At 37.5% G+C, this 144179-nt stretch overlaps 1 protein-coding gene across 1 annotated transcript; it reads right to left on the reverse strand.

The window, feature by feature from the left end:
• Positions 1 to 53240: 53240 nt before the first annotated feature.
• Positions 53241 to 54571, reverse strand: LOC149208797 (uncharacterized). The gene is made up of 4 exons (XM_089394152.1): positions 54182 to 54571; positions 53958 to 54017; positions 53816 to 53862; positions 53241 to 53676 (listed from the first exon to the last, which is right to left on the reverse strand). Exons 1-4 carry the CDS (start codon positions 54368 to 54370, stop codon positions 53589 to 53591), a joined length of 384 nt encoding a protein of 127 aa, XP_089250278.1. The 5' UTR covers positions 54371 to 54571; the 3' UTR covers positions 53241 to 53588.
• Between the last annotated feature and the right edge of the window lie 89608 nt (positions 54572 to 144179).

The raw sequence follows: 144179 nt of genomic DNA on the forward strand, positions 1-144179 counted from the left end.
TATATCCACCGAGGTATTACCACTAGGTGGGCTCCACCTACCTAATGAAAAATATTCTCTCTACTGCGAAGTCTCTCCAATTTAGCCTAGAGCTTCGCATAGAGGCTCTACCAACTTTTTCGCTACACTTTGGCAATGTGCCAAACTTGGCTATTCGCCATGGCTCCTCCACCCTATTTAACTCTGCTAATTTTGACTTGGTTTCATAGAGCTTTGACTAGCTCTATCTCATGATCTAGGAGACCATTTTTAAACTTTCTTCTCATACCACTGGAAATCTATTTCAAAGCTATATCCATTCGGGTGGTTTCCATCTACTCTTGAGATGATCTATTGTTCCAGAATTTTCTCTGAATCCTCTGCACCTTTCTGTTGTCATGTTGCACCTTAATTATGCTCCTTGATACCTTCTTTGACACCTATGCCACATTTTCCATTACTGAACACTTTGTTTCCATAACCCTTTTTTAATCAATGACAACATATCTCAATAATCTCCCCATTGGGTGTTGATGGAAAAACAAAAATCAAACAAAACACCCTTTGTTGTTGTAAAAACATGTCAACATAGATTGTCTCCTTTGAATGTTTCTCCCCCTTGGATAATATTTCTACTACTATAGTACTATTGAAGGCATATCATAGATCTCTCCCCCTATTTTATTTTCTTTTGTTTGATTCCACTTCTTTAGATGTCCCCCACCTGAAATCAATCGAAACTACACCATCATGATTCCCACATTACTATGCTTCTCATGTCTACAATCGTTCTCTTTCATGTTGATCCTTGTGGACTTGGCAGCTTCACCAATATATGTTAAAAAATATATCAGCTGCCTTGCTTCCTCTTGGAGGAGGAGTTAGTGAAGGGAGGAAAAAGGAATGACTCCCAATCTTTTCCTCAAGTACTCAAATTTTTCTCTAGGGAGTGGATTTGTAAAGATATTAGCAAATTTTTCTTCTGTGGGAACATACTCAAGCTTCATAATCTGATTTTCAACCTTCTCGGTCAATAAATGATACTTGATGGGGATATGCTTGGTCTTAGAGTGAAATATTAGATTCTCTGACATGTTGATTGCACTTGTGTTGTCACAAATAATGGGTATCGGTTGATCATAATCCACTTGTAAATATTTCAAATTTCTCATCATCCACAGAAGTTGAGTACAACAGGATGTTGCTACAATATATTCTACTTCAGTTGTAGATAAGTAAATAGAAGCTTGCTTCTTTCTCAACCATGAGACTAGACAATCTCCACGAAAGAAAGCACCACCACTTATGCTTTTTCAACAATCCACATCACCTACCCAATCAACATCAGTTTAAATAGTAAATGAAAAATATTTACCTCTTGGGTACCACAGTCCATAGTCCATTGTTTCTCTAAGATATCTAAGAATCCTCTTGGTTTCTAATAGATGGCTTTGTCTAGGATCTTCTTGAGATCTTCCAACTATAGAAATACCTTACATGATGTGTGGCCTTGAAGTTGTCAAATACAAAAGGCTTCCAATCAAAGATCTGTATAGAGTTTGGTCCATTGTTGGTGTCTCATCCATCTTGTTGAGGTTGCAACTTGTCACCATTAGAGTGCTCACCAACAAGCATTCTTCCATGCCAAATTTCTTTAACACTTACTTGAGATACTTGCCTTCAGAAATAAAAATTCCTTTAGGGTTCTACGTTATCTGCAATCTAAGGAAATATGATAGCTCTCCAGGCATGCACATCTCAAATTCGGCCTTCATATCAGTTGCAAACTCACTAGTTAATAAATCTAAATCACTAAAAAAGATAATATCATCAACATATACTACCATTGCAATGAGTTTGTTGTCCTTTTTTTTGACATAGAGATTGTTGTCAGTGGCTCCTCTTTTAAATCCACACTTGAATAGGTAGTTTTTTAGATTTTTATACTAAGCCCCAAGGGCTTTCTTGAGGCCATACAACGCCTTCCTAAGTCTACAAACATAGTCGGTTTTCTTTTTCAACTAAAAATGTTCTAGATGCTCTATATAAAATTCCTATTGTAACTCTAAATTGAGAAAAGAAGATTTGACATCCATTTGATAAATTTTGAATTTTTTAAAACAAGAAAATGCCAAAAACATTTTGATTTCTTCTAATATGGAAACAGAAGAAAAAGTTTCATCTTATTCTAATCCCTCTATTTAAGCATAGCCTTTGCACACCAACCGACCTTTGCTTCTTACCACTTCTCCATAGTCATTCACTTTATTTCTGAATACCCACTTCATGCCACTAGAATTCTTATTGGTAGGTCATGGAACAATCTCCTAGGTCTATTTTTTCTCTATATGGTCCAATTATTCATTTATTTCCTTCAATTAATGTTGATCTTGGCTGGCTTGAGCAACATCTTTTGGTTCCTCCATGGACAACAATGCAACATGTGCCTGTGTGAGGGAGTCTAGAAGACTCCTTCTTGTTTGCACTCCCGAATTTAATTCACCAACTCCTTTTTCAGTTGGGTTATGTTTTCGTACATACCTTGTGGGATATCTGGCTTGAGGACTAGAGGGATCTTCCATGCTTTCTTCTATAGATGGCTCTTAATTTTCATCACTGATGATCGTTGGTTCATCAGCACTAGATTTTGTTGATTTGTTTTCTTCTTGAATAGCGTCTGTAGAAATTCCCACTATAGATCAATAGATTATGCAATATACTAAAGCAAAATACAATATCTACTTCTACAACAAACTTTGCGGAAGCTTAATCAAATATGAGAAAAATCAATGAGAACACATATAATTGAGAATGAGAAATCAATCACACATAAACACAGAATAATAACTCGGGGAAAGCCTCAACCTAAAACCCAATCTCTGTATTATCATACAAGTGGAAATGTTCAAGTTACAAAAAGAATCAGCTCTCAAGATATCCTGCTCTCTCTGCAATCAAACAATACTGCTGATAGATAGTCAAAGGCTCTCACAACCTTCTCCTCTGCCCTCCAAGCCTCCTATTTCATTGCACAATTTTTCCTAGGGTCCAATGCTTCCGCTTGTGTGAATTCCCACCTCACACTATTGACTTGGCTCATAAATAACTACACAAACCTGAAGGAGATAATTCCTTCTACATGGATGAGTTTCCTATATAGGAAAAATCCTACAACTGGTAGTACAATGTCCCTGTCTTTAATCTCAATTGGGTCTCTGTCTGAACTGACATGCATGAGTTATTTATGAGAGAATATTCAATTATCTGAAGTGCAGCAATTACATGCAATCATGCATTACCTAACTGAACTTACATTAATTCAACAAATTGTTTGAATTAATCTAACTGGACTTGACTCAGTTAACTAAGCCAACTAATTACAACTCATCCTTATCTCTTTAACTGATGGATAAATTCCTCAATTAATGGAGAAACTATTGCATGTCCCCACATAGACTTCATGTTTGATTTTCCTTAACTAATTAACTCAAGATGAATTAATTAATTATTTTACAAACAACTGCTAAGATCAAATTCGAATTTTACTTCACTATTTTAGTTCAGGGACTAACTAAAATAGGAAGGTATCCAAAAATAATATTTATAGCAATGCTATTTTTAGCACTTCTATTTTTCATTCCTTGTTGCTATGTCCAACATTGGTACCCAAAATACTATTTTTAGCACTTCTATTTTTATCATTTCTTGTTGTCATTTTCAATAGCGTGCTCATCCACTTTTACATCTATGTAATCAATGATTCTTTTGGTGAATTTTTTGTAGCACATGTAACCTTTTTTATTATGTGAATAACCTAGAAAAATACCTTCATTTACTCTTGCATCAAATTTCCCAAGTTTCTCATCATTTTTCTTAATGTAACATATGCTACAAAAAATTCTGAATTGTTTGACTGTTGGAGGTCTACCAAACCATAGCTCATATGGAGTTTTGTCACTGTTGGATCAAAAATGAGCTTTGTTGAGGATGACAACTATTGTGTGAATATCCTCTTCCCAAAACATCTATTGAACATTCCTCTCAAGCATAATTTCTTTGGCTAACTGTTGCACTGATATGTTTTCTCTGTCTACAACATCATTTTGTTGGGGAGTCTTTGCTATGGTAAACTTCCTTTTGATGCCAATTTTCTTACAAAAATCATCAAATTCCTTTGAAGTGAACTCACCTCCATTGTCTGACATGATGCTTTTGATTTTGAAATTGGTTTCATTCTCATCCAAAGCTTTGAATTCATTAAAATACTCGAAATCCTCAGATTTATCTCTAAGACAGGAAACCCACATCATCTTGCTGAAATCATCAATTATTAGCATAAAATATAGCTCACATGTGGTTGAATGCATTCTGGATGGTCTACACAAATCCGTGTGCACCAACGGCAATGGTTTTGTTGGAGATTTTTCCTTTGCCTTGAAAGGAACTCAAGCTTGTTTTCCTAGTTGATAAGATTTGCAGATAATGTTCTCTAGTTTTGAAAGCTTGGGAAAGTCCTTGACTGCATTTTTTTGCTCAACTTGATAATCTGGTCAAAATTCAAATGTGTAATTCCTTTGTGCCATATCCATCTCTCATCAATGTTTGTCAAACCACACTTTTATGTCTTCTCTTTGAGCACATAAACATTATTGTCTATTCTTATAGCCTCAACAATTATCTCACCTATGCCTATGGACTTGATTTGACAATTTTTGTCTTTAAAAATCACATCATAGCCTTCATCACACATCTAAGACACACTCAACTGATTATGTTTCAACCCATCAACATATATTATAAACATTCATAGGGTTTGGGTCTTGATTGTCTCATTTGAGGTAGATTCTATAAGAAGAGGAGATGTTTTTGGGTTTCCCCTTGGAGGGGTTTTCCTCTGGCTTGAAACCTAGATATTTGTGTCCATTGTCTTTACAATTTTTTATATTTGTTTAATGAAAATATCTAATAAAGAAACATAATAAGATAAATAAGATTCACAAGCAAGTGTTAAGGAATAAGGAAAATCTGAACTAATAGTTTCCATATTGCATTTTCCAACATGGTATCAAAGCTAAGGTGAACAAGAAGGTAGTTGGAAGGATCATCTTGTGGACAAAAAGAAGGGTTTCCTTGAAGAATTAGGGTTTTGACAAGCCTCAAGGAAGGCCAAAATTGGAAGTTTGAGTTGGAGGAGACAAAGTTGCAATATCAAGTTGCTAGAAGAGGATATATTTTGTTTTAACCTTGTTGACCATGGAAGGATTTGTCTCACTCAAAGGAGGAACTTGTAAAGAATTATCTTGTACTAGAACTAGGGTTTTTGCAGTGGTTGCAGAATTGAAGGTACAGATAAAAACTTGCAGGGTCGAAGCTAAGGAACAAATGTGTAGTTGATGTAGGATTGAACCTTGTTAATCTAACCTACCTGGAAGACATTCTTGAAAGAAACATCAAAGAATCTTGGTATCATTCATCAAGCTAAAGTTATCCTAGAAGGGCATCTTTCTAGGACATCGTTGAAATATCTATGAATATCTTGAAAACATCGAGATAGTTGGAGACATAATCAAAGAAGAGGAGATTCTTGATTGACACATAAATATAATATTGTCGCTTTATGTTTGAATCTAAAGGTCTTATGATTTATTTCTATTAGGAAAAAAATAAGCTCATTGGCTCACGAAATTCCCTCATGGAAGAAAAGGAATGACCTAGCACTTACAAAACATGAAGTGATGGAATATGTCCTTAGTGAAGTTACTGAACCTAGCAAAGACGGGACTCAAGAACTAGAAAAATACAAGAAAGGGAAGTAAGGGCACAAAGGATCATTTTTTAATCCATTAAGGATCATCTGGTTCCCTCTGTTGCTAATTTCAATACTTCTAAGGCTATGTATGAGAAGCTAGTAAATTTGTACTCTATAAATACATTAGGACAAAAGATGTCTTTGAGAAATAAATTATATAAAATGAATAATTCAAAGGATGAGGACATGTCCTCTTTTCTAATGAAGATTTCTCAAATAAGAGATTAGTTGCAGGGGCTTGAGGAGACAATTTCGGATTTTGAAATGATCATATGTGTACTAAATACTTTACCACCAGAATGGAGCAGTTTTGCAGCAAGCATCTACTTTAAGAAAGACTCAACTCCTTTTGATGAGTTTTGGGCTCAATTAATCTTGGAAGAGACTAGGATCAAGGAAAATGATGATGCCAAATCAAATGGGTAGTCTCAAGCCTTCATTGCAAGAACCAAGAAGCTAAGGAAGGAAAATTTTGGGAAGTCCAAGAAGAAGAAATACATGTCCAAGGTTCAATGCTTTGGATGTAATCAATTTGGACACTTTAAGAGAGATTTTCCAAAAAATTCGAACAATAAAAGAAAGGAAATAAGTGAAGCTTACACAACTGAAGAAATTGGAAAACCTCATAAGAATTCAATGAAAGATGATGTCAAGGATCTTTACTATTGAAGAAAGCATCCTCTCTATTAGGTTCTGTGTAAAAATTGGCCTTTCCTTTAGAATAGCATGCATTGTCTAGAATCATGGCATCATAGATAGAAGCATGTGATAGTAGCATTGAGGTGCTTTGTAGGAATCATCTATTATTTTAAAATTTAGAAGATTGGGACCATTTTTCATATTATTCATCTAGACATTCTAACATAATGTTATAGGTAGTCATTTTGCTAAGGTGGGTCATCATGATCCAGTAAGAACCATCATTTTGGAAGGTTCTTGGAAGAAGCATTATGACAAGGTTAGTATATATTCTATGGAAACAATACTCTTGAAGGATGAAGGGATGTAGTTGGTCATATTGAAAACTCATTTTAGGGCATTGATCTAGATTATTGTATGAAATCATAGGAATGTATGTTTGAAGAAATTGTCAGTAGGATTCATATGTACATAATCATGTAAAAATAATTTGGTCATAAAATATGTTTAGTGAAACTTCCATATGGTTATATGATGTTAAGAAGAAGTATTTTACTTACTCTAGAATGAATAAGTGGATCAAGACTCTCACTAGATTATATAGAATAATGACCAACATCTAGTATAGTCTTCGAAACAATGTTGTAACGTGGTAATCAAGTTCAATCCTTGGGAACTCTAATGCATGAAGGAAGACTCTGGTGAAGATGGATCTTGAGGATGTTGATGGTTTGGTGATAAGGTCATCATGATGAGGTAAGTCTAATGTTAATAATATCATTGGTTATATAGTTAACATATTGTTTTTCTACCTAGAAGGATATTTCAAAATTAGATGATGATAGTTGAGGCAAGTTCAATTGTATGGATTGAATATATGATTTTGGAAATCATGAAGTCAATATGTTTTCATCCTAGAATTAAAAGGTAGTAGTGAGAGAAGATAACTTAAAGGTCATGTTTCTATAATAACAAGGTCTTCATAATTGTTATTGTACTCATTTTAATATGTATCTTATGTAAGAAACAAAATAATAAAGGAAAAAGTTATTATTTTTAAGCCATGGGTTTCATGCTCCTTATTGATGGTCTTCTAGGTAAAAGCATCTTCTCTGTGCTTCTAGGGTTTGTTAGGTCATAGGATTTATTGGCATGAGTCAAGAGAGTCAACATCATGTTTATAATTCCCTTCCTGGTAAAATGTAACATGTAAAAAAAATATTTTTGAGTCTAGAAAGTCTGGGAAGCCTCCTAGCACAAGTCGGCCCTAGAAGGGACAAGTTAGCCCAGAAAGAGGTATTCTACCCACACAGAATAGTATAAGTAGAAGAAGTTCAACCTCATTTTCTCACCAATTTGATCTATAATCAAGCAACTCAATCTGAAGTTTGAAGTTGAGGAAGAAGGACAATAAAGACAAGGAAGGAAGAAGTAGCTAAAAGGAAGGAAAAACGACTTTTTGTTGTAGTTTTCTCTCACACATGCGAACTTCTAGAGCAGTTCAGGTGGAAAAAATTCTGAAGTAACTGCAGGTCCGAAATTCTATTACAGGGGAGTTGAAATTCTAAGATTGATCAAATTCTGAAAGGGTTTATCTCTAGTTTACTTGGTTTTACATTGACCTAATTAGAAGGTATCTTTGGAGGGTTGACTTGGTCCTGGGAGGAGGACTTAGTCTAGGGTTTTGGTCTCGATTCTCTCACTTGATGAAGATTCTATAAGAAGAGAAGGGGTTTTTCTGGGTTTCCCTTGAAAAGGTTTTTCCTTACTCTCGAGCCTAGATATCTATGTCCATTGTCTTTATTGTTTTTTATATTTGTTAAAAGAAAAGATCTAATAAAGAAACTCAAAAAGATAAATAAGATTCACAAGAAAGTATTAAGGAATAAGGGAAATCTAAATTGATAATATCCATATTGCATTTTCCAACATCTCATGCTACCATGTTTATCCTCTTCATGGTTTAGCTAGAAGGTGAATAAAGGTTCATCGCAACCACCACATCTTCAGGAAAATCTCTCTCTAGCAAACATAAGAAGGTTGAAAATCTTGTTGAAGGGTATAGAAACATATTCACCTCACCTACATGGGTGCCTCTACACCTCTAGGTCAAGCATCCATATAAATGGGATGATATCCTTTGATGTGTTCAACATGATTATAATTTACATATCCACAACTCCATTGGTCACAACCCTTTTCAGGTGTGCTAGTGTTCCCTCCAATGTGCCCCATTGATGTTTCTCTTCTTGTTGCATCTCCATCGACAAAGTCATCCCACACTTTGAACAAGGTAAATAAATTATCCAAATTTGTTGAACAGATCAAAGATCACTTGCAAACAATTTTATGATATCCTACAAGAAAACTAATGCTAAGTACAAGTAGTGATATGACCAGTATAAATTTCCACACAAGTTTTAGGTCGGTGATAAGTTTGGTTTCATTCATAGAAAGAGTGCCTCTTAGGCCCTGATTAGAATCGAACCACTCCAATATGGGCCTTACACAATCACAAAGTTTGTGGATGAAATTTTCTTTGAAATGAGTATCTCCCTTTCCTCGAATTACACCTACTATATAATGTGGAGCTACTTTGACCATGCTTTCCACCTTTATTGGACACCTCAAAGATCATCGAGTGATAGGCCCCATAGAAATCAATCACAATTGAATTGAATAGGATACAACAAATTGAATCATGGACACTAAGACAAAGGATTCATGTTGGCAAAACATACAACTCTATCAAGTTGTCAAAGAAAGGAATCTTCTTCATCAAGAAAAGTGGCTCAATATGAGCCAAATTTAGCAAAAGTTTCCTTATATAGTGAGGGAACTTGATGTAATGGTGGTAATTTCTTACTGAAGGGGGAGGACCGATTAGGTAGAAATTGGTGGTTATTCACCTTTTCCATTGAATCAGCTAAGTTAATATTTTACTTTTACCATTCATGGGCTACAAGTTCACGGTTTTGACAAACTGTGGTAATTAACTATAATATTCACCCATGGCATTCAACATGGTACTTACATATGGTATTGTAACATCCCTGGTTAAAAATTCATGTAAAAATATATAAGACCACGGTCATGGGACACGTATTCCAAGCTAAATGGTGGGAAAAACATCCTAGTGGGTATTCATTTCGGTTATTATGGCTAAGGAAATTGGAAAAGGCAAAGGCAAAGGCTTTGAAATGGAAAAATGGAATTTTGGAACATTTATTTATGGAAATAAAGGAAATTAGGAGAAACAGAAGGTGAAATGTCACAAGTTGCATGTAAGGAGGAAAATGAAGGAAAATAATGGAAAATGAAGAAAATATAGGCCTCATTAAGAAAAAGGCTTCTAAGGATCAGTTAGCAAGTTTTTGACAAGTTTTGGTGGAGCTCTCTTCTATTCTCTCTCTCTCTCTCTCTCTCTCTCTCTCTCTCTCTCTCTCTCTCTCTCTCTCTCTCTCTCTCTCTCTCTAATACTCTTGGACACTTAGAGTTTTCTTGGAGCACTCTTGGAGGATTTTGGCATACTTGGAGTTTTGGAGCAAGAAGGCAAAGGAAGAGCAAGAAAGTGCGACAGGATATCAGGATCAATAGCTACACTGGGTTTTTCTTGCAGGTATCAACTTTCATGTATTTTCCCTCACTAGTTTTGGCATGCATGTGGTTTATTGGTGATAATTTGTCACTGGCATGGAGGATTTCTTGGATTGACAGTGGATTTTCCTAGCCTTTCTATTTCCTAAATAAGTATGGTGTTGTGGGTTTATTTCTTTGTTTTTCTGGTTTGTTCTCATGCTTCCTTTGTCTTGGGTTGAGTTACTAGTTCCTGGAATCCCTAGTTGGACAAATGCTCTTGAAGCCCTGTTATAGCTTGGGTTGAGTTACTAGTCCTAGAAGCCTTGGTTGGAAAAACTCTCTTGAAGTCCTTGGTGTGTTGAGTTACTAGTCCTAGAAGCCCGTCGACAATTGTGGGTTGAGTTACTAATCCTAGAAACCTTGGTTGGAACAAATGCTCTAAAGCTCTGGAAGGCTTGGGTAAAGACCAATCTAGTGATGGTTTTGTGATGTCTGATCATGAGGTGGAATCACAGTTTGGTGGGTTGAGGTGGTTTTGCCTTTGGAAGCCCTTGATGGTTTTGATTGATGTGTTTTACAAGATCCCACATTCATGCTTGGAATATGGCACGAAGGTGATTGGTTGAAGAGAGATTTGGCTCAGCCATGTCTACAGTCAGGTGGTATGTGGAAGTCCCAAACCTAGTTTCATTTTGAATATGTTAATAAGATCTCTATCCCCTTGTAAATGATGGGTAGCTACACTTGTTATTATGTGATCTTAATGGTTGTATTATCAATGTTATTATACTGGTTATGAGCATGCTTTATGACAGTGATGATGTATGGCTCTCATCATGTTTTGATTTGTAAATGAATGAAAAATTTATCTATGACCTAATATATGAAATTGCAACTAATGATATAAGGGAAAAATGCTTCTTAGTGATTCTTAGATAAGTATGAGACTCCTATATTCAAATTTTTTGTTTAAACCTATAGATTACATATTTGTGACACGTTTGACAAAATGCCTATCATGGCTAGTAGGGGTTCATTCTAATCCTTGTTGATGTTTTTACAAATGCATCATTGTTATGTTGTGTAAATTCATTTCTGAAAGTGTCATTGAGTTCTGGGTAGTGACATGAGCTTTGGGCCAGAAAAAGTGGCTCAAATCCCGAAGATGCAAGCAAAACACTAGGTGGAAAATTCCCTGAACGCATGCATGCCCATCTTGTGGGAGCTTCCATAGCCTCCTGTACACATGCATTCCCATACTAAGGGAGTGTCTGGGGGTTTAATGGTCTAAGAAATCAGTGGGACCCAGCGACTAGTTACCTGAGTGGTTGGGATGGTTCCTGGGAGTCTTGTTTCTGATGTGGAAGGTTTGTATGGTGTGTTTGTGTCGGTTCCACTTCCTTGAGGTGACTTAGGAGGTCGAATCATATCATAGTAACTTATTGTCACATGTTTAACCCAGTTGGCTAATTAATTGGGTAGATGTGGGAGGAGAGTGTTACAGAGTGGTATCAGAGCATGGTTCACCCCTCAGATTGGATGGGCGGTGTGCTGGTCATGCATTCATGTTAGTTGCATATGTGTTTCTTATGCTTGTAGTCCATGTTATTTTTGCATTTTCATGGTGTTGATCATGGTTGTAGTGATGTCGCCATGTGAAGGTTGATGGTGTTGTTGTGGAATCTATTGTCTTGAGTGTATGGTTGTATATGCATTTGTTATTCATGTTGGTGTCTATATGTTGTTATGCTTGCATTGTCATGGTTATGGTTATGCATGTATGGTAGGCTGGACATGCATTGTGAGGTCATTGTATGAAATTAGGTCAGCATGATGATATTGGTATGTTATGATTCTAATGTGTTGGTTGAGATAGAGCAGGAGATGCAGATCATCAAGTGAAGTTGCAACATTGGACCTCGAGGAAAGATCATGTCGTCCTATAGGTTGTATGTTGGGTAAGGATTGTTATATGCATTATGGTTGTGTATTCCTTTCATTCTATTGATGTTATGGTTACATACATTATAGATGCTAGTTGATTAGTGTAGTCATATGCACATGTGTTGGATAGTCATGAATGATAGTAACATGTGGTTGTATGCATTGGTATTGTTGTTTTATGTTAGATAACTTGATGATTAGGTTATATTTTGTTGATGAGAATGATATATAACTTGATGTTATTATATGCTAGTAACTCGATGATTAGGGTTATTACATTAAGATCTTGATGTTATATGTATCATACTAATTTGGATTAGTCTATGAAAATGGTTAAGGTTATGACATTTAGGTATGAGTTAATATGTTATGATATTATGTCATACTAATCTAGACTTATCTTACATATGTTATTGTTATGCATGAACAACAAATGTTTATGAGATTATGATGTGAACATGTTAGTTAGTTATTGTTATGGATATCATGATCTTATTTGTGCTTGAGTTGGTGTGTTGTAAAGTTATATCGTGCTAACTGGATTGATTGTGCAGACAAGATATCCCCCCTTGAGATACATTAAGGTTTGATTTTTCTTATGTCGTATATTTGGTGCTTGACTATTTGATTATGTCATCTAGTTGATTAATTTAGCATGGTATGTTTACAAGTTTCTTAGATGTTTGATGAATTGCATAATATGAATATGTGTTCAAATGGTCTTGTTTTAAGATGATTGTTGTTGGTTTTCCATGGTTTTCTTCTTGTTTGCCTCTCGGTCTCGCCTTTATTTTTTTGAGAGTCTTGGGAATTGGTTGGGGAAGGAGAAAGTTAATGGAGCTGGGGAGAGATGTGTGGTACCCAATAGGTAAGGTAAGACCTGGATGAAGCTTGGTACATGTATAAGGGAAATTGAAGGAAAGAGTATGACAACTAGTTAGACTGGTTGGGTCCATTGGTGTAAATGGACGATGGTAGGATAGTTATGGGAAGGGTAATCAAGAAAGGTAAGGTGAATGGATTTGAGGTGTCATATTCCTTGGCTATGTTGGGAACTGCCGTTCTCAATGTTGCACATGTATTGCATGCATAAAGGGAGTTCTCTTAACCTTAACCTTATGATATCTAGTAATTATGTTTCGACCATGATTATGTTGATGTTTGTATGTGTATACATATATGTATGTATGTATGTCATGTCTGATAGGGTCATCATGGATCATGATTATTAATGCTATATATATATATATATATATATATATATATATATATATATATATATATATATATATGTATGTATGTATGTATGTATGTATGTATGTATGTATGTATGTATGTTGTTGTCTGAAAAGGTTGCTAGGAATCATTCTTATGAAGGAATGATTGCTTAAGCATGTGAATGACATGAAGAGATTCATGGTTCATGAGGAATCAAGTGGAAGAGTAGTCATGGCAAATATATGAGGTCAGTATCATGTGGTTATGAGTTGATGTTATGTGATTATATTATGTCTATGTTATGGACATGCTATACTGAGGGATACATCAGTGAAATCAAAGCAGTGTGGTCTGCGGGATGTTGCGATAAGCATGGATGGAGGAGAGACACTAAAAGTGAGGTTTCTTGTAGAGACAATGTGGTTTTGGCTCTACGGTACTATTGTTGTACATATGTTGTATATGTTGTACATGTTGCATCTATGATTTTGTTCACATTCGGTGTGGTGTATATATAGTGTGTGTACATGTTGTTTATACAATATTAAGTATAGGGTGCTATAGATAGTGTTGTGTGAATATTGCATATGCAATGCTGGGTATAGATGGCACTATGTACACATTAGATATGTGGTGTTGTGTACATATTGTATTGTTTGCATGATGGATATGCGTTGTTTTGTTCTTATGGTATTGTGTGCATGTTGGATATGCAACATTGTGTACATATGGTGCTATGTACATGTTGTATATGCAGTTCTATGTACATATGGTGTTGTGTGCATGTTGTACATGTGGTGCTATGTACATATGGTGTTGTGAGCATGATTATACAAGTGGTGTTGTGTGCATGTGGTGTGTGTGTAGGTGGTGTTGTGTACATGTCGCACATGTGGCATTGTGTACATGTTGTTTCGTGTACATGTCATGCACGTGGTTCTATGTACATATGGTATTGTATACACGTTGTACAAGTGGTGTGGTGTATATGTGGCATTGTGTACATGTTGTGAAGGTGGTGTCGTGTACATGTGATGTTGTGTACACGTTGTGCAGGTGGTGTTGTGTATAGGTGGTACTATGTACATGTTGTACATGTGGTACTGGTGTACATGTGGTATTATGTGCATGTCGTACATGTTGTGTTGTGTATATGCAGCACTACATATATGCATTGTGTAGTCGTGGCATTGTGACATGTGTATTCATTGTATTGTATGTTGTGTACATATATGTATTGTGTTGTACATTGAGTGTAAGTGTATGTATTGTGTGGTGGTGTACACTGGATGTAGGTGTATGTATTGTGTTGTGTTGTACACTAGGTGTAGGTGTATGTGTTGTATGTCAGGTGTAGGTGCATGTATTGCATGGTGTTGTATGTTGTGTGTGGTTGTATGTGTGGGATGTACACTATGTGTATGTGTACATGGTTGAAGAGAAGGAACTGGGTGTTTATCAAGTTTGGCAACTGATTTGGTGTGTGTACGGAATAAGGACAAAGGTAGAAGCTAAGGACTGATTAAAGGATAAGTATCAGTATTCTAATTCAGTTTTATTATGCATGTGATTTATTATTCTAGTTTATGATGGTTACATGTGATTTATGATTTTGATCTATGATGGGTTTGTTTTGAGCTAACTTGATGTGATATGTTTATACATGATGATTTGGTCAAAGATGCTAGATTGACTTGTTGTGATGGGAAACGAACAAAATTGAAAGTATACCTTATTGACGGGCCTCCAATGAGATATGATTTGAAGTTATTTCAATTTATTTTGAATCTAATGGAAATTATGTGCTTGGTACAAGAAAGCATGAAATGCTCAGTTGGGTGGTTGAAACTTACTACAATAATTAGCAACAGTAGCAAAAGAAATTAGAACAGGTAGCAGTATGTTGGTAAAGTAGTTCAAGAGCAAGGTCATTCTGGGACACTAGTACCCAATAGTGTCCATTGATTGCCATGAGCATGTGATGGCTGATATGATGGTTTTAAGGTAGGAATATGACTTGTTTTTTGTATATTCCAATGTGAGGAAGCCTTTCCAAGGGACGAATTTCCTGGGATGGGGGTGCCAGTGGAACTTGGAAGGTGTGTGACTGAACAGAAGGGCATAACTAGATTTCCCAAGGGACTATGTAGCAGAGAAGGGAAGGCCAGGGATGGATTTTTTTTAGCCATTATCATTACCAGATGGAATCAGATGCACATTAGGAGTGTGCCCGGGAAAAATTATTTGGTAACTGTTCACTGAGAGGACAAGTGGCGTTGGATTGTAGCACTAGACATTGGATGCAGATTTGACCTTGCAGTGGATTATGGAATTCCTGGGAAGAAGGTAAATCCTGGTATTACTTTAAGGGTGGAGGTGTGAGCCTCTGGATTCCCATGTTGCGGATGCAAGCATCATATTCTTTTATTTACTAGTTGAGAAAATTTGCATATGTGTTTATTACTGTAAATATTGTATCGAGTTGGATTTATAAATCTCCATAAACAGTATGAGTATTTTCTAGGTGAATAAAATGTGTATGTGTGTATATGTGGTTATTATTGTAATATTGTAATGAGTTGTGCTATAAATCTCCAGTAAATGGTATGTTTGTCATGTTTTAGTAGATGGTCATTGTAAATACTACAACGAGCCATGTTATAAAGCTCCATGGAAAGTATGTTTTGTTTTTAGTAGTCTTGTTGGTTATAAGTGTCATTGAACATCCAGGATGGTGTTCCCCCAAGGGGGAGGGTTCTGTAACATCCCTAGTTAAAATTTTATGTAAAATTATATAATACCACGGTCATGGGACACGTATTCCAAGTTGAATGGTGGGATAAACATCCTAGCAGGTGTTCATTTCAGTTATTATGGCTAAGGAAATTGGCAAAGGCAATGGAAAAGGCTTTGGAAAGTGAAAATGACATTTTGGCACATTTATTTATGAAAATAAAGGAAATTAGGAGAAAAGGAAGGTGAAAGGTCATAGGTTGCATGTGAGGAGAAAAATGAAGGAAAATAATAGAAAATGAAGAAAATATAGGCCTCATTAATAAAAATTCGTATGAGGATCAGCTAGCAAGCTTTTGACAATTTTTGGTGGACCTCTCTTCTATTCTCTCTCTATCCAATACTCTTGGACACTTAGATTTTTCTTGAAGCACTCTTAGAGGAGTGTGGCATACTTGGAGTTTTAAAGCAAGAAGGCAAAGGAAGAGTACGAAAGCACAAGAGGATATCAAGATTAGCAGCTACAGTGGGTTTTCTCGTAGGTACCGAGTTGCATGTATGTTACCTCACTAGATTTTGCATGCATGGCATATGAATGTGGTTTATTGGTCATAATCTATCACTGGCATGGAGGATTGCCTAGATTGATAGTGCATTTGCCTAGACTTTCCATTTCCTAGATAACCATGATGTTGTGGGTTTATTTCTTTGTTTTTCTGGTTGGTTCTCATGTTTCCTTCAGCTTGGGTTGAGTTACTAGTTCATCGAAGCCTTGGTTGGACAAATTATCTGGAATCCCTTGGTGGGTTGAGTTACTAGTCCTAGAAGCCCTGGTTGGACAAAGGATCTGAAAGCCTAGTGACAATTGTGGGTTGAGTTACTAGTCCTATAAGCCTTGGTTGGAACAAATGCTATAGATCCCTGGAAGGCTTGTGTAGTGACCAAGATGGTGATGTTTTTTTTATGTCTAACCATGAGGCGGAATCACTATTTGATGGGTTGAGGTGGTTTGGTCTTTAGAAGCCTTGGACGGTTTTGAATGATGTGTTTTACGAGATCCCACATTCATGCTTGGAATATGGCACGAGGGTGAGTGGTCGAAGAGAGATTTGTCTCAGCCATGTCTATGGTTAGGTGGTAAGTGGAAGTCCCAGACCCAGTTTCATTTTTCATATGTTAATAAGAGCTCTTTCCTCTTGTAAATGATGGGTAGGTGTACTGGTTATTATGTGATCTTGATGGTTGTATTATCATTGTTATGTTGCTGGTTATATACTGGTTATGAGAATGTTTTATGATAGTGATGATTTATGGCTCTCATCATGTTTTGATTTGTAAATGAATGAAAAATGTATCTATGGCATAATAGATGAAATTGTAGCTAATGATATAAGGGAACAATGCTTCTTAGCGATTCTCAGATAAGAATGAGACCCCTATGCTCATATCTGTTGTTTAAACCTATATATTACATATTTGTGATGTGTTTAATGAAATGCATGTCATGGTTAGTAGGGATCCAGTCTAATCCTTGTTGATTTTTTTCCAAATGGATCATTGTTATGTTGTGTAAATTCATTTCCTAAAGTGTCATTTAATTCTGGGCAGTGACCTGGACTATGGGCTGAAAAAAGTGGCTCAAATCTTAGAGATGCAGGCACAACACTGGGAAAAAAAGTCCCTAGACATATGCATGCCCATGTTGTGGGAGCATCCAGAGCCTCCTCGACACATGCATTCCCATATCAAGGGAGCATCTGGGGGTGTAATGGTCTAAAAACTCAATGGGACCCAAGTGCTAGTTACCTGAGTGGTTGGGATGGTTCCTAGGAGTCATGTTGCTGATGTGGAAGGTCTATATGGTGTGTTTCCATCAGTTCCACTTCCTTGAGGTGAATTAGGAGGTCGAATCATATCATAGTAACTTCTTTCCACATGTTTACCCCGGTTGGTCAGTTACTTGTGTAGATGTGGGAGGAGGGTTTTACAGGTATCCACCCATTGTATTCACTAATGGTATTTAATAATAAAATAAATAACTAAATGAAAGGACATGACTCAAAATAAGGAGGCACATAGATAATGGGATCTCACCTTGTAAAAGAATTTGAAGTCTCTCCTAATGTAAGGCTATTACATTTTATCATTTAATAAAAAAATTAATTTCTTTTTCATAGTATTTTCTCTAAATTATTTTATATGCATTGGTAATGTACTCCGTTATCAATATTTAGTATTGTTCCTTACACAATATGGATCAACCAACCATCTAAAGTTATATATATATTGAAAAAATATCTAAAAATATTGTGCTACTATTGATGTGAAATTCTGATTTGTAATTTAAATTGAAAATTAATCTCATTTAATTGTAAGTTATATGTTTTTGTTTTCTCTTTTCAACAATAATGAATTGCTTTTTTATCACTAAAAAATAGAAATTAGTTTGACTTCATATACATTCTCATAGTTCACATTAAAAATATATTTAGATTTGTATTAGATTGTTGACATTAGATTAGATATAGACTATCACAATCACATTAATAAATGTGATTGATATATGCCATAGGCATCAACTTATTTGAATGTTGTTGTGGCATTTGAAAGAATTTATTAATGTGGTTGAAGGCATTTATTAATGCGAGCGTGGCATTTTAAGGCATTATTATTATAATTATCCTCATCATTCGTGAAGACAAATACATTCTGAAGATGATATTATTAATATTAGTAACATTACTTTATTATATTATTTCTTCATTACATCACTTCATATCTGATTATCCTCATCATTGAGGAAAACAAATACATTCTAAAGACAATATTATTAATATCATTTCCATTAGTTTATTATATTATTACTTCATTATATCATACTATAATTTATTAGAAGAGTGAAAGGAATACAAAATACCTTGGATGAATTGAATTTTTATTAGTGGTGATTTTTTTTTCATTTGAGGAAGTCATGATGAAGATGATCAGATCATTTAGTTTTTCTTTACCTCTAATTTTACTACTCCGTGTGGTGGATGCACAAAATCTTTTGCAGACCCATATCGACCAACTGTAACCCAAATCAAATCCCAAGCAGATATCCATTCTTCTAAAACCATTCCCAACAGCAGATACAACTACATGATGATGCATGGATACTAACCCAATCATTAGACAAGATGGAAATGAAATTATTTGATTCCAATATGCTTCACAGGTGATCAAATAAATAATTTTTGAATTAAATCTATTTTTTTCCTTTGAAACTAAAAACATGTTCAAATACCTTTTATATCATGTTCAAATACCTTTTATATCATCCAATAGACGAAGAAAATTCTCTTGAAATCAAATCTTGTCCACTCATTTATATAAAAATCAAAATCCCTCAAGCCCAATTCCAATATAGATCATGCCTACAGCGTCAATATGCATTTTTAATTGAATGACTCATTTTTTATTTTAGGAAATCAATATTGTTAATTAGGTAGCTCAGTGAAAATTTCCAACCATGGGATGAATTTCCTCTTTTTGAGAGGACCAATTTTGATTATTGAAGCGCTCAATTTGGACAAGGGAATGTGCATTTTTGAATTAAGGCCCACATGTGCATATTCGATCAAGTCAACCCTAAAGAAAATTTGACACCCTTGGAAAGTTATAAATACAAGTGACCTTAACCTCATTTGGACACCATAATTATGATCATTCTTCTTCTTTATTTGGTGTGGCTCGCATAGTTCGGAGATGGTTCATGGAAATTTTGCTTGCATAAGTCCGAGATTGCATAGTTTGAAACTTTCACATGTGCTAGGGTTTTGGTTTCCGACCGTAGGCTTGTCACAAGAAAAGTTTGGTTGCAACCACACACAGACTAGCTCATCTATGTGGATGAAGCCTTTTAGTCTCACACACATCACGACATCCCTACGGTTGGGACCTAGGGTTTGGTTTTTTTAATTAACTGAAGATTTCGCCAGTTGAATGGAGAGTTCAACAATTGGCCACATACAATGATAGTTGATCTCAGGCTTCTAAATTTGTAATAGCCCTGCGTTAAAAGTTCATGTAATGAAGTTAATAAAGGAAAAATAATACCAAGGTAATGGGAAATGTATTCCAAGTTGGATGTTGGGAAAAACATCCTAGTGAGTGTTCATTTGGTTTATTATGGCTAAGGGGAAATTAGCAAAGGAAATAGCAAAGGCTTTGGAAAGGAAAGAGGCATTAATTTGCATATTATTTATGAAAATAAAGGAAATTAGGAGAAAAGGAAGGTGAAATGTCACAAGTTTCATGTGAGGAGGAAAATGAAGGAAAAATAATGGAAATTGAAGAAAATAAAGGCCTCATTAATAAAAAGTCTTTTGAGGATCATTTCACAACCTTTTGTCAATTTAGTTTAGGAGTTCTCTCTCTCTTCTCTTTGCTCTCTCATACTCTTGCACACTTAGAGCATTCTTGGAGCACTCTAGCATTGGGGAAAGGAAGGCAGAGGGAGGATGAGGTAAAGGGAAGCAAATATTAAGCAAGGAAGATTTGGATCAAGAAGCTACACTGGGATTACCTGCAAGTATCGAGTTGCATGTATGATTTTCTTGATAATTTTGGAATGAAAGGTACATACATGTGTGTATTTGTTTCTCTTGTTGTCATTGGCATGGTTTTTTCTAGGTGTGACAATGGTTTAAGCCTTCCCTTGCCATTTCCAGATAGCCATGGTGTGATGAGGTTCTTTTACTTGGTTGAGTTGGATTGTTGGATGGTTTCGAAACTAAGTGGGGCAGTCTCAGGAAAATTCCTAATGTTGGATACACGATAAATCTTGAGGCTGGAGATGGAAAAATCCTCATGGTTTAGGTGGAGAGGTCTAGAGGCATCCGTGCTTATATAAGGCCTAGTGATCCCTTGACTGGTATATGGCGGGATTGTGGTAAATCATATTGTGTATGTTTGGTCCTAAGAATCCATTGACTGGTAATGTCGAGAAACATGGTAAAGCCTGGTTGTGTAGATGAGGTTTTCGGTCATAGAAATCCCTTGACCGATAATGGAAAGACACATGGTAAAGCCTAAGAAGCCTTGGTTGGTTTTGTTGTGAGTTCCACATTCATGCTTGGAATATGGCACGAGGGTGATTGGCTGAAAGAAATATTTGGTTTAGCTTAATATATGGTCGAGTGGTACGTGCAAGTCCTTGGCTTGGTTGGATTTTGCACATGTTAATAAGAGCTCTCTTCCCTTGTATTTCATGAGTAAATGTACATTCTATTATGTGGATTTTATGGTTGTTCTATCATTGTTATTATAATGCTTATATATTGGCTATAAGCATGGCTAATGACAGACTTAAGTTATGGATCTCACCTTGTTTTGTTTAGTAAATGAAATGTTAATGAATGTATGACCTAATAAGCGATAACATAGCTATTGTGAGAGGGCATCAGACCTTCTTAAAGAATATCAGATAAGTATGAGGACCATATGTTTCGATGTATTTTTACGACCTGTACATTACATGTTCATGATGTGTTTGAAAAAATTTCTTTCATGGTTAGGGTGATTCAAGCTAGGTCCTTGTTCAAGTTTTGCTTTAGAGGCCTTTTCTTCTTGTTAATTATCACTCATGAGTGTTTCACCAAGTTTTGGGAAGAGTTTTGGATCCTAGCCCTGGAAAACGTGGCTTAGGTCTCATGATCACTAGCACAGAACTGGCTAGAAAAGATTGCAGTTGCTAGGAAGTAGGCCTGTGGGAGTGACTATGGGGTTTCAGTCACATGGAGGCCTTGTCATGGGAGCCACCGAGGTTTTATTTCAGTGAAATGCTAAGTTAACTCAGGATTTGGGCACCTGGAGTGGTTGGTTAGCTCTTGGGGGTCTTATAGCACCCAAGGAAGGTCTGTAAGTTGTTGATTCATTTGTTCATCTTTATTAAGGTGATCTAGGAGGTCAAATCATATCATAGTAACTATTCATCAGATATTTACTTGAGTGGACTGATAAGCTTAGGTAAGTGTGGGAGGAGGGTGTTACAGAGTGGTATCAAAGCATGGTTCACCCCTTAGACTGGATGGGCAGAATGTGTTTGTCATGCATGCATGTAAGTTGTATATGTGTTTGATGTGTATGCATGATGATGGTCATTGTTGTAGTTGCGTTTTCATGTAGAAGTTGAAGTTGTTTTTGTTATGATGTGTTTGTCATGAATTCATGTCGATTGAATATGAATTTGTTCTACATTTCAGTGTTTATATGTTGTTATGAATGCATTATGTCTAGTTGGTGTTATAGTTGTGGCATTGGGCATGGTAACTAGATGATGATTGAGATGATGTCTATATACTATTATGATTATGATTATACATGTATTTTTCTAATCTTGTTGATCTTGCAGATGAGATTACCTCCCCTAAACTATACTGAGGTATGTTGATTATGCTTATATTTTGGTTTAGATGACATGATATAATTGCAGGAAGAAGATCCAAGATGACAAGAAAAATGGTGGATTACACTTCATGAGATTCTCCCTATATATCAGATGAGAAACATGGTGATGAGTACTCCTCTCACATAGCAGACACTTTGAGAAGTTTGAAGGAAGAAATAAGAAGTTGCAAAGCAGATAATGACAGGTTCATCCAATCATAGGAGAGACTTTTCATGGAATAGGAGAAATAAGAAGAGGTCAATGCAGTTATCCTTCAGAGTTTGTCAAACTCACAGAGACAGGGACTGCTTAGGATTAGGCATGGATAGGAGGACAGGAACAATGGAGCCTATGGTATAAGATCTCATGATGGATAGAGGTCGGATGTGGATGATACCACTAGGGATGGAATATTATTAGACACACTGGATAGGAGAGGCAGTGGACACGAGAATTATTCTAGTTCTGGTTTGGATAGATACCATGGTCATCATTGCTATCATCCATATAGGAAGAGTGACAGGGGATATTTTTCGGATGAGTTAAAGAAATCTAAGCCACCTAATTTTGATGGAGAAATGAAGAAATCATAGGATGCAGAAGCTTGGTTTCTTGGGATGAATAACTTCTTCAGATTGCATGACTATTTAGAGAACATGAAATCTAGGATAGCTACCTTCAGTCTTAAATGTAATTCATACATTTGGTGGGAAGACGTGAAGAATTTCAAAGGCATTTAGGAAGAGTAGTTGACTTGGAGGGAATTTCAAAGAATTTTCAAGAAGAACTATCAATCTGAGAGATACTATGATGACAGGGTGAAGGAGTTCTATGAGTTGACAATGGTATCTATGATTGATGAGGAGTATACTACCATATTCTTGTATTTGTTGAGCTATGTGCCTTATATTAAGGAGGAGAAAGCAAAGATTCAGAGATTCATCAGTTGGTTGTCGATAGCATTCAATTATGGGATCGAGTTTGATGAGCCTAAACCGGTGGAGGAAGCCATCTGAAAGTTCAAACATTGTTATGAGCAATTAAAGCATAACACATAGTCTCAACAAGTTTGGAAATGGAAAGAAAAAGCTAAGGGAAAGTGGCCACCAAAGAGAACAAGAACTCAGTATGCAGGTGAGAAAGAGAATGTGGTTCCTTATAAGAAGTTTAATGTAATTTCTGTATTCAAGCTTCTGTGATCCATAATGAATTAAACAAAGTCTTTCGCTAGAAATCACATGAGAGAATTTTTTGGCTGACGCGTTTCGAACCAACAAGTGTGGTTCATCATCAGGACCAGATGAAGAGGCAAACCATGGAAGAGGCTTAAATAGATAGCAATGTAGAGACATAATTTCAAGTAATGGCTATATTTGAACAATAATGTTTAAATTATAATATTAATTTATTAATATATTAAAAACAAATATTATTAACGACTATATTAAATGACTCGTTTTAAAAAAATATTTAAATAATGATATTATTTCATTAATTTATTAAAAATATTAAATTAATGAAATAATATCATTATTTAAATATTTTTAAAAAATGATCCATTTAATATAGCCGTTATTTAATAATATTTGTTTTTAATATATTAATAAATTAATATTATAATTTAAACATTATTGTTCAAATATAGCTGTTACTTGAAATTATGTCTCTACATTGCTATCTATTTAAGCCTTTGCCATGGTCTGCCTCTTCATCTGGTCTTGATGATGAACCATACTTGTTGGTTCAAAATGTGTCGGCCAAAAAATTCTCTCATGTGATTTCTACTGAAAGACTTTGTTTAAGTTTAATGTAGTCGGACATGGAAATGGGTCACAACCTAGAGGGTAGCAAAATAAAGGTGAGGGTAAGGGATAGGTGCAATGTTGGATATGTGGGAAGGAGCACCTCAAGAAGGATTTCCCATAATATCAAGGGTGGTAGGCCTCAGATCTACAGTGCATAGGAAGCACAAAAATTTTGGGATGTTAGACAGAGAATTCCTTGAATCTATGCAACGTTGGATAACATGAAAGAAGATCACCAAGAATCTATTATCGAGATGAACAGTAAGCTTTGTGACCAAGTTGTTTCTATTTTGATTGACCTTGGATCTAATTATAATTATGTTATTCATGACCTGGTGGATAAGTGTGGTTTGAATAAAGAAGTGCATGCAAAACCTTGGTTAGTGCAATTGGCTACAGTTACTAAGAAGATAGTTCATCATTGGTTAAGAGCTTGTGCATTTGAGTTGAATGGTGTTCTTACATCAGTGCATATGAATATACTTCCATTGGATCATACAGTGTGTTGTTGGGTGTGGATTGGTTGTACCTTCACAAGACCAAAATAGATTGTTATGACAAGGCTATTGAGTGCTTGGATGACAATGGAGAACAGAGAATCTTGTTGAGTAAGAAGAAGGCAACATCAGTTAGAATGGTTACAACTATGCAAGAAAAGTGCAGTTGCAGGAAAGGATGTGTGTTACTTGTAGTGCATATTTTTAGTGATAAAGTTAAGGATGTTGAAGATGCATATGCTTTGAAGAGGTACCCAATATTGTAGTAATTTTAGCATGTGTTTCTTGCAAAGATTGCAGATTTTTCACCTCAAAGGGAACTGGACTTTTCTATTGAGTTGGTACCAGGGCCAACACTAGCATCAAAGGAACCATATAGGATGAGCACTCCAAATTAGTGGAATTGAAGTTGAAATTGAAGGAAATTTTGCAAAAGGGATACATTAGGCTAAGTGTGTCTCCTTTGGGTGCACTGATATTGTTTGTGAAGAAGAAGGATGGTACTCTTAGACTGTGCATTGATTATAGGAAGTTGAACAAGGTAACCATCAAGAATAGGTATTCATTTTTGAGGATTTATGAATTGTTTGACTAGTTGAAGGGAGCAGCGGTGTTCTATAAGATTGATTTGAGACCAGGATACCATCAGGTATGCATTAAAAAAGAGGACATATACAAGACTGATTTTTGAACCAAGTATGGGAATTATGAGTTTGTTTTAGTTCCATTTGGTTTTACTAATGCTCCAACTAATTTTATGTTCTTGATGAATAGTGTGTTGTGTCCTCATCTTGACAAGTTTCTTATTGTATTCATTGATGATATATTGATATATTCTAAGAATGGTGAAAATCATCTTGAACACTTAGGAGCAATATTGAGATTTCTTAGAGATAATAAGTTGTAATCCAATCTTAGCAAATGCAATTCCTTCCAGATAGAGGTGCATTACTTGGGGCATGCTATTTCCAAGGAAAGAATAGTAGTGTATCTGGAAAATATCAAATCTATTATGAAATGGGAAACTCATAGGAATGTGGATGAGGTCAGATCATTCATGGGGTTTGCGAGTTATTATAGGAGGTTCATTAGGAACTTCTCGTGGATTTCCTATCCTTTTACATCATTACAGAGGAAAGGAAAGAAATTTGAAAGGATAGAGGAATATGCAACAAGTTTTTTGAAATTGAAACAGTTGTTGAAAAATGTTCCAATTCTAAAGATTCCATATCCAGATAAAGAGTTCATGGTTTGTACAAATTCTTGCAAGAGAGGACTTGGTGGAGTCTTGATGCAGGAGGGACGGGTTGTATGTTATGAATCAAGAAATTGAATGAGCACGAGTAGATTTATGTGACGCATGATCTTGAGTTGGTAGTGATTGCCCATGCATTAAAGATGTGGAGGTACTATCTTCTTGGTAGGAGGTTTGTATTTATGAGTGACCATAGTGGATTAAGATACCTATTTGACCCTAAATGTCGGGAAATCTAGATGGTTAGCCATGATTAGTGATTTTCACTTTGAGATCAGCTACATTAAGGGAAAGGAGAACAAGGTTGCAGATGATCTAAGAAAAAGAGTGCAGGTGAATCATATAGTAGCTATGAGTTCATATGGGATGGATTTACAAGATTGGATCTTAGAGGAACGACAACAGGATGACAAGTATAAGGAGCTTATGCACATGTTACAGTAGTAGGGTACAGGTGATCAGGATGTGGACTATCATCTCCCAGTCGATGGTTTGGTCAGATTTAGGGATGGGATCTATGTGTCAAACAACATTGAGATCAAGAAGCTTATCTTGAGAGAATTTCATGTTAAGATGTATTCAAGTCATCTAGGATATCATAAGACATTGACATGGGTAAATAAGTTCTACTATTGGCTAAATATGAAGAAGGAAGTGGCAAATTTTGTGGCTATATGTTTGGATTGTCAACAGGTAAAAGTAGAGTGTAATCATCCAAGTGTTTTACTACAGCTAATTCTGATTCCAGACTGGAAATGGGAGGTCATTTCTATGGATTTCCTTATAGGATTATACAGGACATCTAGACATCATGATTTTATTATGGTTGTGGTTGATAGGTTGACAAAGGTAAAACAATTCATTGCAGTGAAGTCTACTTATTCAGCTAATGATGTCGCATAGGTCTTCATTAGGGAGAAGGGTGAGGTTGCATGGTGTTTCGAAGAAAATTGTGTCAGACAAGGATGCTAAGTTCACTTTTACATTTTGGAAAGAATTGCTTACAGGTTTCGGGATAGGTTTGGCCTTCAGCACAACCTATCATCCACACACATATGGATAGACAAAGCGGGTCAATAGGATTTTGGAGGACATGTTGAGAATGCATGCTATGCATCAGCAGTGAAAGTGCGAAGAATATCTACCACTGGTTGAGTTTGCTTACAACAATGGTTATTAGGAGTCCCTAAGGATGAGTTTGTTTGAGGCACTTTATGGGCATATTTGTAATACTCCCATCAATTTGAGTGATCTAATGAATAGGTTGTTGATAGGATTGGACATGTTGATAGAAATGGTACAGGAAATGTAGGTTATCAAGAAGAATCTAAAGGTAGCATAGGACATGCAAAAAATTTATGCAGATCAAAATAGGGCATTTAGCGAGTTTTGGGTTGGGGAACATGTGTATTTATGCATCAAGCCCAAGAAGATCTCTTTGAGGATTGGGTCATGTGCGAAGTTGGCAACTCGGTATTGTAATTCTTTCGAGATCCTTGAGAGGATTGGATCAGTGGCCTACAAACTTGCATTGCCTCCAACAGTGAAATTCCATGATGTTTTCCATGATCCATTGAAGATATGTAAATGTTGTTGATCATGTTGTTGATTGTCTATATTGTAGGTTGATCTAGAAGGAGAATTCCAGTCAGAACCTCAGTGCATTTTATAGAGAAATATTCTCATGCTCTGGAACCAAGCAATTGAGCAGGTTAAAGTGTAGTGGAATCACTTTGGGCCCGATAAAGCTAAATGGGAGATGGCTTATCAGATGTGGGATATGTATCCTTCATTATTTAACAGTTGAGGCAAAGTAGTTTTAGTATATGTATATATGTATATGGATGTAAATATCGCCATGAGTTTTGTTATAAAGATCCAATAAGTAGTATGGGTGTCATGTTGTTATGTTTGTCAAAATGGTTTGATTTTTAGCAAGTTGATCATTGTAAATATTGCATTGAGCTAAGTTATAAATCTCCATGGGAAGTATGTTTTGGTTCTCAATGGTTTACTAGTTGTAGGTGTCATAGAACACTAAGGATGGTGTTCCCCTAAGGGGGAGGGGTTTATAATAGCCTCAGGTTAAAAGTTCATGTAATAAAGTTAATAAAGGTAAAATAAGACCAAGTTCATGGGACACATATTCCAATCTGAATGTTAGGAAAAACATCCTAGTGGGTGTTCATTTGGTTTATTATGGCTAAGGGGAAATTGGCAAAGGAAAAGGCAAAGGATTTGGATAGGCAAGAGGCATTAATTGGCATATTATTTATGAAAAAAAAAGGAAATTAGGAGAAAATAAAGATGAAAGGTCACAAGTTACATGTGAGGAGGAAAATGAAGGAAAAATAATGGAAATTGAAGAAAATAAAGGCCTCATTAATAAAAATTCTTATGAGGATAAGTTCACAACCTTTTGTCAGTTCTGTTTTGGATCTTTCTCTATCCTCTCTACTCTCTCATACTCTTGCACACTTAGAGCATTCTTGGACCACTTTAGCATTAGAGAATGGAAGGAAAAGGGAAGACAAGGAGTCAAAGGGAGGATAAGGAGGCAAAGGGAAGAAAAGATAAAGCAAGGAAGAGTTGGATCAAGTGGGTACAATAGGATTACTTGTAGGTATTGAGTTGCATGTATGATTTCCTTGCTAGTTTTGGCATGCATGATACATGGATGTGTATATTTGATTCTCTTGTTGTCATTGGCATGGGTTTTTCCTGGTGTGATAGTAGTTTCAGCCTTTCCTTGCCATTTCTGGATAGCCATGGTGTGATGGGGTTCTTTTACTTGGTTGAGTTGGATTGTCAGATGGTTTCGAAACTGAGTGGGGTGGTTTTAGGAAAATTACCAAAGGCCTAGAAATCCATTGACTACTAATGGCGAGATACATGATAAAGAATGAAGGCGGAGACAGGAAAATACCTCATGGTTTAGGTGGAGAGATCTGGAGGCATCCATGCTTGTTTAGGGCCTAGTGATCCCTTGACTGGCAAATGGCAGGATTGAAATAAATCTGGTAGTCTATGTTTCTTTGTTTGGGCCTAGGAATCCCTTGATTGATAATGGTGTGGTACACAGTAAAGCCTGATTTTATCTATGAGGGTTTTGGGCATAGGAATCCCTTGACCGGTAATGGTGGGATACATGGTAAAGCCTGAGAAACCCTGGTTTGTTTTTTTGTGTGTCCCACATTCATGCTTGGAATATGGCATGGGGGTGATTGTCCAAAAGAAATATTTGGTTCATCGCAATCTATGGTTGGGTGGTACGTAGAATTCCCTGACTTTGTTGGATTTTGCATATGTTAATAAGAGTTATTTTCCTTTGTATTTCATGAGTAACTCTACTTATTATTATGTGGTTTTAATGTTTGTTCTATCATTGTTGTTATTCTGGTTATATGTTGGTTATACTCATGGTTAATGATAGACTTGAGTTATGTCTCTTTTTAGTAAATGAAGTGTTAATAAATGTATGACCTAATAGATGATAATGCAACTATTGTGAGAGGGCATCAAACCTTCTTGACGAATTTCAAATAAGTATGAGGCCCCTATGTTTATATGTGTTTTTATGACCTATACATTACATGTTCATGATGTGTTTAACAAAATGCTTGTCATGGTTAGGATGATTAAGGCTAGGTCCTTGTTTAGGATTTCCATTAAAGGCCTTGTCTTATTGTTACTTATCACTTCTAAGTGTTTCATTGAGTTCTGAGTAGAGGTCTAGATCCTAGCCCTAAAAATGTGGCTTAGATCTCGCAGTTGTTGACACAGAACTAACTGTAAAAGTCTGTAGTCGATGGGAAGCAGACCTGTGGGAGCGACTAGAGGGTTTTAGTCACATGGAGGCCTTATCATGGGAGCAACTTGGGGTTTTAGTTCAGTGAAAGGCTAAGTCAACTTAGGGGTTGGGCACCTGGAGTGGTTGGTTAGCTCCTGGAGGTCTTGTAGCACCTGAGGGAGGTATGTAAGGTTTTGGTTTATCGGTTCCACTTCCTTAAGGTGATATAGGAGGTCTAATCATATCATAGTAACTCTTTGTCATGTACTTACCCTGGTGAAATGGTAAGCCCTAGTAAGTGTGGGAGGAGGGTGTTACAAAATCAGGGTTTTAATTTTTGCCATTATTGGGTTCATCTCATAATGTTGTTTAGTTTATTTTTGTTGTATAGTTGTATGGATGAGGATATGGATCATTGTACTCTCTCTTGTTGAATCATTCAATGGAAATATAATAAGAAGAAAATTTGAAAGTGTTTTCCATATAGTGGGTTATTTCTATTTAATTGCATATCTTGTTCAACAATGTTGTAAAAATGAATAGTGATATGATGTTAGGGGGTGAATTTAATATGAAAATGAAGAAATGAAATTATCTAAAAAAAATAACAATATCGCCCTAAGAAAATTAACATGGTTGTAGAGTTGGACTGAAAAAAAGTCATTAAAGATCACCCCTATTAAAACACCATTGATAGAAGTAAGAGAAGATGGAGGAGACCTAAAAGAAAAATTGGGTTTGAAGGAAACCCTAGGAAATTTAGCTGTTAGGGTTTGATGGATATTATGAGGTTAGGGTTTGGAAACCCTAAATTATGACAAACATATGAGATGTGCAATCTAGAAACCCTAGTATGATCAGTGTGAAGATGTTCTAACGCTTGTGACATGTTTTATGTAGCCCTAGATGGGATAGTCTCAATTAGGCCTCAGTTGTTGATGAAGTTGGTTGAAATATTGAAGGCAATAATGTTATATGGTCAATAAATAGTCATGACCCTTGAATATTGGTATAAGAGGGAGATGATCACCTCTCATTGAAGATAAGTACTTTTTATTTATGTTACTCCTTTATGTCTTTACTTTTGTTTAGATTTCAGATTCATTGATTTGATTATTACTTATACTTATTGCATGTATATTTGAGTATTTGGATACTTCTAAACTCTTGATGGGATGTGATAAATTTATCCTTCTTGAGGACCATCTTAGGTGTAGGAAGAGAAGAGCTACAACTGCCAATGTCAATGTGCAAAGGTATCTGAATCTTACAAGGTATGTATGGTATATTATTTTAACTGGAATATTGGATGGCAAGGTAATCCCTAAGGTATGATGAGAATATCACCTTCAAAAATGACCCATGCATGCATATGAAAGTAAGTTTGATTAATAGAACCTATGATGAGATGGTGCACTTGGTATGTGAAAATTTGGATGCCCAAATTTCTACTGCAGCAATTGATTATGTTTCTTCTATTTGTTAATTATTGAACAAAATTATCTATTTTTTCCTACAAAAAACACCAAAATGAATACACTGTAGCCTTCACCATTTAAATAAAAATGTGAAAACAAGAAACTGAGCAAGAAATAAATACAACACATCTACACAGTTATTTTTGGAAAAATGTCCCCGGAAAAACATAGTGTGGGAAAACAGGTGTAGCAGTTTAGGCTTTTATTATTATGCAGTAGTTTTTTCTTAATACAATCTCTGGATGCCTGGCTAGTTATCCAATATAGATAATATTATGTTGATTTTTAATGTACCTTGGACAAGTGGTTTCCCATGGGTTAGTCTCTACCTAGGGAAAAGAGTCCAAAATAATTATTTTTCTAAGAGTGACTTTAGAAAGTGAAAGTGACCTTATAAGTGGTAAAGTCAATGTTAAATTATAAAGTGAAAAATGACTTTATACATAAATTATGATGTGGATAATTTATTTAATGGGTGAGTTAAAAATTAGAAAGTGAGAATTAAATCCCTTTTTCTAAATGAATTTGAGCCATTAGATCTTAGGGTTGCCCAAAAGTCATTTAGGGAAACAAAAGGGGGAAAAGAAAAGAGGGATTGCATTCATTCTTCATGAGAGCAGATTGGATAAAGGAATCTGAGAGTTGGAGAAAAGTTCTGAAGGAGAAATTTGTTGCAACAAGCTCTAGGAGTGATTTCTGGGTGAAGATGGGCATAGAAATCAAGGCATAGAAGACAGCAGAAGGTATAGTATGATCAACATTTAATGTTGTGAGTTGCATGCCGTTAGAGAGAAGTTTTTGAGAAAAAAATTATCTATATATATCTTACAGTCAGTACAGTCTGTATAAAATCCGTATAGTACAGTACATACAGTTCGTATACATACAACACATATTTTTAGCTTCAAGTGGACATGGAAATCAAGGCAAAGTGGGCATGGTTTTCAAGGAATTTTGGGCTGAAGAGATAAGTTGTATTTTGCTATTTTGTTTTGTTTGCAAATGCATTTTTCCTGAACTTGAAATACAAATAAATTTGAAGATCTCTCTAATAGGTTTTCCTTGGAGGAGATTGAAGGGGTTTTGGCTAGGTCTAAGTTGAGCACAAATTTGTGTGTATTTTTATGTGTTTTGTCGGTCTATTTATGTCCATATTTCTTTTCAGCATGTGTTGACAGTCCCATGTGTTTTAATCTGAAAATTTCATTTCCAGAATTCTATATGTTGAATGTATGTTTATGGGAAAGGGAATTTAATTGAATTGGGGTGATAAGGTAAAATAAAATCAGGTTGGGATTGTAGGAAACTTTTTAGTCATCAAATTTCAACATGGTATCAAACCCACGGGCTGAAAATTGCAGTTTGAACAACAAATAGTAGTTTGGGATAGAAAACAGTGGTTTGGACAACAAACTAAAATTTTGGACAACAAACTAAATTTTGGGATATCAAGATGAAATTTCACACAGATTGAACTTTTGGGACAACAAGGTGTGTTGCAAATTTCATTTTTCCATTTTCGTGCTTTTATAAATTTTGGACAACAGTCATGGCCATGTTCTTAAGGATAGAGGATAGACTAGATGGGATATCCAACTATGCCATTTGGAAGGATAGAATTCAAACATTGTTTGAGGAGGTAGCAATTTGGGACATAATGTGGCAAGTGGTTTTACCTCCTACTACTGCAGATGAAGTTGTTGAATTCACAAAAAATAATGCAAAGGAAAAAGGGATTTTGATGGACAGTTTGAAGGATCAGGTGGTTCCTCAAGTGAGAGGAAACACATATGCATATCAGATGTGGACAAATCTAACCACTCTCTATCATAATACCAATGAGAGAAGGAAGATGGTACTCAAAGAACAATTGAAGAACATCAGGATGACAAAGGCTGAAAGTGTAGTTCATTATCTTGGCAGGGTCAAATAGGTACGTGATGATTTGACTACTATTGGTGAGGCAGTCACACCCACGGAGTTATTGAGGATAGTTATAGCAAGACTTCCTAAGTCTTGGGAGGTCTTTGGAGATGTTGTTACCTCTAGGAAGAATCTTCCCAATTGGGACAGATTCTGGGATGATTGTGTGCAAAATAAGATAAGAAATACTGGCAGTGGTGGGGTGAAGATAGCAAATGAGGAAGATGTGGCCTGGACAGCTGGGGGGAGAACAAAGGGGAGGCCAAGAAAGGGGCCTCATCAAATGGGGATAAGGGAAAGGAGAAGAAGAAGAAGAGAGATTCGGATATGTCCAAAGTCAAATGTTGGGCATGACAGAAGATGGGACACTATGCTGCTACATGTCCTAAGAGGAAGAACAAGGGGAAGAAGGGTAATGCAGCTTCAACAGAGGTGGAGAAGCTTGCTTCATAGTTTGATAAGGACTTCACATTTATTACTTCTACATATAGTAGGAGTACATCATCGAATGTGTGCTACATAGACAACGGGGCTTCCCACCATATGACAGGTGCATGAGAGTTCTTTTCAGAGCTTATAGAGAGGGCACTTTATATTGTGATTGTACTAGGAGATGATCGCACTGTGAGAGTTGTTGGTGTGGGGACTGTGACTATTGAGAGGAAGTCTTTGCCTCCTTTGAAGGTCATGGATGTTTTTTATGTTCTAGGGATGAAGAAGAAATTGATTTCACTGTCTACTATGGAAGAGAAGGGGTTTTATGTCACTTTCTCAGGAGGGCAGTTATTGATGCATCCCAGGGGAACTTCCATCACTTTGGCTAAAGTGATTGGAGTCTGCTCTGGGAAAATATACAGGTTTAGCTTTCAGTCAGCAGGAGCATTTGTGAGTAGCACATCTAGTAACACTCACACTAGTACCACCAGCAATAAATACTTGTGCGAGTTATGGCACTAGAGGATGGCGTATATGCATCATGGATATTTGAGAGTACTGAGGGAGATCACTACTGGAGTTCCTGATTTCAATGTCAAGCATTATGAGGTCTATTGAGGGTGTTCTTTGGGCAAGTACACCAAGTTACCATTCCCAACGAGCGACAATAGATCTACAGGTATACTAGTCTTGATTCATACTGATGTTAGTGGTAATATGTCTCATGTGTCTTTGGGTGGTTATGAGTATTATGTTATATTCATTGATAACTACTCTAGGAGGACTTGGATATATTTCCTGAAGACCAAGGGTAAGGTCTTCAGTCACTTTAAAGAGTTCAAGGCTCTTGTGGAAAAGCAGACATGTAGTAAGATTTGGGTCTTGAGGTCAGACAATGGTGGTGAGTACACTGATGGTGGGTTTTCTGACTTCTGTGCACAAGAGGGCATTAGGAGAGAGTTCACGGTTCCTTACAACCCCCAATAGAATGGAGTTTTTGAAAGGTAGAACATAGCTATTGTTGGGGCTGCTAAAGTGATGATTCATGATCAGGGATTGCCTTTGTTTTTGTGGGTTAAGGCCTACAATACTATTGCTTATCTTCAGAACAAGAGTCCTCATAGAGTATTAGGGAATATGACTCCGGAGGAAGCTTTCACTGGAGAGAAGCCTCATGTGGGACATCTTCTTCTCTTTGGATGTATCACATATTATTATATCCCCAAGGAGAAGAGGACGAAGCTAGAACCCATGCCAAAGAAGGGTATCTGTATGGGTTACAATGAGACTTTGAAGGCCTATCATATCTTCATTCCTTATAAACGAAGAGTGGTGATTAGGAGGGATGTGAAGTTCGGGGAGGAGAGGGCCTATCGAAGATTACAAGAGTATGATGAGAGAGATTCATAGACTTCTCCTCATCATGGAGGTTAGGTATAGGGAGTAGGACCTCATGATTCTGGATCGATTCATACAGGAGGTACTTCAGTGTCAATGAAATCTAGGGCACTAGTGGTGAGTTCACCGAGCACTTCTTTAGGAAGTCCATTGGTACAGAGTTCACATCAAACTTCAGCTGACACAGGCACATGTTCCTCGAGGACAAGTGTTGGTACAGGCACACCAAGGTCAGTTGGCAGACCTTCAGATTCACTAGATTGGGGGGCAGAGGATGAGGTTCCCTACGGGGGAGCTTCTTCATGGAAGAGGAGGCCCTAGTGACTTCAAGACACCTTGAAGGAAGTAGAGTATGTTGGTCCTCCGAAGAGGGTGAACAGGGAGATTGTGCCACCAAAGTGGTTTTGCAGTTATGTAGCCAAGGCTACCAGCATTGTTGACTCTCAGCCCACTAGCTAGGAGGAGGCTACCCGCTAGGAGGTATGGAGAGAGGCTGTGGTGGAGGAGTATGCCTCTATCATTAAGAACAATGTCTGGGAAGTGATGCCTAGGCCTAAGGGAAAGTCAGTTATGAATTCCAGGTGGCTCTACAAGATCAAGCATGTTGCGGATGGCAGCATCAACAAGTTCAAGGCGAGGTATGTGGCTAGAGGGTTCTCACAGTTAGAGGGAGTTGACTATGATGAGACCTTTACTCCCGTAGCTCAGTACACTTCTATCTGGTCCCTTATTTCTATTGTTGTAGAAATGGGTTGGCAGATCCGTCAGATGGATGTGAAGATTGCATTTCTGAATGGAGTTATAGAGGAGGAGGTGTATGTTGAGCAGCCACATGGCTTTGAGGTACTTGGGCAGGAGACCCATGTATGTTGGTTGAGGTGAGCACTCTATGGACTTAAGTAAGCTTTGAGAGTTTGGTATTCAAAGATTGATACTTACTTGCAGTAGATGGGTTTCATGAAGAGTGATGCAGATCCGAACCTATACTACATTGTTGTAGGGGATGATCTGCTCATTCTTGTGTTGTATGGTTATCACTTGTTCATTGCTGGGCAGAGAGACTGATTAGTGGTTGCAAGGAGGATCTTGCTATGGAGTTCGAGATGAAGGACATTGGGTTGATGCATTACTTTTTGGGGCTTGAGGTGTGGCAAGAGGAGAGCCATATCTTTCTAGGGCAGGGGCAGTATGGTGTGGATGTGTTGAGCAGATTTCACATGGAAGACTGTAGACCCATATCTACACCTATGATCACCAACTGGAAGAATCTTCATGCTTCAAGTTCTAGTTTGTTGGATCCCACATTGTATAGGCTACTTATTAGGTCCTTGATGTATCTGGTCAACACTAGGCCTGATATATGTTTTGCAGTGAACACACTTAGCCAATTCATGTTTGAGCCCAAGAGGGTGCACTGGATAGCTGTAAAGCACATTCTTTGCTACGTGCAGGGGACTGTTGATTATGGTCTGGACTATAGGGAGGGATATAGAGCGAGGTTGATAGGTTACACAGATTCAAATTGGGCAGGGTGTACTTCTGACAAGAAAAGAACTTCAGGGTGTTGCTTCAGATTGGGTTCGTCAGTTGTGTCATGGTTCAGTCAAAAGCAAAAGTCATTTTCTTTGAGATCTTCTGATGATGAGTATATGGCTACTAGCCAAGCTAGTTGTGAGGCCATTTGGATCCACAAGTTGTTGTATGGCCTATTTGATCAGGAGTTTAGACCAACAGTTATTCACTGTGATAATCAAATTTGCATTAAACTCACATAGAATCCAGTGTTTCATGACAAGTCAAAACACATTGACATCATATATCATTTCATCAGGGACTATGTTCAGAAGGGAGCAGTGAAGATGGAGTATATATTCACAGATGAGTAGGTGGTCAATGTTCTCAAGAATTCCTTGCCAAGAGGCAAGCATGTCCATTTCAGGGACAAGATGGGTTTGGTAAGAAACACTTTCCTCGGTAAGAGGGAGTGTTGATTTTTAATGTACCATGGACAAGTGGTTTCCCATGGGTTAGTCTCTACCTAGGGAAAAGTGTCCAAAATAATTATTTTCCTAAGTGTAACTTTACAAAATGAAAGTGACTTTATAAGTGGTAAAGTCAATGTTAAATTATAAAGTGAAAAGTAAATTTAGACATAAAGTACAATGTGGGTACTTTATTGAATGGGTGAGTTTAAAAATAGAAAGTAAGAATTAGATGCACATTTATTCTCATCCCTTGATCTAAATGAATCTAAGCCATTAGATCTTAGGGTTGCCCAAAAGTCATTTAGGGAAACAAAAGGGGGAAAAGAAAAGAGAGATTTCATTCATACTTCATGAGAGCATATTGGAGAAAGGAGGCTGAGAGCTGGAGAAAAGTTTTGAAGGAGAATCTTTTTGCAACAAGCTGAAGGAGTGATTTCTAGGCAAAGTTGGGCATGGAAGTCAAGGCATAGAAGATAGCAGAAGGTACAATACTAACAGAATTTAATGTTGTTAGTTGCACGCTATTCGAGAGAAGTTTTTGAAAAAAATGAAAAATCTGTAAAGCGGTATGGAAATCTGTACAATCCATATAGAATCCATACTGTATAGTCTGTATCTGTATAGTACATATTTTCAGCTTTAAGTGGGCATGGAAATCAAGGTAAAGTGGGCACAGTTTTCGAGGAGTTTTGGGCTAAAGAGATAAGTTGTATTTTGTTGTTTTGTTTTGTCTGAAAAATTATTTTTCTTGAACTTGAAACATAAATAAATTTGAAGAGCTATCTAATAGGTTTTCCCCAAAGAAGATTGAAGGGGTTTTGTCTGGGTCTAAGTTGACAAAAAATTTGTGTGTATTTTTATGTGTGCTGCTGGTTTGTTTATGTCCATATTTATTTTCATGTGTTAATAGTCCCATGTGTTTTAATTTGAAAATTTCATTTCCAAAATTCTATATGTTGAATGTATTTTTATGGTAAAGGGAATTTAACTGAATGTGAGTGATGAGGTGAAATTAAAATCGATTTGGGATTGCAGGAAACTTTTTAGTCATCAAATTTCAACATATTACTGACAGAGAGATGAATGAGATTACCTCACACTATCACTAGAGATCCTCGTTGATCAAACCACTTGAATGCCCAACCCCTGGCTTCCTTAATGCATTCTCTTTGCAATCACTATGTCGGCCCTACGTCACAGCTACTGGGGTCTGCATCACTCCTCTCAGCTAATCGATTTTCTTATGAGACTTTCACTTCTTCCCTCCTGGTCTCACACCCCCGCTTCTAGCTTTGTAAATCGATTCTCCAACAAATTTATGGATTCCCTCTAGGCTTCTGCATTGCCTCTACATGGTCCTTCATGACCTTGCGTCAACCTCTCTGGCTTTGCACTACCTCTGTTGGATCTCTCTTTTCCTTCTCTGCTGAGTACTCCCGGATTAGGAGAAATCTCCAACTAGAACTATCCATGCCCCTCATTGTAAAAGATCATTTTGAAATTATTTCAGCTAGCTGCTCTACTTCAGAAAATTGATCTTCTGATATTCACTCGATGTGTTCTCGAAGTGCCCATCGATGTCCTTCTTATAATCTTCTAGTTGAGAACCAACAACCTAGATTAGATTATAATCAATGGCTCAGATCATTTGGACTCGATCTTCGTCTTCTTCTAGAAGTTTCACCCACAGTTGGATTAATACCCTTTAATTATTTTAATTTCCTAAGTTTAGACTTAGGCACCCATTAAAGATAATTAATTATTTTAATAAAAGTGTCTCAAGGTGGAATTTCCCAAAATGATTTCTGGGTATTAGAGAATACATGTGTCTAAGCCTCCCTGCAAATTTTAAGACTTAGAGCACATCCGATACTACCATAAATCAACACTCCCTCTTAGCAAGGAATGTGCTCTAGTAATGCAACCTACTAAAGCATCACCCTTCTCTATAACATCTCCATCTTCATTGTTGATGTGTGACATCATTTCCCACCAACTACTATGCAAATATTGCATTTGTACTATTGTTGGCCCTACCACTACCAACATTGCATCTCTACTGCAACTCCCTCTCTAATTTTTCATCTGTGTTGCTATTGGTACTACATTAGAAACAGAAAAGCATCCAAAATTATTGAACATGTGTTCAGTATGATGTGTTTTGTTGTTAGAGTTTTGATTGTTGATATTATTTGTGCTAGCCCTCTGAAACCTCTGCATATATACTGACTATGCCCTATCCCAACTGCATTGCTGCCAACCCTAGTTCTGCATTGCTTAGTCTTTGGTGCTCCTAGCCACTGCAACTATCACTCCAACACCTCTTTGCACCAATTGACACTAGTCCATCCTACTTCTGATCTAGGATCCCGTAGCAAGGTGTTGATCCAAGAGGTGAACTTCCTCAAGGATCCTGCCTATCTGCAGTTCTTTCAAACTACAATTCTATATCACCCCACCTTTGGGCAATCATGGAAAACTCTTCCTCTTCGATCTGTGTGGATTCAGCCTTTGGATCATGCTTCTCATCGTTGTCCTTCTTCTTCATAGGACACTATGTAGTGTAATGATTGAATTCGCCACACCTGAAGCATTTAATTATCGATACATCCTTCTTCCACCTTCGTTGCTCCTGCTTCCCCTTGGATGTGAGGGCTACAATCTCTTCCTCCTCCTTGGGCTTCAACCCATTGCTATTGCTTCCGTTAATTTTATACTTGACCAAGTCTCTCCTTAGCTCCTCTTGCTTAAGAGTTGCCCACATTCCTTCCCAGTCCGGAAAGTTCTCCCTAACCAGGATGATCTGGAAAAATACTTGCCACTCCTCTGAAGCTAATTTGAGGTCCAATCTTACCATCTTAGAAGACTGAGGTGTAGACCTAGTGTTACTTGGGAGCGGGAGCAAAAGTGGGGAGCGGGAATGAAAACGGGTGCGAGAGCGACATTTTCAAAAGCTCCCGGTTTGGGAGTGAATCCCGGAGCAATATATATATATATATATTATTTTTTATTTTTTGATACATATATGTCAACAAAAACATGTAGAATGATGAATTAGATATATTTAAAAAAATAGATTGATCATTGAACCATATAACATCAATCATCTGGAAGTTATAATCTTCATCAACCACGTCCACAAGTTAGTAACATACAACATATTCAGTCTCGTGAATCATGATTCATCAATCTTAAAGTTTCAACTTCAAGCTTTCAAAATTGAAAATTCAATATATAACATTTATCATCATTGATTGCCAAAGTTGTACTTGTAAGATAAGTTTAAACTTTAACCATTACAAGAAATAATATCTAACATGAAATGAAATGTTATAAAATGAATTATGAAATGAAATGAAACAACTTTCATGAAGCAACACATTCATAATTCAAAATCATTACCAATGAGTTATAATTTCCAACTTCAAACTTCAAACTTAAATTGTCACAATCATATATTGTTTACAAAAAATATCATTATGATATGAAAGAGTCAAGACTCAACAGTTATGAAAACTAATAGAAACTAGAAAAGATAATTAAACTGTAAATCTATTATCTACTACTTCATGTGGCCCTTGCCACGAGAAGTGTCTGATGTATGAGTAGGTCGTGGTGGTCTTCTAGGAGTCTCCTCTCGCACAGACTGACGACCAGAACCAGAAGGCACATGTCCTCCACGTGAGGGTGTAGATGGAGGCGATGACAGCAAAGGAACAAGACTCAAAACTCGAAACTGCTACTGGATGGTGGAGGTGGCATGGTTGTTGATTCATCTTCCTCTCTCATAAGTTCCCCTTCCAGTTCTTCAAGATGTATAGTGCCATCCGCCAAATTATCATCCTCTGGGTGGTTGTCCAAAATTTTGTATGTTGGATCTTCATAAGCTCAATCACAGTAATGACTCAACAACCTCAAGTTGTAGTGCACATAAACCAAGCTTTCTACCCAGTTTTCATTGAGTCTGTTTCTTTTCACATTATGTATAAAGTTGTAGGTGCTCCAAGACCTCTCTGCAGAAGAAGTATTTACAACCTGTGGAGAAATTTTTTTGTCAATTTTGGCAAAAGTCCATGGCTACCATATGATTCCTACCATGTGAGAGCATCAAATCTATCTCTATCTTCCATTGCATGAAAGGTACCAAAAAAATAGTTCCACTAAAGTATCTACCTAATTCAAGACGCACACTAGCACATTCCTCCCTGTCAGGTATCAAATTTTCTAATGCTTACAAATATCCTGTAGATACCTCTTCATCTATATGGGGTTTGACCCTAACCCCACCCCTTGGTGCAGGTTGGCCCAACCAAGATGTAGAGTAGTATTTTGGTGTAAGGATATATGCCAAGAAATGTAGTGGAACATTAAGTTTATCCCACCATATACACACACAATCATGAATCGGTTTATACAAGTTGGGATCATTGTTATGAACAATATCTTTTATTTTCCCCAACATGGTATCCATTTGCTCATACACCTCGCCAATCACTGCTTTATCTGTATCTGCAAACTGAATCATGTGATAAATGGGCTTGGTGAAATCCAATACTTGCCTCACACATGCCCAAAACATACCATCAATAGCAGCCTCCTCCACTTGTTCAAAACCTTTCTTGTTAGCTGCATTTGTAGCCCTTTCCTTTAATACCTGCTAGTGTGGACTTGATACGATGCTAGCCAATGACTCTTTTACCTTCAAAAGGTGCTTGAAGGTGAGTAATAGCTACCAAATCTAGTCCTCGCAATCTTCAACAACTCCAATCTTGAGTGATTGCGCAAAAGGCCATGGGTATTGCTATGATTTGTAATAAATTTTATCATTTGTTTGCCTCTCTTGTACAAATCACCAATCCATTTCTATTGTTCATTTTTTTTAACAATATCATGCATCAAAAGGTTCAATGTGTGACCCAAACACCCAGACCAAAATATGTTGGGGTATTTATCCTCAATAATTGCTCCCTTTGCCTTACAATTAGGAGCATTATCAGTGATGACTTGGATGACATTGTATGGCCCAATACGCTCAATTGTTTCAAGTAATGGTTCTGCAATGTTGATGTTGGTCTTGAACTTGTCTGAGTAATCATATGTTGAAAGAAAGATGGCACCACTAACAGACATAGCAATAACATTTATCAATGGCTTGCCTTTTACATTTGTCCATCCATTAGATACAATGGACACCCCATGGTCAGTCCAAGAACTTGTCATTCTATTGAAAGAATGTGATATTTTTTCTTTTTCATGATCAAGTCCAACAATTCTTGCCTTGTCATACCCAAGACTCTTATAACCTTTAGGGGCATCATTTATGGTAGAAACCATTTCGTGCCAATAAGGTGAGCGAAGAACATTGAATGGTATCCCACATGCATAGAGAAACATGTAAACTTTTGAATCCACATCATTCCTACACCCTTCATTAAGGAAATCTGATATGCTTCTATGCCTTAAACCTGGTGACCCTATGCCTCCATATCCACTGTCTTGGGAGGATGCTGAAGGAGTTCTTTGTGCATGTGATTGTGAGCTTGGTTCAAAGAAACCCTTTGCTTTTTTAGATTTGTATTGGGCTTCCTCCTCTTCCCTTATGTATTTGGCTCTATCTATTGCTGACACACCTGAACAAGTTTTGATTCCTATTTGTTTATCTCCATCCCATGGCCTTTTCCCACAGAGATGCTTTTTTGCATAAGTGTATGAACCTGTGTAATTATTGTTGCAATGGGGGCAATGAAATTTAGTGGTTCCACCCCCTTTCCCTGCTTCAGGCCTATTAACATATTTCCACAATGGAGTTTGGTCTTGTTTAGTTTTTTGAGCTGACTCATGTTCACTCTCCTCTAGCTCCTCCTCACCGGGGTTTTCATCAAATCCACTATGCCCCCCTTCTTCATCCCCTTCTTCATTTTCAACCCTCCTTTTTCTACTCTCCAACACCATAATAACCAAAAAAGGAACCAAGATGAAGAAAATGCCAAGAAATATAACCATGATGTTTGAAATTTGAAGTTTTGAATATGCAAAATTAAAAAAAATGGAATGGGAATGGGAATGGTAAATAGAGAAACAAAATTATTTATTTATTTAGGAATGAACATTAAAAAAAAAAAAATGTTAGACACTTTATTCAATATTGTAGAGCTTACCTCTTTGGCATCCAATCTCCCCTTGCAAGCTCTTCAATCTCCCCTTGCTCCTTTCTTTCTCTTCCTCTCTCACTCTCTTGATCCTTGCTCCTTGCTCTCTCTTTCTCTCTCCTTGCTCCTCACTCTCTTATTCTCACTCTCACTCTCACTCTCACTCTCACTCTCACTCTCACTCTCTCTCACTCTCACTCTCACTCTCACTCTCACCCTCACTCTCACCCTCTCTCTCACTCTCACTCTCACTCTCACTCTCACTCTCATTAAAATGATGAAATGAATGAGGGAGGGTCTATTTAACCCTCCCTCCCTCCCTCACTTTATTTCCACAATTATTTATTTATTTATTTATTATTACTTTTTTTTTGCCAAAATTTATTTATTTATTATTATAATTATTATTTATTTTTTTGCACGTTTCTTCGAGCATCGCTCCCGGAGCGACGGGAGCGACGCTCCGTATATCGAATTGAAAAAAAGCAGGGAGCGTAAATTTTTTTAAGGGATAGCACTCCTGGCCCGCTCCCGAGTCATTCTTGCTCGGAGCATGGATTGGGAGTGGGATCGAGATGGGGGGCACTCCCCCACAACACTGTGTAGACCCCACAACTTCTAGCTCATCTCGGGTATCCTAAAGCTTTGCAAGGAACGAATCAATGTGTTCCCCCTTCTCAATCTGTGTGGACCTCATCTTATGCTCTTTGTACATCTTCCGCTGCTCAGAAGATCCTTGATACATCGTCGACAATGCATCCCACATCTCCTTGGTAGTCCCTATGCCAGCGATGTGACATACCACGTGATCCTTCACTCCATCGAGGATCATTCTCTTTGTCTTTTACATCTCTCCTTTGTACTTTTTGAGCAAATCTGAATCCACGGGCACAGCTACCACACTGTCAACGTAGGTCATGAGAAAATTTTCATCTAAAAGGCATGACATCCTTGCCTTCCACATCACATAGTTGGATGCACCATCCAAACGATCTTGATCTCTCAACCCACTGGTTGTCATTTCTGCCACTCAAAAAAGTTGAATGACCTCCTCTCTCATGTTGTTGCTTAGAAAATGAGAATTCGAATTCCCTGGCTAGGAATTCTCTGAGGAAGAAATTACCTCAAGTGTCTCTTCTTTCTTCTAACGTCTTTTTTCCCAACAACTTCTTACGGAAAAATACGTCACACCAGTAACCCCTCTTCGCTGAAGCTTTTTCTGCACTAATATCTCTGTCACTGAAAAATCTCGATATGGAAATCCTACCTCTCTGTCGACTCACTCAGAGAGAGATTTACCAAGAAAATCATACCCTCCTGGCCTGAATTGTGCACTCCCTCTAGGGATTTGATTTGTTGCCTATGTAGCACGTTGACTTCCCTTCTTCCTTCAGCACTGGGCTCTTTCGGTACTACTTTCTTGTTTCACCAGCACCTCTGATACCATGTGAAAATTTGGATGCCCAAATTTCTACTGCAGCGACTAATTATGTTTCTTCTATTTGTTAATTATTGAACAAAATTATTTATTGTTTCCTACAGTAAACACTGAAACTAATACATTGCAGACATCACCATTTAAATAAAAATGTGGAAACAAGAAACTGAGAAAAAAATAAATACAACACATCTACATAGTTATTTTTGGACAAATGTCCCCGGAAAGACCCATTGTGGGAAAACCGATGCAACAACTGAGGTTTTTATTATTATGTAGTAGTTTTTCTGAATACAAACTTTGGATGCTTGGCTGGCTATCCAGTACAGAGAATATTACTGACAGAGATATGAGTGAGATTACCTCACACTATCACTGGAGATCCTGGCTAATCTAGCCACTTGAATGGCCAACCCTTGGCTGCCTCTGCGCAATCACTGTGTAGGCCCTGCATCACAGCTATGGGGGTCTGCATCACTCCTCTTGGCTGATCAATTTTCTTTTGAGACTTCAACTTCTGCCCTCTCAGCCTCACACCTTGGCTTTTGGCTCTAGAAATCGATTCTCCAACAAATTTACTGATCTCCTCTGGGCTTCTGCATTGTCTCTGTGTGGCCCTTCATGGCCCTGCGTCAGCCTCTCTTGCTTTGCGCTGCCTCTACTATATCTCTTGTTGCCTTCTCTATTGATTATTCCTGGATTAGGAGAAATATCCAAAAGAAACTATACTTGCCCCTCACTGCAAAACATCACATTGAAATTCTTTCAAGGAGATGCTCTACTTCAGAAAATTGATCTTTTGATCTTCACATGATGTGTTCTCTAAGTCCCCATTGTTGTCCTTATAATCCTCCAATTGAGAACCAACAACCCAGATTAGATTCTAAGCAATGGCTTAGATCATTTGGACTTGATCTCCATCTTCTTCTAGAAGTTTCTCCCACAGTTATATTAATACCCTTAAATTATTTTAACTTCATAAGTTTAGACTTAGGCACCCATTAAAAACAATTAATTATTTTAATAAAACTGTCTCTGGGTGGAATTTCGTGAAACGATTTATGGGTATTGGAGAATGCATGTTTCTAAGCCTCCCTGCAAATTTTGAGACTTGGAGCACATCCAATGCTACCAAAAATCAATATGGTATTGGACAAGTATTTTACATTATATTTAAGTCATGGTAAAGCTACTTAGGAACATTGATTTTTGATATATTGGCATACCTGATAATTGGCAAAGCATTTTAAAATTTAGACATGATGGATTTCTTAAAGCAAGCTAGACACATTGTTTTTATATATGGTTGTTAATGTTTGTGAGAAGCATGATAACCATGATGATAGAAGTGTAACATTAAGATTGATATTCAGGATCTTCTTGTTGACCTTATTTATCTTAGTAATTATGACATATGGTAAAATTGGATGCCCTTACTTGATGGATTGAGTTATGTGATAAAGAAGTAAGGTTGTGATCATGATTCTTGAAGTATACTCCTATTAGCTATTTGACACTAACTCTTGATGAAAGTCTGATTTCATGTTCATATGTGATAATGAAGTAGTTGATGTTAACATGTTATGACCATGATGGATATATGTTTTAGAACCTGATACAGTTTGATTTTAGGATCTAACAGTTTTGCTAATGCATGATAGAATTATGATAGACAAGTTGATGACTTGAATGATGATGACTAAATTGGATTCCAATTCAAATGGAGAAACTCTCCATAAGATCCCTACACCTATTATCATATGCATTAAATTTATAGAAGATTATTTATTGTTGAAGTAAGATTTTTCACATAAATAGACAAATCCCTGATATTGTTGGTTTGTAGAAAGTTATAGTCTGAGAAGAGAGGGTTTCTCTTAGTTTAAGCCCTAATCACATGAAAGAAGGCTTAAGAGTGTGGTTATAGCCTCCCAATTGTACGGAAGAAGCCCTATGGGTGTGGTTATGCCTATAGATCACAAAACTGAAGCTTTATGAATGAAATCAGGAGTGCACCAGGGGTATGACAGTCCTATAGATATGAAGCAGACAATAGAAATTCCTATGAGTAGGGAAGTTTGAATGTTTGACCTACTATAGAGAATGTGAATGTGTTGACTAAACTTGTGTTTACAGGGGACCAGAATATGTATATCAGTATGTCATTTTGATTTAATAGTTGAAGCTAGTATATGACAGTAATTGATATTAGTTGAAATGGTTTGAGAAGATTTGGCTTATTGACTTAACATAGTAAATATGAGCAATATTGGCTTGGATAATTGATGATGCCTTAAAACTTTGACATGATGCTTGATGATTCATAGATAGGTTTGAGTTATGGATTGATTGAACTCTCAATGTTAACAAATTAAGGTTTTGACATGATAACTGATAATTTTCCTTGATGGTAGCATTATATGGGCATAGTGACTTTTAGTAACTGATATTGGTATTCACTAGAGATTTTTTATTTGTGTCATTGGCTTTAACACATTGGTTGAAGCATAAACAATTGTGACTTACCCTTGGTATATGCATTTGCGTCTACTGACTGAAATGATTCATATTATGATTATGTGGATGACCTGATGGAATCTGATATTGCTTAATAACAAATTTGTTGAATTGAAAATAGATGAAGTCATGACTTGGTATTTGGATGTGAGATCTACTTTATACTTGGTCCAAATAGTTTGTCACTGGGATATTGGCATAAACTTCCATGACCTTGATATTAGCTTTGATTTAGCATCTAACGCTTGATAAGCTGACTTAGTTGATTTGATTGCACAGTATTGATTTGTGTTAGGCTAAGCATATTGGTTTGATTAGTATAATGTTTACAGATAACATTGTATTGTTTGAAGCAAGATTCTTGAGCCTGGTATGTTTACAGACAATTACCTGGTGAAGCCAGGAAGATGTGTTGATTTGAACATCTACTTCAAAGTGTTCCAAGGTATGACTTTGATTTTGTTTTTATACATTGATGATCTATTCTTGATAGGTAATGAGCCTCTGATGATCAAATTAAGAGGGAGTTGGCCTCTGAAGTTCGAAATGAAGAATCATGGCATGATGAATTACTTTCTGATGTTTAGAAATGAAAATCTCTATTGTGCATCTATTGAGTTTTTGGAAAGTGGAAATGCAAATCCTTGGACACTTCGATTGAATTTCAAGAAGTTATGAAGAGATATTGTTGAACTTGACTTGGCAACCAATAGTTGATTGAAGCATTGATGTTCCATGTGAACACCCATTCATAGATATATGTTCTTCATAGGACAACCTAAGTGGATTCATGATTGAGCCTCTTCATACATTGTGAGTTTCCTTCGAGATATTTGTGTGGGACGATCAATATTTGGTCTAAGATATTCTTCCTATGATATGTGATTGCATGGATCTATTGATGTTGTTTGGGATTGTTATTGATGGTATGAGCACATTTGGGTGTTCCCTTAGTATGAGATATTCCATGATATTTTGGTTGAGAAGTTTGTAGCTCTAAGCGTGGTCAAGGTTGAGTATGATGTTGTTATCATGCCAGCTAGATGTGAGGCAGGTTGAAGAAAATCCTTGGAAATTTATTTTGAACAAGTTCTGGATATCACAGTGATACATTGCGATAATAAAGAGTTGGATCCAATTGGTAGAGAATCCCATATATAGCTAAGATTGAGATATCCTCATATATTGAGATAGTGTTGTTGTATGAGACAAGCTTTGGCTTGTGGTTTCTGCCTCCGTGAGAGGGAGGATGAATAAGGTATCCTTTTTGTAATATATATTTGTTCTAATATAATATTTGATTTGATGTCTTGTATGAATAGGAGATTGTTGCTATTAAGACATTATGATTGAACTCTTCAGTGAGTTGTTTATGTTGATACCAAATATGAGCACAATGATATGTTTTTGATCTACAGAGAGAAGGACTAATCGAGAACACTGAGTCAGATCTTACCCCCTGTCTGAGCTCCCAGGGTGAGGAATTGAGATGGAGGGCTTCTAAGGTTGAGGGATCTATAGATAATAGGGTTGTAGATATTTCTCCCCTATCTGTCACCAATAGGGTCGGAGATGTTAGCTCCCCTATCTTGGTATATGCAGAGTATACACTAGTTGGAATCATATGCACAAGTTGGGCTTATTGGGAATATCACTCCCTGTCTCGCCAATGGGTTAAGAGAGTGCTTGGAGGTGTACAACCCAAGCTTATTATGATGCAGGTGTTCTACCACATGACTGTTGAGTGTCATTGTTGGGAAGATCAACAGGAAATAGGATGGTTGTGATCCTTGCCTCATAACCAGTGGCATCTCGCCCACTAGTTGCACAATGGGATGGTTTTGATCCTTGCTTGGTAAGTTGTATCTGGCTTATTACTCGATGAGATGACTTGGGGTGAGAGTGTCCAATAGGACCTTCCCCACAGTCACAGACATGAGGTGAGAGTGTCTCGTAGGACCTTCCTCATTTTCACTTTGGGTTGAGACTGAGCTCCCCAATGTGGTTTCAGGTTGAGATGTGCTCCCTGATGTTAAGCTCTCTAATGTTTCCTTGGTGATAACATTAGGCTCCCCGTTGGCAGTCATTCCAGGTTGATATGTGCTCCCCGATGTAGTTTTAGCTTGAGATGTGTTCCCTGATGTAGTTTTAGGTTGAGATGTGCTCCCTAATATTGTTTCGTATTGAGATGTTCTCTTCGACGTGATAGAGGGTGGTAGCTTAGGCTACCCTCCAATGTCAAATTCTTCTTCTTTTAGATTCGATAATGTTCAGCATATCAGCAAAGACAATCAAGAGATAAGCAGAGATGTGCACTGATGACATTTGATGATGAGATTCTTGAGATTGGATTTGATTTTAAGACAGGATTCTTGCGATAATTATATGATGTTGTTGGAATTTCTACCTAGCTAAGAGGGAGTGTTAATCTGGCAACTTAGTGACAAATTCCAACCATGGGACGAAATTCCTCTTTTTCGAGAGGACTAGTTTTGACTATTGAAGTGATCAATTTGGATTAGGGAAAGTGTATTTTTAATTAAATCCCACATGTGCATATTTGATCAAGTCAGCCTTAAATAAAATTGGACACCCTTGGAAGGCTATAAATACAAGTGACCTCAACCTCATTTGGACATCTACATTATGATCATTCTTCTTCTTTCTTTGGTTTGGCTCACATAGGTTTAAGATGGTTCCTGGAAATTTTTCTCACACAGGCTCAAGATTGCAAGGTCCGAAGCTCGCATGTGTGCTAGGGTTTTGGTTTTTGACCACAGGTTTGTCATAGGCAATTTTCAGCTACAACCGCATGCAGGTCGGCTTATCCGTGTGGCTGAAGCCTTTCAAACACATGTACATCACATCATTCCTGTGCTTGGGACCTAGGGTTTGGTTTTTTCAATTGACCGAATATTTCTCCAGTTGAATGCAGAGTTCCGCAGTTGACTGCAAAACAGTGACAGTTGATCTCAGGCTTCTAAATCAGGGTTTTTATTATTGCTATTATTGGGTTCATCTCATGATGTTTTTTAGTTGATTTTTGTTGGATAGTTGTATGGATGAAGATATGGATCATTGTACTCTCTTTTGTTGAATCATTCAATAAAAATCTAATAAGAAGAAGAATTTGAAAGGGTTTTCCCCGTAGTGGGTTTTGCCCTAGTCTCCAACCAATCCTGGTGTCTCTATGTGTGAATGTTTTTCTTCTATTGTTCTTTTATGTTCCTCTACATTGATGATGATGTTGTTATTTCTATATAATTGCATATGTTGTTGAATAATGTTGTAAAATTGAATGGTGATATGATGCTAGGGGGTGAATTTAATATGCAAATGAAGAAATGCAATTATCTAAAAGCAAAGAATAATATAACCCTAAGAAAATGAACAAATCTAGAGGGATTTTCATATCAAATAGAAAAGAATTTAATTGACTCTCTTTTTTAGGTTAGCCCTTAGTACTAATGATTTTGAAATAAGTCTTTGATCAATCTAAAGAAATGCATGCTTTCACTAAATGAGTTGTTTTATTTATGATTTTTTTGTTTCTCAGGGACTAAAGATAAAATCTAGACAAATTAAAAGCAATTGTTGAATGATCTTCATCTAGAAGTACATCCGAGGTAAGAATTTTCCATTTTTGGCAAGTTTTTAGAGAAAATTAAGAAATTTTGGATGAAAGAATTTGTAGGAAAACAAAAGGAATGAACTATAAGGGATTTTGGAGAAGTTGAAATATAAGAGGGTAGAGGAGGCATCATGGATTCTACAGAAAGAACATATCCACTTATAAGATCATAATCATTAGTTACATGTCAACTTACAAAGACATCATCATTAGTGATGTATGCCTTTCTAATATTTCTAATAAATCAATAATGGAGAAGATTTCTTTCCAATAAAACAAAATGAAAAAAATATGTTCAGGCAACTCAAAGCGTCATTTTTAAAATTAATGAAGCTATATAATAAGTAATAAAAATATGGAAACCTTAAATATCATATATCCATCTTCACCTATGATTTATTAAACATCCAAAAAAAAAAAATCAATATGCAAATTTATTTACACTTAAACCATCTATAACCACAATTTATTTAGAAAAAATATTTAAAAGGATTTTTTTATTTCTGAAGACTTAAGAAACCATTGAAATCAAAAGAAATCAATATGCAAATTTATTTACACTTAAAAAATCTAAATCTATAACCACAATTTATTTAGAAAAAATATTTAAAAAGGATCTTTATTTCCGAAGACTTAAGAAACCATTGAAAAGAAAATAAATTTATAAAAAATTGTCATATTCTATGAATGGTACTTACGGTAAATGCCATCAGTAGAAAACACATGCACCTAACCCTAAGGGATCCAAGTGAGTTTAACTGTGTTAACTCCGAGGCACTTATGGATTTTCATGGCAAGTCAAACCACTCGAGCCAACCCATATGAATTGTTTTGAATGATACAATATTTTGTTTACGAGAAGAAAATCATAAGGTGAAAAAATGATGGATAGGCTGTTGTTTAACTACTCAAATTTATGAGTTTGACAATTTACTCTTGATGATTTTCTTTCCAAAACTATTGTAAAAAACATTTAAAATGGAAAAACATTTAAATTAAATATAAATTTCAACATTGATTCATAAAATTTAATTTTAGATTTTTTAAACTTTACAAAGAAACTCAAATGATGCTCCTCACATTTATGGATGACATCCTCTAGAAACCCATCATTATAGAGTCTAGACTAATGCTCTTCACCAAAGAGACTTGAAACACAAGAGATGCTTCCCCATATTCATGGATAACATTTTTGGTAAAGTCGTCAATATAAACTTGTGCACCCCACACAAATAGATTTGAAACCCAAGGGATACTTCCTCACATTGGTGAAGGGAATCCAAAAAAAAAGTGTAAACTAAGTAAACACGTAGATATAGATTTGTGCACCTTAGTCAAGGGGATTCCAGTTAGATTAAAATAATATGATTTACTCACCCATGAAGTGTAGACCAATTAATTTATGTGGGAAACACGTCACAGGTTTAAATCTCTTGACAAAGGGTTGAGAATGAAAACCACTCTTAAAAAACTATCTAATAAATTTAAAAAAAAACATTAACAAATATATTAAATTAAATTATTCAATTTATTCTTCTCCAGTTTCTTACTATTCTTCTGGGAGGCATGATTTCGAAACTTCTTCTCTGGTATACGAAACTTTTCCCAAAACAAAAAGCAAAAAGTAAGGCACCGAGGACATGAAGCCATGATCTGAATACAAAACAAAACAAAAGCCAAAAAGTAAGGCACCGAGAACGTTTATCCATGATCTGACAACATAGAGGAAGCCATGACCTGACAGCAGAGAAGAAAGGGAATCAATTAGTTGTAAATAACTGCTCATGAGCATGAAATGCTACTGTTGTTAACACCAGTGCGTATGATGCATGTTCTTATTGTTTGCATCTATTAATGCAGCACTTTACAATAATTGCAGAAATATGGATAAGCTTGAACAGTTCAGCTTATACATCACAGGCTAACAATTCCAATTCTGTCTATTCATTTCAACAACAAAATCCAAAATGTCCTTTCGTTTCGATAACAAAATCCAAAAATATAAATAACAGCAGAAGCGTTTATGACCACATATTGATATTTTGGTACCGTAACAAACTATTTACTCTATTATCCATGAAGCTGCAGACATGATTGGACGGAACTTCAGAGCCACATGATAATTTTATGTATATACAAAATTATTGAATCTGCCTTGCCTTTCACAGCACTCCACCAGAAAATAAACTACCAAAAGATCAGGATCTTGGATTTTTTATGAACTTTACAAATAAAATGTTATGGGTATAGTGATATTAAGAGTAGTAAGTGCTTTGCAGTATAGTATACCAGCAATGTCATTACTTTACAACAACATTATGTCATTAAAATAATAATAATAATAAATGATATTAAATTATAATATATTAAAATCAAATCAATTTTTAAAATCTTTTACAAAAGATGTAATCACCTTGAAATAATAAATAATATCACATCATATTATATAAAACTTAGATCGACTTAAATCAGAAAAGATCAATGTTTTTAACTTTAAACTTTAATAATTCATTATAAAAAATTAATACAAAAAGAATGAATGCAACATCTGAAAGGATTTAAAAGACAGTTATGATCCTCATAATAATGAGATGGTAGATGCATAATATATTCTAATATACAGGGTATTTAACTATATATCATGTAAACGTGTTCAAATACAAGAGAGCCACGTGATCAACATATATACACACACTTATCTAATCTTTGACAACATTCAATAATCCACCACAGAAAGATGGGGATCTTTGAATCTCTCCTGCCTTTGGACAGCACTGAACAACCCACAGAAATATGAGGATCTTCGACGATCTGACGGATAGCTTCAAACTAGCATGCTATCTACATGTTTAATAATAATAAGAATAATAGCAGTAAATAGTGCATGATATACTGATGTGTCCACAGTACTGTAAGATACACAATATAAATATATACAATCAAAAGAGAGTCATCTTCATCGTTCTCCTCTCTGTTCAGGGGTGAGGCCTCCTTTTCCACAGTTGGGGCAACTCAACAGGCCAAAGCCTTGGCATTCATAGCACCTGCAAAGCAAAGCACAGTACAGTGTTCATGCAATGTGGCCATAAGAAACCAACGTATAAAACCCCAAAAGGAATACCAATTCAGAGAGTTCAGAAGGAAAAAAAAAACAAAGAGAAAAATGGATATTTGGGTACTCACTTCCACCTCTCAAACATATTCCCATTCTTCTTATTTTTACCAGTTCCCTGCATTATGAATGAATATTTCATTGGCAATCCTCCTCACAAAACGAATAAGTAAATACATAAACAAATAACTTTTCAATATTCACAGCTAGCACCTTGCAGCCTGGGCATTCAATGGCTCCTTTTCCACTGCATTTGCCACACCCTCTTGCAACCTGCCAACCACAGATTTCATTTACAGCCCTCATGGTTTTAACAGATTTCAAAGAAACCCAAATAGGAAAAACCAGGAAAAACAAACAAATGAAAACTAATCATTGAGAACTGAATAATTCAGACCAATTTCAATTACAGAAAACTAAAGGCTAGGGTTTCGTACCATTTTCAATCCAGGGATTCCTCGCAATGCCGAAGTGACAGGAGATATTCTGGCAGGTCTGGCTCTCTGTAAAGTCGATGGGGTGCTCCAGGTGCCTGTCTTCCTGCTATCAGAGCGAGGCAACAGAGGTGTTGAAACCAATGGAAACAAGGATGGGCGATGGGCGGTTGTCCAGAAGCACAACTTCATATTTGCTAACACAAAAGCTCACTTCAAACTCTCAGCTTTCAAAGATAATACCCTACTCTCAGAATTTTAACCTGTGTGTAGTTTTATGGAGATTTTTTAGAAAGGGATATGCAGGACACTGATACAACCGACTCACAAACTATAATGTCTATCATTTACTCACCGGAAGAAAGGAAGGCTCAGGAAAGCACGGTCATGAGACCTCTCTCATCTGCAGCGTTGAACTTCATCAATTTGACGTCGACGTCTGAATCATTGTCTGCAACCATACAACAAAGATTTTGTCGTTTGGGAGCATTTGCATGGACAGGAAACGCATTACGAAAAGTGGAACGTGGAATGAGCGAATAGAAAGTGGATCTGAGAATCAAGTACTTCATTGCCATGTACATGTGTCTCAATTATGGGGCGCCATAAGTGATAATGGCGGCAAGTGACATGACTCCGCTGGCGAGAAATTTATGCAGGAGAATCTCCTACGGTATCACACTTTTTCAACAGCATACGTTAAATGGTTAATGTTTTCCAGCGATTTTCGTCTTGAGGGGAGGTATAGTGGGTTCTATGTCATTACCATTTTGATTTTGTTTGGTTGAGAATCTGGTTCTATGTCATTACCATTTTGATTTTATTGGTCGAGAATATGAATTTTTTTAAATGAAAGTATGAATTATAAAATTGCATTTCAGTCCCTCGATTGGGGTGACAAAGGCGACGAGACAGGGAATAAAAGGATAAGGGGTGGCAATTATAAGCCACTTTGCATTAAGAGGTCACACCAGGTGGACAGGAAGTTAGGTAGACTAGGCATCATTACAAATAGCAGAAGGAAGGAAAATTTGAAAGCCAAAGGTGGTGGAGGTGACGGCGGAACGGTGATGGGATAGGGACCAGCTCGCATAAGGGCAAGCCGAGGAGGAGTGGGTTATCATGGCGAGGGCAGGAGACAGAGAAAGACGGTGCAACAACATAAGAGAGGGCAGCAAGTAAGAGGAAGTGGGTACGGGTGGAGGCATAAGGGCAGGTATGAAGTTAATGCCCTCGAGGTGAGCAGAGATAAGAGCGTAAAGGTGGCAATCAGAACAGGAGTTAACACAGAGAGCAAGCAGCAGAGAGGTCGACTTCCCGGTCTAAGGAAAATTCAGAGTAAGAGCACTAAGGGCGGAAGGAGGAAGACTGTAACTTTCGAGAGCAGGGGAGGAGGACCTTCATGAACTGAAGGAATTAAGTCGGAACACTGGGAAGGAAAGGAACAGACTCAGGCTAACATGGAGGAGATGTATGACCTGGAAAGGGATAGTCAATTGCAGACCAGGAGAAGCGGAAGAGGGAAAGGGAGAACTGAGGAGGATATACGACCGGCAAAAGTTGACATCAGAGATAAGGAAACCAGAGGCAGAGAAGAGGATAAAAGGAGGGGAACTCCTTCAAGTGCAATGGGACAGGGAAGCAGGGTAGGGGAAGGCAATGTAGGAGGTGCAGTACGAGGAAGAGGGCGCAGAGGAAGAGGAGGGCGCCGTCAAGCGGGCAATCAGGAACGGAATTATCCCCAACAGGCAGGGAGCAAACGTAGTATGCGGAGAGGGCATACATTAAGGATACGCAGGCAGATATCAGAAGGATAATACAACATTTGGAGGAGGAGGCGACCCACGAGCAGTCGGAGTCTGAAATGGAAGACTGGGAGTATTTGCTGTCAGACCCAGGAAATACTAGACGATGTATGTCTTTGTATAAACAGGCTCTCCATGTGTATTGGGTAATGAAGCGGCTGCTAGCTCAAGCCATGGAATAGGTGGCTATGGAGATGGCAGAATTGGCCCAAGGCATTTCAAACTTGAAGAAAGAGATGAATAACCTTTTGGTAACCCTTATGATGCAGGATGGCAAGCTTGATGAGATTCAGCAGCAGCTCAAGAAGCTCTCTCTGGAAGTAAAAGAGGAAAAGGACCAGCCGAGTGCAATGGAAGAATGATTTCTCAAGATATGTTTATTATCTCCCTAGTTTAGAAAGCTGAAGAGCTTGTTTCTTTTGTTACATCTCATAATGCAGCCAGCAAACAGTGACAGTTTCTTTGAATGGTTAGTTTATATAGCATGGATAAGTAGACTAAGTAAATTTTGTTTTTGGATGGCAATTAAAAACTTCAGAAGGCCAACAGACCCGGTTTCCCTTCAGGGCAGGTTGAGACCTTCATATACATGTACAGGCTATAACTCATTTTTAATATGAATCTTTCCATCTCAGCCCACAAAAAAAAAAAAAAAAAAAATTCATTTCAGTTTTTCTTTTTCATTTTTGGTATTTAGTGTTAAATAGAAGAATTATCGGTAGCTAATGAAATGTTTTTGTTAAAATTGTGTGAAATTTTGTAAAATTGGAAAAGTTTTTATGATGATGAATAACGCTAAAATTAATGTGATGAGACCTTAAAAAAGTAAGAGATTAATTAGGATTTTTTAATATTTTATTTTTATAATCAACAAGTAGGGAAACAAGTGTTTGTAGGTTATTATTGTTTTGTTGGTTTAACAAGTCAAGAAGATTAGTAGTGTGGCAAATGTTTCAATCTAAGAGAGTGCTTTTCATCTTCAACCCTCTTCGTATTGCAAAGGTGAATGAATTAATAAGATATGTCAAAGGTGACGAATTAGTATCTCAAAGGCGATAGAATGATAACAGGTCAAGAAGGTTAGTAGTGTGGTAAATGTTATGGAAATGAGAACCAATGTGAGTAAGAATTATAGCAAGTCAAGAAGGTTGGTAGTGTGGAAAATATTATGGAAATGAGTCAGAGTCATGCAATCCCAAAGAAAATGCTTTTCCTCTTCAAGCCTCTTCAACCAATGAGTAATACCCATAATTTTATATCAAATGTGAGGAAGGCATATAATTGAAATATTTCAATATAGTACTTAAATAAACTATGTGAATATCCATGTTAACTAATATATTTTAGTATCAACTTCTTATATATGGGTATATAAAGAGAGAAAATTAGGGGGAAATTATTTTAATGTTGCTCATAAGAAAATATTTTAATATTTAAAAGATTAGGTACTTTTTAATAAGATGTCTAATTGGAAAAATATTTTAATAATAATAAGAAAATTCAATTTAGATGACAAATAAAATATTGTGAGAGATTTCTGGAATAGCATTATGTAATATTTGTGATTCATCCAACGTTTCGGATGGTGACTCCATCCATCATCAAGGACCAAAGGAGTCAGATCCTAAACATTGGACAGATCACACATATTAAACAGTGCTATTCTGGAAATCTCACAATATGATTAAGTGTGGAAGTTTCCAATCACTCAAATAAAATATTTTAACATATTAGTTAAATAATATTAACCTAAATTTCAAAATATATTAACTAAAAAAATATTTTAATAGAACAATGTGGTTTTAACTATAAATCAAAATATATTAATTTAAAAAATATTTTAATAGAATAACGTGGTACATAAATAAAATATTTCAATACCCATGTTAAGTAAAATATTTCTTATATATGTTAAAGCTATCCATCACTCGTATCCATGGGCTTATTTTGATGGAGCATCCATGGAAAATAGTGTTTGTGGGGAGGGGATCTCCTTTATCTACAAGAGCATCATTCTTTTCAATTACAAATGGGCCTAGGCATGGGATTTAATTACTGCCATGAATTAATATCTTTAAAATTGTTACTATGTTTTTCTATTGAAAAGGAAGTTCACTATCTACAAATCTTTGGAGATTCTATGAATGTTGTTAATTGGTTGAATCAAACTCAAAGATGTCATTGTTATACCTTGCATCCCATTCTTGAGATTTTTCTACCAAAACAATATTTTAATCATATCTCTTGATGCCATATTTAAAGGGAACATAAGAGATTTTTCTACCAAAACAATATTTTAATTATATCTCTTCATGCCATATTTAAAGGGAACATAACACAACAAGTGATACCCTATCTAAAGTAAGCACTCAACTAGATCATGTCATTTGGAAAATCTTTGAACAAACAAGATAGAATACATGAATTCTATCACCAACCATTTATAGGTGGCAACCACAATGCTCAGAATTTAGATGTTTTTTATCTTATGAAAATTGATATGTATCTATTTGATTATGATGACTGTTGGCATCATGCAATGAACATCTTGTTGTAACTTAAGGGATTTTCCCAAGCCTATTTGTTTTTGTCTAGTCTCCACAATTCTCATGCATTATCAGCAAATATGCATCAGCAAAATGTAACTTAAAAATTACAATTTTTTGCTGGAAAAAAAGTAAAATATTTCAACATTAACTCTCTCTCTCTCTCTCTCTCTCTCTCTCTCTCTCTCTCTCTCTCTATATATATATATATATATATATAGTATAGATAAATTAATTAAAGAAATAAAATCTTATGGTTAAAATATTTAAGGTGGTCTTAAGTATTATTCCAAGTTTTGATCTATTTTTAAGTATATTTTCCACTTAAGTTTGTCTAAAATCTAGTAAAGATGTGGTGGAATTGCAAGTTTGAACTATGTAGTGTACACAATCTATGTACCAAATGAAAATTAAGACATTGAATCCATTTATGCATAAAAAAATGTAATTTAAATAATGAATAATTAAACCCGGTATGTTTTACATGCATACAAACAGAAAAACAAACAAATATATAGTACATATCAATCTTAATCACAATTTAAGGCTCAAATCTCTTGAGGTGTAAACCTTTTTCAAAATTTTCACTCTAAAAGAAGTTTGCATCTTAAGATATTTATGTTGGAAATATTGAGAGGGGACGGTGAATAAGTATTTCTTTCAATTGTTATATTATGCCACTTAATATTTTATCACAAATTAAACCATAACATAATAAGTACAACAAGAAAATGATTTTATTAATGAAGATGGTGAGGACTCCAATCTTCTTTTACAAAAATCTAGGCTCCAACCTGTACAACAAATCTTTAGCTGCTTCAAGGTTCCAACCTTGAATGAGAACTCCAATCCTCCCAAGCACTTGGCAAAAATCAAGACTCCAATCCTCAAAAAAAATATAGGCTCCAACCTGGTATCTCACAAGGCTCCAACCTTGGACTAATTCAATACTTCAAAAGACTCTTTTCAAAACATCACTTTAAAGCATTATTCAAGTAACTTTAAACTTGTTACAATAAGATACTTCTAGCATGCTTCACATGTTGCTTCAAGAAGTCTTTAACAATGCTCCAAAGATAGTCTCAACTCAACTCCAAAGATGGTATTGAATCATTCAACAAGGTTGTTTAGGACTGCTTCAAATGTTTTCTACAACAAGGCATTAAAAGAGGTTTCTCTCAAGGGCCTAAAAGCTCCCCTCCAAAACTCTTAAAATTTAATTCAAGTATGCACTATCCACATATTCAAAAAGTTTGAGTGTTCTACTAGTTCAAAATGTCGAGAGTACTATTATAAAAGGTCGAGAATACTACTTCAAGAGTTTGAGAGTAGTACTCCTAGAGGGCTAAGGGTTCTGCTCTAAGAGGCAAAAGTTTCGGCTCCAAATCAAGGCCAAGAGGACTGCTCCAGAGGGTTGAGAAGCTTTCTCTAGAAGGCTAAGTACAGGGGTCTGAAGACTTCAAAGACCAAGGTCTGTTCTAGTCCTAAAACTTCCACGGGAGGGTTAAGTTTAGTGGAGAAGAAGGAGGTTTGAATTCTTCTCCTCAAGAGGCAATAAAGGAGGTCGAAATCCAGCAAAACATGGCTCCAAAAATTGAATACAAATCCACCAATAAACCTTGATCCAAAACAAAAATAACAATCACAAAACCTTTCTTTGAATTTCCTCTAGGTTCATGAGCTATGTACCTTATCTCTCTAGCTCAGGTCTGAATTAACTTTTCTTCTCTTGCTCCAAGTTCCTTGCAGAAATGGAGAAGGCGTGACTTTTATTTATACAAGTTTGATCCCACACTTGAACTGACATGTCTTTTGGATAGGGGGGTGACTTATGTTTATCTAGGATGAATTGACAAAGATAAGAAATAGGTAGTTTCAAACTTGTAAATTCAAATTATCTTCAATGAGGAGGAGTTAAGAGGCAAGTAAATACTCGTTGGAAAGGGCTTAAAGTCATCTACAAGCCTATACAATTTTCTTCTTGAGAAGGACATTCCTTTTAAATAAATAACAAATATTCTTCCAACAATTTCCTTGTTTATTATTGATGGAAACAATCTCCTCATATGCTACTCCCCCTGTCATCGTGTTTCTCCCCCTATCATTGTGCTACTCCCCCTATCATGATGTTGCTCTCGCTATCCTATTCTCCCCTTGCCATATTCTTCATCTTTGACATCAATAGGAAAGGGATGCTCTAATGGGATACAAGACAGATGACCACCATATTTTGATGAAGATATTCAAATGCTTCTCAAGGTAGGGGTTTTTTGAAGATATCTGCAATTTGTTCCTTAGTGGTGACATGCTACATTTTTGATGTTCTACTATGTAAACTATTCTTGAAGAAAGAAATATTTGATTGGAATATGTATTGTCTTTGAATGCATGAAGGATTTTTTGAGAGATTAATGGAATTGGTATTGTCATAGTAGATAGTAATAGGCTAATTTATTTTTATATTGACATCCTTCAAGGATTCCTTCATCCATAGTATTTGTGTACAACAATATGTTGTTGCTATATACTCGGCTTCAGTTGTGGAGAGAGATATAGATTATTGTTTCTTGCTAAGACAAGACATAAGACAGACTCCTAAGAAGAATGCATTCCCACTGGTACTCTTTTGATCATCAACACTTCCTACCCACCTGTATCAGTATATGTTGTCAAGGTAAGATTTGTGCTCTTAGGGTACCAGAGTCCAAAATGAAAAGTGTTTTTCAAGTGTCTGAGGTTTCTTTTTATGGCTAGCATGTGAGATTCCTTAGGGGGTGATTGGAATATTGATCCAGGTGGATATTGGCAGCCACCTGCCTATTCCTCTTGGACCCCCAATACTATTTATTTTCAGTTTCCTAATTTCTAGCACAATTACTATTTTTGGCAGTTTTTTGGGTCCTAAACTTCTGGAGTCGTTTTGAGGTCCAAAAAGATGTTTTCACAGAAAATGGAGAGACTAGAAAAATTCCCAAATTTGTTTCACACATTCTTCTTTTTTCCTCCTTGTGGATATCTTCGAAACAAATTATTATGATAGCTAAATGGATATCGTATGCCAAAGTTACAACCCCAAGAAGTTGGCGGTCCAAATTACCCCAATGGGCCCTATAAACTTTTGGCTCTTCATCTCCTAGGGTTAAGTTTTTGGATGTTTAAGGTTTTCCAAAACCCTTGTTTCTCAATAATAAAAATTCCTTCAAGCCTCATTGTAACATAGTTCAGAAGGCATGTAGCTGTCACATCTCTTCTCAAAGACAAGCTACCATCACCCAAGCTAGTTTGTTCTATTCTGCATGTAAATAGTTTTCAATACTTGTTATTAATTAATTGAAGTTTTTTTATTTTTTTGTATCTTTGTGTTTTGTTTAAATATGTATTTCATTTTGTTCTTTCATAAATCTGGATCAATGGTATTAAAGTGATAGATTCTCTTTCTTTGTTTTTTTGTGCATGTCCCCAACAAGGTCAGGGTATAAGGAATTGGGACTTGGACTGGTTTAGCCCTTGCAAGATCGTACCCTCTGACACTGACGGCCTCCCATGGAGAAATAAAAGAAAGATTAGGGAGCAAGGGATCCTATCAAATTGTTGCTTGAAGCCCTCGAGCAGTAAAGGAACAAGATGATGGACAATGTTTTCTAGATCCTTTAACCGATGTGAACAGGTGATGCATCTTCATTTAGCAGTCACTTCAAAGCGCCGCCCCCTTCAAGTTAAAAGTTAACTTTGATATCCCTATATTTGAAGGTCATATAGATGCAGATGTTGTAGATAAATGGTTAAGTCTACTAGAAGGCTATTTTTCAGTCCATAGTTTCTCCAATAGGGAAAATATTACTTTAGAACTGCTTAAGTCGGCCCCCCGTGTCAAGGATTGGTGGGAAACTTACTGTGAGAAAAGGGTCGAGGAACCCTCTCTATTTATAGTTTCACCTTCTTGGAACTATTTCTGAGATGTTGTCAAGGAAAAATATTACCCTGTAGGGAGCTATGATGATAAGTGCATATAATGGACCACACTACGGTAACAAAGGGACCAAGATGTGCATGAGATCACAAAAAATTTCATACTCTATGCACAAAGCTAGGTATCAAAGACTTGGAGTGAAATATGGTGCTCAAGTACCATGGCTATCTGCACAAATACATTCAAGAATAAATGGAGTTCTTGGACATACCCTCGCTCAGTGCAGCATATTGGTATGTTGCCAAGATCAAACAAAATTTAAACAAAAGAAGCACGACTTTGGATCTGTGAATCTGAAGAAGGGAAAGATCACCCCTAAACTGTAAGACAAAGGATGGATCTAAGGTGGAACAACCTAGGACAACCAATTGAATCCATAAGAAAAGAATGGCGCCATGAAGACGAAAAATGACACAGGAAAGTGGTGTGAGTTCTACAAGATCCCCACCCACAAAACAAATGAATGTTGCACCTAGCAGTTATTAGTGGTTGAGCTAAAAGCTTCAGAGTCTAATGCATGTTATGATTTCGATCTAGAGCCCAACAAGGGGAATGATAAGGAAAAGAAGATTATTGACAAAGAACCCAACTCATTCATGGTTGTATATTTGGATGACATCCTCATCTTCAACAAGAGTTGGGCATAGCACTTGCAACATATTTGGTAGGTCCTTCAAACCCTATGACAGCACAAGCTATGTGCCAACCTGGAGAAGTGCTCCTTTGGCATGGACCAGGTCCAATATTTGGGCTACATAATCGACGAGAAAGGCGTGCATGTGGATTCGACTAAGATCCAAGTCATTCGGGATTAGCCAACCCTGACGACTATGATAGAGCTTCGTAGCTTCTTGGGCCTTGTTAATTTCTACCAAAGATTAATGTTGTGGTTCTCTCATATTACCTGGCCCTTGAGTCAAGTTACGAAGTGTGGAGAAAAAGTAAAGTTTTTTTGGTTCGAGCCAGAGCAGAAGGCATTCATTGAACTGAAACATCGCCTTTGCTATGCACCAGTCCTCATTGTAACAGACCCGAGTTTATTTTCTATGTAAATAAAACAAGACCAAGGTCATGGGACACGTATTCGAAGTTTAATGGAGGGAAATTATTATTGTGGGCATCACTTTTTGTTTAATAATGGCTATGGAAATTGGCAAAGGCATTGGCAAAGGCAAAGAGGCAATAAATGACATTTAATTATGAGAAATAAAGGAAATACAAGTAAAGGAAGGTGAATAGACACAAATACGCATGCAAGGGAAATTAGAGAGAAAATGAATTAAAATGAAAGAAAAAGGAAAAAGGAAAGGAAGAGACTAGACATCAATAATAAAAAGGCGTCAGAGAATTAGTTCACAACTTTTGTTCATTACAGCTTTTGTCAATTTAGTTTTGGTTCTCTGCTTATACACTCTCATTCTCTCATACACTCTTGCACACTTAGAGAATTCTTGGAGAACTCTAGCATTCACTTGGATTTGGAGGAAGGCAAGCAAGAAAGCAAGGGTAACACAAAGGAAAGCAAGGGAGTGCAAGGAGACAGTTGGATCAGCATCTATAGTTGTATTAATTTGCAAGTAACATGTTGCATGTGTGATCTCCTTGCTAGTTTTTGATGCATGGTATATGCATGTGGTTCCTTGGTTATGTGTTGTCATTGGGATGGAGATTTCCTTGTTGGTTTTTGGATGCATGGTAAATGCATGTGGTTCTTTGGATATTATGTTGGCATTGGCATGATATTTGTCTTGACTGATAGTGGTTTCATCCTTTCCTTACCATTTCTTGTATAGCTATAGCGTTGTGGGTGCCTTGTCTTGGTTTAAGCTTTGGATGGATGGTAGACTTTGGATCTTGGTGATGTGGTTTCAGGAAATTCCCAAGGATCAAGGGTGGAGACGGGATTTCTCCTAGAACCCTTGATGGATGGGTGGAGACAAGAAAATTCCTCTAGATGTGGTGAAGAAAGTTGGAGGCATCAAATCTTGTTTGGTGTTAGTGATTTTTGTATTTGTTAGGTGAAATCACTATGGAGCATCAAGGTGGTTTAGCCTCTAGAAGCCCTGATTGGTTTAATTCTAGTTTAACCCATATGATCCCACATACATGCTTGGAATATGGGATAGGGGTGATTGGCTAAAATAGAGATTTGGTTCAGCCCAAACTATGGTCGAGTCATACGTGGAAGTCCCTGACTTGGTTGGATTTTGCATATGTTAATATAAGTTATTTTACCTATTGTGATTTATTAGCACATGTGTTGGTTATTATGTGATCTTATGGCTAATTTGTCATGGTTTCTATTTTGGTTATATGTTGGTTATATGCATGGTTCTATGATGTGCTCCAGTTATGGCTCTTGTTCATGATTTGAGCAATGATTCAATGATTAATGTATTCATGGGTTAACAAGTGTTGTTGAAGCTACCTTGAGAGGGAATTGGACCTTATTAACAATTCTGTGATGTAGTTCAGAAGTTTATAATCAGATATGCATTCATGACCTATTGCTTCTATGTTTTTCATATGTTTGACAAAATGTCTATCATGTATTAGGCATGTCTAGTTCAAGATCTTGCTCAAGCTTTGATTGTTTAGCATTCTTATCATCATTGCCATGATTCTATAAAGTTACAGGGAGTTTTAGGTAGTAGTCTGGAGTCTATCCTAAAAAAGTGCCATAGATCTTACGAACACATGCATTGAACAAGGGATTTTGGGTCATAACCACATGCAAACAGACTTGTGGGTGCAGTTATAGCCTCCTAATTGCATGCATGAAGTGTTATGGGTGTGGTTGGGGAGTAAACCTAGTGAAAAAGAATTCCAACTCAGGGATTGATCACCTAGGGTGGTTGTTAAGCTCCTGAGTGATCTGTAGTCTCTGAGGGATGTCAATTTGTATCCAGTTTGTAGGCCCCATTTCTGTAACTTGTACTTGGAGGTTGGGTCATATCATAGTGACACTGGGCTCGTGTTTACCTTAGAAAGCTAGTCAAAGTGGGTAAATGTGGGAGGAGGTGTTACAAGATGGTATCAAAGCTTCCAAGTTCAAACACTTGGAGTGGATCGATTAAATTTGATTGTTATGCATGCATGTTAGTTGTCAATGTGATTGTTATGCATGCATTATTATGGTTATGGTTATTATATTTATGTAAGAATTGATATGTTTTTGATGTGCTACCATGCTAATCTGGATTGGCTTGTGCAGATGCAGTAGCCTCCCTTGAAATACACTTAGGTATGATTTTTATTATGTCTTCTATTTGGTTTATCCAACATGGTATGTTTGTAGGAAATAGAAGATCAGAGATGAAGAGCATAGTCATGGACTACAATTCACATGACTCCCCTTACGATCCTGATGTGAAATCTGTGGAATGGGAAAGGTCAGTTGAGCAGCAAGGAGGAGAGTATTCTCTTGGTCTAGCAAATACACTAAGGCGTTTGAGGGCATAAATTACAAGTTTCAATGTAGATAATCCCAGGTTGATTGAGGCACAAGAAAGGCTTTCCAAATCTCGATAAAAGCAAGTAGAAGTTAATTTAGTCATCCTTTAGAGTCTTTCGGATCTGCAGAAGCAGGGATAGCTAGGGAACAATTATGGATATAGATTAGAGGAGAAGACCAATGGAGCATATGGTAGTAGGTCTCAAAGGAGATATAGGATGGAAAAAGATGATATGGTCAAAGGTGGTAGATATTTGGATACACCTAATAGTTGAGCTAGCAGTCATGGATTTTATTCCAGCTTTAGTTCTGAGAGACATCATCATCATTACTGCCATCATGCTTAATGAGGAGTGAGAGGGGGTACTTTCCAGATGAATTCAGGAAATTCAGGCCTCCTACTTTTGATGGGGAAGTGAAGAAGTCAGAAGATGCAGAAGCATGGCTTAATGAATTTCTTCAGATTTCATGACTATTCAGAGAACATGAAGGTCGAGGTAGCTATATTCAATCTCAAAGGAAAACAATTATTTGGTGGGAAGATGTTAATTGGGTCAGAGGCATCAAGGAAGAGGAGTTGATTTGGCATGAGTTTAAAAGACTCTTTAGGAAGAACTACTTGTCTAAGAAATATTATGATGGAAAGGCCAAGGAGTTCTGTGAGTTGAAGATGGGTTTCATGACAGATGAAGAGTATATGACCAAGTTTCTGGATTTGTTGAGGTATGTGCCCTACCTCAAGGATGAGAAGACAAAGGTTGAAAGGTTCATCAATGGACTCCCAGTAGCACTTATGGATCATATTGAGTATGATGAGCCTCGTTCATTGGAAGAAGTCATCGGGAAGTTGAAGAATTTGTATGAGCAGTCTAAGCACAAGCTTGACTTCAAGTGTGACTAAAATGATAATGAGAATACGAAAGGAAAATGGACTAAGAAGCAGGGATGACCTCAGGATGCAGGTTACAAGGAGAATGTGGGACCTCATAAGAAGTTCAATGCAGCTGAGAAAGAACATGGGTCTCAGCCTGAGGAGAAAAACAAGGGCGATGGCAGAAAGCCTTTATGGTGTTGGACTTGTGGTGGAGAGCATCATAAAATATATTTTCCATCACATCTGGGTGGCAAGACTCAAATTTACAGTGCCTAGGAGGCACAGATAGTTGGAGATGTTGGTCAGAGAAATCATAAGATTTATGTAGCAATGGATAACAAGCAGGAAGATCATCATGCATCCATTATTGAGATGGAAGAAGTGCATGCATAATCTTGGTTGGTGCAGCTAGCTATAGGGACAATGAGAAGATTTCATCATTGGGTCAGATATTATGAATTTGAGTTGAATGGTATGCCTACATCAACACATCTAAATGTTCTTCCTTTGGGTTCATATAGAATGATTTTGGGCATGGACTAGCTATTCATTCACAGGACTAAAGTGGAAAACTATGAAAAATTTATTGAGTGCTTGGATGATGATGGGAAATGGAGATGCTTGCAGGCGAAGAAGAATCCTATATCACTTAGAATGGTTAAATCTATGTGGGTAAAGCGCAGTTGTAGGAAGGGATGTGTATTGTTTTTAGTTCATATTTCTATTGACAAAGGGAAGGATGTTGAGGATGATGAAGTCCTAAAGAGGTGTAATGTTTTATAGAAATTTTAGGATGTGTTTCCTATAGAAATTCCGGGGTTGCCTCCTCATAGAGAGGTGTACTTTTCTATTGTTTTGATGTTGGGAGTAGCACCAGCATCTAAGGCACCTTACAAGATGAGCACTCCAGAGTTGGTGGAATTGAAGTTGTGGCTTAAGGAGATACTTGATAAGGGATACATTAGGCCAAGTGTATCACCTTGGGGTGTGCCAATGCTGTTTGTGAAGAAGAATTACAATACTCTCATATTGTGCGTTGATTACAGGAAGTTGATCAAAGTGACTATCAAGAATAGGTATCCATTATGGAAAATTAATTATTTGTTTGATCAGTTGAAGGGAGCAGCAGTGTTCTCAAAGATTTATTTGAGATTAGGATATCATCAGGTGCATACCAAAGAAGAAGATATCTACATGACTGCATTATGTACGAGGTATGGACATTATGAGTTTGTGGTGGTTCCATTTGGTCTTACCAATGCTCCAGCCACCTTCATGTGTTTGATGAATAAGGTGTTGTGTCCTTACCTGGACAAGTTTGTGATAGTGTTTATTGATGATATATTGATATACTACAAGAATGAAGAGGAGCAAGCAGAGCACCTAGCAGTAGTGTTGAGATTTTTGAGAGAGAATTAGTTGTATGCCAATCTCAGCAAGTGTAGTTTCTTTCAGTCTCAGATTTACTACTTGGGACATGTTGTTTCCAATGAAGGGATAGCAGTGGATCTAAAAAATATTAAGGCTATCATAGAGTGGCCAACTCCTAGGAATGTGGATGAGGTCAAATCATTCATGGGACTAGCAATTTATTATAGGGGGTTCATCAGGAACTTCTCAAGGATTAGCTACCTTATTGCATCTTTGTAGAGAAAAGGGAAGAAATTTGAATGGATTGAGGAGTGTGCATCTAGTTTTGAGCAGTTGAAGAATTTTCTTACAAATGCTCCAATCTTAAATATTATAGCCCTAATAAGGAGTTTGGTGGTATGTATAGATGGTTGCAAGGAAGGACTTGGTGGAGTCCTGGTGCAGGAAAGGAAAGTGGTATGCTATGAGTCAAGGAAGTTGAATGAACATGAGAAGAACTATGTGAATCATGATCTTGAGTTGGCAGTTATTATTCATGCATTGAATATGTGGAGACATTATCTCCTTGGCAGGAGGTTTGTTTTGATGAGTGATCATAGTGGACTGAGATATATGTTTGACTAACCCAGTGTGAATGCCAGGCAAGCTAGATGGTTGGCTATCCTTAATGAGTTTGACTTTGAGATCAGGTGCATTAAGGGCAAGGATAATAGGGTTTCAGATGCTCTCAGTAGGACAGTGTAGGTGAATCATATTTCAGTTGTGAGCTCTTATGGGACAAATTTGTAAGAGTGTATTTTGCATGCATGGCAGCATGATGAGAAGTACTAGCAGTTGAAGTGTAGGTTGCATCAGGGTGAAGGTGATAGATATGAGGAGTATCACCTCACAGCAGATGGCTTGGTGAGATTCAGGAACAAGATTTATGTGTCAGATAGTGGTGAGCTGAAGAATCTTATCTTAAGATAATTTCATGTCAAGCCATATTCAGGGCACCTATGATATCAGAAGACTTTGACAACAGTCAAGAAGTTATATTATTGGTCGAACTTGAAGAAACAGGTGTTTGAGTTTGTTGCAAAGTGCGTGGACTATCAGCGAGTGAAATCTAAGTGTAAACACCCATCTAGTTTGTTGCAGCCTGTTGTGATTCCAAAATGGAAATGGGAGGTCATTTCCATGGATTTCATTATGAGATTGTCAAGGACATTGAGGCAGAATGATTCCATTATGGTTATGGTTGAAAGGTTCAGTATGGTAGCTCACTTCATTGCATTAAAGTCTACTAATTCATCTTGTGAGGTAACTCAAATCTTCATTAGGGAGATAGTGAAATTGCATGGTGTTCCCAAGAAGATTAGATCAGACAGAGATTCCAAGTTCACTTCCAAGTTTTGGAAGGAGTTGTTTGCAGGATTGGGGACATATTTAGCTTTAAGTACAACTTATCATTTGTAGATAGATGGATAGATAGAGAGGGTTAATAGGATTCTTTAGGATATGTTGAGGATGTATGTCATGCATCAGCAGAGGAAGTGGGAGGAGTATCTTCCACTAGTAGAGTTTGCATATAATAATGGGTATCATGGATCCTTGAGGATGAGCCCATTTAAGGGTCTCTATGGGAATAGTTCCTATAAGATGGAGTGATCTAGTGAATAGGGTGTTGATTGGATCAAACATGTTGGCTGAGATGGAGCAGGAGATGCGGGTTATTAAGAGGAACTTGAATGCATCAAAAGAAAGGCATAAGAGTTATGCAGATCAGTATAGAGCATTCAAGGAGTTTCACGTTGGGGAGCACCTATACTTATGCATTAAGCTCAATAATATCTCCTTGAGGATTGGGTCATGTTCCAAGTTGGCACCTCAGTATTGTGGGCCTTTTGAGATCCTAGAGAGGATTGGACCAATGGCATATAGACTTGCACTACTACCAACAATGAAAGTTCGTGATGTTTTCCCTATTTCATTGCTTGATATATATCTGCAGGATGTTGATCATGTGATTTATTGGTTTATATTGTAGGTGGAACTAAAGGGAGAGTTCCAACTAGAGCCACAATGCATATTATAGCAGAAATAGTTCATGCTCTAGAAAAGAGCAATAGAGCAGGTTAAAGGGCAGTGGAAGCACTTTGGGCCTAATGAAGCTACATGGGAGATGGTTGATCAGATGTGGGAAGTATATCCTTATTTATTTTATGGTTACAACAAATGAGTTTTGATATGTATATATATATAATGTATGTGTGTCATTATAAATATCGCATTGAACTATGTTATAAAGCTCCAATAGGCAGTATGTTTGTCATGATCGTCATGTTGGTCATGGTTTTCAGTAGTGTTTATTATAAATACTGCATCGAGATGTGTTATAAAGCTCCATAGGCAATATCTTTTGTTGGTGATAAGCATCATTGAACAATGAGGATGGTGTTCCCCAAGGGGGAGGGTCTTGTAACAACGCCTGGTTGAATTTCCATGTAAATAAAATAAGACCAAGGTCATGGGACATGTATTCCAAGTTGAATGTTGGGAAAACAATATAGTGGGAATCACTTGGTTTAATAATGGCTATGGAAATTGGCAAAGGTCCTTGGTGAAGGAAAAGAGGAAATAATTAGCATGTAATTATGAAAATAAAGGAAAATAGGAGAAAAGGAAGGTGAAGAGACACAAATTTGCATGCAAGGGAAATTAGAGGAAAAATGAAGGAAATGAAGAAAAATGAGACATCAATGACAAAAAGGCATCAAAGAATCAGTTGCTAACTATCTTACAGTTTCCAAATTATCTCTTATTCATTCTCTCATACTCTTGCACACTTGGAGCATTCTTGGAGTGTTTTAGCATTCACTTGGATTTGGAGAAAGCAAGCAAAGAACAAGAAAGGAATTGGAGGACATCATAAAAGAAGTTTGGATCAGAAATTATAATAGGGATACTTTGCACATAACAGGTTGCATGTGTGGTTTCCTTGTTGGTTTTTGAATTCATGGCACTTTCATGTGGTTGTTTGGTTATTTTTTTGTCATTGTCATGAGATTTTCCTAGATTGACAGTGGTTTTAGCTTTCCCTTGCCTTGTGTTGGTTTAAGATTTGGATGGACTGTAGACTTTGGCTCCTAGTGAGGTCATGGTCTCAGGAAATTCCCAAGGTTCAAGGGTGGATATGGGATTTCTCCTGAAAATCTTGATAGATATGTGAAGACAAGAAAATTCCTATGGATAAGGTGAAGAAAGTTGGAGGCATCCAAGCTTGTTTTGGTGTTAGTGATTTCTAGATTTATTAGGTGAAATCACTATGGTTGAGGGTCGAGGTGGTCTAGCCTCTAGAAACCCCAATTGGTTTAATTTTTTTTTAACCCATATGTTCCCTAATGCATGCTTGGAATATGGAACGGGGATGATTGGCTAAAAGAGAGATTTGGTTCAGCCTAATCTATGGTCAGGTGGTAGGTGGAAATCCCTTACTTGGTTGGATTTTGCATATGTTAATATAAGTTATTTTCCCTATTGTGATTTATGAGCAGATGTCTGGTTATTATGTGATCTTGCGGCTAATTTTTCATGGTTTTTATTCTAGTTATATGTTGGTTATATGGATGGTTCTATGATGTGCTCCAGTTAGGGCTCTTGTTCATGATTTGACCAGTGATTGAATGATTGATGTATTCATGGGTTAACAAGTGTTGTTGTAGCTACCTTGAGAGGGCATTGACCCTTCTTGACAATTCTCTAATGTACTTTAGAAGTTTATAATCAGATATGAACTCATGACCTATAGCTTCTATGTTTTTCATATGTTTGACGAAATGTATATCATGTATTATGCATGTCTAGTTCAAGATATTGCTCAAGCTTTGATTGTTTAGCATTGTTATCATCATTGTCGTGATTCTGGAAATTTATAGGCAGTTATGGGTAGTAGTCTGGAGGCTAGCCTAGAAAATTGGCATAGATATCATGACTGCATACACTGAATAAGGGATTTTGGGTCATAACCACATCGAAACAGGCTTATGGGTGCGGTTATAGCCTATCGACTCCGTGCATGAAGTGTTATGGGTGCGGTTGGGGAGTAAACCTATTGAAAAAGAGTTCCATATCAAGGATTTATCACATGGGGTGGTTGTTAGGCTCCTAAGTGATCTGTAGTCTCTGAGGAATATCAGTTTGTTTTCGGTTTGTAGGCCCCACTTCCATGACTGGAACTTGGAGGTCAGGTCATATCATAGTGACACTCAACTCATGTTTACCCTGGAGATCTAGTTAAAGTGGGTAAATGTGGGAGGGGGTGTTACTAGTTAGTATTCCCTTGAGCCTTAGACATATTGGGAAGAGACCAATCTAGTTGGTATTAGTGATTTTTGGACTGTATAGGTGAGATCATTATGGTTGACAGTTGAGGTGGTTTGGCCTCTATAAGCCCTAGTTGGTTTTATTTTGGTTTAACCCATATGATCCCATATTCATGTTTGGAATATTGCTTGAGGGTAATTCTCTGAAAGGGATATTTTGGTTTAGCCAATCTATGGTCGGGTAGTACGTGGAAGTCCTTAACTTGGTTGGAATTTTATTATTTTAATATGATCTATTTTTCTATTATGATTGATGAGCACATATATTGGTCATTATGTTGGTATTATGGCTAATTTGTCATGGTTTCTATTATGATTATATGTTGTTTATATGCATGGTTCTATGATGTGCTCTAACTATGGCTCTTGTTCATGATTTGATAAGTTATTGAATGGTTGATGAATGCATGGGCTAACAAGTGTTATTACAACTAGATTGAAGTTTAGTATTTTATGATCAAATATGCATTCATGACCTGTAGCTTCTATGTTCATCATATGTTTGATGAAATTTCTATCATACATTAGTCATATCTTGGCTAGGATCTTGATCAAGTATTGATTGTTTAGCATTTGTATTAGCTTAGTTATTTTTCTGGAAAGTTATTAGCAACTCTAGCCAGTGGTCTAGAGGCTAGCCTGAAAAAATTGGCATAAATGTCGCCACTGCATGCACTGAACTAAGGAATTTGGGTCATAACTACATGAAGGCATGATTATGGGTGCGTTTGGAGCCTCATAACCACATGCACAATGTGTCAAAGGTGTGGTTGGGGTGTTAGGCTTGTGAAAAAATAGTTCCAACTTAGGATATGGTCATCGCAGGTTGTGGACTAACTTTTGGGTGATCTAGTGCTCCTGAGAGGTATCAATAAGTTTTTAGATTGTACGCCCCACTTCCATAACTAGAACTTGGAGTTCGAGTCATATCATAGTGATAATTAGCTCATGCCTACCATGGAGAACTTGTAAAAGTGGGTAAAGGTGGGAGGGGTGGTTACAGAGTGGTACTTGAGCGAGTTTGTAGCATTGGACATTGGGGTACATGTAGATGTTTATTATTATCATATGTGCAATTGTTTTTGTAGTTTATATTATTATTATGTATGCATCATAATTTTGATATGTGTTGTTATATATATGTATCATGTGGATATGGACTGAGTTGTGTAGATGTGATAGCCTCCCATGAGATACATTGAGGTATGATTTTGACTATGCCTTCTATTTGGTTTATCTAACATGGTATGTTGGAGGAAATAGAAGATCAAAGATGAAGAGAAGAATGGTGAACTACCGTTCAGATGACTCCCCTTATAGGCTTGATGTGAAATCAGTGGAAGGGAAAAAGTAAGTTGAGCAGCAAGGTGAAGATCATTCTCTTGATATACTAAATACACTGAAGAGTTTGAGGGCACAGATTTCAAGTTTCAAGGCATATAATGACAGGTTGATTGAGACATGAGAAAAAGTTGAAAAAGCTCACGAAAATCAAGCCAAGGTTAATGTAGTGATTCTTCAAAGCCTTTCATATTTGCAGACGCGGGGATAGCCGAGGATCAGTCATGGATAGGTGGAAAAGATAAATGGGGCTTATGACAGGAGGTATCATAGAAGACACATGATGTACAAATGTGATACAGTCAAAGGTGGTAGATATTTGGATACACCTAACATACGAGCTAACACTCATGTATTTTTTCTAGCTCCGGTTTTGATAGAAATCATCGCCGTTACTGCCAGCATCCTTACAAGAGGAGTGAAAGGGGGTACTTGCTAGAAGATTTCATGAAAGCTAAGATAACTACCTTCAGTCTCAAGGAAAAAGAAAACATCTAGTGGGAAGATGTTAAGCATGTCAGAGTCATCAAGAAGTTGAAGCATTGTTATGAGCAGTCAAGGTGCAAGCGTGACTAGAAGGGTAATGAGAATACTAAAGGAAAATGGCCTGAGAAGAAAGGAATATCTCAGGAAGAAGGTGACAAGTAAAATGTGGCTCCACATAAGAATTTTAATATAGCTAAGATAGGACATGGATCTCAGCCTGTGGAGCAGCAGGGTAAAGAAAATTGTGGAGAATTGTTGTGGTGTTGGACCTATGATGGAGATCAGAGTAGGAAGGATTTCCTTTTGTTTCAAAGTGGCACAGAGATATCGTGACAAGACTCATATCTATAGTGCACGGAGACACAAATAGTTGGGCATGTAGGTTAGAGCATTCCCCAAATCTATGCAGTAGTGAATAATAGGCAGGTAAGGTACCATAAATCCATCATTGAGGTGGAAGTGGAACTAGCTGGATATTTCTAGGCATATTGCAGTAGAAACAACTCATTCTCTGGAATAGAGCAATAGATTAGGTTAAAGTGCAGCGGAAGCACTTTGGGCCTGATGAAGCTACTCGGTAAACAATTGATCAGATGCAGAAATAATAGTTGGTTTCTAGTTATGGTTGGATTCATTAAGGGAAATTGGAATCCCTTGATAGATTATATGTGCAAGTGTTCAATTGCATGGCATCATGTTGGGTATATCAAGGAAAGGTAACTGGTATATTTTTATATTTATTTATGCACTGATAGTTGTGTGTTGATGGCAGTATTATGTAGAGAACTACATGGAAAAAGCGATTCTGATAGACCATGAAGAAGGCATAGGTTGAGATTTCTTTTGGAAGCATGGGGAACCATGGGGGTTGATTCATGGTGTATGTTGAAAGTTCTATGCTTTCATTGTTTTGTGATTTGTTTGTGCTTGATTTGCAGTTTTCAATGTGACTAGTGCATGGTCATGACACTTTGTTTTTGGTGTTGTATTGGTGTTTGGTTTTCCATGTTTTATTTATCTGTCCTTCATGTTCTTTCCTTTTATGTTTTGAGGGTCTTGGGAATTAGTTGGGAAATGGGAAAGTTAATGGAGGTCAGAGAGAGATGAGTGTAAACCAACAGGTAATATAAGACCCAGATGAAGCTCGATGCATGAGTAAAGGGTAGTTGAAAGAAAGAACATGACATCTAGTTGGGTTGGTTAGATCCATTGGGGTAAATGGACAGTGGCAAGACAATCATGAGAAAGGTAACAATAAAGGTAAATTAAAAAGGTTTGAGGCATCAGATGCATTGGCTAAGTTGGGAACTATTGTTCTCAATGGTGTGCATGTTATGCATGGATAAAGGGAGTTGTCTTAACCTTGACCTTATAAACAATGGTAATTGTGTTGTGATCATGATTATGTTAATGTTTATATATAGATATATATATATATATATATATATATATATATATATATATATATATATATATATATATATATATATATATATATATAGATATAGATATGCCATTATTTGGCAAAGTTGCCAGGGATCATTTTTGTGGGAGAATGATTGCTTTATGTTGGTGAATGGCATGAAAAGATTCTTGGTTATGAGGAATCAAGTGGGCATAGTAGCCCTGGAAGACCTATGAGATTAGTACCATGTGGATATGATTTTGATATTATTGTTAGGTAAACTTGACTCAGGATAGAGTCAAAGTTGACCAGGTTAAATAGTGATGGTTTTGGGGCACATGGTATTGTGCACCTATAGTATTCTGCCCGTGGTATTATATGTAATGGAGCTTATAAAATGTTGGAAGGACTTCATTGTAATGCAAGACCTGGAGGTGAGTGGTGAAGGCTCACTTGGTCGGATTGGCCAGGGTTTTGGCCAATGCTAATGAGATCTTATTAGGTTGGGTTTTTCCCCGGATTTGGGGTTTTCCCGGATAAACATTTGTGTTTATGTGTTTATGGTTGTTTCTGGTTATTTTTATATTTATTCCTCTCAGTAATTATTTATGTTATGCAGTAAATTTCTTAACAACTGGTGTCAGAGCCGGCTATTGGCTTCAAAGGTATTCTTTGATGCTAGGGGTTTATAGTGCCCGATGAGATCAATGCAGCCTTTTTACAGATCTGGGTCTAAAAATAATGGTGGAACAATCGTACACGAAGAACCTCGAGGAGAATGTGTGGAAGATAGTGCCGTAACTGCCAGGAATGGCAGTGCATTTGGGATATTTACCGGTTTGGAACATGCTGACGAATTGTTCGGGATTCATGCAGCTATTTAAAGAAGGTTGAGAGATACCTTTGGTCAATAGAAGAAAATTGTTCATGTAGCTTCGAAAATTGTTCTTTTTCTGCTATGTGGGGCCACCGGTGTTGGAATCTATGAGGTTCTTGTCCGGCTCACAGTTGGAGCAGTTTGGTAGAAGTTTTTGAGCAAATCAAATTGAGAGAGGATGGATCAGAATCGCAGCAGCAATAAACAAAAAAAAAATTAATGAAGTCAAAATTATTGCATGTAAATGGGCATACTACTGTAAGACCTGGTAAGGCATGTGTACCCCTCGATGATCACCAAAAAAGTTTGGGTTAGACCTAGGTGATAGGGGGATGTCGGGTTAACAATACCCCGGGTAAAAACTCTGAGGAGGGTAAGGGCTAGAGTGAGTGGGATTGTCTCACTTAGCAGGTTTGGCTGGAGTTAGTCAAGGAACCCCAAGTCAAGTTTAAGGGGGGAATTATTTTTTTACGTGGTTCACCTAGTTTGGATAGAGTCAAAGTTGACCAGGTTAAATAGTGATGGTTTTGGGGCACATGGTATTGTGCACCCATAGTATTTTGCACGTGGTATTATATGTAATGGAGCTTATAAAAGGTTGGAAGGACTTCATTGTAATGCAAGACCTAGAGGTGAGCGGTGAAGGCTCACTTGGTTGGATTGGCCAGGGTTTTGGCCAATGCTAATGAGATATTATTAGGTTGGGTTTTTCCCGGATTTGGGGTTTTCCCGGATAAACATTTATGTTTATGTGTTTATGGTTGTTGCTGGTTATTTTTATATTTATTCCTCTCAGTGATTATTTATGTTATGCAGTAAAATCTCTTAACAACTGGTATCAGAGCCATGTATTGGCTTCAAAGGTATTCTTTGATGCTAGGGGTTTATAGTGCCTGATGAGATCAATGTAGCCTTTTTACAGATCTGGGTCTAAAAATAATGGTGGAACAATCGTACACAAAGAACCTCGAGGAGTGTGTGGAAGATAGTGTCGTAACTGCCAGGAATGGCGGTGCATTTGGGATATTTACCAGTTTGGAACATGCTGACGAATTGTTCGGGATTCATGCGACTATTTAAAGAAGGTTGAGAGATACCTTTGGTCAGCAGAAGAAAATTGTTCATGAAGCTTCGAAAATTGTTTGTTTTCTACTACGTGAGGCCATCGGTGTTGGAATCTACGAGGTTCTTGTCCAGCTCGCAGTTGGAGCAGTTTGATAGAAGTTTTTGAGCAAATCAAATTGAGAGAGGATGGATCAGAAATGCAGTAGAAATAAACAAAAAAAAAATTAATGAAGTGAAAAGTATTGCATGTAAATGGGCATACTACTGTAAGACCTGGTAGGGCATGTGTACCCCTCGATGATCACCGGTAAAGTCTGGGTTAGACCTAGGTGATAGGGGGATGTCGGGTTAACAATACCCTAGGTAAAAACTCTGAGGGGGGTAAGAGCTAGAGTGAGTGGGATTGTCTCACTTAGTAGGTTTGGCTGGAGTTAGTCAAGGAACCCCAAGTCAAGTTTAAGGGGGGAATTGTTAGGTAAACTTGACTCAGGATAGAGTCAAAGTTGACCAGGTTAAACAGTGATGGTTTTGGAGCACATGGTATTATGCACCCCTAGTATTCTGCTCGTGGTATTATATGTAATGGAGCTTATAAAAGGCTGGAAGGACTTCATTGTAATGCAAGACCTGGAGGTGAGCGGTGAAGGCTCACTTGGTCGGATTGGCCAGGGTTTTGGCCAATGCTAATGAGATATTATTAGGTTGGGTTTTTCCCTCGATTTGGGGTTTTCCTGGATAAAAATTTGTGTTTATGTGTTTATGGTTGTTGCTGGTTATTTTTATATTTATTCCTCTCAGTGATTATTTATGTTATGCAGTAAAATTTCTTAACAATTATGTGCTTAACTATGCCTATGATTATATTATGGACAAACAATGTTGAAGGATACATCAGCAGAATGAAAGCAGTGTGATCTGCGATATGATAGGATAAGCATGGATATTGGAAAGAGCCACAACCTCGGACTTGGGTTTCCTGGTAGAGACAATGTAGTCTCTGGATGTGAAGTACTATTGTTGTGTACATGGTGTACATGTTGTGTTGTCTACATGTTGTACATGTGGTGTTTTTCTGTGTTGTACATGTTTTGTTGGGTACATGTGGTCTTGTGCCATGTCTATTTTGTATTCGTTGTATTGTGATGTATGTGTATGTATTGTATTTTACACCATGTGTATATGTATGCATTGTGTTGTACATCATGTGTAGGTGTATGTGTTGTGTTATATAATGTGCATGGGTGTATGTGTTGCAATGCACATTGTGTGTATGTGTACATGTTGGGGATTGGTTCTCTAGATCCTTGGAGGTTGTGGGTTGAAGCCCTGTAATAGCTTGAGTTCCTTGGAAGTTATGGGTTGGAGCCCTGTAATAGGTTGGGTTCCCTACAGGTTGTGGGTGAGATAGTAGTCCCAGGAGCCTTGGACAACTTGGGATGAGACCAGTCTTGAGTTGTTAATATTGAGGGTAGAGGCAATATAGTCATTGGATGCCCTTGTTGCTGATATTTCATATGGATAAGAAGGTATTGGGTGCTTTTCTGGTTTGGAAACTGATCTAGTGTGTGTACGTGGTCAAAGAGAAGAGAAGGAATTAGGTGCTTGTTAGGTTTGGTAATCGATTCAGTGTGTGTATGGAAAGGACAAAGAACAAAGGAAGAAGCAAAAAACTATTTAAAGATAAGTATCAGTACTTTATTTCAGTTTTAATTATACACATGATCTATGATTATGATTTATGATGGTTGACTTTTGAGCTAACCGGATGTGATATGTCTATACATGATGATTTGATCAAAAGGCTAATTTGACTTGTTGTGACAGGAAGTAAACAGAATTGCAAGTGTACCTTATTGATGAGCTACCAATGAGGTATGGTTTGAATTTATTTCAATTCCTTTTGAATCTAATGGAAATTATTTGCTTGGCACAAGTATAGAAAATTCTCGGTTTGGGTGGTTGGAAATGTCTACAAGAGTGTTAGCACCAACAGCAAAAGGAATTGGAACATGCAATAGTATGTTGATAAAGGAATTTAGGAGTAGGGACATTGTGGGACACTAGTACCCAATAGTGTCCATTAATTTCCATGAGCACAATATGACTAGTATGATGGTTTTGAGTGAGGGATATGCCTTGGTTTTTGGACCTTCCAATGCAAGGAAACCTTCCCTAGGGATGGATCACCCAAGGGACTATGTAGCAGAGAAGGGGTTGTTGTGGAACTTGGAAGGTGAGTCACTGCATGGAAGGGGGTGAGTATATTTCCCAAGGGAGTGGCAAGAAGACAAGGGAAGGTCGGGGAATAAATTGGTTTTGGTCATTAGCATTTTTAGATGGAATCAGAAGCACATTGGGAGTGTGCCCTAGAACAATGAGTCAGTAATTATTCACTATGAGAACAAGTAGTGCAAGGATTGTGGTGTTGGAGATTGCAGAGATACCTTTATCTTAGTAGTGGATTATGGACTTCTTGAGAAGGAGGTGAATCCTAGTACTACTTTGAAGATGGAGGTGTGAGCCTTTAGACTCCCTTGTCGCTGATGCGGGAATCATATTCCTTCTATTTGTTGGTTAAAGCAAATGTATATATTATTGTAAATATTGTATTGAGCTATGTTTATAAAGCTCCATAGACAATATGATTATTGCAAATGTGCATGAGTATATGTGTTGTCATTGTAAATACTACATCAATTTGTGTTATAAAGCTTCAATAAGCGGTATGTTTTTCATGTTTTACCAGTTTGTTATTATAAATACTACATTGAGTTTTTCTTATAAATCTCCATAAGCAATATGTTTTTCTATTCATAAGCATCATAGAAAATCGAGGATGGTGTTCCCCTAAGGGGAAATGGTTTGTAACAACCTCGAGTTGAATGTCTATGTAAATAAAATAAGACCAAGGTCATGGGACATGTATTCCAAGTTGAATGGTGGGAAAACATTATAGTGGGCATCACTTGTGGTTTAATAATGGCTATGGAAATTAACAAAGGAAAAGAGGCAATAAATGACATTTAATAATGAGAAATAAAGGAAAATAGGATAAAGGGAAGGTGAAGAGATAAAAATATGCATTCAAGGGAAATTAGAGACAAAATGAAGAAAAAGGAAAGAAAAAGGAAAAGGAAAGGAAGAGGCTAGACATCAATAATAAAAGGCATCAAATAATCAATTCACAAATTTTGGTCATTATAGCTTTTTTCAGTTCAGTTTTAGTTATCTCCTTACACACTCTTGTTCTCTCATACACTCTTGCACGCTTAGAGAATTCTTGGATCACTATAGAATTCACTTGGATTTGGAGGAAGGCAAGCAAGAAAGCAAAGGGAATCGAGGAAGTGTAAGGAGATAGTTGGATTAGCAGCTACAGTGGAATTACTTTGTAGGTAATAGGTTGCATGTGTGATCTACTTGTTGGTTTTTGGATGCATGGTATATGCTTGTGGTTCTTTAGTTATGTGTTGTCATTGGCATGAAGAATTTCCTAGATTGATAGTGGTTTCATCCATGCCTTGACATTTCCTGGATAGACATGATGTACAGGGTTCTTTGTTTGGATTGGTTCTCAGGTTCCCTAATGGTTGTGGGATGGGACAAATTCTCTGGAGCCCTGGAATAGCTTGGGTTCCCTAGAGTTGTTGGGTTGAGTTAGTAGTCCCTAGAGCCTTGGACAGCTTGGGAAGAGATCAATTTGGTTGGTATTGGCGATTTTTTGACCATATAGGTGAGATCACTATGGTTGAGGGTTGAGGTGGTTTGGCCTCTAGAAGCCTTGATTGGTTTTATATTGTTTTAACCCATATGATCCCACATTCATGCTTGGAATATGGTGCGGTGGTGATTGACTAAAAGAGATATTTTGGTTCAACCAATCTATGGTCGGGTGGTACATGGAAGTCCCTGACTTGGTGATCTGGATTGGATCATTAATATTGTTTTTCATCCATCTCGATGCATTTGGAGTGGAAAAAGTGGAGAAATCAGCTCACAGTACTGTTTTTATCGACGAGACCCAGTTTGGAAAAGGAGGGTCTGAAACCTTTTAGGAGTGTTTTGAGGCATCAAGCTAGTGTGCCAAGAATATTTGGGAGGCCATTATAGCAAGATCATAGGACACTTTGGTGTTGAGAAGACAGTAACAGTACTGCATAAATATTTTTATTGGCCCAAACTCTGATAGGATGGTGGAAAATATATTAGATCTTGCACTACATGTGCCATTGCCAAGCAAACCATTAAGGAGTAAGGCATGTATACTTCTCTGCCTACTGCTAGCCAACCTTGGGAATCCATCTCCATGGACTAGATCTCTCACCTCCCTTCTACCAAGCATGGTAATTACTATGTATTTTTTGTCATCGATATATTTTATAAGATGGCTATATTGATGGCCTACAAGAAGAGAATCGTAGAAGAAGAAACTGCCAAACTCTTCTTTGAATGATTATGGGTCCATTTTGGGATTCCAGAGACCATTATATCATATCGTAATAGCAGGTTCTTGAGCACATTTTGATCAGGCCTTTGGTCGTTATTAGACACTAAACTCACCAAGTCAACTACATTCCATCCGTAGACTAGTGGCGAGACAGAGGTTGTCAATAGGATGACAGTGCACATACTACGCATGTACAACACCAAGCATCCACAAGTATGGGATGAGATTCTTCCCTATGTGCAACACAGCTATAATAGAGCTCTCCATAGCTTGACTAGCCATAGCCCCTTTCAAGTGGGCATGGTATTTCAACCATTGTGTCCCAATGATGTCACAATGCATCTTGCAACTACACAAGAAGAATCTGCACATGTTCAGTGTGAAGCTGATAAATCCACTAGATTTATTGAACTCATCCATCACATATTCTAACAGTTCTATGATATCATGGATAAAGCCAATGCCAAGAGTAAACAATGACATGATCAACATTGGGTGCCACATAAGTTTCATGTGGGCGACAAAGTGTGGTTAAATTTGTAGAAAGAACGCCTTGTCAGTGCCCATCAAAAGCTTTGATTACTCTGATGCAGACCTTACACCATCACCAAGGCTATGGAATACAATGGTTTCGAGCTCAACATTCCCTCATTCCTTGGCCTACTCCAAGTGTTCAATTTGGACTATCTTTGGCCATACTTTCCACCATTGTTGGACACATCAGACATTGTTGAGCAACTGACACCAACAGAGCTCAACCCAGATTGCATTGAATTGGCCACAAATGATCAAATCATGGACACACATTAAGAACACTCTCCAACAAAGGATCCAACTATATCAAGTTGTCAAATCCAACCAACTTTTGCACCATGAAAAGTGGGTCACTAGAGACTAAGTTTAGCAAAAGTTTCCCCATCTCATGGAGACACTCAATGCGATGGGGACCATTTCTTCCCAAGCAAGAGGACTGATTCAGGTGGATATTGGTGTCCACCTTCCTATTCTACTCATACTCCCAAATTTATTTCCATTCATTTTCCTAATTTCTAGCACAGTTACTAGTTTTGACATTTTTTTAGGTCCTGAACTTCCGAAGTCATTTTGAGGTCCAAAAAGACGTTTCTATAGGAAATAGAAAGACTGGAAAAGTTCTAGAATTTGTATCACACATTATTTTTTTTTCCTCCTAATGGAAATATTCAAAATGAGGTATTATGATAGCCAAACAAAGATCATATTCCAAAGGGATGACCCCAGGAATTTGGTGATCCAACTTACCCAAACCAGGCCTGTTATCACTCAGAATTTTCTCAAGGTTAAAGAAAGAAATTTCCGAGGTAACCACAAACTTAATCTTTTAGACCCAGGTTCTAGCCAACCTAAGTCCAGAGAGGGCTCTCTCTTTATAATTTAACTTTGTTTTGGGTGGGATTTTAGGCTAGTTCTTAATGTTCAAGGTTGTTCGTTTTGATTGGGTTGTGGAATTAAGAAGACATATGGGCAGAGAAAATATTTAGGCCATTGGGCTATGGAGTCAATCAAGAAAGGCTTAACTAGATTTGATTTATCACTGAGGTAAGAGTTCACAGGGCAGGCTAACACAACAAGAGAAAATCTGAAGGTTTTAATGAATGAAAATCCTAACCAGGGCTAAGGGCAATGAAGAATCCTTAACAAGGATTAAGATGAAGAAAGGAAGGATGGCTAGTAGTAAAGGGCAATGAAGAATCCTGTACTATGGGCCAAAATGGGGATAAACTACAAAAGTAAGGAGGCAATTAAGAATCTCTAGACCAAGGTAGTTTAGAAGAAAACATAAATAAAGCAAACAGTTAAAACAAAGAGCACTTAAGCTAATTCTGATGATATCATTCCTTGTTTTATTTTAAGATTTTATAATAAACACATATGAATAATTCATGACATAAAGAGAAAACGAGATTTAAACATGAGAAAATGATACTTATTTGTTCCAACTGTGCACAAGAATCCAGTGAAATGTCCTCGACTTTATTTCATTTCCAGCAAAACCAGTCTTGTCTTGAGTACAAAGCTCCTTGGCTCAAAAATAACATGTCTACAGAAATGTATTTTAATCCACCCAAAATACTTCAAATGAAGAAGTATTTATACTAATTCTAAACTGAAATATCTTGAAGAAATATCAAGATTGGTTTTACAAATATCTCAAACTATTTTACATTAACAAAACTTAAATAAAGGACATTCAAAACTAATGAATCTATTTGGCACTACTTTTATGGATTTATGGTGACAAATAAGTGAAAGTCGAATTTGATAGCAACTCTTAATTGATGATGAGGCGTCCCAGTCACTAATTGCATCCTTTCTTTGTGCATTCTGCCCTAGAAATTCTGCAAACTTAGGGTCCAATGATACGCTTGTATATCTCAATATGAGATAGATATGTAAAAAGTGAAAGAGGTTATTATAGATAAGTATGTTATTGAGATAAACCTCTCTCAGTGTCCCAAAATACTTCTCGGATTGGCCACAATAGTTTCTGAAAACTATGACTTAAATAGGAAATTTATGAAGAATGTACCATTTCTGCTCTGATTTCATCTTTTAACCTCAAATTTCTTTTAATTGTTTTTCACTTTTACTTTGGATAAACTTCATTGTTGCTGGTGAAAGTGTTTTCATCTATTTTTAAACCTTATTGCATCCAAGTTTACTTTTACTATTTTACTTTTACCATTCTGTTTTTTTATCTGTCTTCACTTTGACGTGAATTTGTATGCTATGCTTTGTAACTGTCTTCCCTGTTGTTTATCTTCATGCTAGCTAATTTACTTGACTTGGTATTCAATCTAATACTCTTGAACCCTGATACACCTTGATTGTTATTTATTGTGTCCTTTTACCTTCACTGTGTATTTTAGGTTTTTACTGTCTATTTCAATAGTAAATCGTTTTATTTTTGTGTATATCAGCATCAGGTAGTGGATATAGGTTAAGAACATGCATATTATGTTCACTTGTATTGTAACTGTATTCTCTGTCTGGTTGCTCTGTTTTGACTGTCAATGCTCTCTGTAGTTGTCTTCTTCTTTGTTTCTTCGCATAATTGCATTCATCCTCTGAGCACAGGTTCTGAATGAGGTTTTCTGTTGATTCTTGGAATAAACTAGTTCTGTGACTAGTATTAGAACTTTTTATCCAAGATCTGATCTTAGTTTGATAACCTAAAAAAATTCAATATTTTTTAAGAGACCATAGGTCTTCATGAAGGGTGCTTGATGGCTCTCTGGCACAGGGATGACTGGGAAAGGGGTCACAATAGAGTTTTGGACAGAAAACAGATGGTGAAATCATGTTGCAGAGGTTTAGGGAGGCGCTGGAGGGTTTCATAGGTTTACACAGTCGAACGGGTGAAAACCATGAAAACACAGGCTTTCACGTTATAAGGTTTAACAGGTATAATTTTGAAATATGGCGCAAAAGTCAATTAAATGAACAGACAGGCGGTTTATCGAAATGGCGGGGAAGCGATATTGAAGGGCCATCGCATTGCTTATGAGGCATGAACGATTTTGAGGGAAGGCGCTGATTCCACTCATTGGGCACCATGTAGCAGTGGGGTGAACAGTAAAACCTCTCACATCGGGTAGGTAAAGGTTGGGTTTTGGAGGTCACCCAATATGAGCGTCGATAGTTGGATCTAAAGGGGTCAGATTGCACGATGGTTGGGGGTGTGATTTGATCAGAGCTTTAATGGAGGGGCCCAACAGGGTTTTAATGAGTAGAAGGTTAATTAAATGCAGATTAGGGAGGCTTAATGACATCGGGGACGATTTGATTGGCGGGGACAGATTATTAATTAATCATTGGTTGATTAATTAACCCCTTTTTATTTGACGGAGGGTCATGGTTCTTAATTAGTCATTGATCAACTAGTTAATCCATTTTAATTAATTCACTAATAAGGTTTATATTTCAAACCTAGGGGGTGGGAGATTAACATATGGGATTTTAATAAACATATGGGAAAGGGGGTTTTCTTTTCGGGAGTTAAATAAATATAATGAAAATTAATATGAAATGAAAGTGGAAAGTGAGTTTTTGCGCTAAGTATAATGTGTTTAACATTTATTTACATATTTGCACCTACACATTATAACTTAGGCTAAATGTATTTTGTGGGTTTTTTGTGAAAAAGGGTTTTGCATGGGGATAATTACTTTCCCTAGGCAAATGGTGATTTCACCTTAGGAAAAGGGATTTTTAGGTGAAATGAATGTATTATGGAGGGGGATTGTTATCGGGAAATCTGGTGTCCACTTAGAGCTGCTAGTCCCACTAAGACTGGTAGCTATCTTAGAAACAAACAAACTAAAACTACTTTCGTTTTCCTTTATGAGAAGTAGATAAGAGGGGAATGAAGGACACCAACCTCAGTCTTGCGCTTGGTTCCTTGCTCAGTTCCTCTCCCTTCTCACCCAGCTTCAAAGAGCACCTGTGGGATCAAAGCAGCATAATACTATCGAAGAACAGAGATCTACAATCATAAACAATATAGGACCAGATATATATTGACCACACAAATGCATATATCATCAAACATACAAGAATGTGGAGGAAAACTTGAATAGCTTTATTAATATCAAGAATAGCAAAGAGGATTACAACCAATTGATCTGACCCAGTGTCATCCTCCAACATGAAAGCCCTTCTTCACCTCATGAAAATCTTAGATCACCCAACACTGTGATATTCCACCAAGAAACCAACAACACTTCCTTACAAGATACCAAATTCCAGCAGCCTCTGGATCTCTGGGATGAGGGATCCATATATAGATGATTGCAGGGGGGTGAGTCAGCTTCTGGGATTTTGATTAGTGTCCTCTCTCTGATAGTTCTTGTTTCAACTTGGAGATTAATGATCTCTTACTCATCCCTCGGCGAATTCAGAGAGGCAAGTGCCACAGGAGAAGTTTCTTGAAGATTCCATGATCATCCACCTCGCAAACTGTCTCTGCCATTTGTCCACTCTCACCCATCACACCCTACAGAAGGGATTTTCAGTATGCATCGCACCCTTTTTCACTGAGCAGGTGGGATGCATCGTACCCTCTGCACTGGGCAGTCTGTATGGTCCAGCTTTAACCAGTTCTGAGCATTTTTCTGTGGAGAACTTCTGGGAGATGATGTAATTAGCTGACCTTGTTCTTTTAGGGTATGGAACAACACTTTTAGGGACTTAGGAGCCCTTGGTTTATGGACATGTATGATTGGGGTTGTAGTGCCCAAAAATATCTATAATAGTTGCTCCCTAAAGCATGAGGTCATTAATCTTTTGATGTCGAGTGAAATGCTTTATCATGAGGATCCAAAGTTTTTTCGAGCTGGAAGGTGACCTGTAATAAGATACAATACAATACATTATCTTCATAATATTTTTCATGATCTAGCTGAGGCGGGCATTCCCATGCTCAGCTTTATAAATTCATTTTCATGTACATAAGACAGACAACCGTCTGTGTGGCAGACTGATGATTCTGATAGAGTCATCATCCTTTGGTTCGGATGATCATCTGTGCAGCAACAATGTACATTTGATGTTTTTATTTTCCTGAATATATCGCAGCCCGGATGGATGAAACTAGATCTGGGGTCTTCAAACTCATTCAATCTTCACTCGAAGTACAAGTCGATCCATGTGAAAGATGTTCTGGAGTCGAACATGGAAAGACATCGCCTGATTACCAGCCAATGATGTAAGTTGTTAATAGGCGTGAGAGGAATCACTGATAATGATGATGACCCTCAAGGTACTACAGTACAATTCGTGTGGTGTGAAAAGGGACTTGGCATCGAACACCACGCAAAATCTTTTGGTCGAAGGCCATTGATGTAAACCTGTCGCCGGAAGTGAGAAACTTGCCATTGAGGCATGCAAGCTTCAAAGTACTGAAAGGGTTGTTCCTAAGTCGACTTCTTGGATAATGAGCTAATGTCGACAAGAAGCGACCCATCGTAGGAGGGCCTTAATGAATCCCACATCTACGACACAGAATGGAGTAAATGATTTTGGAGGTGAAAACGATCTGATGATACAAGGTTCAGGGTGGCGGTCATGAAAGAATGGAGCATGAATGTATTGCAGCGGATGGGACACAGGTGAATTCTCTGAGCGACTTCTCTTGAACATACCAGTGACACTGACATGGATTGGTAGCATTAACCCCAAATATGGACGGCGTGATGGACCAATGGTGATATGACCAGTGAACGGAACAACCCAACCCGACTCGGATGCGGAGTGAAAGTGTCATGTTCAAGAGCGACTTGCTACCAATAAAGTTTCTTCAAGTTTTCTTCCCAATTTTTCCCCAGTCATTTTTGACCAGTACCTCTTTCATTTTTTCAAGCTTGAGGAGGATAACATATGCTTGTTCTATAATTTTCCCTTTGGTCAAACCCGTCGCTATGTTTTAACGAGCCTAGCGACAGTGAAACTCGTTCTTTTCTATATGGACAAGTTTGTCACTATTCAGTTTTAACGAGTTTAACGACAAAGATAACTCGGTCCTTTTCAATTTTAGAGAGTTTGAAAGGGACGTAAAGGAAACTCCAATAATCCTTTTTCGTCATATAATCCTTTAAGTCTGAAAAAGTATAAAATAATACAAAAGGGATGAATTTTCGGTAATTTTAACGAGCCGAACAAAACAAGTGCTCGATATTTTTGTGTAATAATCCCTCAGGTCCAAAAAGATTAAAATCAAGAGGAGGGATAGCACTTCCAGTCGCTTTAATGAGCTGGAGAGGCCAATCACTCAACAATCTTATCATGTTTTACAAGTCAGTTGAAAAGAGCTTAAAGGAGACTCATCTTTTGAGGAACGAGTGATAATTTCAGGTAGCAGCTAATTCCAGGTAAGGTTTGGAATTTTCTATGCACAGTAGTGTCACAAGGATGGCTAAAAGGATCACTCTTTGCAGTTGTTCCTCAAAAGGGGTAAACAATCAAATGGAGGTGAATGATTGGCTAAAACAGAGTGGAGGTGATGGTAAGAACACGTCTAGGGCTCAAAAGTTGTCGATAATGCATTCACAATGGTTATTTACCGAAAATTGGTTCATTTTTTAATGAGCTTAAACTCTGGGGGAAACCTTTTCTCATTGCTTATGTTTAATTTTTAACGAGCTTGAACTCCACAAAAAAACTGCTCATGCCAGTCATATAATAAGGATGTCTCATCGATAGGTTCAATTTTTAGGGAGCTTGCACCATTCGAAACTTTGTTCCAGATCCTCTCATTATGAAAGCTAGGAACGACCAATACTACGAGTTTAAAGGGTTGAGAAACTGCAAACTAAGAAAATAAATGGTCATTCTTCACTTGCATGCAAAAAGGTTTGCATGCCCCAGGTATAGTGGAAAATTTCCAGGCTACCATATGAAAGCTCTCCATCCATGTTGTAGACAAAATGCTTCCTTGGAGATGTCTACCAAAATAGACAAAGGTGAGTGGCGCAGTCACCTCCACTCACATGACTTTGGCGGGAATCTTATTCCAGTCTAATCCCATTTTCATAAACGGACGGGTGTGTCAAACTAGTCATATATCCTTCGCGGAAACCTACCCTATACCCAGGGTTTTCCTACCGAAACAGACCAGGGTGCATGCCCCTTGGGTTTTAGTCATGTCCTCCCGAATCACTCGCGCTCTTCAGGTGGACGGACTGGAGATTGATGAGAAATTCCTTGCGTGAAATGACCATTTAGGGATGGCATTTGACTATTAGCTATGTGTGAGTCGGGGAACGAAAGCTGGTCTACGAGCTTGACCACTCGGCCTTCGTGTGGAAAACACATTACTCTAAAGAGTGAGGAGACAATGGCTCCCATGCTATAAATATAGTCGCGTCCAAGGAGTAGATTATAATCTAGAGGTCCTCGGACTACCATTAAGTTCATGTAAATGATTTTCCTCCTCAACGTTATGGGCACATTGGGAGGGATCCCTAATGGTCGACTGGTTCCTTTGTCGAAGCCTGTCAGATTTCTCGTCTCAGGCAGAAGCGATGGCAAACCAAGCGCTTCCCAAGAAGTTGAGGAAAGGATACTCACAGAAGCCCCTTCATCTATTATGGTACCGACCATGATCATTTTGTAAGCTTGCACAATGATTTGGAATGGTACATTAGCCGGTACACGGGGTCTGCCTAGTAGATTCCAATCGAAGGAAACAACTAGGTTGCTTGGAGGGGGGACCGAATAGACGGCCAGATATGACTATGATGAACTTCCTTCCTGCGGTAAAGGAATGGGTAGATTGCCTCCCTGTTCATCGGAGTCTGTGTTTATGAAAATAATTTGAACGGTGTTGTTCTCATTCTCTTCGGTGATTGTGTCATCTGAAGATGGACCTTCCGAAGAAAAGACCAGGTCGACTGCCTCCTCAACATTTTGACTTTCGTCTAGTATGGATTCAGCGGGTTTATCTTCAATGACAGATGTTTCGACCGACCATAATGGCATGTCGGTCGGATTTTCAACTAGCGATGGACTTGGCAAGAGTTTCTTATATCCAGGAGGAAGCCGTAGCAGTGAAGCCAGACGGTTATCCAAAACTCTTTTAGCTTCGTCTAGGAAAGGAAAACGGTGGACGATGTGATCGCCTTCACACAGTTTACAAGGAAATTTACATTTCCTTTTTTGTCCAAATGCTTCGTTTTCACTAGTTGATGGTGTACTTTCAACATGATCTTTAGAGGTTTATGACACCGGGTTGTACAAATGAGGAGACCAGTCCCTTAAGATCCAAGGGATGTAAGGACAATATTGATGATAGTGGTCTCCTTTGTAAATGACACATGGAGATTTAGGCTTGGATGGTGCAGTGTGTGCATTTTCACTAGACGATGCCTGGTTACCCCTTTTCGCCTTTGGCTCCTTCTTCTTCTTCTCTTTCTTCTCCTTCCCTTTCTTCTCCTTCCCTTTCTTCTCCTTCTCAGTTACCTGATTTTTGGCTTTACCAGCTTTATCAAGCAAAGAGGAAGGAGGAGAGGGAGAATTGGATGAAGTAGAAGGTTGGGGGTTAACTCTAGTATCATCTATTTGCTGACTTGATTGTTTAGGAATTATGGTGTTCTGAATGATGGAGGTCGAGAAGAGCCATATTGGCAAGCCAATCGTCAATCCTGGAAGTGACAATGTGGCCATATGAGGTGCACCAACATCTCCCCAAGAGGAGAAAGGACTAGGATTTCCTCCAAGGGGAAATCCTTGGTTGGTGGACAACATTTTTCTCAACCTAAGACCAACTTGGGAATGGTGATATTATTCCGATTAAAATAAATTTTAGACGCTTTGACACAACTTGTTTTTTCAATTTTTAAGAGTCGATAAAAAACAAAATATGACTCTAGTCGCCTTCGATTTTTAATGAGCCTGAAGTGACAAGTGCTCAGATGGACCTTTTCCTTTAAGGAGTTTGAAAAGGAATGAAAGAGACTACTCTGGAAATCTAGAAAGAGGGATTACCAAACCAATCACAAAACTGCAGAATACTTTTTACGGTACAACAGTCAATCTTCCAAAATGTTGTGTTCAGTGCATTGCGATTGATAGGGCGGCAGGCACAGCTTCCTATGGATAAAGGATATAGCCTATTTTGGTCTCCCAATATAAACTCGACGGTACGTGGGAGCACAAGTTCGTACTGGCACTTGTCATCTCAAAGAGGAGGAATCACCCAACCAACAGTGAAAGCGACAGTTACCAAGCTTTACGATGCCGGAATATGTCTCTAGCCTAGACTTCTAGATGTTGTGCGTTAGGTTCCAAAGCATTTTTATGTTCATTGAATTTATTTTACAGTTGATCTTTCTTAAGAAATTTTCCTTTCAGGTTCACTGCGTGATGTAGATGTACAATTCCTAAAATGCAATATAAGATGATAAACAATCGTTTAATCTTCTTTTTGCAATGAAAATCCTAGCTACTAAAGAAAGAGAGATGATATTCTTTCAACATAGAGCAAAGAGCACCACTAGATGCACTATCCTAAATCAAACCAACAAGCAGTCTAAATGAAAATGCACATGCATGTATTTGTTTTCAGCTTTCTTAATGTGTGAATGACAAGAAGAATGCTAAGTACAAATCTAAATTATCTTTTCAAAGTGATAGTACTAACAAATTTCTTTACAAAACGGAAGGAAGATAATGACGACCCTCTGCTATTTTGAATTGAAAACTGCTTTCAACACTTGAAAAACTACTAATTCAAATCAAATAAAAGAGTAACTGTATAATCGACCATCAAGAACAATAGAATTCTTTTCTTTGACTGAAAACGACACTTGCGACACTTTCAAATCAGAAGACGACAGTTTGATTATGCTACTTCTTTGTAAAAGAGAACTGAAAATGGCACACAATACATAAAAACATTCACAGTTCTTTGCACAATGGAGGTGGAATGATGGAAAGGAAGGGAGTTTCCATAGTGGTATACTGATCACAGACAACAAAACTCCTGAATAAAGTTGAAGAGAGTGAACACAGAAACCAAAATCTGAGGGTAGAAGAGGTCTTGTCTGATCAGCGCACCTGCAACACAGGGAAAGTGCAATGTAGCACACCTACTGCACACAGGGGATGCGATGCATCCAGATTCCCAAGAGGAGAAGGTGCGATGGTCCAGGGACGAGACTTCAACTGGGTTCCAAGTCACAGTTTGCAGCTCAGTTCAGGGATTGAGGCCGAGCAAGTGATGTACAGTAAATAGAAATCACAGGGGCTGATCTAATGAGGTTACTAGAGCCACCACTAGGGCAATTAGAAGGTTTGCAAATCGATTTTTCAGTTTATAAACAAAACCTGGAGATAGAAAGAAGCAGCATTGATCTACTTTGCACTTGCATAGAAAATACAGTTCGAAGGCTAGCTAGCTTGACTGCAGGCTCCATCTGTAAGTTTATAAAACGAACAAATATAGAAAAACAAACAATCTATTCGCTCCCTAGTGGAGTCGCCGTTTTGTTATTGGGAAATCTAGTGTCCACTCGGAGCTGCTAGTTCCACTAAGATTGGTAGCTATCTTAGAAACAAACAAACTAAAACTACTTTCGTTTTCCTTTATGAGAAGTAGATAAGAGGGGAATGAAGGACACCAACCTCAATCTTGTGCTTGGTTCCTTGCTCAGTTCCTCTCCCTTTTGACAGATCCTTGCCGCTTCTCCTTTGTCTACCCAACTTCAAAGAGCACCTATGGGATCAAAGAAGCATAATACTATCGAAGAACAGAGATATAGAATCATAAACAATATAGGACCAGATATATATTGACCACACAAATGCATATATCATCAAACATACAAGAATGTGGAGGAAAACTTGAATAGCTTTATTAATATCAAGAATAGCAAAGAGGATTACAAACAATTGATCTCACCCAGCGTCATCCTCCAGCATGAAAGCCCTTCTTCACCTCATGAAAAGCTTAGTCACCCAACACTGTGATATTCCACCAAGAAACCAACAGCACTTCCTTACAAGATACCAAATTCCAGCAGCCTCTGGATCTCTGGGATGAGGGATCCATATATAGATGATTGCAGGGGGGTGAGTCAGCTTCTGGGATTTTTATTAGTGTCCTCTCTCTGATAGTTCTTGATTCCACTTGGAGATTGATGATCTCTTATTCATCCCTGGGTGAATTCAGAGAGGCAAGTGTCACAGGAGAAGTTTCTGGAAGATTCCATGATCATCAACCTCGCAAATTGTCTCTGCCATTTGTCCACTCTCGCCCATCACACCCTACAGAAGGGCTTTTCAGTATGCATCACACCCTTTTTCACTGAGCAGGTGGGATGCATCGCACCCTCTGCACTGGGCAGTCTGTATGGTCCAGCTTTGACCAGTTCTGAGCAGTTTTCTGTGGAGAACTTCTGGGAGATGATGTAATCAGTTGACCTTGTTCTTTTAGGGTATGGAACAACACTTTTAGGGACTTAGGAGCCCTTGGTTTATGGACATGTATGATTGGGGTTGTAGTGCCCAAAAATGTCTATAACAGGGATGAATGTTGGTGAGAGGGTTTTTAGCACTTAAACCTTATAAGTTATTGGGCCGAGGGTCCGGGCTCTCCAGAAGTCAAAGAAATGGTCTAAGCCCCTTTAACTTAAGGTTTTAGGTTCTTTTTCCTTTACTTATGGGAAATTAGTGAAAGTAAAGGTAAGCTGAATGGGGGAAATTAATCACTTGAATTTTTAAATGTTCCATTATCATCCATACTTTAGCAACTTGATGATGAAAGCAAATGACATGATTTTACCCAATCAATCACCATAATTCTGCAACCATACAACTACTTACCCACCTACTCATCCTACCATTTTTTCTACTCTTTATTAGGGTGCACTTAAGCTAGAAAACCCTCATCAAAACCATTTTCTTTTCTTTTACAATAGAAATCTATCTAAATCTATCCTTATTACATCCAGTGGCCCAGATTAAACTATTGAGCTCCTTTTATTTATTCTACCTATCTACTTATCTACCAAGATTAAACAGTTTGGTCAGATTTTATTCTCTATCTCTAAGCATGAAATTCAAAGCATGGAATAACCAAGATTAAACTATTTGGTTACCATGGATTGTGGCATAAACAACAATTTGCACAAAATCATTATCATACAAAAAAGTAAAATAGCAGTGGCATTTGGACTTGCACACTTTCATGGTCTTTTTCTTTTTCTTGGGGTTCATTTTTCATCTTTTTTTACCTTTTTTCATTCTTTTTGTCCTTTGATTTTTCTTTTAGGACATACCCTCTTTACATTTTTTATTTTTTTTTTTTTTTTACAAATATGGAAAATATTTGCAGAAAGCAAAGGTATGTACATATTACAGATTGGACCTCAGCCATTCAAAAAGTATGACACCTATTGGTATAGGAACCTAACAGGGCCAACAAACTTTTGGGGCTTCATCTCTTAGGGTTAGTTTTTTGATGTTTAGGGTTTGCCCTTGTTTCTCAATAATAAAATGGCCTTTGAACCTCATTGTAACATATTTCAAAAGGCATGTAGTTTTCACATATCATCTCAAATATAAGCTACCATTGCCCGAGCTAGTTTGTTCTATTTTGCATGCAAACAATTTTCAGTACTTGTTATTCATTAATTGAATTTTTGTTCTTTCGTTGTATCTCTATGTTTTTTTTAAATATGAATTTCATTTTGTTCCTTCATAAATCCAAATCAAATATTTCCACCATTCCTACTGTCTGCATGACATCTAGTCGTGAAGTTGTAAGATACAAAATACCTCCAATCATTGATCTGTAGAGATTTTCATCTATTGTAGGGGATTCATTGTCCTTACTCAGCTTGCAAACTGTAATCATAGGTGTGCTTACAATAGCACATTCTTCCATTCCAAATTGATTCAGCATCTCCTTAAGGTACTTTGTTTGTATTATGAACATTTTAGCATCGGTTTGAGTTACTTGAATTCCAAGAAAGAAATACAACTCTCCAAACATTGGCATTTCAAAATATTTTGACATTTGTTAGGAAAATGTGTGACTCATCTCATCATTGTTGCTGCCAAAAACTAGATCATCCACGTTTACCAAGGTGATTATAAAATTGTCTTTTTCCATCTTCATGTTCAAAGGTTGTTTCCCGCGACTCCCTTCTTGAATCTATGTTGTTGAATATAATGATCAAGTCTAGAATTCCAAGCTCTTAGAGCCTCTTTTAATCCATATAGTGCCTTCTTTAATTTCATACAAAGTCTTTATTTTCATACAAGTCAAAACCTTCTAGTTGTTCCATGTATACTTCTTCTTCCAAATATCCATTTAGAAAGGTTGACTTAACATCCATCTAATATACTTTGAATCCTTTAGAATAACTAAATGTTAAAAACATCCTTATATCTTCTAATTTGGAAACAGGAGTGGAAGTATCTTCAAAGTCAATTCCTTCAATTTGAGTGTATCCCTTTCACATCAACCTTGCCTTATTTTTGATGACTTATCCATTTTCATTCATTTTGTTATTATACACCCACTTGGATCATATGACATTCTTATATTTTTGATGAGGTACTAGTTCCCATGTTCCATTCTTTTCAATTTCTTCTTCCATTTCTTTTATCTAGTGAGGATCCTTACTTCCTTGAGTGAAATTATTTGGTTCTATTGTGGATAGAAAGTAAATATCATTCATTTTAAGTATGTTTGTCATCTTTATTTGATTTTGTATTCCTTCATCCACATCTCCAATGATTTGGTATTTTAGATTATTTTTTGTACAAACTTTAACTTTGACGATGTTTGAGATGGTTCCTCCTTTTGATTTTTTGGCTCCTCCTCTTCTTTTGCAATGCCTTGTTATGGATTTGAAAGGATAGGACCTTGTTTATTGGTTTGGGCTAATTATTTTTTAGGAATAGACTCATTTATATTTACATTGATTCTTTCAACTATCCTCTATAAAAAATTGTTGTAGCATTTGTAGGCTTTGCTTCATAATGAGTATCCAAGGAAAATTCCTTTGTTAACACATGAATCAAATCTCCCTAATGAATCATCATCAATATTCATTTAGAATTTTCTTCCAAATATTCTTATGTGTTTCATAGAGGTAGACCTTCCTTTCCATATTTTATATGGATTTTTATTATTGTTTACCTGGAGTTGATATTTTTTCATGATATAGATTGCTACACCAACTACGTCCCTCCAAAAATTTTCCTATAAAACAACATCTAACAACATTGTTCTCAAAGTCTCTTGTACATATTTGTTTTTTCCTTCTACTACTCATTTTTTTCGTGGATTCCTAGCAACAGGAAGTTCATTTTTTATTCCATGTTTTTCACAAAATTCATTGAATTCTCCTTAAATAAATTCCCCACCCCTATTGGTTCTTAAGAATTTGATCTTCAACTCACTTTCATTTTCAACTATTGCCTTGAAATTTTCAAAACAATCTAGTTCTTTTGATTTATATCTTATGAAAAATACCCACATCATTCTAGTATAATTATCTATAAATAATATAAAGTACCTTTCTCCTTATAGAGTTGGATTTTCAATTGGACCGCATAGATCTGCATAAATGATTTCCATAGGCTTTAATGTCAAACATTCCTTTGATTTTAAGTTGGTCCTTGTTTATTTTCCATGTCTTCATGGTGCACAAATAGCATTTGTTGGCTTTGAAATTTTGGGGATATATCTTACTTCTTGAGTTTTTTTAATCTTCACCAAGTTATCAAAGTTTAGGTGTCCCAAATGTTTGTGCCATAGTTAGATTTCATTTTCTTATCTCATGGTAACATCTCTTTTCTTGAATTTCATTGAAAATATATACATTATCTATTGTTCTTAATCCTCTTCCAACCAGTTTTCCTGAAGATGATCTCCGTATCTCACATTCCTTGGAATGAAAGATGAGATCGTGTCCCTTATCGCATATTTGGCTAACACTAAAAAGATTATGCTTTTTCCCTTCAACATATAGAGAATTTTGTTCTTTCACCTTGCCATTGATGAGACTCATTGTTCCTTTCCCAATAATTTTACTAGATCCGTTGTCTCTAAAGGTCACATTTCCATCATTTTTTGTGCTTAATGAGATGAACCTTTTTCTTTTTGGCATTGTAGTGTTGTATTTGATGTTAATGAGTGCTTAGCATTGGTTTCCTTGTAAGCATGATTTATATGCCTTGTACTGGTTTAATGTATGATCTTCTACGATTGTTATAGTGTCTCAAGGTTGTATGTTCATGTCTTCAAGATGAGCTACAAATGTGGTTGAAGAAGGCTACAAACATCAAGGGTTAACTCAAGGTAACGTAGTTGAGGAAGTTGATTGATAGCATTATAATGCACCCTATAGAGCCTGCAACCTATGTTATAACATAGGTCTCGAATAGAAAGGGTGTGTTACCACCTATAGGTGGATTTCCTAACTTGTTTTCACACTCAGATTAATTCTAGAGAAAACTTCTATGGTATTTTCACTTGGTATTTTCGGAAGGTTGTTTTTCACATAAAATATGGTTAAAGTTGACAAATCTCTCTCATTCAATGAATATGATGGTGGATTGATTCAAGGAGGAAAGTTCTATGAACTGAACCAAATCTATAATGTATGAACATAAATGATTAGCTCTCCATTACCCTAATTGCAATTATTGTTTTAATCACTCCAACAGATTATTTATTGAATATTGCCTCGAGGAGTTGAGGTTTGATGTATCGTGAATGTGATTTATTGAGAGGGAATTGAAAGAGGAGTAATGTGTTTGTATAATATTATTTAAGTATAGAAATAATTCTTAGATTGTTGTGTATGACCTTGCCAGTATTTCTTGCAGACAATTAAGAGATACAATGAACACTTGTTGTCGGGTGAAACAAATGTTCCTATAAATCGGAGCAACAAATCCACCCTTACATTTAATTATCGATATAGGTAGGCTTAATTTTTACAAGACTGTCGCGCAAATTCTATGCTAAGGAAAATGATGACTAATATAAAATAATATACCCCAAAATTCATTGCACACTCACTCTCAGCAATCATCAAAGTTGTTACACACTCCACACAAATTCAATGCAAGAAAATATTGCAGAATAAGCTACTTTGTCACTCAACCACTCTCACAACACTCTTGAAAACCATCACTAATTCAATCCATGCACATAAAATAAAGTGCAATCCAAACTGTAACATCAATAAAAATAATTCATTACCACACTAATATGATGGACTGGTCCACAACTTAAGTTGTCATGCCATCCAAAGCTTACTACAATAAATTAAATTACACAAAGAATTAAATGTAATAGCAGCAGTAATAGTAATCACATAACTAAGAATAATTTATGAAATTAAGTATTCTACTCTAAATAACTAGTGATCCTTGCTAAGAAGGAGGGACCTTCCTCCTCAGTAGGGGCTGGTGCACTAAAAATCACACGGGCTACTCAGAGGAAATTATTGAACCACAAAGTTGAGATTTTTCATTAATAAAAGTATCAAGATTACAAAGCTTTGTTGTTTTCCCCCTTCCAATCCTATTCTCAGATTATTCACTCTAGCCCTCACGGGAAAATAGTCTTCTCTTTTATAGATCTTAATTACAATGAGAATATCATCATGAGAATCTTTCGATTCTCATGTGATCTTAAAATAAAAAGATATCTTAATAGTTACACAACGATTTCCATGGAAGGGGTGAAACTATAACAATTTCCTTTAATTAAAAATAAAGTTACAAAATATCTCAACCAAATGATCTGGATGCTCCACAAATATCTTCGAGTAATGAGTTGTTTCTTTTGACTTTGAGACTCTCCTAGATCTGGTCTAATTAAGAAAGGTAGCACATGCTTAGGAAAATTGTTTGTGTAACAGCAACAACTCATGGAGCCTTTAATCCAAATCAGTAAAGGAACTGAAATGTAATCCTGTAACAACAAGCTTCGACACACCATTCAAACCTAAAACAACCCATATATTAGAAAAGTGGCTTGAGATAGTAGTTCTAATGTAAAATTATACATAGAATTGGACTAAGAAGGTGACAAGTCAAAAAGGACATACTTAGCTGAATAAGGGTTTTTACAGTAATAATACATGGTCCTATTGGTCAAAAAGGAGTAAATGAAATAGGAAAATAAGGAGGAAGAAAATGACAATTTCGTGACCTAATATCTCCCCCCAACTTAAGATTATGCATGTCCTCATCCAGACTCATGTCACTGATCCCTAACATGCTGAGAGAGAATTTGTGTGAGGTTGTAAATTCATGTCTGCATGTCTTCACCTCTGGCCTTATATCATCGATAAATGACCAACATTTCCTCCCAAACCTTTTCAGTAATATGACATGGATGCTGATAGTGATAGGTGGGCAACCAAACAAGAGGAAAATTGAATCTAAGTCCTATCCAACCTGCACCACACCTCTTAAGATAGGCAACATATTGATGAACTCTGGAGAGTGCCTTCTCAAATTTCTGATAGCAGTAGGGGTCCTCCTCCTTCAATTCTTATCAAGAAAAATCCCATCTCAACTTGCTTCCCTCTAAGATGCCAATTCTCATCCCTTGTATATTTCTCTAGCATATCCATAGAACTGATTCTCGACTATCCATTAGTAGTGTCTTAGTGTCTAGAAATTGTCATATTTTACTGTATTTATGTGTAACAGTTTCAGCTAAGCATGGTTCTCCTTTAATGCATAGTTTTAATCGTCCCTAAATATTTGTTACAGTATGATAGGAAGCTTTCCAGTGTATCTGATTTTGCATAAAAGAAACAAAGTCCCTGAGTTATACATCTCCCACATAGGGTGTCAAATTAAATGATTGATCTCCAAAAAAAGTGAGATCATGGAAGTGCAGCTCACACAGCAAATGTTGTTCTAAGAAGTCTTGTATCTACCTTGTTTTGTATGGTCACTTTTCCTTAAGGGTTGTTAATTGGAAGAGGTAATGTTTCTCTTGCAAATATAAAGGGTAAGAAGGAGAAGGAATCCTACCACACAATAAACCATTAATGAGCTCATAGATGAGCTCCTTTTCTTATTGTAACAGTTGAACATTCTCCTTGCAACTCCTTCACCTACTTTATTGCTTGATTCCTCTCCTTTTGAATTTTTACAAAATCTTCAACTCTTAGTTTCTCAACCCACTCCCTCTTAAGCTTGTTGACCATTTCCTCGTGCTACTTTAGGAAGATGACTTCATCTTTGGGAAAGACCGCTAATTTCTTCCACTGATCTACTTCCCTCATTAAATCTTAGAATTTTGAGTAAGTTGTTTCAGATGTTGTTTTAGCATCCTCTTTTTGATCCCCTTTCTCCTCCTGCTTCTCTATCTCAACTATTGGTTCTTGTGTAACAGAAGCATCGTTGATGAGTTCTTGTGGAACAACGGTCTGTTTATTTTTAGTTTGTTTTGTTTTAGTTGTTCATTCTTGTGTAACAACAACATTGTAAATAGGTCCTTGTGGATTAGCATACTATTTTTCTTCTTCCTGCTCTGCTTCAACTGCTAGTTATTGTGTAACAATAGCATTATTAGCAGGTCCCTATCGAACAATAGGTCAAAATTCTTCGGCTTGTTCCCCCACCTGCACTCCTATTGAAATAGTAATAGTTTCCATGATTTTGGCTTTGTTAAGAATTTTTTGGCATCCCTTGCAAAATTTCTCTAGTGAAGTAGCAGCCTCTTGTTCTTTTGTCTTCTCTTCTATTATTGGTTCATCTTTCTCCTATTGTTTCTTTAGTTCTTCTTCAAGTTTTGGTGTGAAGATCAGGATTTCATATGTAGAGGGGCCTTTTTATGTAGAATTCTCTTGCTTTTGTTTATCCTTTTTTTCCTCAAGCTCATCAAGTTTAGTTATATCAACACGATCCTCCTCAACTGTAGCAGTAGGTTTTTTAGATGCTTGAGTCTCTCCTCGTGTAACAACTACTTACACCCTTTTCTTCAGGGTTCTCCCACCAATTTTCCTTCTCAATTTCCTTTTCTCCACCCTTACCTTTTCTGAGACTCCCCCAATCCCTTTAGGGATCTTTACTTCCTCAGCTCCAGTTTCAGGCACAATTGTCATTCCAACAGTTTCTTCCTCTAGCATTTCCTCTTCAATCGGGAACCCACCTTGATTTTACTCTGATAACTCACTAGACATCTCTTCAAGTTCTTCTATCCATGCATTTTTCCCTCCTGAGGATGAACTAGCATCCATTCTAATGGAACTCCACCTTTTACGGTTCTGACAACCAGCCTTAAGAGGTGTATCAGTCATGCTTTGCTTAGAGCTTGAGGTTGTATTTCTCTTAGAAGACGTAGCATCTTTAGCAATAGGTGTTGTTTCAACGATGGGTGTTTCTTTAGTGCTAGGTTTTGCTTCAAAACTTGCTTCATGCTCCTCACTCCCACCATCACAAGGTCTCATTATCAAACCATGTCACGAGCTTCCTTGTTTTTGTAGTGAATGCATTATAATCAATTTAATGAGCGCATGGTTGGTGAGGTAGGTTTCTGCATGCTTTTCCATTTTCACAACCTCTTCCATGTGTTGTAATGACTTCAACAAGTAGTATGGTAGATTAATCAACCGCCTCGTCCTTAGATTTGTTGACAATTGGAAGTGGTAATTGAAAACAACCCTCACAAGTAATGAATTTTTGGATGAATAGGCCTACATCATCCCAAGGGTGAGGAAGAGATGTTTAGTCAAAACCCCTACCCTTGGGTCTCAATTCTTCTCCTTCTTGTAAAAATATGGCCTTGGTTGAGGGATTTGCCACTTTCATTGAGAACCATCGGTCTCTTGTCCTAGGTAGTCCTGTCACTTTTGCAATAATTTCTTCTGTAACAACAATCTTGAAGCCCCTAACCACAGAGGGTTGTTCAGTTAAATCTTGGGAAAATTCTAAAGCAACCAATTTGTTGAAACCCTATAATTTTTCAAAATAGCTCAACCATTGTCACACAGAATGAGTCGATCTTGCGGACAAGATAGACCTTCCTAGAATCTAACGATATATAGTGACAAGCAAGCCAATCAAAAACTATCTTTCTCTAAATATGCAATTATAAACAAAGGCAAACAAGTGTTTATGCCTACCTTGGGTCCAATGCAAGTTTGTAGAAGTGTCGCTCCTTTGATCCAAATGAGCTCCCTTGTTGCGAATCTGCAAACACAAATAAGAAAACAAATTAAATAGCACCTAAAAAGCCAATATCATAAAGCATACTTAACATGATGATCAAGGAATTCATGAAACAAATGACATAAGACAATTTGTTGAGAAAAATGAATCTGATTGTATTAATTCAAATCAAAGAAGAACTTTACAACCTATGCCTTGATGCTGTACAAGCTCCTCCCAGGGTCCAACAAGAAGTCTCCTCTACTTTAACAAGTTTCACTCTCTTCCCAATGAAGCCAAAAAGGTATGTGATCTCTCCTCTCAAGCTTAACTAGGAAGTCTCAATTCCACCAGCATTTACCCTCAAAAATGTTCAGCTTCTAACCTCCCTAGCAACTAGCCCAATGCCTTAAATTATAGTGCAATGGAGGGAAGTTACTAGGTCCTCCTTCAAAGGGATAAATCCCTACTTCAAAGGGATAGCTCCTCTCATCAAGGGATTAGCTCCTTCTCTTTTGGGATGTATGAACCACTTAAGAGCGACCAATCCACGTCAAAATTCCTTCTAGAATCATCTAGAATTAACCCAAAGTGACTTCTTTAGAATAAACTTGCACCTTTTTTACTTTCACAGGGGTCCGCACCCACTCCTTTAGGGACAGAGTAGGCAGGTCCGCAGGTATTGTGAACAGGGGGTGCGGGACCACAGGCAATAGTGAGAGAAAGTGCGGAACCAGAGCTTTGTTGATTTTCAATGTCTTTCTCTCATTTTCAAAGCTTGACTTGAAGAGCTGAGGTCTGAGACTTGCTTAGGAGGATAGTACAAGTGATGATAGACCCATACTGACTGCAAATAGTCATGGTGACGATATTTTTGTGTAACAGATTGCCCCCTAAAGTGCGAAGTCTGTAGTAGATGAGGATTTCATTTATCATTTAGGAAGAGTGAAGTACTTTATCATTTCGAGGATCATCTTGTGGAGAGTGTTGTTGGGAAAAGTATCCAATTCGGAATGCCCCTATCCCACTCTAAGAGGTGATAGTGCCTTAGCAACAAACAAGGTAAACTAATTGAGTATTCTTCTTTATGGAATGTAAATGAGGAGAAAGGATCTAACTAACATGTGTCTTTCGCTAGTTTGTCGATCCAATTGCTCCTCTCTTCTGTAGCTCCTAGCTCCCAGCTCCCTCACCGGCCCAGCTTCACCGAATTCCTGCAAGATCACAAGAGAGAGAAACTACAAGAAGATACAAATATACATTCATAAAAATCTCAAGATCAGATTAAGCTAAACATGTAAGCATAACAAAACATCATTGGTACAAAACATGTAGGAGAAACTCAAATAGTTTATTGATAGAGTAATAAAGTCCGAGAGGAGATACAACCAAGTGAGGCCCGATCCAGCATCTACCTCCCAGCAAAAGAATCCCTTCCTCTCCTCCAACAAAGCATAAATCACCCAATGCACTAATCTCAATCTCAAACCAACAACAATTCTCTGCAAAGTACAAAATTCCAGCCTCTTTGAACCTATGGGTGAGAGATCCATATATAGATGTGAGCAGAGAGGATGAGTCAGCTCATGTTTTGACTTGTGGCTTCTCACTGTCAGTTCTTGTTTCCACTTGGAGGTTGAGAACCTCTTACTCATCACTTGGTCGAATTCATTGAGGCAAGTGTCATTGAGGAAGATTCTGGAAGCTTCCAGGGTCTTTCCACCTCGTTGAATGAACTTGCCATTTGTCAATTCCCGCTCAGCGCACCCTGGTAGTGCTTCTACCTGCATTGCAGTGCAAGTAGCCAGTGCAGACTTTGCATTTCAGCGCAGACAACTAGTGGAGCTACTGAATTGATCCTGATTTGACCATTTCTGAGTTGTTTTTGGTGGAGAACTTTTGGGAGAAGCTGTCTTTTGTTGACCTTGTTCCTTTAGGGGTAGGAACAACTCATTTAGGGACTTTGGATCCCTTGGATTATGGACATTTCATGCTCAATGCTGTAAGGCACAAAAATGTCTATAACAGTTGCCCCCTAAAGTATGAGGTCGTTTATCGGGTGAAATGCTTTATTAGGAGGATCTGAAGTTCTTCCAATGCTGGGAGGAGACCTGTAATAAGATACAATACAATACATTATTTTTCATACTGCTTTCATAATCTAGCTGAGGCGGGCATTCCCATGCTTAGCTTTATAAATTCATTTTTCTGTACATAGAACAGACAATCGTCTGATGGTAGACTGATGATTTTGATGAAATCATCATCCTTTTTGGTAGGATGATTGTCTGCTGCAATGTTGTACATGTCAATGTCTTTATTTTTCCTGAATATATATCGCAGCCCGGATGGATGAAACTAGATCCGGGGTCTTCAATCTCGTTCAATCTTCACTCTAAGTACAATTCGATCCATGTGAGAAATGTTCTGAAGTCGAACATGGAAAGACATCGCTTGATTACCAGTCAATGATGTAAACTGTTAACAAGCGTGAGAGGAATCACCGATAATGATAATTACCCTCAAGGTACTGCAGTACAATTCACGTGGTGTGAATAAAGGACTTGGCGTCGAACACCACGCAAAATCTTTCGGTCGACGGTCATTGATGTATACCTGTCGCCGGAAGTGAGAAACTGGCCATTGAGGCATGCAAGCTTCAAAGTACTGAAGGGGGTGTTCCTAGACCAACTTCTTGGATAATGAGCTGATGTCGACAAGAAGCGATCCGTCAAAGGAGGGCCTTAATGTATCCCACATCAGTGACACGGAACGGAGCAAATGATTTTGATGGAGGTGAAAATGATCTGATGATATATGGTTCAGGGTGGCGGTCATGAAAGGATGAAGGACAATGTATGGTAGTGGATGGGACACGGTTGACTTCTCTGGATGACTTCTCTTGAACATATCGGCGACACTTGTGTGATGGATTGATAGCATTTACCCCAAAGGTGGATGGTATGGCGAGACCATGGCGATGTGACCGGTGAATGAAACAACCCAACCCGACTCAGGCACGGAGTGGAAGTGTCATGTTCAAGAGCGACTTGCTACCAATAAAAATTCTTTGAGTTTCTCCCAATTTTTCCCCAGTCATTTCTGACCAGTACCTCTTTATTTTTGTCAAGCTTGAGGAGGATAACATATGCTTGTTCTATAATTTGCCCTTCGGGCAAACCCATCGCTATGTTTTAACGAGCCTAGCGATAGTGAAACTCGTTCTCATCTAAAGACAAGTTTGTCGCTATTAATGCTTTTTAACGAGTCTAACGACAAAGATAACTCGGTCCTTTTCAATTTTAGAGAGTCTGAAAAGGTACGTAAAGGTAACTCCAAAGATCCTTTTTCGTCACCTAATCCCTTAAGTCCGAAAAAGTATAAAAGAATGCAGAAGGGATGAGTTTTCGATAGTTTTAACGAGCCGAACAAAACAAGCGCTCGATCTTTTTGTGCAATAATCCCTCAGGTCCAAAAAGATTAAAATCTAGAGGAGGGATAGCACTTCCGGTCGCTTTAACGAGCTGGAAGGCCAAAACTCGGCAATCTTTTCATATTTTACGAGTCAGATGAAAAGAGCTTAAAGAAGACTCGTCTTTTGAGGAACGAGTGATGAAACGGGTTAGCAGCTGATTCCAGGTAAGCTTTGGAATTTTCCAATCACGGCAGTGTCACAAGGATGGCTAGTGAAATCACTCTTCGCAGCTGTTCCTCAAAATGGGTAAACAATCAAATGGAGGTGAATGATCGGCCAATGGAAAAGTGGAGGTGATGGTTCAAACATGACCAAGGCTTTAATGGCTGATAATTTACATTCGCAGTGGTTATTTACCGGGTAGTTTATTCTTTAACGAGCTTAAACACGAGTTGGAACACTTGCTCGATCTTATGTTTATTTTTTAACGAGCATGAACTATGTGCTAAAACTGCTCGATCTTCCAGTCATATGATAAGAATGTCTCATGTAAGATCCCATTTTTAATGGGGCTTGCACCTTACAAAGCTATGCCCCACATCCTTTCGTTATGCAAGTTCAGAAACGACTAATCCTACAAGTTTAAAGGGTTAGACCTACAGGTTTAAAGGGAGGAACTAAAAATTTAAAAAAATAAATAGCCGTCCCTTGCTTGCACTCCAAAAGGTTTGCATGCCCCCAGGTATAAAACATAGTTTCAAGGTTACCTCTACTTCACTTCCGCCAAAACAATTGTTTTACCGAGAGAGGCTTACCTCTTTCAGGTTACCCAAAGATTGTCCTGTTAATCTTTCAAACAAAACATTTCTTCGGCGATGTCTATCGAGATAAACAAAGGTGAGCGAAGATGCCCACCAACTCACGTAACTTTGACAAAAGAATCTTGTTCTAGAATAACCCCTCTTCCAATCACGGACGGGGTACAGACTAGTCATATTCTCCCGCGGAAACCTACTCTATACCTGAAGTTTTCCTGCTGAAGCAGACCAGGACGCATGCCCCCTGGGTTCCAGTCATATCCTTCCGAATCACTCGCGCTCATTGGGAGGACGGACCGTGGGTTGAGACATTTCTTGCGTAAAGAGACCAATTAGGGATGGTATATGACTATTTGCGATGCGTGATCCGAGAAATGAAAGCTGGTCCACGAGCTTGACCACTCTTCCTTCGTGCGGAAAACACATTACTCTAAAGAGTGAGGAGACGATGGCTCCCATGCAATATATATAGTCTCGTCCAAGGAGTAGGTTATAATCCAAGGGTCCTTGAATGACCATCACGTTCATTTGAACGGTCTTCCCTTTCAATGTGATAGGCACATTGGGGAGGATCCCTAAAGGTCGACTGGTTCCTTTATCAAAGCCTGTCAGATTTCTCATTTCAGGCAAAAGCGCTGGCGAACCAAGCGCTTTCCTAAGTAGTAGAGGAAAGGATACTCACAGATGCCCCCTCATCAATGATGGTGCCAACCATGACCATTCTGTATATTTGAATGATAATTCTGAATGGTATGCTGGCTGGCAAACGGGGTCTGCCTAGTTGGTTCCAGTCGAAGGATACAACCAGGTTGCTTGGTGGTGGGACCGAATAGACGGCCGGATATCGCTCTGACGAACTTCCTTCCTACGATAAAGGAATGGGTGCATTTCCCCCATGTTCGTCGGAGTCTGTGTTGATGAAGAGAATTTGGATGGTGTCATCTTTATCCTCTTCAGTGACTGTATCATTCGAAGATAAATCCTCTGAAGGCAAGACCGGGTCAACTGCCGCCTCGACCTTTTGACTTTCGTCGGGTATGGATTCAGCTGGTTCATCTTCAATGACCGGCGCTTCAGCTGACCACTTGAGCGGGCCAGCTGGATTTTCAACTAACGAAGGACTCGGCAAGAGTTTTTTATATCCGGGAGGGAGTCGTAACGGTGAAACCAGACGATCATCCAAAACTCTTTTCGCTTCGTCTAAGAAGGGACAACGGTGGATGGCGTGGTTGCCTTCACACAGTCTACAGGGGGATCTAGCTCTCCCTTTTTGTCCAAGGACTTCACTTTCGCTAGTTGACGGTATGCATTCAACATGGCTATCAGAGGTTGTTGCTACCGGATTGTGCAAACGGGGGGACCAGTCCCTTAGTATCCGAGGGATGCAGGGACAATCTCTGTGGAAGTGGTCTCCCTTGCATATGACACATGGCAATTTAGGCCTAGTCAGTGTTGTGTGTGGATTTTTGTTACACGACACTTGTTTGCCCCCAGTCGCTTTTGGCTCCTTCTTCTTCTTCTCTTTCTTCTTCTTTTCCTTCTTCTCCTTAGGAACTTGGTTTTTTGTTTTACCAGTTCTGTCAAGCGAAGAGGAAGGGGGAGAGGAAGAATTAGAGGAAGTAGAAGGTTGGTGGGCAATTCTGGACTGGTCTAACTGTTGATTCGACTGTTCAGGAATAGTAGTGTTCTGAACGACATTGGTTGAGAAGAGCCAGATCGGCAAGCCAATTTTCAGTCCTAGAAGCGACAATGTGGCCATATGGGGTGCACCAACATCTCCCCAAGAAGAGAAGGGACTAGGATTTCCACCAAGGGGAATTCCTTGGTTGGTGGGCTCCATTTTCTCAACCTAAAGATCAACGCAGGAAAAAAGGGTGATTGTTCCATTTAAAATAAATTTTAACGACGCTTTAGACACAACTTGCTTTTTCAATTTTAAAGAGTCGAGAAAAGGCTAAAGATGACTCTAGTCTCCTTCGATGTTTTAACGAGCCCGAAGTGACAAAGGCTCGGATGGACTTTTTCTGTTATAGAGTCTGAAAAAGGCCAAAAGGAACTGCTCTGGAGTTCTAGGTAGAGGGTGTGCCAAACTTTTCGCAAAACCGCAGAATACTTTTTTGGGTACGGGCGGTCAATCTTCCTGAATACTGTGTTCAGTGCATTGCGATCAGTAGGGCGGCCGACATGGCTTCCTAAGGATAAAGGTTTTATGCCTATAGGGGTCTCCCAATATATACTCGATGGTACGTGGGATCACAATCCGTACTGGCGCTATCTTCCCTCAGGAGGAATCACCCAACCATCAGCGAGATCGACAGTCACCAGGTTTTACGACGCCGGAACACGTCTCTAGCCTAGACCTCTATGTTGTGCGTTAAGTTACAAAGCGTTGTTAAGTTCATTCAATTTATTTTAGGTTGATATTTCTTAGAAGTTTTCCTTTTTGGATCACCACGAGATGTATGATACAATTCCTAAATGCAGTCTAAAGATGATAAGCAAGCTTTTATATCTTTCCAACAATGAAAATCCTAGCTACAAGGGGAAAAGGAAGACACAAACTTTTCTCAAAGAGCATAGAGCACACTGTAATGCACTTTTCCCTAAATCAAACCATGCAAACTATCAAAATGCAAATGCACAAATGCATGTATTTCTTTTCGCTTTCTTAATATTGATGCCTAAAAAGAAAGCTGTTGTACAAATTCAAATTCGATTTCAAGTGAAAACATAAACAAGTTCCTTTTTCAAAATCAAAAAGACGATTACGACACTTTATGATTTACTTGTTTCGACACTAGAAATGCATAAATTCAAACCAAAAGACAAAAGTAAAAGCTCAGTCAACTGTGAACAACAAACAAACTCACTCCTAAGATCAAAACGACACTTACGACAGGTCTAGATCTAAGGGCGACAGTATGACTAGTTTACTTTTGTAATGGGAAACTACAAATGATGTAACAAATACACAAAGAACAAATACAGTTTATTTATACAACTGAGGTGGAATTGAGGCAAAGAAAAGGGGTTTCAGATAGGTACACTGACTGATAACAGGCTGCAAGAAACAGAGATAAAACTGAGCAAAAGGAAGCAGGGAACCACAGCTGCACCAGGCAAAGACTAATCAGTGCACTCCCAACACAGAGGTTTTGACATTCAGCGCAGGTAGCCTTCACGGGACCTGCGTTGAAATGCAGAACCTCTTCACAGAGTCTGCGCTGAAGCAGAAACGAGAGTTGTTTCTGGGTTCTGGCTTACGGTTTGCAGTTAAATCTACAGTTTTTGGCCGGATCAAAGCTATCAATTAGGTACAATTAGGAGGATGATTTATAGGAGGACTAAGATCTATCACAAAGGGCTGTTAGAGCACTTGTGGATCAGTTGTTCAGATCATAAACAGGCCCAGTGAGTGGGCTAGAGTAGCTTATCTCTACTTTGCATTTGAAAATGGAAAATGCAGTTCGATTCGGTACTCTTGAGTTTATGAAATGAATAGCAATAGAAACACAAATAAACTAACAAGATACTCTCCCCAGTGGAGTCGCCAATTTGTTGTTGGGAAAAGTATCCAATTTGGAATGCCCCTATCCCACTCTAAGAGGTGATAGTGCCTTAGCAACAAACAAGGTAAACTAATTGAGTATTCTTCTTTATGGAATGTAAATGAGGAGAAAGGATCTAACTAACCTGTGTCTTTCGCTAGTTTGTTGATCCAATTGCTCCTCTCTTCTGTAGCTCCTAGCTCCCAGCTCCCTCACCGGCCCAGCTTCACCAAATTCCTGCAAGATCACAAGAGAGAGAAACTACAAGAAGATACAAATATACATTCATAAAAAGCTCAAGATCAGATTAAGCTAAACATGTAAGCATAACAAAACATCATTGGTACACAACATGTAGGAGAAACTCAAATAGTTTATTGATAGAGTAATAAAGTCCGAGAGGAGATACAACCAAGTGAGGCCCGATCCAGCATCTACCTCCCAGCAAAAGAATCCCTTCCTCTCCTCCAACAAAGCATAAATCACCCAATGCACTAATCTCAATCTCAAACCAACAGCAATTCTCTGCAAAGTACAAAATTCCAGCCTCTTTGAACCTCTGGGTGAGAGATCCATATATAGATGTGAGCAGAGAGGATGAGTCAGCTCATGTTTTGACTTGTGGCTTCTCACTGTCAGTTCTTATTTCCACTTGGAGGTTGAGAACCTCTTACTCATCACTTGGTCGAATTCATTGAGGCAAGTGTCATTGAGGAAGATTCTGGAAGCTTCCAGGGTCTTTCCACCTCGTTGAATGAACTTTCCATTTGTCAATTCCCGCTCAGTGCACCCTGGTAGTGCTTCTACCTACGTTGCAATGCAAGTAGCCAGTGCAGACTTTGCATTTCAGCGCAAACAGCTAGTGGAGCTACTGAATTGATCCTGATTTGACCATTTCTGAGTTGTTTTTGGTGGAGAACTTCTAGGAGAAGCTGTCTTTTGTTGACCATGTTCCTTTAGGGGTAGGAACAACTCATTTAGGGACTTTGGATCCCTTGGATTATGGACATTTCATGCTCAATGCTGCAAGGCACAAAAATTTCTATAACAGAGAGCCTGGTCGGAACCTGTAAAAAACATTCAATGAAAAATATATATATGAGATCATATCATCGCTGAGGTGGGAATTCCCATACTCAGATCAAAACTGACTAGAAAACTAACTACTGCTCTGATATAGGAATGACCTTGTAATACATCACAAGTATAGACACATGTAGACACAGTATGGACGCAGCCATCTGTTTATGAATAGTCCAGAATATAATGAATACAAAATTCCTCGTAACCTGGATTGCGGAAACTAGATCCAGGGTCTTCATTTCTACTTCCTGAAATAGTACGATTCTATCCATGCGAATAAATCTGTTGAAGTCGAACATGGTAGAAACCACTTGATTACCAGTCAATGATGTAAACTGTTAACAAGTGTGAGAGAAACCACCAGTAATGTCAATGGCTCTCAAAGTACCCAGTACAATCCATGAGATGTGAATAGATGTGTTGATGTCAAACATGTCACAGAATCCTTTGATCGAAGGTCAATGATGCAACCTATCATCAAAGGCGAGAAGCCTGCCATTGAGGCATGCAGATCCCAAGGTACTGATGATTTCTAGATCATCTTTCTAGATAGTGAGCTGAAGTCTATAGAAAGTGATCTGTCGTAGGCAAGTCCACAACACGAAATCATAGATCAAGTTGAAGAAATTTAGTTGCAAGGACTGACTCAGGGATGGTCAAGATGGATGACAGATATTTTGCAGATGAATGGCTTATTGGCAGTGACCTCTTGAACACATAACGACACAGTAGATGGTTTGGTGACAATTGACCCAAAGTTAATACCCAGAAACCGGCTGAAGACTTTCAATGTGGTTTGATAAATTGTTAGGCAAAGGATTTCCCAACCCAGGTGAATAAAAGTGTCGTGTTCAAGAGTGGTTACATAGTATGACAAACAGGCTCATTTTTCTCTCTTTTCCCCCACCATTTCTGGCAAGTACCTCTTTATTTTTGACAAGCTTGAGGAGGATAACATTTGCTTGATTATAAGCTCATCCTTTGGATGAGTCCAACTTAGTTTAAATTCGAACCCTAAGAAGGAGTGGTTCGTTTCTGTTTGTAATTGAACAGGTCCTTTACTGTTAAATTTTAACGAGTCCAGTATAGGAGAAACTCGGTGTTTTTCAATTTTAGAGAGTCTGAAAAAACTTAAGAAGACTCCAGGGTTGACCTTTTTCGTAAATTTGTGTCTCCCAAGCCCAAAAAAGTATAAAATAATACTTGAGAGAACCGCTTGATCTTTACGACCAAGGAGTACTTTTCGTAATTAGTGCCCCTGATCCGAAAAAGTAAAAAAGCGATCAATGACACATCATTTTATAACCAATATCGAATTTGAAACGACAAAAATCCGGCAATCTTTTCATGTTTTTACAGTGAGAAAAAGAGCTGTAAGTGGACCGTCTTTTTAGTTCCATTTTAACGAGTTTAGAAAGAAAAACTCGGCAATATTTTCATGTTTTAGGAGTCAAAAAAGAGCTTAAAGGTGACTCTAAATGTTTTTTCGTCGAAAATGACCGATTTCGCCTGAAAAATCCGTTATCTTGAACAAAAATTGCAAACGTTACTCATACCTGTTTGAGATGGATAAAAATGCTGCAAAAGTTACCTTTCTAAAGTGAAACATAAAAAAATTTACAATTCATTTATTCAAAAAAACTTATAAAAAGGGCTTTCGTCAATTCATTTTTACCGTTTGAGATTTGGGTGAGAAAATAGTGCTTTTGGTCAGAAACGTCCCGTGAAGATTGCGGAAAATCAATCCATCGGAATCGAACACCGTCTCCTCCAGGTAATCCACATCATCCCACTCTTCAATTTCAACCGTGTCAATTTGTTTTTTAGGGTTTTATTTCATTTTTTAGAGGGTTTTTAGGCTAGAAACCTGCACGCGGGGGCCCGCAGGCATAACACTGGCAGCGCGCAAACCCCGACTTTTTCTCAATGGGGAAAAGGTCAGGGGTCCGCACCTTCCATGAAGGCAAGGTGCGGACCTACGCACTGTCTCTAATAGAGAGGGTGTCGTCCCCGCAGCAAGGGTTTTTAACCCAAAAATTCTCAAAATTGACCCAAACAATTTAATTTCTTGCATTCTAATTCGCCTTTTTGTTGGATGTAGAGTATACATCATGCTTGATTGGCGAGAACGGGAGCATGAGGACGTAGATCTTGCCGCGTTAAATCACCAACCTTTGATCGATGCATTGAAGGCATGTGGCTTGTACAAATTCTGGGCCATACCTGGCATGAGGGCCCAAGTGGACTTCTTGCAGTGGCTGGTAGACAGGTGGAGCATACAGGACCAGTGCTTCTTCATTGGTGGCCACCAGCTCAAAATTGAGCCAGCAGACATATACTTTTTGATTGGTTTTCTTAAGAGAGGCGAAGACTTGACTCTATTCGGGACTAGGCCAGGTGGCTAGTCTGTCGATAGCCTCCGGCTAGAGTTCTGCAACAACCAGGCTAGAGACAAAGGGATAGACATTAAAACCATATCTCGTCCTGAACTCATGGTGATCGCATTTACTATTACCAGACTTTGCGGGAGCGCCGCACTACATATTGCCACTGGATCCCAGATGCGGATGGCAGTTGACTGCTTTTGAGGCACCATCTTCAACTGGTGCGATGTGTTGGCTAATGTAAAAGGCCAACTGACCAGAGCCAAGAACGGACAACTGAAGACCTTTGGTTATGGCACTTTAGTTGTGAGTTTTGATCTGGAGAGGGTCCTAATGTTGGTCCCGCAGCACCTTACTGTTGGAGTTGGGGTTCCTCGAGAGCCCAAACTGATGCGATGGGTTGCAGTTATGGCTCGTCATCCTGACGAGGGGACAGAGGTCGTTCGATTCAAACCTGAGTATTTCCATTGGTTGGAAAACCAAGTTTTTTCTATTCAGGACTTTCCTTATGCTGGAGTAGATTTTCGCGGTGACCCAGACATGGCTCTTCCACCAGGAGAGTAATGGGATGACTCACGTAAAATCATTTTCAACATTTTCCTTTTTTTTTTTTTTTTTGTCGTCCCAAAACTGATAGTAAAAGTTTCAAATGCAGATGTGGGTCCACAGCGACCAGCCAATCTCTGGCCTTACGAGAGGAAACAACCAGCTGTAGCGGCACCAGCCCCACAGGATGAATCAGCAGAGACCTTGGCCGAGTTGGAGAGTCATCTAGAGTGCTTGATAGGGGACATTCCAGAGACCGGCATAGATGACATTCCTCGTCGACTATAGCGCTATGTGATTGGGGTCCCAGGACCTTTTAGGAGGTTCCTTTGTAAGGTGGCCCGTACAGTGGTTTCTTATCGAGATCATCACCAGTGATAGGATGATCGCCTATTGTAGACACATATGACATTTTTTCTTTTTGTACTTATCATTTTTTCCTATCATAAGGTGTTTTTCAACCTATGATCGAGGACAATGTATGTTTTGACACACTCCTATATATATCACTATTACTGGCTTATCTTGTAAAACATGTTATGGAATGCTTTTAAATTTACATGTATGATTATTGCAAATGTCTACTTAACATTCGAGAAGCAATTGCATCTACTAATGTATTTAAAGATCTTGGAATATGCTGATATTCAATATAATCAAATTCACGTTCCAAGAGACGCACTCTCAAAAATAATCTCAATAACACCGGATTTCTAATGGAATACACTCTATTAAGCTGTAATACAACGAGTTTAGAATATAACCTCACTATCAAACTCCAAATCCCAAATGAAATAGATTCAGATAATAACTCAATCACTGCACTGTACTCTGCAATGTTGTTCGTTGTTTGACCGAGGCTTACCCCATGCATAGATACCAACTCGTCAGAGGGCGAATAGATAACCCAAGATGCGGAAGAAATATTCCGTGTATTATGACAAGCACCATTAGCAAAACCAATGTATGTTTGGAGAGGCATCAACATCTGCAATATCAAGAGTAAAACCAAGATAAGCATGAATAATGACGAAAAACACTCTCTAAGCTAAGCACACTTTTTAAACTAAAACACACCAGCTAGAAAGAAAACTATCCTAACTAAAAATCTCCATACCCATTCTTTAATCATAATACCTCTTCAGGTAAAGACCATTTCTGGGTTTACCTAAAGAGTCTTCGTCAAAGTCTACCAATTCATAGGCCCCTTTTGCTAGCTTTCGCTTGAAAACATAGGGACCATGCCACATAGGAACGAATTTTCTAGCGCCTAATTTATCATTAGCTTGATCATACAATAAGACTAGGTCTCCTTCCGAAAAATTTTGAGGGGTCACATTTTGATCATACTGAGCTTTAATACGTTTTGCGTGAGTTTCGATTGACAATGCAGCATCACGTCGATTCTCATCTAATTGAGCCAAGTATAACAAACATTTTTCCTCTTCAGAAGTGGCTAGAAGTAACTCAATGGCCATTTGCAATGACGGGATTTCGCATTCAATGGGTAACACAACTTCCAGACCATAAACTAGTTGGAAAGGAGTGAACCCTGTTGATGTTTTTACTGAGGTTCGATACGCCCAAAGTGCTGAAAATAGCATGTTATGCCAATTCGACCAATGAATCCCAATGATTCGTTGGATCATGATGACTAAAACTTTGTTGATGGATTCAACCAGACCATTAGCTTATGGATAATAAGGAGTTGAACTATCGTGACGCAAGCCAAGCTGGCCTGTAAGTTCGGTCATCATAACGTTTCGAAAATGACACCCATGATCAGTGATAATCACTTGTGGAACACCAAACCTAGCAATTATATGATTGAACACGAAAATCACAGCTGTTTTACCGTCTGCCTCAAATGTAGGCATCACCTCGGCCCACTTGGTAAAATAATCTACCGCAAGGATGATATACGCATGCCCCCCGGCTGAGTGAGGGTTACATGTAATAAAATCGATACCCCATTTGGCAAAAGGACCAATGGCAATTATAGGGTGGAGAGGAGCAGGTGGAGCGCGCATCTTTCGATAAAAAATTTGGCAGTTGTGGCATTTTCGGACCGCGTTAATACAACCTTTAAACAAAGACAGCTAGAAGTAGCCAGCGCGCAATATCTTTTGGGTTGTGGCATACCCAGACATATGACCGCCACATGCTCCAGAGTGGCAGTCATTGAGAACCCTTTCAGCTTCCTCGTGAGTTAAACAACGTCGAAAAATAGAGTCCGCCCCACGGCGATAAAGAGTATCTCCAATAATTCTGAATTGTTGGGACTGGAATCGTATTTTTCGACGTTCTGACCTTGAAATTTCTAGCCGAAAGGATTGGGTCTGGAGATAAACGATGATATCCCCATACCACGGATCTAAAGTGCTGATTAGAAACAAGGATTCGTCCACAATGGGCTCCTCCGCCACAGTTTCCGTGTCAGCACGCGGGAAGTCACACATTAACTCCGCAAAAACTAAAGATTTCTTAGACTTAGATTTTTCAAATTGCAAGTCAAACTCCTGCAGGGTCACAATCCATTTGGAGTACTTGCCCCCTAGCAATTGCTTGGTCAAAGTGTAGATCATAGGGTTGCAATCAGAAATTACTGTAGTTTTACGTAGTAAAATGTAGTGACGAAAACGTTGGACAACTTGAACAGCTGCCAATGCCAATTTCTCCACATGTGAGTATTTTAGCTCAGTTGGATTTAAAGCCATTTTTGGTTGATCGGCAGGTAGAATATTGATTTGATTGTATCCAGAAAAACCATCCATGAAGAAGAATATTTCGTTGCTGGCACAATCATCAATGATTTGATCGATATAGGGAGTTGGGTAATTGTCCTTTGGACATGCTCGGTTAATATCCCTATAATCGATACATATTCTTATTGTTCCTTGCTTTTTGTTAACAAGAACAATATTCAATACCCAATCCGTTAATGGAATCGGATAAATGAAACCTGCTTTGAGTAATTTTTCATCTTCTGCTTTAATAGCAGCAGCTTTTCTCGGGTGAATCTGACGCAAACATTGCCGGACGGGTTTAGCGTCCGAGTAAGTTTTGATTTCATGAACAACAATTGCAAGGTCAATTCCTGGCATTTCCTCATACGACCAGGCAAACACGTCGTGGAATTCTTGAAATAGGGCCTTATATATTTGAATTTCATCTTCCGTACACAAGGCACCTATATGAATGTTTTCAACAATTCCAGGCTTAACCGAAATGTCAATAGGAATAGTTCGAGAAATGTTTCCCAAATTTAACTCTGAATCAGGATTTTTCATTGGATTCTGAGGTTCCTTGACATATTCAGTCGTAAAAATTGATGAGAAATCATTTTCAAAACTATCATTCTCAGGTAAGAATGAAGATCTGTGATGGAGATCTTCCCATGGTAAATCATCGACACATAGGATTTCACGAATTTGCTCATCGGAGTGAACAAGTTTGGAAAACGTTGTTGAATCTGAGTTTGATGTGAAAAGAGATTCCTCATGGACCATATTCATTAATTCAATTTTGGTTGAAGATGGGTCGGAAAACGACTGCACGGCCTGATACGCAATTTCATATGGACTCAAAGGCATAACATCACCAAATGACTCTATCTCAGATTCAGAAGGTACGATCCAAGGATCATCATAAACAGTGGTGTCTGACGAAATCATATGAATGGTTGCAAAAGAAGACGATGCGTTGATCAGAGGAAAAGGAAAAGTTCCCAATAAACCGGCATCTTTAACTAGTCCTACTCCAACATCCTTATACGGGATAGTCATTTTTCCGACATGCTGAATGCTTTCAGAAGAGGCTAGGTCGGATGAAAAGTAAGCCAGCTGGTCTATTGTTACGATCTTTCCATTATGAGGAAACTTTATAACCCAAAAGACCGATGAAACGACAGCTGTCATAGCGTAAGACCAACTACGACCCAAGAGAAGGTTGTAATCTAGAGGGGCATCAACCACCTCCACATCTAGATTAACAGTTTTTCCTTCAACCCCTATAGGTAAATCCTGTAGAATGCCAAAAGGATGAAACCCACGGCCATCAAAGGCCTTTAGAATTGTCGGGGATTGATTTAGTGAAGGAGAACCAAGCGATCTCCAACACTGTATCGACATAATACACGTTGAGGCTCCCTCATCAATCACAGTCCTATGAATAGGTTTGTTTTTTACTATCACTGGGATCTGGAAAGCCATTTGATGAGGTAAGCGCGGTGTACTATTTTCTAGATCGAAAATTATTAGGTTCGAGTCCTGAATGTCAACAGCTCCTATAGCCGACAAAAGTAATTTACGCTGTGCTGGACATGATTGCAGCACTTCCAAAGCCGACATTGCTGAAGGTGAAACAGCTAAATCTTCAACAATGTTATAGTTCTGAGCCACTCTCGCATGTGGATTGAAAGTTGACTTTCGAAGTATACCCTTGGTGGGTGGTTTGATTACTAAGTCTGGATTAGGTTTCTCGATCTGTAGCGGATCGGAACTGGGAGCTGAGGTTGATGAGTTAGAATGAGAAGATTCTGCTTCTTTACCATCAACAGGACTTTTACTACCATAATCATGCGATCGAGTCGAAATCCTAACATGGGACATCATCAGTATGGTTTATTCATTGGCATTTGAGGAAGAACCTATCATCTTACTGTCTTGACTTGGAAAAGGATCCTTCAAAACAGCAGGCGTTTGGGAACCTTTGACAATCTTCGCAACCTCTGCACGATGAGGGCAGTCTCTTGTAAAATGCTCTTCGTCACAAATGAGACAAGGATAACGAGGTTTGTGTTTCTCATCATTTGATTTCGCTTTTTCTGGTTTCTCTTTTGTATTTTTATCTGTTTTATTTTTCTTCTTCCCTTTCTTCTTACCACCGGATTTTGATTTGGTTGTAGATGACTCTACAACATGAATATCGGTGGAAATTTCCGCTGAAGAATCTCCTGTCAGGGAATCTGGCAAGGTTATGATAGGAGAAGAATTCTTGGAATACTTCTTCTTACTTTTAGTATTAACCGTACCAATCATACCGTCAGTGGCATGAGACCCTGAAGGAGCTGCAACGATTTGATTTTGCTTAGGAAGATCGGCGATTTTCTCGTGTAACGTACCTGACTGAGTATAAACTAAATCAAGGTACTGCGCTTGAGCAATTACTTGCTCCTCAATCACGACTTCGGCCTTAGCTACATCCTCAGTGATCTTTGGCAATAATGATTTTACTGACCATTCAGCTAAGATCTGATCTGGAATAAAAACCTTCACTAAACACCATCAACGTCTCCATTCATGAATATGATCCGAAATGTAAGTGGACGCCGACTGCTTTAATGAAGTTAGTAATTCCGTGCCATTGTCATATCTGATTGGCAACTAAAAATGAGTTAAAAACGAGTTAGCTAACTGACTAAAGTTATAAAATGTGGCTCGCGGTAACTCAATGTACCACTTGGCCGCAAGACCAATTAGAGTGCGCTGGAAAAGCCTTAGACGGATTGAATCATCTGAAATGGAATTAGACGCACACCATAGGTGATAAGTCATCACATGGTTCGACGGATCCTCTCGTGATTTGCCTTCAAACTTAGGAATATCACTAGGCAATTTATTCGGCATTGGCCGCCAAAACGGAAGATAGTTAATGGGATCGTTCGTTAGGCGCGAAAAGTCAGGCAATTCCAAAGTTGTGATAAACGGTAACTGAAGATTAGGGTCCCTAAAACGCTGGGTCATGAGACCAGCCCCAGGAGGAGGATATCCAGGATAACTAGGAATTGGAATTGCATTTAAGATATTGTATCCTCCCGGAAAACCAGGATTAACCGGACCGTACTAGGGTTGTTGAGGTTGTTGATATGTATACCCAGGGTACGGTTGATACTGATAGACTGGCTGCTGCACAGCAGGACCGAATTGGTACTATCCATGGTACAGTTGATAAGTAAATTGTGGTTGACTTGTGACAACCATACTTGAACCAGGTTGTCCTACAGGCATCTGAACCGAAGTTTGAATTGTGGATCCAGACTGAGGTAAAGATGTCTGAGGAGTTGATACAGGAACAATAGAAACCAGAGCTGTCGATACTCCAGAAGTAGGTGGGGTAGATTGAACAGATGTTGCAGCAGTTGCAGCAGCCGTTTGAGGCGGAGTGCGAGGCGTACTAGGCCCAGGCTGAGAAACTACCGAAGGTACAGAAGTTTGAATAGTAGACTAGACAGGTTGCTGGGGTGAACCAGAAACTAATGGTTGTCCAATTTGAGATGAAAACTGTAAATTCGGTTGCAAGACCTGTTGAGTTTGCGATGGATCCCACACTAAGTTCATTCCGGGGTACGAACCCATAACGGGTTGAGAATATTGAGGACCATAACCGGGTTGAGGGTAGGGTTGATAATTCAAAGGTACATTTCCCGTTCCTTGAACATATGATTGACTGCAGGGTGGTTGGAAACCTTGGTTCAAGTACTGACCTTGGGGTTGATACCCTTGAGGCATGTACTGATACTGGGGTTGACCTTGAGGTACATATTGCGTCTGGGGTTGACCTTGAGGAACGTACTGTCCCGTAGGTATGTACTGTCCTTGAGGTTTCCCCCCAGGTGCAAATTGGGTACCTTGAGGTTGCCCCCCAGGTGATAATTGAGGATTTTGAGGCTTACCCCCCAGGTGGTAACTGGCCACCTTGATGTTGAGGATTAGGAATAGTACCTGACATCATGAGAATATCTTCTACACTCAACGGCTTAGTACCATTGTTTCCAGTTAATAACCCTTGTTCAATGGGTTGAGGAGATGCTCCCGCAAAAGTACCAGAAAGTGACTGATACCCAGAGGGAACAGAAGGACCACCGTACAAAAAAGATTCTGGCGATTGAGAGAACATGAATGACTGTCTTGACATATTTAACGGAGGATAGTAACCTCTAGGTGTTGGGTGATAAGGAATATGAGGTGGTGAAAAACTTAGCCCCGGGTTTTCCAAAAAATTAGTCAATGAAAGATACCAAGCACTGCTCCTAGGTGGACTGTAAAAAATTGATTCACGCTCCCTAAGTTCAATAACAAGTTGATTTTCAAGGATAGGGATGCCTACTTCTTCTTCCGGAGTAGCAAGTTCTTCGATAGCTATAAGTCCAGAAGGAAGATTTTGGGTAATTATTCCTTCTACCCTGGGTGAACCAGGACCACTAGAAGTTGGAGAGGTAAACCCCGATGTTGGAGTAGCAGCAAATTCACTTTCAGGTTCGGATATTTCAGGTTCCTCACCTATATCACTAGTAGATGAAAAGCTACCAATAATTTCAGAAACAAACACCGATTGTGGATTATAATCTGCTACTAAAGCTTGAAAATTAGGATGTACCACCAAAGAAGACTCTCCTTCTTCAGGTGACTCAACTCTACTGTCTCTAGGAGTTACGAGGGCTCTTAACCCTTCAGGCTGGCTCGATGAAAACTCAGGAGGTTGGCCCTGAAGTCTACGGGACTTCCTCGGTAATTTAGCCACGATTAAATATTTTAACTACTTCACATGAAAACAAAGTAAAATATCAATCAAAACCACCTAAAGCCTCTAAAGAACCAAACAAATTTAAATCACACGCCTAAAGAATCTAGGAGATCAGACCACACACAAATAGTAACTTTCCGTACTGAACTAGTTGGTGATGAGGCCCAACGTCGCAGAGTTCAATACAAAAATGGCGGTTGGAACAGTTACCCCGGCAACCTGCTTAATGAATAGACTGGCACAAGTTCCTCCACTAAACTGTTTCGAGTGAAGAGAACCCCCCAGAAAATCCAAGTGAGTCTAGCCGACGTCTGCTCTAGGTATAGTGGGATATTCCCACCACTGTCACCTTAGGAAGAATCCTATAGAATATGGTCACTAAGGTTACCAATGGAAACAAATATACCTGGGGGAACAGTGTACGATCTGATACGCACGCAAGGGCAGAGTAACAAGCTCAATCCCCTTGAAGGCTCCTTGACATAATCCAAGGTTTACCAACAAGTGACCCCAGGCTCCTCGACAATGGTTAATCCGAGGTTTACCATTTTTAATACGTGAATATCTGGCGTCGTTCCCAATGAGGAAGGATTGATTCCCACACTGGTTCAGACATGATCTCGTGCTTCTCCTTTAAGAGGAGCTTTCCCAGAGCATAAATGCAACAATTGGATTTCTCTCCTACCGCAAGATACAGCTACTTGTTTGTTTTACTGTCTTGGAGAGTTAATTACTCCCTACTCCAAGACACTAGCCTAAGCTATGTTGGTGTATCAGAGCCCTAGAAATAAAAAGATTACTAGATAGATTTTACTTTAAGCGTTATTTTTATTGGTTTTTGTTTAAGTCAAGAGGTGCGGAGATGAAACTCGTGGTGTGAAGACTCGACTCGAAATCACTAAAAAAAATGCACTTAAGATGATTAAGCAATCTTTTCCCTTCAATGAACTTCTAGCTAGGAAAGAGTTTGAGAATGAAAATACTTGTAAACACAAATCTTTCTTAACAAACAAATTAAAAGAAGAGCTTTTTGTCTTTTCCAATGCACTCAAAACGAGACAACTAGTTATTTTCACAAAAATTTCCCTTTTCTTTCAAAACACTCAAATACTACAAAAACAAACTTTTTCCAAAAGAGATTTTTTTATTTTTTATAAAACACTCAAAACTATGGAACTAACTAATCTTGAGATCTACAAACTATAAAAAACTATTTGAAGTCAAAGCTTACAAGATGTCTTTTTCAAGGATGTTTTACTTAGCTACAAGCAAACTAAGGACCAATTTGTCCAGAATCACAAATCAGTCAAAAAACAACCAGTTTTTGTTTTCTTTTCTAAAAATGAAATCCAAACTTTTAACACAAGCTTTTTCGAAGTTTCGTAAAGAGAAAACACAAGGTGGATTCCTCAACAAAGGTAGATTTTGAAAATGGTCAGACTCATAAGAAGACTAGTAAAAACCAAAGTGATCTGAGGCTTCTACAGCTTCTAAGCTCAGAGCTACTACAAGACCAAAATGAAAACCAAACCCAACAATCAAAACTTCTAGGAATTTCACCTAAAACCCTAACACCAATGGAATTAACCTAAGAAAAGCTCCTGATAAGTTATATGCAGGTCTGGGTAGGGGATAATAACATCTAAGCAAAAACTAAACTGACTAACAGAGAAAATCTTAGGTTTTCCAAAATTTTGACAGGGTCCACAGGCCCACAGTTAACATAGGTGCGGTACCGCTCTGTGCTAAAAGCAAAAGTGCGGATAAGTCCACACTGTGTCCCAAGCCGAGGGTGCGGTCCTCTCCCAAAGTTATGAAAAACAAAAAATAATCCTAGATCTACTAAATCTACCCAATTCCACACACAACAAGCCAAAAACAGAAACAAAAACACAGTTTCTCAGGTCAAAGAAAAAACAAGGAAAAAATCAAGTCCCCAGCGGAGTCACCATTTTGTCACACGGAATGAGTCGATCTTGCGGACAAGATAGACCTTCCTAGAATCTAACAATATCTAGTGACAAGCAAGCCAATCAAAAACTATCTTTCTCTAAATATGCAATTGTAAACAAAGGCAAACAAGTGTTTAGGCCTACCTTGGTTCCAATGCAAGTTTGTATAAGCCTCACTCCTTTGATCCAAATGAGCTCCCTTGTTACGAATCTGCAAACACAAACAAGCAAAAAAATTAAATAGCACCTAAAAAGCCAATATCATAAAGCATACTTAACATGATGATCAAGGAATTCATGAAACAAATGACATAAGACAATTTGTTGAGAAAAATGAATCTGATTGTATTAATTCAAATCAAAGAAGAACTTTACAACCTGTGCCTTGATGCTGTACAAGCTCCTCCTAGGGTCCAACAAGAAGTCTCCTCTACTTTGACAAGTTTCACTCTCTTCCCAATGAAGCCAAAAAGATATGTGATCTCTCCTCTCAAGCTTAACTAGGAAGTCTCAATTCCACCAGCATTTACCCTCAAAAATGTTCAGCTTCTAACCTCCCTAGCAATCAGCCCAATGCCTTAATTTATAGTGCAATGGAGGGAAGTTACTAGGTCCTCCTTCAAAGGGATAAAGCCCTCCTTCAAAGGGATAGCTCCTCTCATCAAGGGATTAGCTCCTCCTCTTTTGGGATGCATGAACCACCTAAGAGCGACCAATCCACGTCAAAATTCCTTCTAGAATCATCTAGAATTAACCCAAAGTGAGTTTTTTAGAATAAACTTGCGCCTTTTTGACTTTCACAGGGGTCCGCACCCACTCCTTTAGGGACAGAGCGGGCAGGTCCGCAGGTATTGTGAACAGGGGGTGCGGGACCATAGGCAATAGTGAGAGAAAGTGCAGAACCATAGCTTTGTTTATTTTCAATGTCTTTCTCTCATTTTCAAAGCTTGACTTGAAGAGCTGAGGTCTAAGACTTGTTTAGGAGGATAGTACAAGTGATGATAGACCCATACTGATTGCAAATAGTCATGGTGACAATATTTTTGTGTAACAACCATCTATCCTTTCAGAAAATTTCCAATGCTTTTGGATGTTGTAACAACACATTAACATAGTCAGGTTCGTGTCTAGCTGCTCCTCCACCCATAGCTTCTCACAACCACACTAATCCACACTAATAGGAACCTATTATAGAGTTTCTTCAATACACACAGATGCTTTGCTCAAGGGAGAATGTCAAGGTGCTAGAATTATCAACAATTACTCCTCCTTATTACCAAATCGAGGATTTTAATTCAAAATGAATTTTTGTGTGATTGCACTAATATCCAGATGTAACAACAAGAATAATAAAGGAAAAAGTAATAATGATAAAGGAATATTGGTATTAATAGCAGCGGTTAGATTGGTTTAATCATAGAAAGTAATGACATTAGGACGTTCTAAAAATGCAGTATTATGGCAGGGTGAGGTGTATATTGATTGGACAAATAAATTCGAGTGAAATCATCATGCATCTCATCCTCGGTGTGTGTACATACTGTTATAATGTCGCTTCTTAAGTGCCAAATCTACAAATAATTGACAAAAGATACATACATGTCCTTAGCTTACCATTGTGATGTCATGGGACTGTACGGCTGAATGTTGTGAAAGTCACTTTGTGGTACAAATTCAATGATGAAATTTTATTGGTATACTAGTGATGAGCCTCGGTATTGCAACAAGAATGTTGCAACTCCAAAGGCTACTGACTTTAATTATCAACCCGGTGTTCGTACAAACTTAAGAGGTATTGACACTATATGTGCAACATACAATGTGTCATTCCTTTATATTCATGAGAGAAAATAAATGCTACCTATTTGCAAGAATGAAAGACTGAATTTAAAAATGCTTGTAAAGTAACATGAAATCCTCTATCTACTTATTAACACACTTTGCTTGCAAAAGAACCCTATTTTAACCCTATTTGTCACATGTGATGTTTTAACAAATCTAAGCATGAAATCTGATCTAGAGAGTACTAACTGTTGTGTGCATGTGTAAATATAAAATAACTCATTTTATAATCTTTTTTCTTTATGAATGCAAATGTTAATCTTTCCTTGTTCTTTTCCAGGGAAGAAAGGTATGGAGGAAGAGGGTTAAAATGGTCTTGATGGCATGGAGCTCAAGTAGAGGCCTAATCCCAACTTCAATGATGATTTTTCTCAATTCGGACTCAAAACAGGCCGCTACAGGTTTTCCTACAGGATGTACTAGTTCTCCTACAAGATCCCCTGTTCTACTACATGATGTTACATATTTACTATACGAAATTATAATTCATCGAATGACCAAGAAAATAAAATCCAAATTGAATGGAAAGAAAAAAATAATAAATAAAAAATAAAAAATAAAAATAAAATATAAATATAAATATAAATTAAATAAAATATAAATATAAATATAAAATAAAATAAAATTATTTACTAGGACGTCTTAGTTCCCCATTCCAGTGGAATCACTCAAAAATACCTTTGTTAACCTATGCTAAAAGATAGCAGAAAATTACTAATTGAAAATCTAGAAATTCGAGAACTAGTGAGCTAGTAAATCTATAAAATGTCTAACCTAATCAAGTGAAAATGCAATGGGGTGATTTTTGTTATGAACTAGATTGTTTTTGTGATCTAATGCAAGTGGAACCAACTCGATTGAAGCTCGTTAGCATGCTCTAAAAAATAGCAGAAATTTATTGTTCTTTGCCACAAAGGAGTTCTAGAAATCTAGATTTGGGAATAAGAAAGCTAATCCAAGTAGCTCAATGATTACTATGACCTTCCAAATATTTTCCAAGGATGAAATTATGCTTTTGATCCTAAAAAAGAACTTATATCAACCATTTAACCAAATCCTACAACAAGAAATCATTAATACTAAATGCAGAAATAGAAAGAAATAAAAACAAGAGATGCATGTGAATAAGAAGTGAAAAGAAGGAAAGAAAATGTTACAAAAGGGCTTTGAGGCTCCTGGAATGACCAAGCCCAAGGAAAATCAGAGGCCTATGTAAGATAACAATATTTAGAAGTTGAACATGACACCAATCTTCATTATTTTCATCAATACAATTACATCCCTGCAAGAAAATACAATGGCGTTGCAGAAATATGAGTTCTCTCCACAAGAACACTAATGAAAATCTATCCCTAGATGAAAATTCGACTTGATACTTATACAAAATGATTAGGAATCATTCCCCATGAAAGGAGGAAGCTTTCCCCACCAAAATCCCTTGATTAGTGGATCTGGTCCCCAATACTAGGAATATGCATTAAATGGCAGGGAACACATTCCTAGATTTTCTCAATCATTGGAGTTCCACAATCTGTTCCATAATTCCATAATATCTTGTTGATTTATTATTTATTATTGATCCTCCTGTAGTAGGGAGAAAGTCCCTAAATTATCTCCTCCTCCAAATCTTCATAATCTGCCCAATATTCTCATAATATTCCACAAAAATAAATAATATTAGGCACAAATATGCATTTATTGATAAACCTTCCCAATGAATATATTAAAGTTAAAAATACATTATTTAATGCAAGAATATAGGTTCAATATGTCGAAGGATGGTTAGATGGACCTAATTATTTTTAATTTATAGTCATGGGCCTTAATTTATGTCTAATTTAGAGGCCCACCATACCCCCTGCTGAAATTGTTGCTCATCCTCTGAGTAACTTAGTGACCTCATTGTGCCTCATTCATGGCCCTGGTGGTCTCTCCCTTGTGCATTAAGAATCTTGGTTGTAAGTTCTACAAGGACAAGCCCAAAAAAATATCTGTGCAAAGAAAAATCATTGTTTCTTGAGACCATTAGCTTGCCTTCTTCCCCTTATTCAAGATGGGTTCTTGAATATTTTTCAGTTCGGTAAGGTCTTCCACACCCTTATAACCCTTTTTCTACCTTGTTCCATCATTTGGACACCTCTAACACATTCAAAATTATTTTAAATGAGAACTAGAACATCCTATAGTAATTCCTATCAAAACTATAGGAAGCCTACATGAAACTCTGTTAAAACTACAGGAAACCCTTTTTGAGCATAAATGATAATCTAAGCCTAGGATAGGCCCTCAACTTGACTCCCATGCCCCTCTCACATTTCTATATCATCTTTTAGGCCTTGGAAAAAATCTAGAAAGAGATTAGAGACCTCTTGGAAAGTCTCTTTTCATCACTGTAGTTTGAGTTCTGTTTTGATGGTGGATGTATCATTTCCTTTTGTTGCCTTCTTCTTCTCTCTTGTGGCATAGATGGTTGCCTAATGGCCTTGGATTTTTATTTTTTTATTAGGTTTGTATTAGGCACTGTCTTTTTTTTGTTTTAGCACCATTTGTTCCTTTCTCCCTTCTTGTGGTAGAATTCTTCCTTCCTGTAGTAGTCATTCCTTCTTCCTTCATAGTCTTCTAACTGTATGGGAGTGATGAGAAATGATGTAGGTTTGTGAAAATGGAGAGGGTGCTATGTTTTCTTTTTCAAGACATTTTCAGGGAGAGATAGGGTTTGTTATTGAAATTATGAAATGGGATGGATGAATGATGGATAGATAGTGAATATGAAGTGGATGGAGGGCTTGGAGTGTTATGGTGACTTGAACTTTACAGAAATTTCTTCTTTTAACTGTTTTCTTCATTCCTTGAAATCAACACCCTTCATAATTTGAGTTTTCAACATTGCATGAGTGAAGGAGTGAGTTTCCATTCATTAGTTGAAGGTGGCTGAGACTGCTGACCCATCCTTAGCTTCTAAAACCTCATCTCTCATGCATTGACAACAAATTTCTAACTATAATATGATCAAGAGAAGAGGTCGAGAATATTGCATACATGTACCTACCTGATGGTTGTTGGAGAGACATGCATGCTGCTACTGAGTTGATTTTGTTGTGCTTCTCATGACTCAGGTACATCTTCTTGACTTCCTTTTTCTTTTTTGTTGATATTATTTTGCTGATGGGTTGTCTTCTTGTTGATGTGTAGGTGATGGTTTCCTCTGTTTCTACTGAACTTTGGAGGATTTTCTTCATCCTTGGATTCCTTGTTCTGAAGATGGCTCCAAACTATGTCGTTTCATTTGTGGGATAGGCTACTACAGGATTTCCTACAGGATACCTACAAGATGTCCTGTAGCTGCCTCTCCCCTAAACTTTCATACTTTTTCTCAACTCTGAAGCATAAGGGAGGTCAAAATGAGTGGATAAGGGTGATAGGGAATGGTAGGTGAGAGATGTTGTCTCTAAGTATTGTTCCTCTTTCCCTCTTCTCTCTCTCTTCTGTTTGTTTTTTTTTTTTTTTTTTTGTAATCTGTATTTTTTGAATTGATTTCTTTGATGGATGCATGGGTGACAAGGTGATGAATGGAATGGCTATGATGTGGTGGAGTAAATGGTTTTTCATCTAGATACAAGCTTGTGTGATCCCCTTTCTCTTGGATTACCTTTCTTGGGATTTTCAAGGTCACTGTAATTCCTACAGGAAACTCTTGCAGGTTTACAGGGAATCCTGTAGAAAACACAAAGTTTATGTAAGATGAGCTTGAGGGGTTTATAAGTGGAAGAATAGGTGAATAGTGGAAGATATGAGATGGGTGGATTGAAAAATGGCTCTTGTAGGTCCTTCTGTCCCTCTCATGATGTGCTTATCCTCCTCTTGTTGACCTGCAAAACAAAATTTCCAATTTTTTTTTGTATCCTTTTTTTTTAACGACTAGTCTACCTCCAAGGAGGTTTTCATCCTAGTTTCCTGCCCTGGGCACCTCAAAAGAGGTTTTCACCCAGAGGTCTTCTTTTTTTCATGTAAGGTAAAGTGGAATTTGAAGATGGATTTTGGTTAGATGGAGTGGATGAGTGATGAAAGTGGTGTTGGGGGACCTATATCAACCTTCCCTAAATAATACCTGGCCTTTTGAACCACTTCTCCAATAATATTGCCTCTTGTAGCTTCTTCTCAGCCTTCTTGTAGATTTTCAGAACTTCCTGTAGTACTACAGAAACCCCTGTAGTAATTCAGGATAATCTCTTGTAGCATACTTTTTTTTTCCATATCTCCCAAACGGTAGAATGGATTGACCTGAAACTTTCTGAGCATGTTTCCATCATCATTATGCACCTCCCCATAAAAAAATATTGGTCAATGGATGCATAGGTCTCAAGAAAAACTAAAAATGGTTGAAGGTGATGGAGGTTGATTTCTTGGAAATCGTGCACTGGAATTTTCTATACTTGCTTGGGCATGTTACCACCATCCATATGTATCTCCCCATGAAACAGATTTTTAAATGGATGCACGGATATCGAGAAAATGCAAAAATGGATGTAGGTGATGGAGGTTGATTTCTCGAAAACTGTGCACTGGAATTTTCTGAAATTTCTTGAGCGTGTTACCATCATCCATATGAATCTCCCCCTGAAACATATTTGCAAATGGATACATTGTTTTCAAGTTATGGAAAAAACAAAGTTTTTCTCTATGTATTTTTTTTCCTGTAGTAAAACAGAGTCTTCTTATAGTTATTTAGGACAGCAAGCAAACTGAATGGGTCAAAAAGTTTGAGAATGATGGATGGATGGTGGAAATAGATGAGGGTTATGGATTGGCATGGCCTTGGCCTTGTTGGAGCATTTGAACAAAGGAGGAGAAAGTCAAAATTTGACTTATTTTGACTAGGTTTGACCAATTTTTTCTTTCTTTGGTGGCAACTTGTTTTTGTTCCTTGTAAATTATGGAGAGAACCTACATTCATCAAAGAGATACATGGAGAAAGGATTTTTTTCTTTTTCTCCTTTTTTTCTTCTAGGCCTACTAACCGCCTCAAGGAGGTTTTCAACTAGTAGGTCTGCCTAGGCAGCTCAAAGGAGGTTTTCACCTAAGATCTTTTCTTTTTTCTCTTTTTTTTCCCAACCCATTGACTGCCTCATCGAGGTTTTCAATCAATGAGCCAATCTGAGGTGCCTCCAAGGAGGTTTTCACCTGAGTTTTTTATTTTTTTCTCTTATTTTTCATTTTTATTTTTCTACCCTACCCTACTTTAAAAACAAAATCACTTTCAAGTATAAGAATACTTCCAATGGAACCATGTGCACATCAAGATGACAAACAAAATGATGTGTAGGCTTGAAATGTATGCTTTGACATGTACCTGGATTGCAAAGACCAAATGATTTGACTTTGAAAGGATCAATCATAGTTGAGGAAGAAAGTGATGCTTCATATTTTTTATTTTCTGGAACCAAACCTCAATATAACTTTGATGTCCTAGGTTTTCTTGCTTATCAGGATCATTCTTCATGTATTCTTCTACCATGACCTTCAAATCTTCCTCTTGTTGCTGATTGTTCTCTTGAATACATGGAGGATTTGATGGTAACCATGAGGGAGCTTTCTCAATCTCTGATTTTGATGTCTACTCTTCATCTAGTGCAACCCATGCTTCTTTGGTCTTCTCATTCGAATCTTTTTCGTCTAGATGTGGTCCTTCAATAATATCAAGATAATCTCTTTTTTTGTAATACTCTTCCTGAGCTATAGTGAATACCATTGAGCTCAAGAGGAGATGTTTGGAAGTGTTCTACCTCAGCATTGTAAGTGGGTTGGGCTACTTTAATGTGTGGGTTTGGAAATGGTGGTATAGGTAGTTGAGTGGGAGTGTATATTTGAGATGGATTTGGTTGGATTTGTGGTTGTGGTGGACATGAATGGTAAGGATAACATGGAATTGGGTATGGAGGATAATGAGGAAAATACTGAGGATATTGTGGATGTCTCCCATAAGTTCCTTTCCAACCTTGTTGCCAAGATTGGTTTTGGGGTTGAGATGGCCAATGTTGCCAAGGAAAGGGTATGTTCTAATTACTTTGAGGTGGATATGCATAACCTTGAAATTGTGAATTAGGCTCTTGCATCATACTAGGTTGACTAGGTTTCCATTGTCCTCTTGGAGCTACATAACATAGCTACATTGGCAATTGACTTGCTCCATTGTCCTCTTGGTGAACTTCCTTCAACCTTGGTAATGGGGAGAAACATTTAACATCATGTGATTCTTCATGGACAACACGAATATCAGCATCTTCTTTTTGCTCATTTTGTGTTCTTAACATTTCTACATGTTCACTTAGATTGCTAAGGATTTCTGTGTTAAAGTTATCAAGAAAATTTCCAAGTTTAGCTTGACTTACCGATCTTGATGCTGCTTTAACTACTCTTTCCCTTCCTCTTGATATGTGTTTGCATGTTTCACAAATTTCTTCAAATGATAATTGGTATACATCACCTCTACTCATGAGATCAAGGAGATCAATCCACTCATCCCTAATTGTTCTAAGTAAGAGGGTTTTCAATGTGTTGGATCCTAAATGATGTATTTTTGCCCTATTAACATTATACATGAACCTCTCTATTAGATCCTCTAAACTCTCATCTTCTCTTTGATTTATTCTAAATATTTCTTCTTTAAGATCATGATCTTTATATTTTTCTAGAAATATCTTTTGCATATCATTCCATGATATTATTGAATTAGTCCCTAAACTCATTGAACCATTTAAGAGCTCTATCCTTCAATTTTGTCGGAAACAATATCAGTTTTTGAGATTTTAACAAGTAACCATAAGATCTACAAACAATTTCAAATTCAAAAGAGAAAGGTTTTCGGATCCTTTGACCTTAGACCATGAAATTTTGGAAGATGGAGGGATGTTTTTCATGTGCACACTACCATCAGTATCTTGAATAGGAAATCCAAGATGATCTTCCTCATTGGCATCATCTCCATCCATTTCTTCTACATTCTTTACCATCTTCTTCTTCTACCTACAAAATTGAATGCTGACGTGGCTCCTACTGCACCACGTGATCAAATGGTGGGGTGGGTTGGTGTTGGAGATTTTTGTTTTGTTTTTATGATTGAATGAAAACACTAATGCAATGCACTTTTCTATTTTTAAATGAAATATGCCTAATGAAATTATTTTTTTTGTTTTTGCAAAAAAGTAAAAAGAAATGAATCAACTAGGGAAGAAAACAATGCATACTTTGACACCTCCTCGGCAACAATGCCAAAAAGTGATGAGCCTCAATATTGCAACAAGGATGTTGCAACTCCCAAGGCTACCGACTTTAATTATCAACCCGAGGTTCATACAAAGTTAATAGGTATCGACACTATATGTACAGCATACAATGTGTCCTTCCTTTGTTGTCATGAGAGAAAATAAAAGAAGCCTATTTGCAGGAATGAAAGACTGAATTTAAAAATTCTTGTAAAGTAACATGAAATCCTCTATCTACTTATTAACACACTTTGCTTGCAAAAGAACCCTATTTTAACCCTATTTGTCACATGTGATGTTTTAACAAATCTAAGCATGAAATATTATCTAGAGAGTACTAATTTTTATGTGCATGTGTAAATATAAAAGAACTCATTTTTTAATCTTTTTGCTTTATGAATGCAAATGTTAATCTTTCCTTGTTCTTTGGCAGGGGAGAAAGGTATGGAGGAAGAGGGTTAAAATGGTCTTGATGGCATGGAGGTCAAGTAGAGGCCTAATCCCAACTTCAATGATGATTTTTCTCAATTCAAGCTCAAAACAGGCCACTACAGGTTTTCGTACAGGATGTACTAGATCTCCTATAGGATCCCCTAGTTCTCCTATAGGATCCCCTGTTTTATTACACGATGTTACAGATTTACTATACGAAATTATAATTCATCAAATGACCAAGAAAATCAAATCCAAATTGGATGGGACAAATTTTTTTTTTTACTAGGATGTCTTAGGTCCCCATTCCAAGTGGAATCGCTCAAAAATACCTTTGTTAACCCATGCTAAAAGATAGCAGAAAATTACTAATCGAAAATCTAGAAATTCGAGAACTAGTGAGCTAGTAAATCTATAAAATACCTAACCTAATCAAGTTAAAATGCAATGGTGTAATTTTTTTTATGAACTAGATTTTTTTTTTGATCTAACTCAATTGGAACCAACTTGATTGATTCTCGCTAACAGGATCTAAAAAATAGCAGAAATTTATTGTTCTTTGTCACAAAGGAGTTCTACAAATCTAGATTTGGGAATAAGAAAGCTAATCCAAGTAGCTCAATGATTAACATGACCTTCCAAATCTTTTCCAAGAATGAAATGATGCTTGTGATCCTACAAAAGAACTTAAATCAACCATTTAACCAAATCCTACAATAAGAGATCATTAATACTAAATGCAGAAATAGAAAGAAATAAAAACAAGAGATGCATGTGAATAAGAAGTGAAAAGAAGGAAAGAAAATGATACAAAAGGGCTCTAAGGCTTCTAATATGGTCAGGCCCAATGAAAATCAGAGACCTATGGAGGAGAACAAGATTTAGAAGCTGAACATGACACCAATCTTCATTATTTTCATCTATACAATTACATCCCTGCAAGAAAATACAATGGAGCTACAAAAATACGAGTTCTCTCCATAAGAACATTAATGAAAATCTATCCCTAGAGTAAAATCCAACTTGGTACTTATACAAAATGATTAGGAATCATTCCCCATGAAAGGAGGAAGCTTTCCCCACCAAAATCCCTTGATTAGTGGATCTGGTCCCCAATACTAGGAATCTGGATTAAATGGCAAGAAACACATTCCTAGATTTTCTCAATCATTTGAGTTCCACAATTTGTGCCATAATTCCATAATATATTGTTGATTTATTATTTGTTATTGATCCTCCTATAGTGGGGAGCAAGTCCCTAAATTATCTCCTCCTCCAAATCTTCATAATATGCCCAATATTCTCATAATATTCCACAAAAATAAATAATATTAGGCACAAATATGCAATTATTCATAAACCTTCCTAATGAATATATTAAAGTTAAAAATACATTATCTAGTGCAAGAAGAGATGTTTAATATGCCGAAGGATGGTTAGATGTACCTTATTTTATGTTTATTTTATAGGCATGGGCCTTAATTTATGGCTAATTTAGAGGCCCATCAACTATGCTGAAAAATTATACTACAACAACAAGTATTGTATCAGCACTAAGAAGTTGTCTATTCTTGTTTATATGTTCAGCTGTAATAGAAAAATACAAATAGATCTCAGGTTGAAATTAGATATGAACCAAAGAAATTTAAAATAGGATCTATAACAGCAAAGCTTGAAACAACAACAATTAGAAAACCAAAATTATTGGAGTGTTGTTACGTGAAAATAAAAGGGTGTTGACCGCCATCAAGCTGGTTTTCAATCATCACAATTATCTAATAGTGCCTCAAAATGGTTTTCACCATTGAATGTTTTATTTTTATTTTTTATTTTTTTTCTTATATTTTACTTTATTTTTAATCCTTTTTTTCATTATTTTTTTAATATTATTTTTATGTTATTTCAAAAAAACTAAATAATTGGTAGCACAGGAGGATCCTCCTCTTCCCCAACAACTTCAAGGTCTAAATTTGTAGCTGAGACAACGTTCACAAATGAATCCTTAGAGGTAGGCTTGTGATACAACCTGAGCCGATGTCCATTCACTAGAAAGGATATTTGAGAATTATCAATGGTTGTCAATTTTACAGTCCCATTGTCAAAGACTGCTTCTACCTGATAAGGACCTAACCACCTGGTTTTCAGCTTGCCTTTAAAATCCTTGAATCTTGAATCATAGAGTAAATCCCAATCACCCTTCTAAAACAAATTCTTTTTAATAAACTTATCATGCCACCTAGCTTGTTGATGCTAAATGATATCTTTTTTTTGCATAGGAGTTAGGCGTTTTTCTTCCAACTCCATTAGTTGTTTTAGCCTATGCTCTTGGGATGTAGTTAAATTTAAGTCTACTTCCAAGGCATTCCTTAATTTTTTAATCTCAAACTCAATGGGGAAGATGGGATTCCTACCAAAAACCAGTTCATAAGGGGAAAAGCATGTGGTATTCCTCCAAGTGGTCCTATAAGCCCATAATACCTCAAGAAGTCTCTCCACCCAATCTTTCCTATGTCCTACCACAGTTTTTGTAAGAATAGCTTCAAGTAATTTATTGGTACTCTCCACCTATCCATTTGCTTGAGGATGATAAGGTGAGGTAACTCTATGATGGACTCCATATTTCTTGACAAGATCTTGTATCAGCTAAGAGGTGAATTGTGCTCCTCCATCTATTACTATTTCTCTAGGCACTCCATACCGAGCAAGGATTCCTTCAAATAGAAAATTTGTAATAGCATGATTAGTTTCCCTAGTAACTAATTTGGCTTCCACCCACTTGGTCACATAATCTGTACAAACAAGGATGTAAACCTTTTGTTGACATGGGGGATTAATTGGTCCCACAAAATCTAATGCCCATCTCTCAAAATGTTCTAGTACCAGTTGGGGTTGTAATGGCATCTCATATGATTGTACTGGATGACCAATTCTTTGGTAGTTGTCACAACCCTAAACACACCTTCTTACATCTTGAAATATGGTTGGCCAAAATATCCGATCTGCAACACCTTATGACATATTCTCTTATCTACAAAATTCCCTCCACAAGGTCCATCATGATAGGCCTTGAGGATCTCATGGATCTCATCCTCCCTCACACATCTCCTAATTTGTTGATCAAAACCTGTGTGAAAGAGGTTTCCATCCATCCAAAAATATCTGGCACTTTGTTGTATAATTTTCTTCTTTTCTCTAGGGGAAAGGTGATGAGGCAACTTCCCTGCAGCAAGATAGTTAGCAATATCTACATACCAGGGTGAATAAGTGGATAATGCAAATAGATATTCATCTGGAAAAGAATCCTCAACAAGCAAATCGTCAGTAACAATAGTTTATCTAGAAAGAAAATATGCAACAACATTATCTTTTCTAGACTTATCTATAATAGTAATATCAAATTCTTGGAGTAACAACAACCACCTAGTAACCCTAGCATTTGTAATGGGTTTTTTCATTAAGAACTTGATAGTTGAATGGTATGTATGAACAAAATTTTGGTAACCAGTGATATAGTGCCTAAATTTATTAATAGCATGTACAATAGCAATAAATCATTTCTTTAGAACAGTATAATTTACCTCTACAGGCATTAAATTATTACTAACGTAATAGATGGCATATGGTTTGTTTCCTTCCTGCTGACCAAGCACGACACTAATTGTTGTATCAAAGACATCAATAGAAATTTGGAATGGCAGGTTCCAGTCTAGTCCTCTCAAAAAAGGGATTGTTGTTACATGTTTCTTCAATTCTATGAAAGAATTGTCACACTTATCATCCCACTGAAAGTCTTTATCTTTTGCTAGCTGAGAAAATAATGGCAATCCAATTTTAGCAAAAATTCCTATAAATCGTCTATAATACCCTGCTTTTCTTAAGAAACTGTGTACCTCTTTTTGTATTTTAGGAGTGGGAAATCTGAAAATTACCTATATCTTTGTCAAATCCACTTGAATACCTGCAACAGAAAGATAACGTCCTAGAACAATACCCGCGGTCATCATCATATGGCCTTTTTCAGTGTTGAGATAAGGTGGCTCTGAATGAAATGCTCAAGTAATTTTTCAAGACTTTATCAAAATAACTCCTATAAGGTGTGAAATCATCCACAAAAAAATTCAAACAATCATTAACTATGTCAATAAAAACTCCCAATATTTCCCTCTGAAAGGTTGCAGGTGCATTACATAATCCAAAGGGTAAAACTTTATAAGCATAAGTACCCCAAGGGAAAGTAAAGGTAGTTTTATCTTGGTATTCAAGGGAAATTTGAATCTGATTATAACCACTAAACCCATCAAGAAAATAAAAAATTGTTTTACCAGATAAGGTATCTAGGACCTGATCAATAAAGGGTAATGGAAAATGGTCCTTTTGAGTGGCTTTATTCAACTCCTTGTAATCTACACAAATTCTCCACTTCCCATTTTTCTTAGGTACAAAAACTAGTGGAGATACCCACCGACTGTCTAAAATAGGATAGATGAAACCTGCATCTAAAATTTTTTGGAGTTCTTCTTTCACAATGCCCTTCAAAGCTAGATTCATTCTTCGTTGAGGTTTCCTAGCAGGTCGGGATCCTTTCTTTAAATAAATATGATGTGTACATAGCGTAGGATGAATTCCCTTAATTTCTTTATAACCCATGCAAAGGCTTCCTTATATTTCCTAAGTAACAACACTAATTTTTCTTTCTGTTCAACAGATAAATTAGGATTGATGTTAAGGGTTTTTCCAAGCTCAATTTCTACTAGTACACTTTCAAGGCCGGAGGTAGTAGGTATATCATGTGTAACAGTTTCATCAAGAGGCTCCTTCTTGTCAAATTCATCTATTGCATCATTTAATAACTGGGATGTATAGGGTGTAATAGTAAAAGGGTCACTAATGAAATTATTGATGACATCATCCTTAGTATCACTTTTAAATTGTAAAGATTTACTAATAGTGAGTACTGGATGAGCATCCATTTCTTCCAATTCAAATTTCATGTCTGAAGGGTTTTCAATTTTAACACTTGGTTTAGCAGGAGGATATAGGACAAGATTCTTGGTGGTATATCCATCTAAAATAGTCATACACCCAGATCTACATCCTATATAAGCATCAACAGTTTCCAACCATGGTCTCCCTAATATCAAGGGGTGTCCACCCAAACATGTTTTAAGTTGAAGCACCATGAAATCGACTGGGTATTTCCAAGATTCAACTGTAATAATGACATCTTCTAATATCCCTTTTGGTTGGATCTTAGACCTATCATCCAATTCTAAAACAATAGGAGTTGGTCTTAGATTAGTCAGCCCAAGTAGTCCCATTGTTTCCTTAGTCATTATATTGATGGAAACTCCTAAATCAATTAAGGTATTAGGAAGAATCATTCCACCAATATTTACAATTATAGTGGGGTTCCCAGGGTCCTCATACTTGGTAGGCACATTATTTCCTAATATTAAGTCATATAGTTTTCCAATAACATGCATAGTAGGAGGGTCTCGAGGTTTCCTACCTCGATTTTTAATGCACATCGCTGTAATTGTATTAGCATAAATAGGGACATCCCGAATTGCTTGAAGCAAAGGAATCCAAACATGCAAAATTTTCAACTTTGTTAAAAAGTTAGACTCAACTTGGAGCACATTTTTAGCCTCATTCAATCTTTCTAGATAAGGTGGACTCAAAGAAGTCTCATTTCTAGTAGTTATTACAGGTTTCACAGCATGAGAAACATTTGTTTTTACAATTGCTTTTTTTGTTATAAGGGCAACGCTAGTTGTTACAGGAAAGCTACTAGCTATTATAGTCACATCCATGATTTCAACACTTTCCACACCATTGTTTATTACAGCCTGTTGTTTTCCTATAGAACCTTGAATCTCATCTCCTTACCCTGACAAAGTTTCTTCCTCATTTTCTATTATAACAGGGGGAGGAGTGGGGGTTACTATCCTACTCGAGCAAAGTTGGATTTCATTACATTCAATAGGTGAAATGCAGTAAGTAGGAAAAACTAAAGATTCTACCTATTGTACTGCCTTATTATTAGGATTAGGATTGGGTTGTGTAGGGATTTGAGGGTGTAAAAGACAGAAACTCATAGGAACATTGGAAGGAAGTTGTAACGGTTGGTGCATTAGAGGCATTTTTTTTGGAGTGAAAGTCCTCTCCAAGGTTGAGGCCATAAAGGAATAGGTGTTTGAGGCCAAGGCATAGGATTTTGAGCATAAGAAGGGTTGGGATTCTACCATGAAATTGTTGGATATTGAAATTGTTGAGGTGGTTGTTGAACATTATATATTAGACCAAGAATTAAAAGGAGAAATAGAATCTTGCATCATACCTTGTGGTCAAGATTTCCAAGGCTTCTTGACCCCAACAAAGTAGGTTGCTTTAGCATCTTCTCCTTCTTCTTTATAAATTGCCTTCAACCCAGGTAAAGAAGGACATTGATCAGTATAATGATCTCATTCACATATGGTGCAAAAATTCAGTGGACATTCCCTCAAGGGATGTTTTTTCCTGCACTGAGAGTAGAAAATGGTCAGTGCTTTCTCAGGTTCTCTCTATTTTTATTTTTCCTGCATCATATCAAGATGAGAAGGCATCAAACTCATAATTCCTTTTTTTAAATTTCCAATTTCTACATGATTTGTTCAATTATTTGTTATCTTCCAAATCCTGGCAGAGGGATATGATGTTAAAGTATGATTTCTAGTAGATCCTCTAGAACACCTTTGACAAAGTTTAACTACTTCATCATAGGGTTCCCTAGATATCTCTCCTTTCTCTAATACGTTCAATGTATTTAAGTAGTCTTGCATCATCCATTTAATCAAAATTGTTTTCATTATCTTCGTATCCAAATCAGTATACTCATGCCTTTGAAATTATACTGAAGACACCCCACATATTCTTCTAAGTTCTCATCTAGAGTTTGGCTAGTTTTGAATATTTCATCCTTCAAGGCCCTAGACCAACAATAGTCATGGAATTTTTCTATAAAATATTTCTTCATTACATCCCAGGTATTGATAGTTCCCTCACTAATTCCCTTAAACCATCTTAGTGTTGCTCCTTTTAATATGGCTAGAAACAGCTTCAATTTTTGTTACTCGGTGGTGTACTCATAGATTCTACAAAGGACATCAAATTCAAATAGGAATGTATCAGGGTCTTTTGAGACCATACCTTGGAAAGTTGGAAGTGCAAATAGAGGTATATTCTTCATTGGAGCCTGCCCTTGATGATTCCTAATAGGGAAATCAAAGGTAGTAATTGAAATTCTTGCCATGGGATTTTGAGTAGCTGTTATAGGTGGTTCCCTTGGTGAATGAGATTGTTCTTCCCTTGGTGATAGAAGATGCTCAAGTGGCTTAGGTGACTTTGATGATCTTAAAGAGTCCTCAGTACTCTCTATAACAATAAATTGTTTCACTACACTACCTAAATCCAATGTAGGATGACCATCAAACTACTCTTCCAAAATTAGTCCGTGATCATTTAAATCTACATCCTTGTAACCGTCCTTCAGAATCTGATCCTCACCTTCAACTATTATAAAATGGCTAGAAATCCTAGGGCTCACTTCTGAAGAATCCTTGAATTCCTCCTCCTTAGCTATAACAAATGTATCAATAGTTTTTGGCTTCTATGGAGTAATCTTAACCAGTCTCTTTTTCTTTATTACCTTCCCTTGAGTGGAAGATTTTTCTTTAGCCCTCGAAATGATTTCTTGTATATAATTTTTCCTTCCTAGATCTTAATTCTTCTTTTTCCTTCCACATCCTCTACCTCTTGCATGATTAGTAGGGTTGGGGGCACCGTGTTTATCTTCTTCACTACTCATGCAATGCAATCCTATGTGCCCTGATCTAGATAAGGTTGAGCCCCACTTCGGTATGTTGAAGGAGTGTGTAGGTTCTTACCTCTCATCTTACCACCTGGAAACCTCAAGATCAGGGACACATCTATCACACCTTCAAATCATGCACATCAATGAACTAGTCACACATGCACCTCTAACATCCTTCCCCGACAACAATGCCAAAAATGTCAAGTGAAACAATTGTTCCTTTAAATTGGAGCAACAAATCCACTCTTACATTTAATTATCGATCCATGTAGGCCAAATTTTCACAAGAATGTCGCACAAAGTCTATGTTAATGCAAATTATGGCTAGTATAAAATAATATCAACCAAAATTCATTGCACACTCACTCTCAGAAATCATCAAAGTTGTTACACACTCCACACAAATTCAATGCGAGGAAATATTGCAAAATAAGCTACTTTGTCACTCAACCACTCTCACAACACTCCTGAAAACCATCACTCATTCAATCTGCACACATAAAAGAAAGTGCAATCCAAACTATAACAGTTAAGCAAATAATCCATTGCCATGCTAATACGAGGGACCAGTTCAAGACTTAAGTTATCACACCATCCAAATCTTACTGCAATCAATTAAATTACACATTGAATTAACTGTAATGGCAGTAGTAACAACAATCACATAACTAAGAAAAAATTATGCCATTAATTATTCTACTCTAACTAACCAGTGATCCTTGCTAAGAAGGAGGGCCTTTCCTCCTCAGCAAAGGTTGGTGCACTAAAAAGTACAGGGGCTAACGAGAGGAAATTATTGAACCAAAAAGTTGAGATTTTGCATTAATAAAAGTATCAAGATTACAAAGCTTTGGTTTTTTCCCCCTTCCAATCCTATTCGCATATTCTTCGCTCTAGAACTCGCAGGAAAATGGTATTCTCTTTTATAGATCTCAATTACAATGAGAAGATCATCATGTGAATCTTTCGATTCTCATGTGATCTTAGAATAAAAATATATCTTGACAGTTACACAATGATTTCCATGGAATGGGTAAAACTATAACAATTTCCTTTAATTAAAAATAAATTTACAAAATATCTCAACCAAATGATATGGATGTTCCATAAATATCTTTGAGTAATCAATTGTTTATTTTGACTTTGACACACTCCTAAAGCCAATTTGATTAGAAAAGGTAGTGTGTGCTTACGAAAATTGTATGTGTAACAGCAACAACCCATGGATCCTTTAATCCAAATTGGTAAAGGAACTAAAATGTAATCCTGTAACAACAAGCTTTGACAGACCATTCAAACCTGAAATAGCCCATAGATTAGTTTTATGATAAAAAGTAGCTTGAGACAGTAGTTCTAATGTCAAATTATAAATAGAATTGGACTAAGAAAGCAACAAGTGAAAAGGACATACTTAGGTGAATAAGGGTTGTTACAGTAATAAGATATGGTCCTATTAGTAAAAAAGGAGTAAAAGAAATAGGAAAATAAGTAGGAAAAATATGGCAATTTCGTGACCCAACACTTGTAGAAAATCATTGATTTGATGTGACAGAGGAAAAGTGATATTGATAGCAGTAATATAGCACATGGATCAAAGTGGTGTATGCAACTATATGGACGAGTTTACTATTGTTGATTTATTTTTTGCAGACATATTACTTTTCTATTGTCAGTATAAGCTATTTATATGTTATTGTAGCTATGTATTATATATGTATTTCCATGTATTGTTGTTTAGTTTTATGGCCACAGTGTAAATATTTATGTTGTTGTTGGGGTTTTTCAAGTGAATATATTGATGATATGAATTATTATATGGTTGAGTTTGTGAGAGAGTTTGATGTTTGGGTCAATCATGGGTAGAATGTATTTGGTTGAGTATGGTTATCAGTGAGATATGGTTATGTATGTTATTCGTTGTTTTTATGAGTAGATTGTTTATTGTAGAGAGATTGATATATGAGAAGATGGTTTTATTGTGAGTCCATCCTGAAAATAGGGTGAAATGAGACTCATGTTTTTTGTATACAGAGTTCATGGGTTGTAGTTTGAAAATAGATTAAATTATGTCCATGTGGGTTTGAATTTTAGGTCCTTTAGTGTTACAGGTAGATGCTTGTAGGTGAGTGGTGGCTTTCCAAGGGATTTGTGGCTTCCTTCCAATGGTGGCTGAAAAACAAATGAAGGCAGTGGCTTTCCAAGGGAGTTGTGGCTTCCTTCTAGTGGTGGATGGAAAACTAGTGAATTTGTTGGCCTTCAACAAGTTGTGGCTTGTATAGCTTTGGGAGTCGTGGCTTCCAAGTGAGTGGTGGCTCACATTGTTAGTGAGTAGAGGCTTGCACAATGGTGGTGGTAAATGCATGTGATGAGCCTAAGTATTGCAACAATAATGTTGAAACTCCCAAGGCTACCAACTTAAATTATCAACCCGAGGTTCGTACAAACTTAAGAGGTGTCGACACTATATGTGCAACATGCAATGTGTCCTTCTTTCGTTGATTTGATGCAATGAAGTGAATATCATGGAATAAAGCCTAAACTAATTGCAGAAATGGAAATGCTTATCTATTTGCAGGAATGGAAATGTTACTGTACTTTTCATAAATATAAATTTTAATCGACTTGCATGAATATAAATGCTATTCTATTTGCAAAATGTAATTTT

Source organism: Pinus tabuliformis, chromosome 1_2 (genome assembly GCF_031772625.1).
Source record: "Pinus tabuliformis cultivar Carrire ecotype Pingquan chromosome 1_2, CPIR1, whole genome shotgun sequence".
NCBI lineage: Eukaryota > Viridiplantae > Streptophyta > Pinopsida > Pinales > Pinaceae > Pinus > Pinus tabuliformis.

What these genes read in the sequence shown, in the direction of transcription:
- LOC149208797 (XM_089394152.1), bottom strand. Translation starts at nt 54,370, where the DNA reads ATGAAGTTGTGCTTCTGGACAACCGCCCATCGCCCATCCTTGTTTCCA. An exon ending in TTGAATGCCCAGGCTGCAAG is followed by an intron (nt 53,863 to 53,957) that starts GTGCTAGCTGTG and finishes TTCATAATGCAG; the next exon opens with GGAACTGGTAAAAATAAGAA. An exon ending in AATATGTTTGAGAGGTGGAA is followed by an intron (nt 53,677 to 53,815) that starts GTGAGTACCCAA and finishes TTTGCTTTGCAG; the next exon opens with GTGCTATGAATGCCAAGGCT.